The sequence below is a fragment of the Erinaceus europaeus genome, chromosome 1 (assembly GCF_950295315.1).
Source record: "Erinaceus europaeus chromosome 1, mEriEur2.1, whole genome shotgun sequence".
Taxonomy (NCBI): domain Eukaryota; kingdom Metazoa; phylum Chordata; class Mammalia; order Eulipotyphla; family Erinaceidae; genus Erinaceus; species Erinaceus europaeus.
This window is the reverse complement of record NC_080162.1, coordinates 88,408,616-88,550,143: the sequence shown is the minus strand read 5'-3', so window position 1 is coordinate 88,550,143 and position 141,528 is coordinate 88,408,616. Positions and strand designations below refer to the sequence as shown.

The 141,528-nt window shown below is 44.6% G+C and overlaps 2 protein-coding genes and 1 pseudogene across 3 annotated transcripts; 2 read left to right on the top strand and 1 right to left on the bottom strand.

Moving 5' to 3' along the window:
• Positions 1 to 22,611: 22,611 nt before the first annotated feature.
• OSER1 (oxidative stress responsive serine rich 1) lies at positions 22,612 to 35,741 on the top strand. 2 transcript variants are annotated; one of them, XM_007530887.3, is made up of 4 exons: positions 22,612 to 22,754; positions 26,763 to 26,876; positions 31,952 to 32,065; positions 34,516 to 35,741. In XM_007530887.3, exons 2-4 carry the CDS (start codon positions 26,800 to 26,802, stop codon positions 35,192 to 35,194), a joined length of 870 nt encoding a protein of 289 aa, XP_007530949.2. In that variant the 5' UTR covers positions 22,612 to 22,754; positions 26,763 to 26,799; the 3' UTR covers positions 35,195 to 35,741. The 2 variants fall into 2 exon arrangements, with proteins under 2 accessions (XP_007530949.2, XP_016047077.2); XM_016191591.2 differs by lacking the exon at positions 22,612 to 22,754 and adding an exon at positions 22,761 to 23,166.
• An 8,919-nt stretch (positions 35,742 to 44,660) lies between these two features.
• On the bottom strand, positions 44,661 to 44,953 carry LOC132541910 (large ribosomal subunit protein eL37-like; annotated as a pseudogene).
• A 2,954-nt stretch (positions 44,954 to 47,907) lies between these two features.
• JPH2 (junctophilin 2) lies at positions 47,908 to 140,125 on the top strand. The gene is made up of 6 exons (XM_060190447.1): positions 47,908 to 48,777; positions 84,440 to 85,226; positions 133,947 to 134,065; positions 136,306 to 136,943; positions 137,083 to 137,177; positions 138,620 to 140,125. The coding sequence occupies exons 1-5, from the start codon at positions 48,399 to 48,401 to the stop codon at positions 137,161 to 137,163; spliced, it is 2,004 nt and encodes a 667-aa protein (XP_060046430.1). The 5' UTR covers positions 47,908 to 48,398; the 3' UTR covers positions 137,164 to 137,177; positions 138,620 to 140,125.
• The last annotated feature ends 1,403 nt before the right edge of the window (positions 140,126 to 141,528 follow it).

The following is a 141,528-nucleotide window of genomic DNA, read 5'->3' as shown; positions in this document are numbered from 1 at the left end:
TTACAACCCAAAGTGTCTGTCCACTGGATGTGGGGTGTGTGTGTGTGTGTGTGTGTGTGTAGATGGAGGGTGAGGGAGAGGTTGGTAAAATCTTCCTGCTGGAAAGTACCACAGGCAAATAGACATAAAACACCACTGGGAGAGTAGAATCTACAGGTTTGCCATATCTGTCGGTGTGTCACCAGGAACTACACTTCAAAACATATTTACGTAAATTGTGTGACAAACGCTTTGATCTTTTTTGAAAACTATTTATTATTTTTGGTAGAGACAGAGAGAAATTGAAAGAGAAAGGAGGAGGGAGAAGGGGGGGAAGAGAAAGAGACCTGCAGCATCATTTCACCACTTATGAAGCTTCCCACCAGAATTCTTAGAGCAGCCACAGACAAAGGCTGGCAGCTAAAGGCTGGCAGCAGCATCTGATTCACAAAGCAAAGCCAGTCCACCAACACCATCCCATTCAGATGCTACTCAGGGAGGTTGGAAAAAGAGGGAGGAGAGAAAACATTGAAATACTAATTCTGTGAAACAGTGCTGTTTACCAGAAGAGGCTGATGAAGCTCTAAAATGGAGAGAATGGGAGTTTGAGAGCAAGATAGGATCAGCTGAAACTTAAGAAGCAGTAGTGTTGCTTTGTACTTCTGAATAGTTGCAGATAAAATCTAGTGCTGTTACAATGGCTGGTCAGATGTTCTCTCCCAGGAACCTGAATACTATATAGAGGAAATACAAGAGTAAAAAAATATATGGAAGTTCAGCATGCTGATGGCCATGTCCATAGAGGCTGCCTGGCATGTGGGAGTCTGGTTCCCTATTTGATGAAATTGTTCAGATTTCCCTTTTGTCCAGTGAGCTGTATGATATCACTAAGTTCCATTTCCATTCAGACAAGTCAGAGTAGACTCCTCTGACACTGGATCACCAGTGAAATGTGAAATGAGAAAAGCTGCTGAAAGAGATTACAAGCTGGGTAAAAGAGGTTCCTAAAGGAGGAGGCTGAAAGGAAGTGGCCAGAGGATGTCCCCCTTTCCTGGTCAGACACTGCTTAGCACTCCAGCAAAATAGGAACAGAGAAAAGGGCATCAAGTCTACAAGCCATACCACCCTGAACATATCTGATCTGGTCTTATTTTGAGAAAGGGGCATCAAGAAGGCATCTAACAAGGATTCAACAAGGCAGTTACTCTTGACTTTGGGGAAGTAAAGTTTTAGTGGGGCTAGAAGTCTTCTTTTTAAATTTTTTATTTATAAAAAGGAAACATTGACTAAACCATAGGATAAAAGGGGTACAGCTTCGCAGAATTCCCACCACCAGACCTCTGTATACCAACCCCTCCTCTGATAGCTTTCCTATTCTTTAACCCTATGGGAGTATGGACCCAAGATCCTTGTGGGATGCAGAAGGTTGAAGGTCTGGCTTCTGTAATTGCTTCCCCGCTGAACATGGACGTTGACAGGTCAATCCATACTCCCAGCTTGTCTCTCTCTTTCCCTAGTGGGGAAGGGCTCTGGGGAAGCGGAGCTCCAGGACACATTGGTGGGGTTGTCTGTCCAGGGAAGTTTGGTCACATCCTGCTAGCATCTGGAACCCGGTGGCTGAAGAGAGAGTTAATATACAAAGCCAAACAAATTGTTGAACAATCATGAACCTAAAGGCTGGAATAGTGCAGATGAAGTGTTGGGAGGTCCTCCATTTTGTAGATAGCTAGTAGGCATATTTTAGTTATATTTCAAAGGGCCTTTGGCTATACTAGTGTTTTTTTTTTTTTTTTTTGCCTGAACATGAAATCTGATATGCAGGTGAATCCTAATTATTGTCTAGGAAGATGATGTTATGGCTGGGAAAAGGACCAGAAAGCTGGATCAGGGAAGAGAGTAGCTCCCTAATATGGGAAAGGGGTATAAATATTGTTGACTGTAGACCCCATCAATTTGATGTGATCTGGGGCCCATAATTAGCTTAGGAACCTATGTGACCTCTAGATCTGAGCTCACATTCTGTGATCATGAGTAGGAACATTCCATGCTACCCCAGTATCGACCCATCTTCCTCAGGTGTATCACAGAGTATGTTGTCCATCCTCTCTTCGGAGGATGGAACATTCACTACCATTGTTGATCCAGATTGAGGGCAAGGTCCTATGGGGGCCCATAAAGGGGTCTATTTTGTTCTTCCTGATAGAGATGACCAGTAACAATGGAGAGAGGGATTTATTTGAGGTCTAGGCCCATAAAGTCTGTTTGGGAGTCTCAGGACTCCCTAATTAGGGCCCCAGCTGGTGGAATGGCCTCATAGTGACTAAAGAGTCATCATTAAAGTATACCAGTCTCTTGCCCTTATTCAGCTTTTGCAGTTCTTGCTTTGCTAAGGTTAGCTTTGGAGTGAGAGAACTGTAATAGGAAGTAGGTGAGGAGGTTATCTAAGTCTAAGTCACTATTTCATTATGAACTTGATACTGACTCACTAAAGACTATTGTGTATTTTTGCTTTCAGGAATATATTTTGCCCTAATTTATGGAGACATGCAAACATATGCTCTATCTTACAGGACCTGGCCTATATCTAGGTTTTGGGACTTTGTTAGGAAATGAACCTCCTGGAATGGAATTAGAGAATACCATGAAAGGAAAGGTCTCACCCGAGTGATGAGGGTGAAGGGTTGGCAATCCATGCCTGATGTCTCTGTGTACAGTCTGAGGTGACGCATGCTGAGATGGTACTTGTTGTATTGATTAGGTTGGAATCAGCAGATGCAATATCATTTGGCCTGACTTGAGAGAAGCATGCAGGGAAGTGATTCCCACCCCAGAGGTTCCAGGATTGGGAGAAACATAGGCTCTATAGACGAAGCGGGAGATTCTCGTTGTCTTAGGGTTTAAGAAGGCAATAGATAGTTATTGCAATAATCATTGTCTGGCAATTGGGTTAACTTTGAAAAATCCCTTTGTTAGGATTTTCTGTATCATACACACCCTCACCATATTTTATGTCCTTTGACATTATTTGCATATAGCTATGCCACCAGTTGCTTTTGTTCAAGCTCCTTGAAGAAGTCTTCTTATAAGAGACAGGGCACAGAAGTAGAGATCTTATCTGTCATTCTAATGGTCAGGAGGATCAGGACAAAAGAGGACTTTGTGGGGTTCCTTTTTTTATTTTATTATTTTTTTTGTCTCCACGGTTATTGCTGGGGCTTGATACCTGCACCATGAATCCACTGCTCCTGGCGGCTACTTTTTTCCTTTTGTTGCCCTTAATGCTGTATTGTTGTGGTGGTTATTATTATTATTGTTGATGTTATTGTTGTTGGATAGGACAGAGAGAGGAGGGGAAGACAGAGAGGGGGAGAGGAAGATAAGACATCTGCAGACCTGTCTCACCACTTGTGAAGTGACTCCCCTGCAGGTGGGGAGCCGGGGGCTCAAACTGGGATCCTTACACCAGTCTTTGCTCTTCACACCATATACGCTTAACTCACTGCGCTACTGCCTGACCCCCAGGTTCCTTTTTTTAAAAGACAGAAAAATCCATTAGGATGGATGGTTTGTAAAAATAAAAAAAAAATAAAAAATTAAAGGACTTGCTGCTGCACGTAATGGATTCAGCTGTGAGGCGGCTGGGAGCAGGTTTAAACAAATCAAGGTTTTATTAGGGCAGTACAGAGGTATGGCACATATATTTTAGTAATAAAAAATTCCGTGATATAGCTAAAAAGTAACCAAAGAACAAGACCTCTGCCACATGGAGGGCAGAGAGTTACGTTTATTTTACGTTAACGGGTTATATAACTGCAGCACCCAGCTTTTATCAGTTTCAAACTGGGAGCAGCACAGCTGATTGGTTAGAAACAAAGTCCATCAAGGTGCTGACAATAAAGGTGAGAGCAGGTTGGCTACCATCAGTCTGCCACTCAGAGCCCCCCACTGGGACGCTGGAATGTAGAAGTGGGCGTCTACCAATTTTTCATTTCATAGGTACTGCAAAATAAGCAGTTATCAGCAGGGATTAAGAATATGCTAGGTCCACAAAGTCTATGAGTAGTTATCAAAAGTTCAGTCCCATGAGATAAAACAATTGTCAGTTGAGGTATAGGTGACTCATGGCTGTAGAGGAGTCTTAAGAGTTTACCAGCTAGCTGAGTGACAGGTGTTCAGTTCCCAGGAATGGCAGCCATGGCAGGTACCTCAAACACCCACTGCTGAGGTGCATCTGGGCAGATCATCTGCACATTGTGCATTTGCGCAGATCACTGTATGCTCTCTCGCCAAGGCTGGCGTCAGCCAAGAGCTGTGTCCAACTTCCTATAGTTGGCCGGTATACTTCATCACAACAGACGTAGTTCAGTGTGTTGTAAATGACATCCAATTAAAATTACTTATCAAGGCAAAAAATAAGGAGTTGAAGCAAGGCAGTTACTCTTTTGCAAAAGGGTGTGTTGTCAATAGCGGCCGTCAGGCAGTACCGTGGCCCCCTCAGCCTTTTCCCATCTTTCATACCTGATGCAGAACTGTCTCCTTCACCCCAGGGCTGGGTTTCAGAGCTCATAATCTCCCCTATTCCTAAATTAGTAAAGGAGGAAGAGAGTCTGAGGGTCTCTGCTGGAGGATTAACAAGCACTGTAAGGAGCTGACCTAAAGAATACAAAACTAACAGCTCACAGGTGGTCATAGATAACAATTTATAAAAAGAATTTTTGTACTAAACAGTTGTTCTATTCATGTTCTTTTGAAGAGAAGACCTAACCATCTCTCACAAGTGGTTGAGCACATGGCTTGCAAGTCTGAGATGCCACAGTCAGCTTCTAGAACCAAGAAAATAAAAAAAGGTGAGCAGTCTGGGAGATGGCACACCGGTAAATTACTGAACTTGTTAGTTACTAAGATACTGAGTTCAATCCCCCATAAGGCATGAGCTAAGAGTGCTGCTCTGACCTCCCTCTGTTGTTAAAATTTTCAGAGGCTCTTGCCGGGCCGGCCAGCTTCACATCGGGTAACAGAGACCAGACACACGGCTGGACAGGGAAGCTGTATTTCTTTATTCAGGAACAACGATTTATAAACTAAACCAAACTAATCACCAAACAGAACTCTGCTGTCTCTTTGCGGCGGCGCAAGCACTCTCTCTTTTACTCTGGAACTCAGGAACCCTCTCCCTTACTCTCGAACTCAGAAACTCTCGCACTCTCGAACTCCGGAACTCAGGAACTCTGTCACTGGGGAACTCAGGAACTCTCGGACTCCGGAACCCTCTCCCAGGGTCCCTTGGGGCGGGGCCAAGCAGGCCCGCGAAATTAACAGGACTCATCCAATTCTCTTGGAGGGGGAGGGCTAGAACAAGCCAATGTAAAGCATACGACAATTCCCCCTTTTCTTTTTAACTAAATGACTATAGTATCAAGGGTGTGGGGTGAACAGAAACATATATAACCAAAACCAGCATGTTGCCAAGGGAAGGCCTGAGGGGGCCATATCTGAAAAAAAAAAACATTTCTTGCCTCTGGGGGGCTACTTGCCTCGACGGGCATTTGCATGGGGGCGGGGAACGGCCTAGGGTCCCAAAGGCAGCTGGCTGCAACTTACTTACTATGAAACAAAACTTGTTATTAGCATATCTACTGCACGATCTAACATTTCTAATAGAGAAGGAATTTGAGACTTTTACATATCAACAACGTCTTTTAACCTTTTGTTACACCCATTCAAGATGGAGACACACCCTAGGTGTGGGCCGGAGAGGAAACCTCAGGCATGAGAATAATTAGCATAGCCATTGTGCGATCTACCATTTTTAATAGAGAAGGTAGTGTTTTACATATCAACAAGTCTATTTAACCTTTTGTTTAGACCAACTTAGTTGAAATATATTGATTGTTAACTAATTTTTACCTCAGACTTTAAATGTAAGTTAATTTTTATCTTTATGAGAATTACGTTGAAAACCTTTTTCATTTATCTTTGACTAGTAAGAATTTAGCCTTAAAGCTACTGTTTACCAAACTTTAAACATACACATAAACATAGTGATTAATACACGAGGAGAGAAACCTTTGTTACGAAGACATGTCATTTTAAACACGAATTTAAATCTATATTGTCTTAGTTGTTGGGGGGGGGTTCACCATCCGGAGGTGGCTTCCCGCGCAGCTCCACTTCTAGGAATTGCAGGTTGCGATCTCTGCACAAATCTCTGCGTACTCCAGCTTGTCTGCCTTCAGACCGGACCGGCGGCTGGAGGTCTCGTGTGCCCAGTTTCGGCAGGGAGCCCGGGGGTCCGGGAGGCCCGGGATGGTTCCAGAATTCATAGAAAGAGGGCAGGCAGGCCATCTTTGTAGAAGGCGTGAGCCTAGGTGCCCAGGGGTGGTGGCCATGATAGAACGCCGCGGCCCTGCCCCATGGCCCTGCCATGTCTGCTGCCCTGTTCGCAGTGGCCGAGCAGTGTGGAGGGATCACGCGTCCAGTGCCCTGCGCCACGCGGTGGAGAGCCGGCTCCTGTGGGCTGGCCTCAGGCTCTTGCATGTTGGCATCGGGCTCTTGCATGGTGGCGTAGGCCTCCTGCGGGCTGCGGGGCTGCGGGGTTGCTGGCGCGGTGCGCGGGGTTGTCTGGGCGCAGCCGGCTGGCTGGCTGTTTGACCAGGTGGAAACAGCAGCTCCGCGCCTTGCCTCCCGCCCGCTGGCTCTTCCCGCTGGCTGTTCTGAGTTCGCTCGAGCGAGTGGAAACCACAGAGTGGTCCAGAGATAAATGTTCCAGAAACAGCAAAACAGTCTCGTGAAGAAAGAGCAGAGGCCTTTGGAGATCTCTTCACAAGCAGAAGAGAAGGCCATCGTGCATAGGTAGCCAAATTGTCTTTACTTATCTGAGAGATGCGCAGGTCAGGTCCACGTGGGCGCCATTTGTTGTTAAAATTTCGGGACGGCTCCAGCTGGCCGGGCTGGCTTCACGGTGGTGAACAGAGACGCGGAGACAACGGCTGGGCAGGGAAGCTGTATTTCTTTATTCAGGAACAACGATTCACAAACTAAGACAAACTAATCACCAAACAGAACTCTGCTGTCTCTTTGCGGCGGCGCAAGCACTCTTTCTTTTACTCTGGAACTCAGGAACCCTCTCCCTTACTCTCGAACTCAGAAACTCTCGCACTCTCGAACTCCGGAACTCAGGAACTCTGTCACTGGGGAACTCAGGAACTCTCGGACTCCGGAACCCTCTCCCAGGGTCCCTTGGGGCGGGGCCAAGCAGGCCCGCGAAATTAACAGGACTCATCCAATTCTCTTGGAGGGGGAGGGCTAGAACAAGCCAATGTAAAGCATACGACATCCCTCTTTCTCTCCCCCCACCTCTTATGTTGTGAAATAAAATAAGCAGATGTCCAAAATAAAATGAAAGACAAAAGAAACTGTCACGTGTTTGTATGCATAGCAAAAATGATGGGCTTTTTCTCAGAAGGAGGGAAAGCTGGGAATCAAAGTGCTCTTATGAAGGGATTGGTCTTCAAGGAAAGACCCTCTAGAGAGGAAGGGGAAAGAATGGATGTAGGTAGGGCAGGTAAAGATAGAAGGACTCAGGACCAGACCTCCTATCTAACAGTTTCTGAGGACACAGCATCTTTCTGGTGATGGCTTTTTGTTTGTTTGTTTGTTTTGTTTCCTCAGACAACACTAGATACTAGTGAATGTACAAGCAAAGACTGAAGAATTGCTTTGACAGATCATAGCTATGTGTCAACATTTGGGAGGGAAGATTGGTTTAGAGATCATACAAGGCAAGGGAAGAATTCCTGGGAGTTAGACTGAGCCAGACTCTGTGCTACAATATAGAATAATTTGAAAATTCTTATTGAGGCAGTTTGACTTAAGCACAAAAACCAAACTAAGCTTTTGTTCCCCACCTGTTGAGGGAAAACTTCATAAACGGCAAAGCAAAGTTGCAGGCTTATCTATCTACCTCTCTCTTTATTCTTATGTCACCTTCTACTCTTAATTTCTGTCTCTATACATTAAATAATACATGAATAAAATGAAATAAATTAAATAAGAATAGTTATAGGGAAACTGGCCCTAGAAGGGCCATATTGGATAAAGTTTTGGGGCCTCAAGCATGAAGTCCTGAGTTCAATCCTCTATAATGAATATGCCAGAGAGTTGCGCTAGTTCTCTCTCCTCCAAACTAATTAATTAAATCAATATTTAAAAAAACATTATAGTGGGGAATTCATCCTAACCCAATGCTTTGTGGCATATACATACAGAGATTTTTTAAGTGTCTTGTTGAGATTCAATACCTCTGTATAACATGTACTTACTCTACCTGAATAACCTAATACATTTTCACAGACTGAACACAACCAGCACTGGATAACGAATAGAATATTACCAGAAGCCTTGGAGTTCCTTCTCAATACTCCCAGTCCTCATCATTTACAGATTCTTTTCTCCTGTAGTTTAATTGCTCGATTCTTTTTTGAACTTTAATAACATCCTGATGCCATCATAGTTTAAATTGCAAAGGTGAAATGAATGAAACTTTGAGAGGGTGAGTGATCTTTGTTTTATTTAGTCCATTTGCTTTTTAATTTAAATATTTTATTAATCTGTTGGATAGAGACCAAAGTTGAGAAGGAAGGGGCATATAGAGAGGGAATGAGAAAGAGACACTTGAAGCACTGCTTCATTGCTTGTAAAGCTTCCCACCTGAAGGGGTCTGAACCCAGGTCCTCATGTATAGTAACATGTGTGCTCAGTGGGGAGCACTGCAACTCAGTCCCCTTCAAAAAGTTGCAAAAGCCACTGCAAATGGCTTTTCTGCAATTAAGAGAATCTGAAGAAGAGAATCTGAGATACCAGGGCTCCCTCTGCTGGTAATTAATAGCTAGCAGATTTTCTGATTTCCTCATAGTCTTTGCAGACTTAGCTACAATAGAATAAACACAGAGGGCGGGGTTAGACAGCATAGTGGTTATGCAAAGAGACTCATGCCTGAGGCTCCAAAGTCCCATGTTCAATCCCTGAACCACCATAAACTCAGAGTTGAGCAGTGCTCTGGTGAGAAAGAAAAGAAGAGAAAGAATAAGCACAGAAATCACAAACCCTGGGTCATTTATCATGATGAAGTCTCCCCTCACTCTCCACCGTTAACCAACACTTCAGTAAAGCATCTATCAAATGATAGAGCATGGGGAGTCGGGCGGTAGTGCAGCGGGTTAAGCGCACGTGGCACAAAAGCGCAAGGTTTGGCTTAAGGATCCCGCTTTGAGCCCCAGGCCCCCCACCTGCAGGGGAGTCGCTTCACAGGCAGTAAAGCAGGTCTGCAGGTGTCTGTCTTTCTCTCCCCCTCTTTCTTCCCCTCCTCTCTCCATTTCTCTCTGTCCTATCCAACAGCGACAACATCAATGACAATAACTACAACAATGAAAAACAAGGGCAACAGAAGGGAAAATAAATATTTAAAAAAATGATAGAGCACAATAGTTTTAGGGTTATAAAACATGCACCCAAACTGAACCTAGCTTGCCACAGATGGATGGGGAAATCTCATCCAGTGGAATCATTGGGGACAGACTAGCAAGTACAATTTCATTACAAATCCTCAGTACAAATTCTCATTCTACTACTCACAAGCGGCATGACCTCAAGTCTGTTTTGCAGCGACTGTTCCAGAGGCTGATCACACTCAGAGCAGGGAGAGGCACAACTAGGCTTCTTCCCTGGGAATAACTTTAGATAGTAAAATGTACTGTACAGATTGTGTATTTATTGTATCATCCTTGCTTTTACTCTGGGTTAGTGCCATTTCTGGTTTTATGTATGATTTGATATGGCTTTTTAGGAAGTCTTGTAATGCTCAAAATATTTCCCACATAGAAATGGTAATTGCTTCTTCACTTGACATGATTTTAGCTCATGAAAGGTTAAACAGGAATGTTCCACTTTCCCTTATTAGGGGAAGCCTGTGTACCTGCTGAGTCTAAGAACTGACAAGACAGGTAGGTGTAACCGGGATATAGCCTCAGATCATGGGCAGCCAGTTTCTTCAAGTCAGTGGTATTTCCTGGGAGGAAACAGCTGTTCCAGATTTAGTTATGGTAAGGTAGGGGTGTGTGTGTGTGTGTGTGTGTGTGTGTGTGTATACATCAACATTAGGAGAATGGGTATACAGTCAGACTGCCAAGGGATGAATTTAAGTTCTGTCGCTTAAAGCTGTGCAACTTTGGACCAGTGACCTTGAATAATGTTCTGAGGTTTAGTTTTTTTCAATTGTAACATGCACATGCTCTTGTGTGGCTAAGAAAGTTGTGGCATGGGAGTTGGGCTGTAGCACAGCAGGTTAAGCGCAGGTGGCGCAAAGCACAAGGACCAGCATAAGGATCCCGGTTTGAGCCCCGGCTCCCCACCTGCAGGGGAGTCGCTTCACAGGCGGTGAAGCAGGTCTGCAGGTGTCTATCTTTCTCTCCTCCTCTCTGTCTTCCCCTCCTCTCTCCATTTCTCTCTGTCCTATCCAACAATGACAACAACAATAATAACTACAACAATAAAACAACAAGGGCAACAAAGGGAATAAATAAATATTTAAAAAAAAAGAAAGTTGTGGCATATATACAGTATCAAAAGAATACTACTCAGCTATTAAGAGACAAGAGACTAGAGTACTGCTCAGCTCTGGTATACAATGGAGCAGGTAACTGAACCTGGCACCCCCTGGCATGCAAATCCAGTGCTCAGCTGCTGAGATGTCTCCCAGATCAAGGCTCTTTAGATCAGTTTTTGTTTCTTGGCCAGGAAAGTAGCTCACTTGGATAGTACACCAGCTTTGACATGTATGTAACCCAAGTTTGAGGCCAGTCCCCACTAAGCACCTAACCTACCATCTCTGTTTCTATCTGAAAAGGAAGCCCTTATGATTAAAAAAATAAATATGTAAGTATGTGTACTTCCTCACACCTAGTATAGTTTCTGCCTCAGAGACTTTGTTCAAAATATATATTTTCTTATTCAACCAGATGTCAGGGAGAGCCATGTTCCCTCAGACAACTACTTTGTTACTCTAAAAAGGTTAATATAATGTAGATTTTCTTCTGCTGAGACTAGTCAACCCCCAATAGTACAGATACTGGAATTTACATTGGTGGGTGGGGCTGTATTGGAACATGAAGGAGTTAAAAAATTCTAAGGAGGATAGCTGAGCCTAGTTAAGACTCTTGTACACCACCTGAAATTTTCTGCATCCCTTTGAGGGAAGAGGAACACAGAACAGAGTCACAAGCTATTCACCAGAAGATAAACACCTCCCAGCCCAACTCTGAGATCTGAACATTAGTCATGAGAGGGGCTAAGAGGTGGTGCAGTTGGTTGAGTACACATCACACACACACACAAGGACCCCAGTATAAGCCTCACTCCCCTATGCAGGAGGGATGCTTCATGGATTCACAAATTTTGAAGCAGGTTTGTAGTTGTCTCTCTTTCTCTGTACCTATCCTCTTCCACTGAATTTCTTTCTGTACTATCAAGTAAAAAGGAAAGTGGGGGGGGGGATGGCTGCTGGAAGTGGTAGATTCATCCTGTATACACTGAGCCCCAGTGATAACACTGATGGCAATAAAAAGCAAATAAAGTCAAAAAAAGAAAAGCAGTCATGAGGCAGTGGGGATTAGAATGACTTGAGGAATGAAAGGCCTCTGTTCCCATACTGTATAACATATGCAAATAAACCTTACCCCCCTCCATCCCTTTGGTGCACTCAGCATGATGACACTGGACAAAGGAACTCAATGTATAATTTCAGGGACAGCAGTCAACTACTGATAGAACTCTCTCTCTATAAGCCTGCTTTCCCACTGCAGGTCCTTAGCTTTATTTACTTATTTATTATTGGAAAGAGACAAAGAGAAATTGAAAGGGGAGGGAAAGAGACGGAGAGATATCTGTAGCTCTACTTCACCACTCATGAAGCTTTTTCCCTGCAGGTGGGAACCAGAGGCTTAAACCCGGGTCCTTGCACACTTCCGTGTGTGAACTTAACTGGGTTTGCCACTACCTGGCCCCGTTCTTAGCTTTAACACAGGAAAAAAATATATATTCTTTTCTTCCATTTAGCAAGGATATTTATTTTAGTCAACAAAAGTCATGTAAAAGTTTTATTAAGAGTTGGGGAGGTATTTTGATGTAGTACAGCACAGAACTTGCAGGCCTGAAGTCCTAGAGACTGCAAGTTCAACCCTAGCACCACCTTATGACAGAGCTGAGCAGTGCTCTGGTGTCTCTCTCTCTCCTCTTTCATATTCACTTTCCCTCTCTCTCTATTTCTCCCTCTCATAATAAACATATCTTTAAATATTTCCTTAAAAATTACATCATGGGGGGGCTTCCTGTTCCGGAGGCAGAGCTACGAGCAGCAGATCGCTTTCTCTCCTCTCCTCTCCTCTCCTCTCCTCTCTTCTCCTCTCCCGGATCAACTAGGAATACCAAAGGAGACCACCCGGACCAAAACAAGACAGGACTAGAATGACCACAGGAACCCAGTAAATCACCCGTGAGTACAAACATGCGTGGCTGGTGACAGAGAGGAGAGAGGGGCCTAAGGAGAGATTAAGTGACTGCTAACAGTTCAACAGTTTATCAGTGGAGACACCACCTCCAGTCTGCTCCACAACAAGGGGACAGCTGAAGGGAGGAAAGGACTCCCCAGAGACTCACCAAGTGCAACTCTGAGTCTCCATTGCTACTACCCTCAGACTCTGGAGCAGCAACAGGGAGGGACACCAGGGGACAGAGATCTAACCGGGAAACTCAGGAGAAGACCTATACCTCGGTGGCATAGCTGAGGGGCTGTGAAAGTCTCTTTGCATAACCACTGGATTATCTCTGCCACACCCTGCTTTATCTCTTGGTCAGGAGTCAGTGATTAAGCTAAGAAGCCTATTGACAGTTTAAAAGCCCTCAGGCTCCCATAGCCTACAGGGAAGGAAAAAAAAAAGAGGCTTTTACACCACTGAGCTCCAACTCAGGGATTGAAAAAACTGTTAACTTCCACCACGGTAAACCCTTTAATTAAATTACTTAGACACAAGTCAATCCAGGCAATAGTGATCAATAATTTGAAAAGTACTGATAAAGGGAACTCATAACATAATATATAAAATGGTTAAAACAACAAGAAAAAATAATGGAGACTCGAACCAGGACAAGAGTCCAGCTAAAAGTCCTCCAGAGGGCGAAGCACAAAACAACGAGTTCAACATCCAAACATTAGCTAAGGAAATAATAACAGGAGTGAGTAAAGAATTTGAAAAAATTGTAATCAGAAATGCAGGAACAACAAATGAGAATATGGAAGAAAATTCTAATAATCGCATGGTTATTAGAGAGCTGAAAGCTGAAATCGCTGAGCTAAGAAGGCAACTAGCTGAACAAGCTAAAACAGTATCAGAGCAGGGCAACAAAATAGATGAACTCCAGAAAGCAGTAGAGGGCAGAGAGAATAGAATCAATGAGGCTGAAGACAGAATTAGCAAGATTGAGGATGAATTAGAGACAACTAAAAAAGAAGTAAGAGATCTCAAAAAGAGATTAAGAGATGCTGAAAACAACAACAGAGTCCTATGGGATGACTTCAAAAGAAACAATATACGCATTATTGGCTTACCAGAGGAAGAAAGAGAAGGGGAGGAAGAAAGCATTCTCCAGGCCATAATAGCTGAAAATTTCTCTAGTCTAGACAACACCAAAGACATAAAGATTCAAGAAGCCCAGAGGGTCCCAAACAGAATTAACCCAGACCTAAAGACACCAAGACATGTCATACTTAGATTGGAAAGGAATAAGGATAAAGAAAGGATCCTCAAGGCTGCAAGAGAAAAACAAAGAGTCACCTACAAAGGAAAACCCATAAGATTAGCAGCAGACTTCTCCATACAAACACTACAGGCCAGAAGAGAATGGCAAGATATCTATCGAGTGCTCAATGAGAAAGGCTTTCAGCCAAGAATACTATATCCTGCTAGACTGTCATTCAGACTAGATGGAAGCATCAAAACCTTCTCAGACAAGCAACAGTTGAAGGAAGCAACCATCACCAAGCCTGCCCTGAAAGAAGTTCTGAAAGGTCTCCTATAAACAACCAGACCACCACAAATAGGACATATATCAAAACACTCTAAAACTCGTCAAGAATGGCGTTAAAATATCTTCAATCTTTGATATCAATAAATGTCAATGGCCTGAATTCACCTATTAAAAGACACAGAGTAGGAAGATGGATCAGAAAACACAACCCAACAATATGTTGTCTACAGGAAACTCACCTAACTCAACAAGACAAACACAGACTTAAAGTGAAAGGATGGAAAACTATCATACAAGCCAATGGCCCACAAAAAACGGCAGGAACAGCTATTCTCATATCTGACATGATAGACTTTAAAATAGATAAGATTAAAAAAGACAGGAATGGACACTACTTAATGCTCAGAGGATCAGTCAATCAAGAGGACTTAACAATTATTAATATCTATGCACCCAATGAGAAGCCATCTAAATACATCAAACTTCTACTGAAAGAGCTACAGCAATATATTAACAGTAACACAATCATAGTAGGGGACTTCAACACCCCACTATCTCAACTTGACAGATCATCCAGGAAGAAAATCAGTAAAGACATAAGGGAGCTAAATGAAGAGATAGATAAACTAGAACTATTGGACATTTTCAGAGTCATTCATCCCAAGAAACTGGAATACACATTTTATTCAAATCCACATGGATCATTCTCAAGGATAGACCATATGTTAGGCCACAAAGACAGCATCAGCCAATTCAAGAGCACTGAAATCATCCCAAGCATCTTCTCAGACCACAGTGGAATTAAACTAACACTTAACAATCAACAAAAGATTAGTAACAGTACCAAAATGTGGAAGCTCAACAGTACACTTCTTAACAACTTCTGGGTCAAAGAGGAAATCAAGGAAGAAATCAAAATGTTTCGAGAGTTCAATGAAAATGAAGACACAAGCTATCAAAATATTTGGGACACAGCTAAAGCAGTCCTAAGAGGGAAATTCAGAGCTATACAAGCACACATTAGGAAACAAGAAAAGGCACAAATAAACATCCTGATTGCACATCTTAGAGACCTAGAAGAAGAACAACAAAGGAATCCTAAAGCAACCAGAAGGACAGAAATCACTAAAGTTAGGGCAGAAATAAATAACATTGAGAATAGGAAAACCATACAAAAGATCAATAAAAGTAAATGCTGGTTCTTTGAAAGAGTGAACAAAATCGACAAACCTTTAGCCAGACTCACAAAACAAAAAAGGGAGAAGACCCAAATAAATCGGATAGTAAATGAAAGAGGAGATATCACAACAGACACTGCATAAATTCAACATATCATGAGAGGCTTCTATGAACAACTATATGCCACCAAGCTAGAGAACCTGGAAGAAATGAATGATTTCCTAGATACCTACCAACTTCCAAAACTAAGTAAAGAGGAAGTGGATAACATGAACAGGCCCATCACAGCTAATGAAATTGAAACAGTTATCCAAAATCTTCCCAAAAATAAAAGTCCTGGACCAGATGGTTTTACAAATGAATTCTACAAAGCTTTCAAAGAAGAACTAATACCTCTACTTTTAAAAGTCTTCCAGAAGATTGAAGACACTGGAATACTCCCTGCAAGCTTCTATGAAGCCAACATCACCCTGATACCAAAAGCAGACAGGGACACAACCAAAAAAGAAAACTACAGACCAATATCTCTGATGAACATAGATGTGAAAATATTGAACAAAATTCTAGCCAACAGGATACAGCAGTATATCAAAAAGATTGTTCATCATGACCAAGTGGGGTTTATCCCAGGCATGCATGGTTGGTTTAATATACGTAAGTCAATCAATGTGATCCACCACATCAACAAAAGCAAGACCAAAAACCACATGGTCATATCAATAGATGCAGAGAAAGCCTTTGACAAAATACAATATCCCTTTATGATCAAAACACTACAAAAAATGGGAATAGATGGAAAATTCCTCAAGATAGTGGAGTCTATATATAGCAAACCTACAGCCAACATCAAACTCAATGGTGAAAAACTGGAAGCATTTCCCCTCAGATCAGGTACTAGACAGGGCTGCCCACTATCACCATTACTATTCAACATAGTGTTGGAAGTTCTTGCCATAGCAATCAGGCAGGAGCAAGGAATTAAAGGCATACAGATTGGAAGAGAAGAAGTCAAACTCTCCTTATTTGCAGATGACATGATAGTATACACGGAAAAACCTAAGGAATCCAGCAAGAAGCTTTTGGAAATCATCAGGCAATACAGTAATGTGTCAGGCTATAAAATTAACATTCAAAAGTCAGTGGTATTCCTCTATGCAAACACTAAGTTAGAAGAAATTGAAATCCAGAAATCAGTTCCTTTTTCTATAGCAACAAAAACAATAAAATATCTAGGAGTAAACCTAACCAAAGAAGTGAAAGACTTGTATACTGAAAATTATGAGTCACTACTCAAAGAAATTGAAAAAGACACAAAGAAGTGGAAAGATATTCCATGTTCATGGGTTGGAAGAATTAACATCATCAAAATGAATATATTACCCAGAGCCATCTACAAATTTAATGCTATCCCCATCAAGATCCCAAGCACATTTTTTAGGAGAATAGAAAAAGTGCTACAAATGTTTATCTGGAACCAGAAAAGACCTAGAATTGCCAAAACAATCTTGAGAAAAAAGAACAGAACCGGAGGCATCACACTCCCAGATCTCAAACTGTATTATAGGGCCATTGTCATCAAAACTGCTTGGTACTGGAACATGAACAGACACACTGACCAGTGGAATAGAATTGAGAGCCCAGAAATGAGGCCCCACACGTATGGACATCTAATCTTTGACAAAGGGGCCCAGACTATTACATGGGGAAAGCAGAGTCTCTTCAACAAATGGTGTTGGAAACAATGGGTTGAAACATGCAGAAGAATGAAACTGAATCACTGTATTTCACCAAATACAAAAGTAAATTCCAAGTGGATAAAGGACTTGGATGTTAGACCAGAAACTATCAGATACTTAGAGGAAAATATTGGCAGAACTTTTTTCCACATAAATTTTAAAGACATTTTCAATGAAACGAATCCAATTACAAGGAAGACTAAGGCAAGTATAAACCCATGGGACTACATCAAATTAAAAAGCTTCTGCACAGCAAAAGAAACCACTACCCAAACCAAGAGACCCCTCACAGAATGGGAGAAGATCTTTACATGTCATACATCAGATAAGAGTTTAATAACCAACATATATAAAGAGCTTGCCAGACTCAACAACAAGACAACAAATAACCCCATCCAAAAATGGGGGGAGGACTTGGACAGAATATTCACCACAGAAGAGATCCAAAAGGCCGAGAGACACATGAAAAAATGCTCCACGTCTCTAATTGTCAGAGAAATGCAAATCAAGACAACAATGAGATATCACTTCACTCCTGTGAGAATGTCACACATCAGAAAAGGTAACAGCAGCAAATGCTGGAGAGGGTGTGGGGTCAAAGGAACCCTCCTGCACTGCTGTTGGGAATGTCAATTGATCCAGCCTCTGTGGAGAACAGTCTGGAGAACTCTCAGAAGGCTAGAAATGGACCTACCCTATGACCCTGCAATTCCCCTCCTGGGGATATATCCTAAGGAACCCAACACATCCATCCAAAAAGATCTGTGTACACATATGTTCTTGGCAGTACAATTTGTAATAGCCAAAACCTGGAAGCAACCCAGGTGTCCAACAACAGATGAGTGGATGAGCAAGTTGTGGTATATATACACAATGGAATACTACTCAGCTGTAAAAAATGGTGACTTCACCGTTTTCAGCCGATCTTGGATGGACCTTGAAAAAATCATGTTGAGTGAAATAAGTCAGAAACAGAAGGATGAATATGGGATGATCTCACTCTCAGGCCGAAGTTGAAAAACAAGATTAGAAAAGAAAACACAAGCGAACCTGAAATGGAATTGGAGTATTACACCAAAGTAAAAGACTCTGGGGTGGGTGGGTGGGTGGGGAGAATACAGGTCCATGAAAAATGATGAATGAAATAGTGGGGGTTGTATTGTTAAATGGGAATCTGGGGAATGTTATGCATGTAAAAAAAAAAAAAGAAGTAGAAACGCAAAGCAGAAATTGACTGAGTTTGGAGTATGGCACCAAAGTAAGAAAGCAGAAGTATACTAACTAGAGTTTGCAGTGAGTACCCTCCCTAACACTTCCTCTCCACTATTCCAAGCTTTGGGTCCATGATTGCTCAACAATTTGTTTGGCTTTGTATGTTAACTCTTTTTTCAGTCACCAGGTTCCAGATGCCATCAGGATGCTAGCCAGGCTTCCCTGGATTGAAAACCCCACCAATGTGTCCTGGAGCTCAGCTTCCCCAGAGACCCACCCTACTAGGGAAAGAGAGAGGCAGACTGGGAGTATGGACCGACCAGTCAACGCTCATGTTCAGCGGGGAAGCAATTACAGAAGCCAGACCTTCTACCTTCTGCAACCCTCAATGACCCTGGGTCCATGCTCCCAGAGGGATAGAGAATGAGAAAGCTACTGGGGAGGGGGTGGGATATGGAGATTGGGCGGTGGGAATTGTGTGGAGTTGTACCCCTCCTACCCTATGGTTTTGTTAATTAATCCTTTCTTAAATAAAAAAAAAATTAAAAAAAAAGAAAAGAAAACACAAGTAGAACCTGAAATGGAATTGGAGTATTACACCAAAGTAAAAGACTCTGGGGTGGGTGGGTGGGTGGGGAGAATACAGGTCCATGAAAGATGATGAATGACATAGTGGGGGTTGTATTGTTAAATGGGAATCTGGGGAATGTTATGCATGTACAAACGATTGTATTTACTGTTGAATGTAAAACATTAATTCCCCAATAAAGAAATAAATTATTAAAAAATAATAATAATAAATAATAAATTAAAAAAACTTATTGGGCTGGGGAGTTAGCATAATGGAAAAAAAAGAAGTGCTCTGGTATCTCTCTTTTTCTTCTCTCCCTCTTCCTTCTTCTTATCTCTCTCTCTCCTTCTCTCTTCTCTCTCACCTTCACTCTGAAACTCCTTGAGCACTGTAACATGTGCACTCAACCAGGTACACTACCACCTGGCCCCCCTCTCAATGATCTCTTCTGGATGTCCCTAATTATCCACTAGTTTTTATAAAGAGCCATATTTAGTTACAGGGTAGTGATTGAACATTTTTTTAATATTTATTTATTTACTTATTCCCTTTTGTTGTCCTTGTTTCTTCTTATTGTTGTAGCTACTATTATTGTCGTCGTTGTTAAATAGGATGGAGAGAAATGGAGAGAGGAGGGGAAGGCAGAAAGGGGGAGAGAAAGACAGACACCTGCCGACCTGCTTCACCGCCTGCGAAGCAACCCCCCTGCAGGTGGGGTGCCGGGAGTTTGAGTCCCACAGGACAGTTTCTTCCTGGTAAAACAGCAAGTGCTCCTGGGAAAGCTTTGCCACGGGTAAAAATAATTGTTTGAACGAGGCCTGCCTACGGAACGAGTGGGTTGTTGCAGAAGCTATGGTGCGTTTTTCTGTGTTTTCCTGGCAGAGGTGTGTCGTGACAGCCCAGCATGTAAACCTCAGCAGTAGCAGGACTGGTGTGAGACTCGGCTGCCGCAGGCAGGGCTTGGAGTCCAGGAAATCTAGGAGCTTTGTTCCTAGCAACACAAGTGTGCATTTTCAAGTGGGTGATTCTGTGTGGCCCAGGAATGATGATAGAAATGACCACATGTCCCTTGGAAGGGAAAAAAAAAAAGTCCCCCATTCCTTAGACAGAGGCACCTGATAGACAAGAAATGCTTATTTGTGGCTAGGGGTATGGATCCATCTGCCAGTGCCCATGTCCAACTGAGAAGCAATTACGAAAGCCAGAGGTGCACCCAATTCTATCAGGACCCAGAGAGAGAAGAGGAAAAAAAAAATTACATCATGGTAAGGCATACATTTATTTGAGCCTTCAAACACAGGAAAAGATTTTCTTTCAGATAATGCACTGGTTAGACAGCAGCCATTCTGTTGGGGAAGTAAAAAAAAAATTAAGACTGCGAACTTACCTTCTTTGAAATTACTGTTTAAAATCAAGAGTTACCTCCCTCTATACACTAACTTCGCAGTACCATCCGATGAAATTAAGTTTCCCTAATTTATTTATAAGGTCCAGGTGACAAGAAGGAAGTACTAGGGAGTCGGGCGGTAGCGCAGCGGGTTAAGCGCACCTGGTGCAAAGCACAAGGACCGGCATAAGGATCCGGGTTGAGGCCCGGGCTCACCACCTGCAGGGGAGTCGCTTCACAAGTGGTGAAGCAGGTCTGCAGGTGTTTATCTTTCTCTTCTTCTCTGTCTTCCCCGCCTCTTTCCATTTCTCTCTGTCCTACCCAACAATAACAACAACATCAACAATAATAACTACAACAATAAAACAAAGGCAACAAAAAGGGAATATTTTTTAAAAAGAAGTAAGTAGTCATAAGTCCACTATTTTATAGTAGTCATAAGTCCACTTAAATGACATTACTATGTGTATTAAGTTTATATCAAGTCAGCATTCTGATTATAAAGCTTACACAAGCATCTAGTATAGCATCTTTTCTCTTTGTAAATGCCCAGGCTTGAATTTACACGGACACACCTGGAACTGCTATATGAAAAACTATCTTCTTCTAACAGTACCTTATCATAAGAATTTATGACGGTTTCTCCAGAAAGTCACAGTCCATGTTTGCTACCATTCCCCAGTACCTACCTCCCTGCTTTTTCTTTACTCTTTCTTTAAAATTTATTCCCTTTTGTTGCCCCCCTTTTTTTTAATTGTTGTAGTTATTATTGATGTCGTCGTTGTTGGATAGGACAGAGAGAAACTGAGAGGAGGGGAAGTCAGAGAGGGGGAGAGAAAGATAAACACCTACAAACCTGCTTCACCGCTTGTGAAGCGACTCCGCTGCAGGTGGGGAGCCTGGGGCTCGAATGGGATCCCTACACTGGTCCTTGTGCTTTGCGCCACCTGCTCTTAACCCGCTGCACTGCTGCCCCACTCCTTTCTTTACTCTTAAAAACCCTGCCCCCTGTCTAAGATGTTAAAATAATTTTTGGAGACATGACTGTCATCTTCTCAGATTATTAGAAACCTAACAGTTTTTCTTGTATCAACCGTTGCCTTTTAACTGGTTCTTTGAGCAGCAAGCATTGGTTAGATCTTCTTTCTGTTAACACAGTGACTTGGAACTTCAGGCTACAGCCATGGGTGGGAGTTAACTTCAGTATCTCCAAGAGACCCTCACCTTCTAAGTGCTTCCTGGCTAAAGAAACCATATTCTCAGAAAGCATCTAACTTTATGGTGGAGAGAAGCTTACATAAAATGAAGTACTGCAGTTTTTAGTGTTAGACTTCACAGTGTGGAAGATAAGGTAATATGAAGAATAACTAAACTGTAGTTAGCACCTAGTAACCTCCAGGGACTGCATTCAGTTCTGGAAATTCATAACCGGTCTAGATATAGTCCTTGTCCTCAAGGATGTATAAATTTTATCAGAAGCAGTATTTTCAAAACTTTAAAGCACATAGTTGGTATTGGTGCAATTTACCTAGCAACTTCTAAGAAAAATATGCCTAATGTTCAATACTACTGTGAAAAGTTACGGTCGCCCCAAAAAGTTTTGTTGCAGAAGTGTGGCTGTGCTGAGTTAGCAAATGCAGAGATCAGCCCTGGTGATAGAGGAGGTGGCGGCCGTTGTACGGAATCATTCCTTTTTTTTTTTTCTTCTCCAATTCGAGCAACCTTTCAATCATTGAAAGAGTCCCCAAAATCACCCACTGAAATGAAATGCCCTAAAACTTTTGGCGAAATGTGGTACGCATATGCATTCCTGTCGAGCCTATAGTTCTCATCGGATTCTTAAGTCTGTGTGCCCCCCAATAAATGATGTAGTCCAACATCCTCATGCAACAGATGGTAAAACTGAGGTCCAGGGAGAGAAAAACAATAGTCTCAAGTCAAACAACACGGGCAAAAGCATTTCGACTCCAATTCCGGCTTTGCATTCAAGCCCCTGTTCAAGTCCGACTCCTTACTTCTCTGCCAGCTCTGCACGATCCCCGGGAAGCAACAGTGTCCAGATTCCGGCATCAAGGAGACTCGGGCAACGCGCTCAGCCCAGGCCCCGCAGCCGCAGGGATCTCCCCACCCTGGCCCCAACACAAGGACTGTCCAGGCCTTGGCGACTCCGAGCACAAGACCACAGGCGGCCGAGGCGGCGCACAACAGAGAAGAGCCACGCCCACTCACACAGCTGACCCAGAGGAGGAAGCCGGCAAGCCCCTAAGCCAGTCCCCAACAAACCCACTGCGGATGGAGGAGGGAGCAAGGAGAATAACAGGAAATGACGTAGGCGCACGTGCTTCCGAGAGAGGCGGGTTCACCAAGTTAGAAGCGCGGCCGCCTCCCCGCGCCTGCGCATCTGCGGCCGGCCCGCGCTGCCGAGTCACTGGGGTGGGAGGAGCAGGAACAGGGGGCGGGGCTCGCGCCGGAGTGACGCAGGCGCAGTGCGACTCAGGAGGCGCGGGCCGCCCCCTCGGCGGGTTTGGATCCGGGTCAGTTCGGCTCCGCGATCCGGGAGAGACGATCTGAAGTGACGGGAAAGGGTCGCGGGAGCCCCTCTGGAGAGCAGGTGAGTGTCCTTTCGTGACGGGGCGGAGCTTTGGCATTTTGGCGCGGCCCGAGGGCCGGCCGAGCCGCGGGCGGTTGCCTCTGGGCCCAGCAGCGTAGTCTCCCGGCGCTGCCAGTCTGGGCCGGGCGGGCCGGGCCGCGGCTTCTCCGCGCCCCCTCGGCCGCCGCGACCCGGTCGGCCCGAGCTCCCGTCTGCGCTTCCCGCCTTCCCGTCTTCTCACTGCGCCGTCGCCCGCTCAGTCTCCGCTTCCCCTTTCCGTCCTCTCCGGCCGCCCTTTGCCCCTTCCCGCCCTTTCCCGCCCGTTTCCGAGCTCCAGGCTCCTCGGCTGCTGGTCGGCTCCAGGGCTCCGGGGCTCCGGTCTCCTGCTGCATCGCTCGCTCCTTCCTCGGCCCAACTCCGCTCTCCGATTCAGGTCAGAAGAAGAGCCTGAAAAGGCAGCTTTCCAACCGGAGACTCTAACCCTGGACGGCTCCTCAGGACCCCGAACTCCGCTTGGGTTCTGCTCTTTTCTCGGAATCCAGTGTGGCTTCGGCCGACCCGGTTCTGGGGGAGACGAGCTTGACTCTCACACCGAGAGGGTAGCACACGTCGGGGGCGTGAGCTACTGTCGTTTGTCGCCGGGGGCGATCTTTTTGAACCTAAGCCTTGTTTGCATTTTCAAAGAGTTGCTGGGTCCGAGTTTTCTTTCCTATCTGCAGGCTTCCTGGTGAGCCGGGAAAGTTTCTCCATCTTTCACATTGTGATGACACTCTTACGCGCGGATCCTTTATAGATCGTTCTCTCTCGCTCACTCGCTCTCTCGCTTTCTTTCTTTCGGATCCTGGAAATTTAGGTCCAGGCTTGAGGTTTAAACAGCTTTTTGGTGAAGACAGCAAGCTATAAATAATTTTGTGACGCATGACATTCGTTGACAAGGGAATGTCAGGGGTATGCCCATTTGGTGGAGGAACTTAGCAGAATTTACTTGTCTTTTTTCTTTTTTTAATTAGGGGAAATCCAGGGCAATTTAATTTATTTGCCCCGTGTGGCTTGACTTAAACCAACACCAAGCGATTCCTATAGGCCTTTAGAAGTTTAGTTTCTTTGGAGATTGTTCGATTTCAAGAATTTGAACACGGCCCACAAATTTCATATAAATGGAGAAAGACAAACCGGTTACACGTGTCCAGGAGTTGCTCAGTTTTTGATTTGAATGAATGGTAATCTAGGAGTACAGAGTAAGCCTTTCTGTAATTATAGACACGTTTTGATTTACTTAAGACCCTTCTTAAGACTCACCTTTGCTCAGATTTACTAAACTGAGAAAACGGGTAGGTAATCAGAGTACTGAAAAATGATTTATACAGAACTTCATTCCTGAAGTTTTAGTGTAGTCAGTTTATTTTTGTCCGTTTTGATTTTTAAATGATTGTTCTTTGGTGTGTCAACAAGAATGCTGAGTTTGTATTGATGTCTCAAGTGGTCACCTGCCATGCTATTAAGTTTGCACTGTGTAATTACATGTTGCATATCAGTGCAAAGCTTCTAAACATGATGTTGAGGCAGGAATGAGACTCCAGAGCTTATCGAAATAAGGCTCATGATCTTGGTATTTGTCTGGTTGAGCCTTCTGTTCCTTAGCATCTTGTCTAGTGCTAAAGCACATAGTAGGAATTCTGAAAATATTTTTGGAAGGAATGAACTTCTCCCTATAGAATTCAGAGGTGTATATTAGCTGTGAAGAAGTACACTGGTTCCTGGGAGATGGGAAGAGAATTTGTGTGGGACCTACAGGGTTGGGAAGACTGCCTCAATGATTAACTCTAAGGGCCCAGAGACCCAGTGTTTGGCCATTAAATAAGTGAGGGGGGAAAAAATAGAAGTTGAACTTTAATTTTGTCAGCAGGATGAATTTGTTTTCTCCCAATGTTCCTTATTAGAAAAAGTGGTGTTTCAAAAACATTACAATATGTGATCTTTCCTCATCCTTCACTTCAGCTATATAGAATGATCTTACTCTAAACTCAGAAGAATTAGAGGTCTGTGAAGTCTGGAATGGATAAAGATTCCTCAAGTTCACATATTGGTTAAGTAAACTAGCAGAATACATGTAGTGTATAGGTTTTTGTTTTAAGAAGTTTAGGTGAAAACTAGCTGAATTTTTGAGACCATTTTCAGTGTTTCTCAAAGGGATCTGCCTAAAATATCTTCTCCAACACATAAACAAATGAAATAAATTGTTTGTAATTAGTGATTTACCAGGGTTTTATGAAATTATAAGACTTCTGGGGTATAATATAGGTAGGTGGTCACTGTAAGTCACCACACCCTCCACCAGAGTTCTGTGTCTACCACCACCCCCCATAGTTCACTTGAAGTGAATTAACCCCTTTTTCTGCCACTAGTACTATATGGTTACATTATATCAAACATACTGTGACACCCTGAACTTTGGAATATTGGAGGTCTCACAGTAACATCAAGTCCATTCCTGAGAAATGAGCAGATGTGGAATCAGGATCTGAGTGTCCAAGCTGCCCCGTGAGAATGTTTGGGGTGGGGGATGAGCTTGGGGCAGCAGGTTAGAAATAAATGAGAGGTGAGGTTGATGCCTTTGCTTCAAACCTCTGTCTTGTATTTTTCTTAATTCCTTTTTTGTTTTTGCTTTAGATGCTAGTTTATTGTTTTTTTAAGTTTACGATTTGATTGTAGCTCTATAACTCCCAAGTGAAAAAATCATTTGGAAAACAGATTCAAATAGTTTACTAACAGACTTCTCTGCTGTGTTTCTTTGCTTTGGTTGGTCCTTTTCCCCTTTTTTTCTTTGTTTCAATGCAAAAATTGGGTTGGGGGGAAATAAAGAAAAATGAGGATGGAAGAAATGGTGGACTTTGCTTAGAGTTTTAAGTTATTACATGAATATCATTTAAGGGTACAGGCACAGAACGTAAATATATGTATGTGTATATATACACAAATTTTTCTTTCCCTACCTTTTTCTTTGAGCTGATTGTTTTATCTTTTTGACTTGTAAGTAAATCTCATTTATTTTCTTGTAAAGTATTCAAAGCTGTAAAAGAAACAAATGAAGATATCAGCCTAATGAGGTAATGTGTGGAATAATCAGTAATGGAAAAATGTTTGTAATCTTGTTTTCTTAAAACATGTCTAGGGTCTGGGAGACAGCTCGACCTGGTAGGATGCACACTTTACCATGCATGAAGCCCTTGGTTTGAGCCCCAGTAGCACATGGAGCTTCAACAGTACCAGGGCAAGCTCCAAAGATGGTAGAACAGTGCTGTTATGTTCCCCCCCACCCCTCTGTTTCTGTCCTTCTTTGTCTGTCTCTACATCTGAAATACGAAAAATAATTCAAGTAGCAGTCTGGGAGCAGCGAACTCATACATGTGAGATCCTAGTACTGCAGAATAATAAAGCTAAAACACATGTTTACGAATTTGACATCTGGGTCAGGTTTGCTGTTGAAAAATGCTATCATGTATCATGAAGTTATACTTAACTGGAATTGCCAGGGTGAGATTAGATACTCAGTAGCATTTTAAATTCAAAATTCTGTATGTTGAGCTTTTCCTCCTTTTTTTTCCTTATTTTTTTTTTCCCTTTTCTGATGCAAAGGTCATTTTGTCGCAAAGGTCCCTAGATTGATACAACAGAGAAACTTTTTCTCCCCAGTTAAAAAAAGTATACTTAAACATAGATTTTAGGTGGTCTCATTCCCAGAATTGTATAATCTGAGGGTATTGGTATCTAGTGTTTGGGTAGTTTTTCACTATATTGGAGTAATACACACTTGATCTATCATTTCATTTGTTTCCTTTTAAATAAAAACTTGTAGTCTCCTAATCATGTACACAGAAACTTCCTTTTTGAAACAGAAATTTGCTTTTTTTTTTTTTTAACCAGCAGTGATTGTATCTGGAATGCAAATTCTTATCAAATGGTACATTTTTTGATACTACCTATTTTCACTGTGCTCATTTAATTTTAATTTTTTTTTTTTTTTTTTAGTATTAACAGGAACATCTGTAGTGTAAAAACTTTCACAATGAAATCCGAGGCCAAGGATGGAGAGGAAGAGAGTCTACAAACTGCTTTCAAGAAATTACGAGTGGATGCATCAGGGTAATTATATATTGTTTGGAAATAGTTTACTGCAGTTCAGTAGCCTTTTCCTCCTAAGAGCTCATTCTCATCTAAAGTTTATTTCTTGTAGGGAATGTAAATGTTAATAGTGTGTTATTATTCAGCCAAATTCTGTGCAGAATTGCTTTACTTACAAAAGAAACACTTGAATTTTTAAAAAGTAAAAACTTGTTTATACTCTGAGGTCAGGTGTTTCAGTTTTCCTTAAATTTTAAGAGGGCCATCCCTTCTCCATCTCTTTTTAAATCAAACGTTATCTAGCAGTGTCCTGTCAGGCATTCCCCAAACATCTCTAGGGAATGACAGTATTTTTCACTGAAAGCGAATTGGCTTGATAGAAATCTATGCAGACATTGTCAATTTCATGGGCTCTGATTACTAAGCCTATTGCTATGGAAACCTCTACTCATTAGGATTCTGTCACTGAGATCAATAATCTTGGACCCATTGGCCAAACTAATTAGAGCATCTGCAGACCAGCTGCTATCCGAATGTTAATATTTCACTGTTTGCAAAATGTTGTGTGCAAGATTGTTGTCATTTTATGTTTACCCCAGGCTAAAAAAAGCCCTGCAACTTTCTATAAAATGAATTTTGAAATATTTATTTTCATGAATAGAAAACAGACACTCGAAGCTCAGAGGTAAAACGCTGCCACACATAATAATTGTAAAAAGTTATTTCTCATAGTTCCTCAGACAGTGGCATAGGTATTTCGTACATATTCTTCAATCCTCTGTCAGTCCAAAAGATAGTCTATGGGCCATCTCCCTCTGAATATTATCTGATCTCATCTCATTTGTTATCTTTATTATTTATTGGATAGAGACAGCCAGAAATTGGGAAGAGGGTGATAGAGCCTAGGGAGAGAGAGACAGATATATCTACAGCCCTGCTTCACCACTTGAGAAGCTTTCGCCCTGCAGGTGGGGACGGGGCTCAAACCTTTCACATTGTAACATTTGCACTCAAGCAATAGTGCCACCCCCCCCCATCTTATTTCATTTGATTTTGGACCTAAGCAGAGTTGGACCTAGTTAGTATTTACATGAAAGAAATATATAATATTGGTATTTCAGATTACAGGTGAACCACCAGTTAATTAAGCCACTTAACTAATGTCACTTGGGTAAAAAATGGTAGAGCCAGAACTTGAACCCAGTAATTCTTTAGAACCTGTGCTAAAAAAAAAAAATTCCATTCTAAGGTACTCTGAAAACAACATGAAGAAAGGTGTGCATGCCTGACACATAGTAAACATAAAATAAATGTTAGTGGGGGGCCAGTTGGTAGTGTAGCCAGTTAAGTGCAAGGACCAGCTGAAGGATCCCAGTTTGAGCCCCCGGCTCCCCACTTGGGGGGGCAGGGGGGTTGTCTATCTTCCCCCTCTCTGTCTTCCCCACCCCTCTCAATTTCTCTCTGTCCTATCCAACAACAACAGCAGCAGTGATAATAATAACAAGGGCAACAAAAATAGGGGGGATGACCTCCAGCAGCAGTGAATTCCTGGTTCAGGCATCAAGCCCCAGCGGTAACCCTGGAGACAAAATAAATAAATAAATGTTTGTTTGTTTCAGTATTGTTTTTGCATACTAAATGAGAAGATTTAAGCTAGTAGATTTATACAGTAACTGGCTGTTACATTTGATTCCATGATAGTTCAAATAGTTCTCTTTCTCCTTCCATTGGTTTTCCCAGTAAGATTTCTTTCTTTTTTAAATGTTTTATTTAATTATTAATGAGAAAGATAGGAGAGAGAGAAAAAACCAGACATCTTTCTGGTATATGTGCTGCTGAGGATTGAACTCAGGACCTCATGCTTGAGAGTCCAATGCTTTATCTACTGCACCACCTCCTGGACCATTCCAGTTAGATTTCTTTCCTTTTCTATTTTATTTTATTTTATTTATTTATTTATTTATTTCCTTTTGTTGCCCTTGTTGTTTTATTGTTGTAGTTATTATTGTTTTTGTTGTTGTTGTTGGATAGGACATAGAGAAATGGAGAAAGAAGGGGAAGACGGGGGTGGGGGATAGAGAAAGATAGATAACTGCAAACCTGCTTCACCATTTGTAAAGCAACTCCCTTGGACTCCCCTGCTGGTGGGGAGCTGGGGGCTCTAACCGGGATCTTTACGCTGGTCTTTGTCTTTGCGCCACCTGCACTTAACCCGCTGCTCTACCGCTTGACTCCCTCCAGTAAGATTTCTTACCATAAAGATTGACAGGTATTGGGGGCCAGGTGGTAGCGCACTGGGTTAAGCTCACACAATACAAAGTGCAAGGACCCACACAAGGATCCCAGTTCCAGCCCCAGCTCCCTATCTGCAAGGGGTCCTCTCATAAGTTATGAAGTACATCTGCAGGTGTCTATCCACACCCCCTCCCCCCCACGTGTCTTCTCCTCTCAATTTCTCTGTCCTATCCTATTAAAAAGAAAAAAATTGGAAAAAATGGCCTCCAGGAGCAGTGGATTCATAGTGCGAGCACTGAGCCCCAGCTATAACCTTAGAGGCTAAAAAAAAGAAAAAAGAAATATACTGGGAGTCAGGCGGTAGCGCAGCAGGTTAAGCACAGGTGGCGCAAGGTGCAAGGACCAGGTAAGGATCTGGGTTTGAGCCCCTGGCTTCCCACCTGCAGGGGAGCCACTTCACAAGTGGGGAAGCAGGTCTGCAGGTGTCTACCTTTCTCTCCCCCTCTCTGTCTTCCCCTCTTCTCTCCATTTCTCTCTGTCCTATCCAACAAACAATATCAATAACAACAGTAAGAAAATAAGGGCAGCAAAAGGGAATAAATATTTTTTTAAATGAAATATACTACTAGTAATAATTCTTTGAAATTAGAAAAATACTATGAATGTATATAGATATACATATAAATCCCTTAGTATATTAATTTATTACATCTCTCTTTTTTTGTGTGTGTGTCTTAAGTTGGAACATAAAATTAAGCTTTTTAGGGGCCCCTAAAAAGTAATTGGAGGGAGTTGGGTGGTAGCGCAGTGGGTTAAACTCACGTGGCGCAAAGCACAAGGACCAGCATAAAGATCCCTATTCAAGCCCCGGCTCTCCACCTGCAGGGGAGTCGCTTTACAGGCGGTGAAATAGGTCTGCAGGTGTCTGTCTTTCTCTTCCCCTCTCTGTTTTCCCCTCCTCTCTCCATTTCTCTCTGTTCTGTCTAACAACAACAACATCAATAACAACAATAATAACTATAACAACAGTAAAAAAAAAAGTAATTGGAATATTAAAGCCATTCAGAATAGTTGTATATTATATGGTCAAACATATTTGTAGCTTGTACTCTTAAGTCAAATTACAAGAAAAGAAGGAGTAGTGGAGAACATTTAAGAAACAACTAAGTAAGAGTAGAAGGGGTTAGTCATTACTATGACTAAGCAGAGTAAGACCTTGTATAGTGTGTCATCTATATTTCTAGTTGTTTTATACTGTTGGTGACTCCAAATGGGACATCTGAGGTACTGACTCATAAACTAGCCAAGCCTTGCCAGGAATTTAGCAAGATCCTGTTCAACAGGTTTTGATTGCTAATGATATTTTTATCAGGATAAATCTCTATGTATTTGTTATAAAATATGTCATTCTTTGTATCTGACTATAAAATTATACATATTGATCATAGAAAAATTCACAAAAACAAAAAAGTAAAAAACAAACCATAATTTACTGTTACTGTTAACAACTAGGCCTTTTGGACATTATTCCGTACACTTCCTCCTCCTCTTTTTTTTAAGATTTAATTTATTTATGAGAAATGGTGCTCTGGTACATGTGCTGCTGGGATTGAACTGAGAGCCTCATGCTTAAGAGTCCAAAGCGTTATCTACTGTGCCACCTCCTGGACCACTACTACCATATTTTTCTTCTTATTAAAAAATATTTACTTACTTAATGAGAGTGATACATGGAGACAAGGATGAACCTGGCACCACAGGCTTGCAAAAACCTTCCAGCCATGTATCTCATATATGTTTAAAAAATAGTTAGAATTAATGTATGTACATACTGTTGTATATCCATGCTATTTCTCTTTATATTAATATTCTTCCATGTCACTAAAAATTCTCTGTACACTTAAGTTTTATTAATTTTATGACAGCTCTATTATATAAATGTGTCATGATTTTATAACTAGTATTTTCTATTATTTGACATTTAAATTATTCCCAGTTAGCTTTTTGCTTTAAAAAATATTTTATTTCCTTTTTTTTTTTTTTTTTTTTTTTTTTTAAATAACCAGAGCACTACTCAGCTCTGGCTTATGGTGGGGCAGGGGATTGAACCTGGAACTTCGGAGCCTCAGGTATGAGAGTTTGCATAACCATTGTGCTGTTTCCCCCGCCCAATTAATACTTCTTTGTAAAGGATTAATATCTGCACCACAGCATGTTTAACAGAGCCCTGTGTGTTCCTGTGTCTACTGCAAAGATCTGGAAGGATTTGTACTGGTGTTAATTTTTGTAGTTGCTGGGTTGTGAGGTTATAGATGATTCATATTTTCTCTTTACAATGTGTTTCATCATCTTTACAGAGAAGTCATAATACTTTTAAACTAATGAATTACTTTTGAATACTGTTTCAGGTTTGTTATACAAGTTAGAATATTTTTTCCTAAAAGATGTATACTTGAACATGTATTCGTTTTCAAGTTATAATAGATTGAGTCTCCTAAAGTCTTTGTCCTAAACTTAAGTTCCCATGGCTTTGGTTTGCCCACATAAAATAAGTGACCAGTGTCATTAGTATTCTCCCAGGACATGATACTTGCATGATGTGCCCCAGATAAACAGCCTAAAATTCTATTTATATCTTGCTGCTGGTTATATTAAAAATCATTCTTTGGCTTTTGATTTGCAACCAGGGGCTTTGATGAATCCTCAGCTTGATTTTAGAGTAAACTTTACATTAGAAACTGAACAAATTCTGAGAACTAGGAAGAAAATAAAGGTGTTAATACAAGTTTTATTTTAGTTGGTGAGAATAGAGTTGTCCTTTCATAATTTCCTATAGCAATAAATTCTGTTCTTTTCCTCAGATCCATAGCATCTCTATCTGTTGGAGAAGGTACAAGTGTCAGAGGATCAGTCAGAACAACAGCAGATGATACCAAACTTAAAGTCGCATGTGCATCTAAAGACAGTTGGCATGGGTAAGAGTTTCTTATTGCAGACTTTTTTTTTTTTTTTTCTTAATACAGAACACTACTCAATTTTGGCTTGTGATGGTGCTAGAGATTGAATCAAGATCTTTGGTGTCTCATTGTGTTACTGATGGTGTTATCTCCTCATATTGTGCTATTTCCCACAGATGGTGCCACCTCCCAAAAAGGAAAACAAAAACACTGTAGACTTTTAAAATTTTATTTATTTATTTATTCTCTTTTGTTGCCCTTGTAGTTATTACTGCTGTTGTCAGTGTTGGATAGGACAGAGAGAAATGGAGAGAGGAGGGGAAGACAGAGAAGGGGAGAGAAAGATAGTCACCTGCAGACCTGCTTCCCCATTTGTTAAGCGACTCCCCTGTAGGTGGGGAGCCGGGGGCTTGAACCAGGATCATTATGCTGATCTTTGCACTTTGCACCACCTGCACTTAACCCACTGCACTACTGCCTGGCTCCTGACTTTTTTTTTTTTTTTTTATGTCAGTACCTTAAAATGTGATGTATTGGGGGTTGGAGAGGACAGCATAATCTTGCATGTATCCAGAGAGATGAAGAGACTTTCCTGAAGCCATACAGCCGTGAGGGACTAGCATAATGGTTATGCAAAGAGACTCTCATGCTTGAGCCTTCAAAGTCCCAGGTTCAATCCCCCACACCACCATGAGCCAGAGCTGAGCAGTGCTCTGGTAGATAAAGAATTCAAGAGCCAAGAACCAAAGAACTCATTCATAGTTGTGAATTTGCTGAGATTTGCCCGATGGGCTAGTTTATAGTCATTTTTATAAATATTTTGTGTATGCTTGAGCAGAATGGGTATTCTCTAATAATTTTTGAGCTTTTTACATGTCTGTTAAGTAAATTTGAATGATGTTTCTCAAATCACTTTTGTCAGCTTGACTTAGCAATATCTGAGCTAGGTATGTTGGGATCTCTGGGAGTAAATTTGTCTTTTCCCTTGAAATGCATTTTTGTTTGTACCTTTTTTTTTTTAAACTAGAGCACTGCTCAGCTCTGGTTTATGATGGTACAGGGGATTGAACCTTGGAGCCTCAGGCATGAGAGTCTCTTTGCATAACCATTATGCTATCTATTCCTGCCCTTGTTTGTACTTTTTGAAGTTATTTTGTTAAATTCATAGCAGTTTAGAATGTTTCCTTTCTAATAAATTGGGAATTTTATTATATAGTAACATACTTAATCTGTCACAATGGTTCTTTTTTAAAAAATCTCTTTCATGGGGGCTGGATGGTAGAGCACTAGGTTAAGCATACATAGTGTGAAGTGCAAGGACTAGTGCAAGGATCCTGGTTGGAGCCCTTGGCTCCCCACCTGCGGGGCGGGGGTGGGGAGAGGGGGAGGGATTGATTCACAGTCGGTGAAGCAGGTCTGCAGGTGTCTTTCTCTCTCCCTCTCTGTCTTCCTCTCCTCTCTCAATTTCTCTCTGTCCTATCCAACAACAACAATGGAAAAAAGATGGCCTTCAGGAGCAGCGGATTTGTAGTGCAGGCACCAAGCTCAGTGATAACCCTGGAGGCAGAAGAAAAAAAAAAGAATTAATATAACTAATCCAGTTCTCTTTCAGTTAGCATTTTTCTAGTGTATACTTTTATTTATAATCATTTTGTGTTTCAGAGTTGTAGGTGTATTTCTTAAATACCTAAAGTTAAGTATTGATCTTACTTAGTTTAATAGTCTTCTTTTAAAGACCAATTTTAGTGTGTTTGCATTTTACTATTGATGTATTTGTTTTGCTGTTTTACTTTATATGTATTTTTTTCTTTCTTTTTCCCCCTACTTTTTTCTCCCAACATTTTAAGTTGTTTTTTCTTTTTTGAGATGAGTTGGTTAGTTTGCTTATTTCCCAACCATTTTTCCTTTTACTGGTAAAGTATCAATAATTATATTTCTATTCTTTTAGTAGTCAGCTTTGAAATTTTTTCTTTTTCTTTATTACCTTTTACTTCAGTTGTTCCGGGAGCTTCCTAGTAAAATGATGTCCTTTGTATGTTTGTTTATATAAAGATGTAGACACCTTGTAAATGGCAGCAGACACATCTGTCCAGGAGACATTTATGATCTTATGCTCATAAACATAAGATGACCCGTTTTACCTGTCAACAAAACCCGTTTAAAAGAGCTCTGTGGGTCAGGAAATGTCTCACCCAGTGATGTACCTTGATGCAATAGGCCCCAGGCTCAACCCCTTGGCAGCACATGGGAGCATCATGGAACTAGGAGAAGCTCTACAGATGGTAGAACAGTGCTGTGGTGTTTCTCCTGTTATCTGTCTTTGACATAAAAAGAATAAGGAAGTCATCCTAGAAGTGGCGGAATTGTGTATTTGTGATGACCCAGGGCCAATAAATAAATAGAAGCTAGTATTAAAACAAGATACAAGCTCTGCATCCTAACATTTTCTTTTGCATTTCTCCTCTTAGGTCTACAAGGAAGTCTTCACGAGGAACAACAAGAACCCAACGTCGTCGACGTTCTAAGTCTCCTGTCCTTCATCCTCCAAAGTTTATACATTGCAGTTCAATAGCTGCTTCTTCCAGCAGCCAGCTTAAGCACAAAAGCCAGACTGACTCCCCCGATGGCAACAGTAGGCTGGGTATTTCACCCCCTAAAGAGTTCACTGTAGGAGAATGTTCCACTTCTCTGGATAACAGTCACGCAGGGCCAGTTGCTGAGCCTTTGAGAAATTCCGTTCCCAGGCTCCCACCAGAGAGTAAGAAAAAAGACTCCCCTGATGCTACCCAAGAAAGCCTCAAGGCCAATGATCTCTCTGACTTTGAATCCGTTTCCAAACTAAACCAGAGCAAACCATGTGCATGCATAGGCAAGGAGTGCCAGTGCAAGAGATGGCACGATATGGAAGTGTATTCCTTTTCGGGCCTGCAGAATGTTCCTCCCTTGGCCCCAGAACGAAGAGCCACGCTTGAGGATTACTCTCAGTCGCTCCATACCAGAACTCTGTCTGGCTCCCCTCGCTCCTGTTCTGAGCAAGCTCGAGTCTATGTGGATGATGTGACCATTGAGGACCTGTCAGGCTACATGGAATATTACTTGTATATTCCCAAGAAAATGTCCCACATGGCAGAAATGATGTACACCTGATAGCAAGAAGCTAATTAACATGCTTTAAACCAATGAAGGGTTGTCAGATTTAGTTAATGGCAGACCTTGCGGCCACTTGATGCGAGAAGACATCTCCTGCTGCTCACTGTGCTTGCAATAAAAACTTTTCTTGGCATCTCAGTTAATCTTCATTCTTTAAACTCAACTCTGAGTTCTGTACCCACCAAGGCAAGCAATTCAAAGAAAAACCTCTCACTTAGAAATGTTACAGGGGGATGAAGAAACCACAGTTACTTGACTGACAGCAGTGGGTACTTGGCAAAAACAAAAACCAAAACCTTTGCATTTTTCAGATCTGTCTTTTAAGATTTGGTGATTGAGGAAAATGAAATGGGGTTTTGTAAAGGACTGAACATTTATCAAACTGTAGTTGCCAGCCCAAAATATTAGAAGTTACATGGCTGATTTAAACCATCTCTGATTTAACACAAGATTTATTGTGTCTTCAAAGGTTTCATATATTATTGTTAAGCCAGAGATCTAAGGTTTAGATTTAACATGAATAAACTAGCTGGCCTGCTCTGTATTGTTTGAGAGAATCATTAACCATCACTAAATAAACCCCTGCTGGTGCTATTTACCTTGAGGTATGCTATATGAAGTTTCTCTTGCTAGAAACAGCTTGCTGGTGGGCTGCTTGCTTCGGTTGGGAAGAGTGGGTGTACTGTTTGGAACTAATGTGCATCTTCTCCAGTGTCTGGCCTTTTGATATACATGGCATATTTCAGGCAGTTGTAGACCTTAGTTTCAAATGTTTTATGTGTAATTTACCTCTTTTGAGCTGCCTTCCTAATTAGCACATTCAAAGTTTTTTTACTCGTACTGGATGCTGGGTTTCTGATTGCTAATTCCAGTTTCCTGAGAAGTTAAAAAACAAAAATCCTCTCCTCATTTTTGCCTGCAGTTTGGCTGAATCCCTGTTTTTTCCAAGATTTCTCCAAATTAAGCTTTGCATAAACCACATAAATTGTAGATTTACTTATTTTTATTGCCACCAGGGCTATTTATTGCTGGGGTTTGTACAAATCCACCACTCTCAGCAACCGTCCTCCCCCCCTTTTTTTTTCTTTATTTTTTTATTAGATGGAGAAGTTGAGAGGCAGGGAGAGAGGAGAGACACTTGGCAGCACTGCCTCACTGCTCATGTAGGTGGGGCGCAGGGGCTTAAACCTGGGTCCTAGTGCATGGTAACATGTATGCTGGCTGCACCACTGCCCTTTCTATAGTTTAGATTACAAAGTGAATTTCCACTCTATTAAAAAAATTCTATTAGCTATAGGGTTTTGTAAACTAGGATTCACATATGTGTGGTTTCACTACTCTGGGCCACTTTTTTCTTTCTTTTTAGTGCTGAAGGAGTAGGAAGTCCATAGCACTGGAGTATCCTCCATTGCCATAGCATCTCCCATATGGTCCTTTTTTTTTTCTTTCACATATTTGATGGGACAGAGAGGAACTGAGGGGGAAGGGAGATAGGAAGAAAGAAAGAGTCGCATCTCATCTGCAGCACTGCTTCACTACTCATGAAGCTTGGGTGGGGACTAGGGGCTTGAACCTGGGTCCTTGTGCATGGTAACGTGTACATCACCCCGTTGATAACATGTGCTTGGTAACAAGTATATCACCGCCTGGCCCCTATCATAGAGCATTTTAATTGAAAAGGATTTTGATAAAACTGGTGAGAAGACTGGTTTTATTTTTCATTTTTGCAAAATATATAATATTTGGCTTAATAGATAACTAGATGATCGGTCATATGCTTTTGCATTCAACCTCTTATGACATTGCATTTCCTTTTGTAAAATTTTTTGTTAGTGATTTAATAATGATTAATAAGATTGTGAGATAATGGGTACAATTCCATACAGTTTCTACCACCAGAGTTCTATATCCCATCCCCTACATTGGAAGCTTCCCTGTTCTTTATCCTCTGGGAGTATGGACCAAAGATCTTTACGGGGGTGCAGATGGTGGGAGGTCTGGCTTCTGTAATTGTTTCTTTGGCAGGTCAATCCAGATGCCCAGCCTGTTTCTATCTTTCCCTGTTGGGGTAGGGCTCTGGAGAGGTTAGACTTTGAGACACATTGGTGAGGTTGTCTGCCCATGGAAGTCAAACAGCTTAGTGACTGAAAGGCAGTAAGATATAAAGCAGGACAAGTAGTTTAGTAGACAGGAACCCAAAGGTAGGAATAGAGCAGATGAAATTAGGGGTCTTCATGTGGGAAAAAGCTAGGAAGTCTGTTTAAGGTATGTTCCAAAGGGCCCATGACTTAAGTAATTTTTGCCTGAGCCTGATAGGTAACATGCAGGTGGACTAAAGGTGTTGTCTGGGAAAATGGTGGCAGACTTGAGAATAGAACTAAAAAGGTGGATTAGGGCAAAGAGTAGCTCCCAAATATGAGGAAAGTATATAAGTACCATTAACTGTTAGCCACATCAATATGACATAGGGCCCATATCCATATTTAGTACAGGAGCCTGTACTAAATAAACTTTGTATCCCTGTCATTCTGAGCTCACACTCCATGATCACAGCTGGGAACATTCTAGGATGCACTCATTTCAGGACCAGTCTTCCTTGAGTGGCAGAGAAAGTTGATTCAGCCTCACTTTAGAGAATGGGTCAGTCCCTACCACTAGTATTCTACATTGAGAGCAAGGTCCTGTAGAGGCCCACAAGAGGGCTTAGGAAGATGTTCCTGATGGAAGTGACCAGTGATGGTGGAGAGAGTGCTCTATTAGATCTATTATTCCCATTGTATCTGGAGATCCAAGGGTTCCCTGACTAGGGCCCCGGATGATGGGGTGGCCTGGTAGTGGCCCAAAAGGCCATCATTAAAGCGTGCCAGTCTCTTACAAATGTTATCCAACAGTTGTAGTCCTTACTTTATCTGATGAAGTTAGACTTAGAGTAATAGAGGGAAGTAAAGGGGGTAGGACAGGAGGGTGTCTAGGCCTAAGTAGTAAATACTTGATTAGGTACTTTATGGTGTCTTTATTGTCTTTCTACTTGCTTGTTGCACTTACTGAGTCTAAGTCTACTCATTGCAAACTATTCCGCACTTTTACTTTGAGGTATATAGTGCCAGCATCAAGCCCCAGCGATAACCCTGGAGGCAAAATAATAATAATAATAATAAATAATAATGGAAAGTACTGCCTTCCAAGTGTAGGAGACAGAAAGCAAGAAAGGCCAGATGATTGTAGTCAATCAGTAAATGGGTGGTGTAGACAAAGTACAGGAGAGAAGACTTGTTCTAGAATTATTTTGAACATTAAATCAAGGGAATTTGTTAATGTGCTGCACACAGGATGTGTGTGTAAGACTAGAATTAGAGAAGACTTCAGTCCAATTGGGAGTTGGCTGAAGGGGCAGACCTAGAAGGGAAATTGTGGGTTGGTTGAAGTCAAACCCACGGTGACTAGATGTCATGTGGAGACGTTGACTTGGTAACTAGTGAGATGACTGGAAATCAGGGGAGATGTCGGGCTAGCGTCGCACGCGTGAGATGACCCAGGGACTAAGTTTGTGGCGGCAGGACAATTCACATCGTTATTCATCTGAGCTTCCCAGAGTCGGGCGGTAGCACGTCTGGTTAAGCCACGTGGTGCCAACCACAGTGGCCACCGTCAGCCTCTTGGTCTGCATGCCCGCCCTCCTCCAGGTCGGGACATGGAAGAGACAAAACAGCAACGGAAGCAGCTTGACAATACCATACGTGGTTAGGAGAGGGGTGGAGAAAAATGGAAGAGGCTGGAAAGGTAGGAACTTCCTTAGCAACTGTTGCGAGGGTTTTAACTGGTAGGATTAATAAAAATACCCTGGGGGGGGAATTAGGAAGGAGACCTTTAGTCATCTGTAAGACAAAGCAGAAGACGCATATGTAGATAATAAGAGGACGGGCCATAGTAGCTGGGAATGTAGTGTGCTTTTTGTGAGCCCTGCCAAACTCAACCACATCTGCACAATTTCCCAACTGGGAGAGGCGCAGGTTGGAGATAAAGCTTGAGCATCAGTATCTAGGGGCTATTGAAAGCTCCGAGACAGGAGTTTATGTCAGTGAAAGCAGGTATCTGTCTCCAGACAGATCATCTATGTGGCAGAAAGAATCTGTCAGAAGCCTAAACTCTGGGGTGACCCCCAAGTTCTGGGGGATGAAGAGGAGCTAATCAAAGCCAGCAGGAGCAGTTGGTGAGGCAGGAGCTGAGCCAGGTGAGGAGTCTTAGCAGTCAAGTGAACGTATTTTAAGAAGAGGGCTGTCAGCTGCCAACTGCTGCTGCAAAGGACAGATGAGGGTGCCCACTGGGCACCCACCATGTGCAGGCACTAGGCACACAGCCAGGCATTTGGCAGGGGTTTAGCACTGGGCACACAAAGACAGTGTCTGGCATTTGACAGGGGTGCATACATATGTATGTGTGTACGTACGTACACATATGTGTATGTATGTGTGTACGTACGTACACATATGTGTATGTATGTAGTATGTATTTTAACTGACTGCTCAGTTTGGGTTTATGGTGGTGCTGGGGATTGAACCTGGAACCTTGGCATGAAAGTCTATTTGCAGAACCATTATGTTATCTTCCCGGTCCAAGATTCATGGGTTTAGAAATGATCATCTTGGTTCAAACAACTCATACCTCTGGGGAGGAGCCGCTGCATGCAATGACTGGGTAATACCTTTGGAAAGTAAGACTGCTTCAGTGGCCGCAAAGAACTCAACTAGACTACCACATACAGCTCCTCCTCTTCCTTTTCCTCCCCTTCCTCCGTCTCCTCCTCCTTCTTCTTCCTCTTTTGTCTCCAGGGTTATTTCTGGGGCTTGGTGCCCGCATCACAAATCCGTTGCTCCTGGTGGCCATCTTTGCCATTTTTGTTGTTGTTGGATAGGACAGAGAAATTGGGAAGGGAGGGGAAAATAGAGAAGGGGAGAGAAAGACACCTGCAGACCTGCTTCACTAGTTGCAAAGTGACCACCCTCAAACCGGGATCCTGGCACCAGTCCTTGCACTTTGTACATTTAACCTAGTGCACTACTGTCTCTCCCCCCCCCCCATCCTTCTCTTGTTCTGGATTTTCATTTCTCTCCCCTGAATAGTCATGCTTGACAAATTTCTGATAGGGAAACAGAGGGAGCAAATGACTCCTCACACCTAGCCCTCCTGTCTACCCCCAACAGAACTGTCAAGTGAGCATAGATCAGAAAGGAAGAGATCATTGGATAGATAGCTACTTTAAAAAAAAAAAAAAAAGGAGATAGTTTACTTGGTAAAGCACACACTTTACCACTCATTGACAAGAGCCCGGGTTCGAGTCCCAGTCACCACATGGAAACACCGTGCATGGCTCTAAGGTGCTGTGGGTTCTTTCCTTTCTCTGTCTCTCTTTTCATCTGTCTCCCATCTATCTGAAAATACAAAAGGTGAAAAAAAAAAAAGTCCATGGAGAGCAGCGAAATCACACAGATGCAAGATCCTGGTGTCTTTAAAACAAACAAACAAAAAACCCAACCAAATAAAAAGTTTAAAATATACCTTCCACACCCCATAAATAATTTTTAAAAATATTTTACTTATTAATTATTTTACTTAATTTTTAATTTAATTTATTAAATATTTTACTTATTAATTATTAATTATTTTACTTATTAATGAGAAAGATAGGAGGAGAGAAAGAACCAGACATCACTCTGGTACATATGCAGCAGGGGATTGAACTCAGGACCTCATGCTTGAGAGTCTGATGCTTTATCCACTGTGCCACCTCCCAGACCCCCCATAAAGAATTTTGGTCCATAATATGGAACCCTCCAGTGGAGGGGAGGGGACAGGATACGGAACTCTGGTGGTGGGAACTGTATGGAATTGTACCTCTGTTATCTTAAAATCTTGTTAATCATTAAATAACTAATAAAAATTAAAATAAATAAAAAGTTATTTAAAAAAGTTTAAAATCTCGTTAGTCTGAAGAACTTGTTTTTCTGAAGGAAAAGCAGTTGTAGTGCACAGATGACCACTAGAGGACACCCTTTCCCTGAACAGCACTGTTTTAAAGAGCCAAGCTAAAAAAAAAAAATAATAAAAATAAGGTTTCTCAAAAAGTTCCACATTGGTCAGGCAAGTCCAGTACCAAATTTGCCATAAAATATACTCAAACATTTAATAAATCAAAGTTTCCCTTTACCACTAACATAACTTTAACATCAGGCCCTAACATCAGAGGAAGAGGAGGAGGGGAAGAAGAGGAGAATGGAAAAATCCATAGAATAATGGGGAGTAAGGGCCCAGCGGTAGCTCCGTGGGTTAAGCACACATGATACCAAGCACAAGGACCTGCATACGGATCGAGGTTCAAGCCCCCGGTTCCCCACCTGCAGGGGGGTAGTTCACAAGCGGTGAAACAGGTTTGCAGGTGTATTTCTCTCCCCCTCTCTGTCTTCCCATCCCCTCTCAATTTCTCTCTGTCCTATCCAACAACAGTGACAGCAATAACAAGGATAACAACAATGATAAAACAACAAGGGCAACAAAAAATGGGGAAAAAATGGCCTTGAGGAGCAGCGGATTCGTAGTGCAGGCACCAAGCCCCAGCAGTAACCCTGGAGGCAAATAAACAAATAAAAGAATAATGTGGAGTAAATACCTGTTGGGAAAAAATTAAGGAATGCCTCAGAGTTAAGGCCTTCTATTTAGGGGGTGAGTTTTTCACCACTCTTTGGTGACTATTTTATTCAGTGTGACAGTTTGCAATACAAGACATAAGGATAGTATCAATAATCCCATTATTAGGTTTTTAGTCTTTTTACAGCATTAATACAAGTATCCCCATGCATTCATACAACCTTGTTTCCATAGTAATAGTAACCCCTGTGATAGGTAATTTTACAGATGAGGAGCTTATGGTTTAGGTAAATTAACAATTGGTCCAAGTGTACACAGCATGTGAGGGGGTAGAACTAGTATTTGAACGCAAATCTAACTTCACAACACTCTACCTACACAGCCTATGGTAGGTTAATGGATTCATTAAATTGAGAAGGCTATTAAGAGATAGGTTATTGGGCCAATTGGTGGCACACCCAGTTAAGCATACATGTATAAGCTCCTGGTCCCCACCTGCAGGGGCCAAGCTTCACAAGTGATGAAGCAGGACAGCAGGTGTCTCTTATCTTTCTCCCTTTCAATTTCTTTCTGTCCCATTGAATTAAAAAATGGTAAGTGAATATTAAAAATAAATATATTTTATTTTAAAAAAGAAAAGAAACATGTTTTTAAATTCTTTTTCTTTTATTAGTGATTTAATAATGATTTGACAAGATTGTGGGAGAAGAAGGGTACAATTTCCACCACCAGAGTTCTGTATCCCTTCCCCACCATTGGAAACTTCCTTATTTTATTTGTTTATTTTGCCTCCAGGGTTATTATTGGGGCTCTGTGCTTGCACTATGAATCCACTGCTCCTGGAGGCCATTTTTTTCCCCTTGTTGTTGTCATTGTTATTGTTGCCATTGCTGTTGTTGTTGGATAGGACAGAGAGAAATCAAAAGGAGAGGGGAAGACAGAGAGGGAGAGAGAAAGATAAGCATCTGTAGACCTGCTTCACCACTTGTGAAATGACAAACCCCCCCCAGGGTGGGGAGTTGGGGGCTGGAACCAGGATCCTTGCATTGGTCCTTGCACTTCATGCCATGTGCGCTTAACCAGCTGCACTGCTGCTGACCCTGGAAGCTTCCCTAATCTATCCCTCTGGGAGTATGGATGAAAGATCTCTGTGGGGTGCAGAAAGAAGGTGGGAGGTCTGGCTTCTGTAATTGCTTCTCTGCTAGGTATGGGCACTGCCAGGTTAATCCATATTCCCAGCTTATTATTATTTTTCTTTTTAAAATTTATTTTCCCTTTTATTGCCCTTGTTCATTTATTGTTGTTGTAGTTATCATTGTTATTATTGATGTCGTTGTTGTTGGACAGGACAGAGAGAAATGGAGAGAGGAGGGGAAGGCAGAGAGGGGGAGAGAAAGACAGACACCTGCAGACCTGCTTCACCGGCTGTGAAGCAACTCCCCATGCAGGTGGGGAGACAGAAACTCGAACCCGGATCCTTATGCTGGTCCTTGCACTCTGTGCCACGTGCACTTAACCCTCTGCGCTACCGCCCAACTCCCTATTATTAATTTTCTAATGAGAGGAGGAGAGAGAGAGGCCAGAGCACCACTCCATCATTCACTATGCTAAGAATTGATTCATTATATGTGTGGTTTTGGGACCCTCCTTGATGATCACAAGAACTTTTGTTTTTTCATATAAAAACATGCAGTTGTTCTTACTCCAATGAGAGGTTTGAAGTGCTTTTATTTATTTTTGCTTTTTAAAAAAATATTTATTCCCTTTTGTTGTCCTTGTTGTTTTATTGTAGTTAATATTGATGTTGTTGTTGGATAGGACAGAGAGAAATGGAGAGAGGAGGGGAAGACAGAGAGGGGGAAAGAAAGATAGACACCTGCAGACCTGCTTTACCGCCTGTGAAGCGACTCCTCTGCAGGTGGGAAGCCAGGATGGAACCGGAATTCTTACGCCGGTCCTTTTGCTTTGCGCCACGTGTGCTTAACCCGCTGCGCTACCACCCGACTCCCTATTTCTGCATTTTTTATATGGAAGCTCTTTATTGAATGATTATACTATTTAAAATACTGCTCTTTAAAGAGACCACACAATTTATAGCATTCATGAATTTTTAAAATATTTATTCCCTTTTGTTGCTCTTGTTGCTTTATTGTTGTAGTCATTATTGCTATTAATGTCGTTGTTGTTGGATAGGACAGAGAAATGGAGAAAGGAGGGGAAGACAGAGGGGGGGAGAGCAAGACAGACACCCGCAGACCTGCCTCACCGCCTGTAAAGCGATTTCCCTGCTGGTGGGGAGCCAGGGACTAGAACAGGGATCATTATACTGGTCCTTGCCCTTTGCGCCACCTGTGCTTAACCTGCTGTGCTACGGCCCAACTCCCAGCATTCATGAATTTTACAAAGCTCTTCAATAAGTCTTTTCTCCCAGAAAGCTCATATAACATTTAATAGAAGGACAATAGTTCTGTAGACTTGAAATTGGTTCAGGCTCCATTTCTACTTTGTGGTTTAGAGAATCCATGATAGATTCATTTTATTCTACAATTGAGGCACTTTTAAAAAGAATGCAACTGCGCAAGTTTTCTTTCAGGACAATTTGATTTGCTTGATCAGGTTGGGAAGGGCTCTGGAAAATGTTTAAAGTTTTTATGTTCTATAGATAATAATTTTTTCCCCCTTTTAAACCAGAGAACTGCTCAGCTCTGACTTGTGGTGGTACTGGGGATTGAACCTGGGACTTTGGAGCCTCAGGCATGAAAATCTTTTTGGTTTTGTTGTTGTTTAAACCAAAACATTCATTGTGCAACTGTTGAAATTCTTAGGATGAACTGCATACTGCAGCTGGTGCCCTCTTGGGTTTAAGTTTGCTCCTTCACAGAGTCCATGGCTGAATCTGTGGTATACAATTTTCAGGTGCCTCATTAGGCTGGTTCCAGTGGTATTTAGTTGCTTAGCCTTGGCATTCCATTATACTTTCTCTTGTACTTGGCCTTGTAGCCACAGGTGCCACAGGTGGACATCTGATGGTAGTAGGCTTAGGAGCCATAAGGGCAGCAGGATGTTTACATCTTATTGCCATCACTTTCCAAATGATGACACATCCTTAGTCATCTTGCTTTTCTGCCACTGAACCAGAGTGAAAGCCCTTTTGTATAACCATTATACTCCAGCGTGGTGATACTCCTCCTCCTCTTTCTCTTCCTCCTCCTCTTCCTCCACTTCCTCTTCCTCCTCCTTCTTTTCCTCTTCCTCTTCTTTTCCTCTTCCTCCTCCTTCCTCTTCTCCTTCATCTTCTTTTAAGATTTATTTATTTTGAATTGGGGTAGGAGGTGTGTGGGATGGGGAATGAGAAGGAGAGAGAGAACCAGAGTGTCACTATGGCTAATGTGATGTCTAGGATTGAACTCAGAGCCTCATGCCTGTAAATCCAGTGCTCTACTCACCACTACATTTTCTAGGCCACTACAGGTGATTTTCATATGAACCTCTCCTTGGCAGGGCACCGCCACAAGGACCTGCAATCAATGCTCAGTGATTAAAGTTATGCAGGAAGCACAGTTCATGAGTACACAGCCAGGAGCATTGCAAATTATGATGCGCTGGCTGGTATTTAGTGTCTTTATTTTATAAAGGCTCTGAGTTTGGGCAAGCTCCTCTAGCTTCCAGTGTGAAATGCTTCTTGCTCACTCACTCCTTGAGAACAGAGCTGGGGAGAAAATGAGTGATTCTCCAAAGACTATGCTGAGACATAGCAAAAGCAAAACTCCTTGATGACAACACTGAGGGGTTCTTAGAAGTAAATTGTAGGGTACCGGGCGGTGGTGCACCTGGTTTAAGGGTACATATCACCATGCACAAGGACCTGGGTTCGAACTCCCACTCCTCATCTACAGAGGAAATACTTCCTGCGCAGTGAAGCAGGTCTACAGGTGTCTTTCTCTCCCTCTATCTATCCCATCCCTCTCAATTTCTCTCTGTCTTGTCAAATAAAAATTTTTTAAAAAGGAAAAAAAAGTCCAACCAAAAGTGGTGGATTTATAAAGCAGGCACCAAGCCCCAGCAAAAACCCTAGTGGAGACAAACAAACCAGAGCAGTGCTCAGCTCTAGCATATGGTGCTGCCAGTGATTGAACCTGACACTTCAGATCCTCAGGCATAGAAGTTGTTTTGCATAACCACTATGCTATTTCCCCACCCATTAATCATTTAAAAAATTTTTAAATATTGATTTATTTATTCCCTCTTTGTTGCCCTTTTTTATTGTTGTAGTTATTATTGTTGTTGTTATTGATGTCATCGTTGTTGGATAGAACAGAGAAAAATGGAGAGAGGAGGGGAAGACAGAGAGGGGGAGAGAAAGATAGACACCTGCAGACCTGCTTCACCGCCTGTGAAGCGACTCCCCTGCAGGTGGGGAGCCAGGGGCTCAAACTGGGATCCTTAGTCTGTCCTTGTGCTTTGCGGCACTTGCGCTTAACCTGCTGCGCTACCGCCCAACTCCCTTTTACAAAAATTTTAGTTGCTACTAGGGTTATTTCTGGGGCTCAGTGCCTGTATGGCACATCTACTGCCCGCAGAGGACATTTTTTCCCCCTTTGCTTTATTGATAGAGACAAAGAGAAATGGAGAAGAAAAGGAGTGATAGAGAAGGAGAGAGAAAGTGAGACATCTGCAGCACTGCTTCACCACTCATGAAGCTTCACCCACTCCCCTGCAGGTGGGAACTGAGGACTTGACCAGAGGTCCTTGGATGTGGTAATGTGTGTGCTTTACCAGTTGGCCCCTTTTGGCTTAAGTCACGGTGGGATATGTAGTATCTGATGAATTTAAACTCTGACAGTCTGTTGTTCTCCTCAAGTGCCCAAAGTCCAGCTGAGACTTCTAGTCATCAGTCCTGGTCACAGCTCAGGTCATGGAGCATGACTTTTCCCTTTCACTGGTGTTTGATGGGAACCCAAGTGCTAGAAATCCTCCAAGTCTTTCCTAACTGCCCCAAGAATGATCTGATAGCTGGCTCTAAGGTGTACAGACACCAGTGCAAAAGAGAGCTTGGACAGGGAAACTTAAAAAATTGGCCCTGGGGCCAGGTGGTGGCAAACCTGGTTGAGCGCACACGTTACAGTGCACAATGACCCGAATTTGATTCGAGCCCTCGATCCCCGCCTGCAGAGGGAAAGCTTTGCGAGTGGTGAAGCAGGTTTGCAGGTGTCTCTCCCTCTCTGTCTTTCCTCCTCCTCTCAATTTCTGGCTGTCTCTATCCAATAAATAAATGAAGATATTTTTAAAAAGTTTAAAAATATTGATTCCGATTCCTGAGTATTTCTGAAGTGATCTCATTTCATTTCAACTGGGTAAGCTACACTGTCTCGCAGCTAGAGAGGGGAAAGTCTCCTGGTCCTTGGAAGGAGAGGAAGGGGGAGGAGATCCATGCCTTTTGCTCTGACAGTCTTCTCAGGGATTTGTCCAAGGCTGTGTCTGAGCATGGGACTCAGATTCCATCTGCCAGACTCTGTTTCCAGAACTCACTTCTTTTTTTCATGAAGTCTTTATAAGCCCTACCCATTCCTTTCTCTTTAGGTCACTAGATTCCTTTAAGGGTTGGCAGAGCACTGCAGCCTCCTGTTAGGGCTTGTGAGTGGAGGGGTGGGGGTGGGGTGGGGAGTAGGGGGCTCTGAAATCTGCCAGTCTCTGAACTCAGGGAGATTGTGTTTTAGGAAGAGAGGCTCACTGTTTCCTCCTCTTGCCCCTGATCTCTCTCCTGCTCCCTTCTGGGAGGAAGGGACCCTGAGAGCATAAGGGAGGTCTTGCCCAAGGGAGAAGAAGCCACCAGTTTCCCCAGCTGCCTACACTTGGTTCTCAGCTTCCCTTCCTTCCTTATCCCTTCAGCCACTCCCTGGGTGGGAAGCACCAACCCAGTGTGAGATACCCCTCCCTCTTGGAAGGAGGCTGGGCCACCCAGGGGGTTATTTTGGGAGCAGCTTCTGAGATCCAATGGCCTTGTTAGGGCAACACTGACCTTTCAGTCTGGGAGGAGGGCAGGATTGGAGGGGGCGGAACAGCAAGGAGAGGGACAGCCCCACATATCCACTGGGTGACAGAGAAGGGGGCCAGCGGGCTTTAGGAATTCAGCCTCTGATCGGACCCCACCAAGGGGGGAGGACTTCCCCTCTTTGAAATGAACTAGGCACCCCCTTTCCCTGTGCTTCTTAAAGGGATCACAGCCCTCTCCCTGTGATTCCGTGGAAGCCAGACTTGGGACGATGCTTGGTGGAGACTTTGAATCTCTCCTTCCCTCCTCCCTCCCATCTGGCCACCCTTCTCTGGCCCCACTGAGTGGGAGCCCCCAGGCATGGCACTGAGCAGCCCACCCAGTGCTCACCTGGCTTTTGGGCTCTGCCAATCTTTGGTGGCATCCTGTGTCCCCTGCCCTGGGGAGCAGAAGTGAGTCTGGGGGCCCAGCCCTTAGTGTGCTTGGTTTGGAGAGTGTCGCTGGCACTAGCCACGACCCACTCCCCCCAAACTGGAGGACGGTGAGGCCGTGGGAAGCTACGATGAGATGAGCGGGGGCCGCTTTGATTTTGATGATGGTGGGGCATACTGCGGGGGCTGGGAAGGAGGCAAGGCCCACGGGCATGGACTGTGCACCGGCCCCAAGGGCCAGGGTGAATACTCGGGCTCCTGGAACTTCGGCTTTGAAGTGGCCGGCGTCTATACCTGGCCCAGTGGAAACACCTTCGAAGGATACTGGAGCCAGGGCAAACGGCATGGGCTGGGCATAGAGACCAAGGGACGTTGGCTCTACAAGGGTGAGTGGACGCATGGCTTCAAGGGGCGCTATGGAACCCGGCAGAGCAGCAGTAGTGGCGCCAAGTACGAGGGCACTTGGAACAACGGCCTGCAGGATGGCTATGGCACAGAGACCTATGCTGATGGAGGTGAGCCCTGCCTGGGGCCTGCAGAGCTGGGGTGGCAGCCAGCCACAGGGAACGGTGGGAGGCTGGGAGAGTGGCGGGGGGGCAGGATGGCAGAGGATCTGACTACAGTGGCCAGTCAAGCTGCTCCTCCCCTCCCTGCACCCATCTTCTTATTAGTAAAGGTGGTGCCAATACAGGGGTTCTTGAAGGGAGTGGCGGGAGTGACTGGCCTATAAATATACCCAGCACACATTCAGTAAGATGAAGCTACTACAGTTGGCATGTTTGAAATCCGAACAACTGTGTGTGATGCTCTTGCTTGTGCTCTGGAAGAACTGGGATGTCATCTCAACCTTGCCCATGAAACTGATTTCCAAATAATAGTTCATTCATTCACCCATTCACCTACCTATCCTTCCATGTATCCATTTGCCTACCTACTCACCCATTAACCCACCCACTTATTCATTCATCCATCCACCCATCCATCCATATATCCTTTTATTTGGTGCCTATTCCTATGATCTCCTATTTGCCAGGCATTGTAAAACGTTCATATCTAAACAAGAGTAAGATATAGCCCATGGCTTCAAAGATAGGCTGGTACATACAAAATCGTACAGGGAGTGTATACAGGGTGCCCTGGAAGACAAGAATAGTTAGATCTGGAGAGGGAATAGAAGGCTTTAGAAGAGGTAACCGGCTCCTGAGATGGATCTTGATGGGAAATTACTTTTGAGAGGGTGAGCAAGGGAGAGAGTAATGTTAAAATGGCCCAGAACCTTGGGAGTAAGTATTTAGTGAATTAAGGGAAAGGAGAGATATTTCTTGTGGTTATAGCCTTGGGGAATATTAGCATAGAGGACACTCCTTAGTCCATGAGGTGAAACTTTGAACATTTTTTAAAAATCTGTGTCTCAATTTTCTCATCCATAGAAAGGACAGATTTTAGAATATCACTATTTTCTTAAAATGTGGCCAGTGGATAGGCAGCACCAGCACCAGCACCATCCCATTAGAAATGAAAACTGAAGGTCTCACCTAGATATTCTGAATCAGAACCTGAGAGTGGGTCCTGAAATCTGTTTAAACAAATTCATTAGACAACTTTTGTATTCCTGTTTTTTTTTTTTTCTTTCTTTCTTTTAACCAACCGCTTGAAAACTATAGCTTGTGGGACAAGCTGGATAGCTGTCTGGTTTTGCACAGTTTATGAGCTGAGAGTAGTTTTTATGTTTTAGAAAAAATAATCTAAAGAAGAACACTTTGATATGAGAAAATTGAATCCCTACATAACAGCCTCAATTTTTCCTCTTGGTCTACAAAGCCCAAAATATTTACTATTAGACTCTTTTTTTTTTTTTTTGCCTCCAGGGTTATTCCCTGGGCTGAGTGCCTGCACCATGAATCCACTGCTCCTGGAGACCATTTTTTCCCCTTTTGCTGCCCTTGTTGTTTTATCATTGTTGTGGTTATTATTGTTGTTGTTGTTACTGTCGTTGGATAGGACAGAGAAATCGAGAGAAGAGGGGAAGACAGAGAGGGGGAGAGAAAGATAAACACCTGCAGACCTGCTTCACCACTTGTGAAGTGACTCCCCTGCGGGTGGGGAGCCAGGGGCTCGAACTGGGACCTCTACTCTGGTCCTTGCGCTTTGTGCCACCTGCGCTTAACCCACTGTGCTACCGCCTGACTCCCACTATTAAACTCTTCTATGACAAGGTTTCTCAGTTCCTGCTTCACATGGTCAATCAGATTTATTGCAGCTTAGGAGGATTTTGTGAGGTGTCTTCAGGGTGTGCTATTGGGAAGAGGAGTGACCAAGCTATGGCAAATGTGAAAAACAGATTTGACATCAGAAGGCATTTCTAGTACATTACTGTTACCTCTAGGCTCCCCTCTATGTCAAAGTGCAGAAAGTGAGCATTGTGGGAGTGGGCTAGGGGTGGCTAGGAGGGGACAAGCGCCAGCCTGGGGTAGGATGTTTGCTCCAGCTGATGTTCAGGGAATAGCCCTGGGCACAGGATGGAGCTTCTGTGGGCTGCCCACTGATGAGTATTGAGGTGACATGTTAATGGGGTTGTGCCCCTGCAGTTTCTGTAAGCTCAGAGGCACCAACTGGAATCAGACAGTGCTGAAGACAAATCTCAACTCTGTATGTTCTAACTCACTGAACCTCTGCAATTCAGTGAAATTCGATTTGCCAGAAATTGATGGAAGATACTACACTAAGCTCTAGGAGTAAGCAGGGAGCAAGCCTCAGTTCTTCTGGTTATCCCATGGAGCTCATCTCTGAGTGCTCTGAGACATCAGTTATGATGTATACAGTAAATGTGTGCTAATATTGCTAATAGTGCTTCCCTACCCACTCGATTTTCTGAACCAAGCTGTGCATGTTGAAAGGATACATAAAGAGACACGTTCCTGGGGGAACTGTGAGCTGATCTCCCAATGTCTAAAGGGAGGAGGGAGTCCATTCACTTTGGTGGCTAATACTACAGAGCACCATCTGTGTGTCAGGCATCATCCCACAGAGAGTTCCAGAAGCTCCAGAATTCCAGTGAGCAAAGTCCTCAGGGAGTTCACTGTCTAGTGAAGAAGACAGAAATAAACTGGGAAAGAAACATATGTGTAAGTGCCAGAAATTTCTAGTGATATTAAAACAACAACAGAGCAGGAAGAGGGTGATGTTTGGGGAGAGGATGATCTCAGAAGCAGAACAGGAAAGACTAGAGAGGGAGCAAAGACTTCCAGGATATTGCAGAGACTTGGAGTTAGGAAACCCGGTGGTGGCTCGCTTTGTACGGCACACACATCACTAAGCTTGAGGACCTGGGTTTAAACTCCCTGTCAACACCTACAGAAAAGGAAGCTTCACAAGGGGTGGAGCAGTATTGCAAATGTCCCTCATTTTCTCTGTCTTTTTCATCCTCCTTGTCTCTCAATCTCTCAAAACGAGAAAGGGGTGGGGAGGAGTGGCTACTGGGAACAGTGGTATCATCCAGGCAAAGGCCTGGGGTTGGTAGGTTTGAGACACAGCATGAAAGCTTGGTGGTGTGAGTGGAGAGGCTGACGTTGACATTGTGGGCACAGGTCAGATCTGGCTCTGCAGGGTCCTGGTTTTAACACAGGTGTGTCCAGGATCTCTTCAGACCAGGTAATTGAAAGCCTGGCCCCAGGGCCCATTAGAGACCTGGGCTCAGCTCCTGAATGAGCCAGCTCCACATGCAAGGGTCCTGGAAACCTCACAGATCCTCTCTTCCAAGCCACACAAGAGGTGCAACTCTCCAAAATTAGATATGTCCACAGCTTCGGAAAATGTCTTTAATCAACCTGTCATCAGTCCCCCAGAAGGTACGTTAAGGACCTGCCCTTTGCCCCATCCTGGGCAGCACTGAACGGAATGTAGACAAATAAGATCCTGTGATTAGAAAAGGCTGTGAGCTTGGGAGCCTGAGTTATGACCCTGGCCTTGTCATACACTTTTTATTTTATTTTTATTGCCATTAGGGCTCAGTGCCTGCGCTATGACTCCACTCCTACTGGCAGCCATTTTTTTCCCTTTTTTTTTTTCTACTTTACTTGATAAGACACAGAGAGAAATTGAGAGAAGAGTGGGAGTTAGAGAAGGAGAGAAAGAAAGACACCTGTAGAACTGCTAGTGAAGTATCCCCCACCCCCGTAGGTGAGAAGTGGGAGCTTGAACCCAGATCCTTCCACATGATATTGTATGCACTCAGACGGGTGCACCACTGTTCAGCCCCTTACCATACTCTTTAATCTTTTTATTTTTTAAATTATCTTTATCTGTTTATTGGATAGAGACAGCCAGAAATTGAGAAGGAAGGGGGAGATAGGGAGAGAAACAGAGAGACACCTGCAGCCCTGCTTTACCACTCGTGAAGCTTTCCCCCTGCAGGTGGGACTGGGGGCTCGAACCCTGGTCCTTGTGCATTGTAACATGTGCACTCAACCAGGTGTGCCACTGCCCGGCCCCCCATACTCTTTAATCTTTTTGTACCAAAGTTTTATCATCCATAAAATGGATTTATCCTAATCTTTCAGGTGTCTCATGAGATAAACTGGAAGACATACATGGTAATCATTATTGTTGCTACTAGCTACCATTAATTCATTCAACAAGTATTTACTGAAAAAAAAGTATTTACTGAGTGGTTATATGGAAGTCAGCACGACTGTGTGTGTGTGTGTGTGTGTCGGGGGGAAGGGGGAATCAGAGAGAGGTAGAAGCAAGCAGATTTGGGTGCCGGGTGGTGGTACAGTGGGTTAAGTGCACATGGCGCGAAGTGCAAGGACTGGTGTAATGATCCCGGTTCAAGCCCCTGGTTCCCCACCTGCAGGGAAGTTGCTTCACGAGTGGTGAAGCAGGTCTGCAGGTGTCTATCTTTCTCTCCCCTTCTCTGTTTTCCCCTCCTCTCTCCATTTCTCTCTATCCTGTCCAACAATGACGACATCAATAACTACAACAATAAAACAAGGGCAACAAAAGGTAAAATAAATATTTTTTTAAAAAAAGAAGCAAGTAGACTCCTGACTTCCAGAAAAATCTGACAGATAATTATTGACAGTGCACTGGGTGCTAGGCAGGAGGCTTAAGGGTGCAAGGAACAAGTGGCCAGTAGCTAACAAGAGCTGTGCTACCCAGAGAGACTTCCTGAAGCAAGTGGCAAGTCAGGCTCTGAAGGGTGGAGTGAGGCTGTGACATGGGTGGGGATCAGTGTTCCATGTGGAGACAAGAGAGTACACAAAAGTCAGGGGCTCAGAAGTTGTTTTCCAGCCCCTGGATTCAGCTGAAATGAGAACGTATGCCTAGCTTGGAGAAACAGTGGATCTAACATCTCTTTCCTTCACTCTGCCACAGCTGGCGGTCAGACATTACAGGTGGCCTGCTCTACAACAAAGAACACAGACATTTCCAGACTGGAAGTATCAGTGCATTAATAGGTAGCAGAATCTGTTTAGTGGCTTGTAACCAGTGCTTTTTCAAATGAAAGGCTAAAGTGAAATAGAATAGAATTGTAGTAAAATTTCCAAGAGAATCAGATGTACTGTCTCTTGAAGTGTTCATTCAGTGTATGTGTATGTATATAGCATGTGACTGTGTGTAAAATGTCTGTTATTGAGTGTGTCATGATGTAAATGAATTTTTTGGGTGCTGGGTGGTGGTACACCCAGTTAAGCACATACAGTACCAGGCACAGAGACCTGGGTTTGAGCCCCTGCTCCTCACCTACAGGGGAAATGATTCACAAGTGGTGAAGCAGATCTGCAGGTGTCTTTGTCTCTTGCTGTCTATCTCCCCCTCCCATCTCAATTTCTCTCTGTTCTTCTCTGTGTACTCAAATGAAAGAAAATAATAATATATGGATTTTTACAATTTAAATTTTATTATTAATTTTTAGCTAGCAGTGGGGGATGGGAAGAAACTACAGCACTACACCTTCAGTGTAGTGGGGATGGGCTAAGACCTAGGTCACACACATGACAAAAAAGTGCACTAGCCAAATGAGCTGTTTTGCTGGCCTATAAAGTATGTATTTTTACTGTTAAGTCATGATCAAACAAAGTTTGAGAATCATTGTTTTGAAGTGACTTTACCTGGCCATTTCAGCAAAGTATACCTTTCTGCTTTCCACAGTCCTGCCCCACCCCCTCCAGCTTGTCATTTTGACTGGGGTCAAGCACTTAGTTCTCTTCTGGGATAGGAAGGTAGAGAAGGCAAAGGAACTTTAGCCTCCCAGACTATGCTGGAAGCCTCCTCTCACCCCTCCCCCTGCCTATAGCCCTCATTTCTCCCCTGGCCATATATAGCAAAGCTAAAAATAGTGTCTGACTTAAAACTCCAAAGCAAGCATCCACCCCAGCCCTGAAGAAGTAATTCACTGGGTGGTTGCCTGGCCATTTCCACTGCAGAGAACCACATATGCCAGAACTAGAAGAGTCTGTTAGCGATTTTTGTTTCCTGGGATTCTGGACTTGGGTCCCTAGCCTTGCCCCAACAGATCCATAAAATCCCTGAACCTTCAGTCAAGAACACACACACACACACACACACACACACACACACACACACACACACACACACGGCAATTTTCCTGGGAGACAGTTTCTCAGCCATCAGATTTCCATAGCAATTTAGCCCTTGGATAAGCTCCAGAACCATTTATCAATGCCTTCCCTCAAATCAGGCCCTGGTTGAATTTTTTTTCATAAAACTGTTTTTTCATAACAGTTTTTGGAGTGTTTATTATGAACCAGGTGCTGATCTTAGCATTTAACACCTACTGTGTTATTCAAACTTTTACTTTAACCTTAAGGGGAAATATATTTATTGCCCTGTTTTACCAATGAGGAGACTGAGACAGAGAATTAAAATTTTTTCACTCATGATTCTCTAGCTAGTAAGAGGCAGAGATATAATTCAATGATAATACATGGCAGCTAGATATTCTGTAGTATAGCACACATTTTAGTAAATGATAAAATATTCCTATGACATAGTCAGCACTAGCTGTATGATTTGTGGGACCCAGTGTAAAGTGAAAATGAGGAGACTGTTTTTCAAAAGCATTAAGAATTTCAAGATAGGGGCCAGGTAGTAGTACACCAGAGCACAGTGTTATCCTAAGCAAGGACCTGAGTTCATACCCCAGGTCCCCATCTTTGGGGTGCTGGTGGTGGTGAGGGAGCTTCACAAGTAGTGAAGCAGTGCTATAAGTATGTATTTATCTCTCTATCTCTCCCTATCCTCTGAATTTCTGTCTTATCAACAAGAGAGAGAGAAGGAGAAGAAGAATTCTAAGATGTTGATAGAACTTTAAACTAAGTGTTGCCCCTTCTAACTATAGGACTATGTGCAACAGCACAGGTCAGTGCTGATGAAGCTGCCCTTAACAGCAGTAATAGCTGTGTCTACTATTTATTGCATCTTTACCGTGTACCAGGATCTACACTAAAAATCAGACATGTATTATATTATTAGATATGATTTTCTCCTCTACTGTCCCAGTGCCAGTTTTTGTGATTGCAATTCAATATAAGACATGTACTTTACAACATTAGTCTAGGAATATGCATGCAAGAATGCAAAACAAATCATGAGATAATATTTTTTCTTCCTACATACTTACTACATACTTACTATTTTCCCTTTTATTCTGTTTTGCTGGTAGAACAATTATACTGTCTTGCTGAGAGAATTAAATGATACTCTGATATATGTAAGGCACTTGGCATGTAGCTGGCACTTTTATATATATATATATTTAATTTTTATTATCTTTATTTATTGTATACAGACAGCCAGAAATTGAGAAAGAAGGGAGACAGACAGGAAGAGAGAGACAGAGAAATACTTGCAGCACTGCTTCACCACTCACAAAGCTTTCCTCCTGCAGGTGGGGACCAGGAGCTTGAACCCAGGTCCTTGAGCATTATAACATGTGTGCTTAAGCAGGTGTGCCACCACCCAGCCTATATATATATATATATATACATACACACACATATACATACATACATACTTACATACATATTTGTATTTATAATTTATTTTATTTTTGGGTAAAGACAGATAAATTGAGAGGACAGGAGGAATAGAGAGGAAGAGAGAAAGAGAGACAACTGCAGTACTGCAGCTTGCCCCCTGCATGTGGGGACCAGTGGCTTGAACTGGGATCCTTGAACCCAGGTCTTTATCATTGTAGTGGATGCACTTTATCAGGCTTGAACCCGAGTCATTATGTACTATAGTGTGTGCTCAACCAGGTATACCACCACTTGGTCCCCAAAGCACATCTTTTTTTATTTTTTAAAAAATATTTATTTCTTTATTCCCTTTTGTTGCTCTTGTATTTTATTGTTGTAGTTATTATTGTTGTCATCATTGTTGGATAAGACAGAGAGAAATGGAGAGAGGAGGGGAAGACAGAGAGGGGGAGAGAAAGACAGACACCTGCAGACCTGCTTCACTGCCTGTGTGATGATCTCACTCATACACAGAAATTGAGAAATAAGAACAAAAAGGGAACCAGAAAGCAGAACTTGGAATGGGTTTGGTGTATTGCACCAAAGTAAAGAATGGGGGTGGGGTGCAGATCCTGGAGCATGATGGTAGAGGACCTAGGTGGGGGGGGTAGAGTGTTTTGCAAAAAATTGAGAAATTTTACACATGTACTAACAACTATATTTATTGTTGATTGCAAACTATTAATCCCAATAATTTTTTAAATAAAAAGAGGAGGTAAGAGACTGTACCCACATGTCCTGTAAATCATTATTTTCCCAATATAATGAAGGGGGGAAAATATCAAAACAATCTTCTTCTTCTAGCGTTTGCCATCAAAACAATGAACTGAGGTAATACATAAGGCACATCGAACACAGGGAGCCAGGCAATAATGTATGTGGTTGAGTAAACACGTTAGCAAATGCATGGACCTGGGTTCAAATTCCTGGTCCCTACCTACAGGGCGGGATACTTCGTGAGTGGTGCGGCAGGTCTGCAGGTGTTTATCTTTTTCTCTCCCTCTCTATCTACCCACCCCTCTCAATTTCTCTCTTTCCTGTCAAATAAAATAGGAAGAAAAAATGAGAGAGAGAGAGAGAGAGGGAGAGAGAGAAATGGCTACCAGGAGTGGTGGATTTATAGTGTCAGCACAGAGCCCCAGTGATAGCCATGGTGGCAATTAAAAAAGAAAGGAAGAAAAGGGAAGGAAACAAAGGAAGAGAAAAGAAAAAGAAAGAGCACCTAACATAATGCTAGGTATAGAGAATTGTGGGAACATTCACTTGCCTGTATTTTCCTCACATTCCAAAGGGTGAACTAATCAAGGACAGCCTGAACCACAACTATCCCTGTTTGTGAGAGGGGATTTCAGTACAAAAAGTAGCTTTGGGAATGGCCGATAAGCCATGGCTTTGATTTGCTTAGTCCCGTCTCGGGTCCTGCCAGTGAAGATGGAACCTGGGCCAGCCAGGCTTCCATTTAGAAAGTGGATTCAGCATAATTTAAACTCATCTTGAAAATCTCATGTTCCTGTTCACAGTCAGTGGTTAGTATGACAGCTGGCTGAGTGGCCGCGAAGACAGCTTCTGAGTGTTACCTGGGAGCCAGGGGGAGTAGAGAGGACCCTCGTCAGGACAAAGAAGTGGAAGGGCTAAGACTTTCCTCTCTGCAGAGACATCCTGCATGTGTCCACTTGGGCAGACCTCTGCAGTCCTGCCCCATCCAAGGCTAGGCCCTGGGGATCCATTTGAGCTTGCTTGCTTCCAGGTCCTGTTAATGCCATGTCCCCAGCAGCTGTTCCCTAGACTGGCCCTTGCTGCCACACCCTTGTGAGGAATGACCAGTCTCATTTTCTGAGGACTCTGGTTAAGTAAGGGTGGGAGGTGGGGTGAGGGAGATGAAGTTGTCTCTCTTGTCCTTTATCAAGCTGAAACCAGAGTGGGTAGGTCAGGTCTGGTCACAGAGGGTCAGCAGTGAAGCAGTTGGCCCTCTCCTCATCCCTGTGTGACTGACAGTTGCCTGGAATAGGATCTGATTTTGTTTAAAGGGATGCCTTTGGCTATTCTGTTGAAAAGAGACAGGAAGGAGGAGCCTTGTGGAGAGGGTAGAGCAGTGAGTTTGTTATAACAACCAGCACAGGTGAGAAATGGCAGTGACAGAGTTGACATGGACCGCTATCTTCTAGCAGAAGAGGCTCTGAGAAGTGGTTGAGTTCTGGATCTATTTTAACAGCAGAGCTGTAGATTTTGTTCACAGATTAGGAGGGGTATAAGAGAAAGAAGAGTCAAGGATGGTTCCAGGGCTTTGACCTGAGACATGAAAGGATGGCATTCCCATGGACTCAGATGGGGAAAGGGCTGGTATGGGGAAGGCCAGAAGCTGGGTGTTGGGTATCATGATGGGGAGATAGAGAATTCTGCTGGATATGCTACATGGGTACAGGAAAGGGGGGCTCACCCAAACCTTCTCCCTTTGATCTTTTTTTAACTTTTTTAAATAATGAAACATTTTTTTCCCTTTTGTTGCCCTTGTTGTTTATTGTCGTTGTTGCTGTTATTGTTGTTGGATAGGACAGAGAGGAAGAGAAGACTGAGAGGGGGAAAGAAAGACAGACACCTGCATATCTACTTCACCACCTGTGAAGCGATCCCCCTGCAGGTGGGGAGCCAGGGGCTCGAACCGGGATCCTTATGCTAGTCCTTATGCTTCACACCATGTGTGCTTAACCCGCTGGGCCACCACCCAGGTCCCCTCCCTTTGGTTTTTTTTTAAAGTGTTTTTAAAAGGCTTTTAAAATTAATTTATTTTAGGGGGGTAGATAGCATAATGGTTGTGCAAAGAGACTCTCATGCCTGAGGCTTTAAAGTCCCATGTTCAGTCCCACACACCACCCTAAGCCAAAGCTGATCAGTGCTCTAGTTAATTAATTAATTAATTAATTTAGTTTTGGCTAGGCCAGAGAGAAATTGAGGGGAGAAGGGGAGACAAAGGGGAGAGAGAGACACCTGCAGATCTGATTCACAACTAGTGAAGTCTCCCTCCTGCAGGTGGGGATTGGGGGCTTGACCCCTGATCCTTGCACACTGTAACCTGTGCATTTTGGAATCAGGCTTGTCTACTGCTCAGTCCCCTCCCCACAATTGCTTTTGCCTTCTCCACACCCAGTCATTTCATAGGCCTTTCAGGTTGTAGAGCTGACTCAGGGCCTGGCTAAGGGACTTCCACCCAGGCCCCAGTGCTGTCAGCACCTAGGCAGTGTCGCCCAGTTAATCTCCTGCTCCTTGTGTGAGGTGTGGGGCAGCATTCCGGACAGCAGTCTCTGGATGTTGGGGTGGTGGAGCTACGCAGGGCACAGGACTTGTCACACACCCACTGTAACCCGACCCTACTCCTTTTTTTTTTTTTTTTGCTGTCTACCCCCACCCAAAGATAAATATTTCAAGAATCAAAGAATTCAGAATAGTTAAGTTTGGGGAGCTAAGAAGTCTGTAGTCATATTAAGATTCTCATTTATTTTTTAATTCTTTTTTTTTTAATTTTTTTTTATTAAAGAAAGGATTAATTAACAAAACCATAGGGTAGGAGGGGTACAACTCCACACAATTCCCACCGCCCAATCTCCATATCCCACCCCCTCCCCCGATAGCTTTCCCATTCTCTATCCCTCTGGGAGCATGGACCCAGGGTCATTGAGGGTTGCAGAAGGTAGAAGGTCTGGCTTCTGTAATTGCTTCCTCGCTGAACATGGGCGTTGACTGGTCGGTCCATACTCCCAGTCTGCCTCTCTCTTTCCCTAGTAGGATGGGTCTCTGGGGAAGCTGAGCTCCAGGACACATTGGTGGTGTCTTCAATCCAGGGAAGTCTGGCCAGCATCCTGATGACACCTGGAACCTGGTGACTGAAAAGAGAGTTAACATACAAAGCCAAACAAATTGTTGAGCAATCATGGACCCAAAGCTTGGAAAAGTGGAGAGGAAGTATTAGGGAGGTATTCACTGCAAACTCTAGTATACTTCTGCTTTCTTACTTTGGTGCCATACTCCAAACTCAGTCAATTTCTGCTTTGCGTTTCTACTTCTTTTTTTTTTTTTTTTTTACATGCACAACATTCCCCAGATTCCCATTTAGCAATACCACCCCACTATTTCATTCATCATTTTTCATGGACCTGTATTCTCCCCACCCACCCACCCACCCCAGAGTCTTTTACTTTGGTGTAATACTCCAATTCCATTTCAGGTTTGACTTGTGTTTTCTTTTCTAATCTTGTTTTTCAACTTCGGCCTGAGAGTGAGATCATCCCATATTCATCCTTCTGTTTCTGACTTATTTCACTCAACATGATTTTTTCAAGGTCCATCCAAGATCGGCTGAAAACGGTGAAGTCACCATTTTTTACAGCTGAGTAGTATTCCATTGTGTATATATACCACAACTTGCTCATCCACTCATCTGTTGTTGGACACCTGGGTTGCTTCCAGGTTTTGGCTATTACAAATTGTGCTGCAAAGAACATATGTGTACACAGATCTTTTTGGATGGATGTGTTGGGTTCCTTAGGATATATCCCCAGGAGGGGAATTGCAGGGTCATAGGGTAGGTCCATTTCTAGCCTTCTGAGAGTTCTCCAGACTGTTCTCCACAGAGGTTGGACCAATTGACATTCCCACCAGCAGTGCAGGAGGGTTCCTTTGACCCCACACCCTCTCCAGCATTTGCTGCTGTTACCTTTTCTGATGTGTGACATTCTCACAGGAGTGAAGTGATATCTCATTGTTGTCTTGATTTGCATTTCTCTGACAATCAGAGACTTGGAGCATTTTTTCATGTGTTTCTCGGCCTTTTGGATCTCTTCTGTGGTGAATATTCTGTCCAATTCCTCCCCCCATTTTTGGATGGGGTTATTTGTTGTCTTGTTGTTGAGTCTGGTAAGCTCTTTATATATGTTGGTTATTAAACTCTTATCTGATGTATGGCATGTAAAGATCTTCTCCCATTCTGTGAGGGGTCTCTTGATTTGGGTAGTGGTTTCTTTTGCTGTGAAGAAGCTTTTTAATATGATGTAGTCCCATAGGTTTATACTTGCCTTAGTCTTCCTTGTAATTGGATTCGTTTCATTGAAAATGTCTTTAAAATTTATGCGGAAAAAAGTTCTTCCAATATTTTCCTCTAAGTATCTGATAGTTTCTGGTCTAACATCCAAGTCCTTGATCCACTTGGAATTTACTTTTGTATTTGGTGAAATACAGTGATTCAGCTTCATTCTTCTGCATGTTTCAACCCATTGTTTCCAACACCATTTGTTGAAGAGACTCTGCTTCCCCCATATAATATTCTGGGCCCCTTTGTCAAAGATTAGATGTCCATAGGTGTGGGGCCTCATTTCTGGGCTCTCAATTCTATTCCACTGGTCAGTGTGTCTGTTCATGTTCCAGTACCAAGCAGTTTTGATGACAATGGCCCTATAATATAGTTTGAGATCTGGCAGTGTGATGTCTCCGGTTCTGTTCTTTTTTCTCAAGATTGTTTTGGCAATTCTAGGTCTTTTCTGGTTCCAGATAAACATTTGTAGCATTTGTTCTATTCTCCTAAAAAATGTGCTTGGGATCTTGATGGGGATAGCATTAAATTTGTAGATGGCTCTGGGTAATATATTCATTTTGATGATGTTAATTCTTCCAACCCATGAGCATGGAATATCTTTCCACTTCTTTGTGTCTTTTTCAATTTCTTTGAGTAGTGACTCATAATTTTCAGTATACAAGTCTTTCACTTCTTTGGTTAGGTTTATTCCTAGATATTTTATTGTTTTTGTTGCTATAGAAAAAGGAACTGATTTCTGGATTTCAATTTCTTCTAACTTAGTGTTTGCATAGAGGAATGCCACTGACTTTTGAATGTTAATTTTATAGCCTGACACATTACTGTATTGCCTGATGATTTCCAAAAGCTTCTTGCTAGATTCCTTAGGTTTTTCCATGTATACTATCATGTCATCTGCAAATAAGGAGAGTTTGACTTCTTCTCTTCCAATCTGTATTCCTTTAATTCCTTGCTCCTGCCTGATTGCTATGGCAAGAACTTCCAACACTATGTTGAATAGTAATGGTGATAGTGGGCAGCCCTGTCTAGTACCTGATCTGAGGGGAAATGCTTCCAGTTTTTCACCATTGAGTATGATGTTGGCTGTAGGTTTGCTATATATAGACTCCACTATCTTCAGGAATTTTCCATCTATTCCCATTTTTTGTAGTGTTTTGATCATAAAGGGATGTTGTATTTTGTCAAAGGCTTTCTCTGCATCTATTGATATGACCATGTGGTTTTTGGTCTTGCTTTTGTTGATGTGGTGGATCACATTGATTGATTTACGTATATTAAACCAACCTTGCATGCCTGGGATAAACCCCACTTGGTCATGATGAACAATTTTTTTGATATACTGCTGTATCAGGTTGGCTAGAATTTTGTTCAATATTTTCGCATCTATGTTCATCAGAGATATTGGTCTGTAGTTTTCTTTTTTGGTTGTGTCCCTGTCTGCTTTTGGTATCAGAGTGATGTTGGCTTCATAGAAGCTGGCAGGGAGTATTCCAGTGTCTTCAATCTTCTGGAAGACTTTTAAAAGTAGAGGTATTAGTTCTTCTTTGAAAGTTTTGTAGAATTCATTTGTAAAACCATCTGGTCCAGGACTTTTATTTTTGGGAAGATTTTGGATAACTGTTTCAATTTCATTAGCTGTGATGGGCCTGTTCATGTTATCCACTTCCTCTTTACTTAGTTTTGGAAGTTGGTAGGTATCTAGGAAATCATTCATTTCTTCCAGGTTCTCTAGCTTGGTGGCATATAGTTGTTCATAGAAGCCTCGCATGATATGTTGAATTTCTGCAGTGTCTGTTGTGATATCTCCTCTTTCATTTACTATCCGATTTATTTGGGTCTTCTCCCTTTTTTGTTTTGTGAGTCTGGCTAAAGGTTTGTCGATTTTGTTTACTCTTTCGAAGAACCAACATTTACTTTCATTGATCTTTTGTATGGTTTTCCTATTCTCAATGTTATTTATTTCTGCCCTAACTTTAGTAATTTCTGTTCTTCTGGTTGCTTTAGGGTTCCTTTGTTGTTCTTCTTCTAGGTCTTTAAGATGTGCAATCAGGCTGTTTATTTGTGCCTTTTCTTGTTTCCTAATGTGTGCTTGTATAGCTATGAACTTCCCTCTTAGGACTGCTTTAGCTGTGTCCCAAATATTTTGATAGCTTGTGTCTTCATTTTCATTGAACTCTCGAAAAATTTTGATTTCTTCCTTGATTTCCTCTTTGACCCAGAAGTTGTTAAGAAGTGTACTGTTGAGCTTCCACATTTTGGTACTGTTACTAATCTTTTGTTGATTGTTAAGTGTTAGTTTAATTCCACTGTGGTCTGAGAAGATGCTTGGGATGATTTCAGTGCTCTTGAATAGGCTGATGCTGTCTTTGTGGCCTAACATATGGTCTATCCTTGAGAATGATCCATGTGGATTTGAGTAAAATGTGTATTCCATTTTCTTGGGATGAATGACTCTGAAAATGTCCAATAGTTCTAGTTTATCTATCTCTTCATTTAGCTCCCTTATGTCTTTACTGATTTTCTGCCTGGATGATCTGTCAAGTTGAGAGAGTGGGGTGTTGAAGTCCCCTACTATGATTGTGTTACTGTTAATATATTGCTGTAGCTCTTTCAGTAGAAGTTTGATGTATTTAGATGGCTTCTCATTGGGTGCATAGATATTAATAATTGTTAAGTCCTCTTGATTGACTGATCCTCTGAGCATTAAGTAGTGTTCATTCCTATCTTTTTTAATCTTATCTATTTTAAAGTCTATCATGTCAGATATGAGAATAGCTGTTCCTGCCCTTTTTTGTGGGCCATTGGCTTGAATGATAGTTTTCCATCCTTTCACTTTAAGTCTGTGTTTGTCTTGTTGCGTTAGGTGAGTTTCCTGTAGACAACATATTGAAGGGTTGTGTTTTCTGATCCATCTTCCTACTCTGTGTCTTTTAATAGGTGAATTCAGGCCATTCACATTTATTGATATCAAAGATTGAAGATATTTTAACGCCATTCTTGTAGAGTTTTAGAGTGTTTTGATATATGTTCTATTTGTGGTGGTCTGGTTGTTTATAGGAAACCTTTCAGAACTTCTTTCAAGGCAGGCTTGGTGATGGTTGCTTCCTTCAACTGTTGCTTGTCTGAGAAGGTTTTGATGCTTCCATCTAGTCTGAATGTCAATCTAGCAGGATATAGTATTCTTGGCTGAAAGCCTTTCTCATTGAGCACTCGATAGATATCTTGCCATTCTCTTCTGGCCTGTAGTGTTTGTATGGAGAAGTCTGCTGCTAATCTTATGGGTTTTCCTTTGTAGGTGACTCTTTGTTTTTCTCTTGCAGCCTTCAGGATCCTTTCTTTATCCTTATTCCTTTCCAATCTAAGTATGACATGTCTTGGTGTCTTTAGGTCTGTGTTAATTCTGTTTGGGACCCTCTGGGCTTCTTGAATCTTTATGTCTTTGGTGTTGTCTAGACTAGAGAAATTTTCAGCTATTATGGCCTGGAGAACGCTTTCTTCCTCCCCTTCTCTTTCTTCCTCTGGTAAGCCAATAATGCGTATATTGTTTCTTTTGAAGTCATCCCATAGGACTCTGTTGTTGTTTTCAGTATCTCTTAATCTCTTTTTGAGATCTCTTACTTCTTTTTTAGTTGTCTCTAATTCATCCTCAATCTTGCTAATTCTGTCTTCAGCCTCATTGATTCTATTCTCTCTGCCCTCTACTGCTTTCTGGAGTTCATCTATTTTGTTGCCCTGCTCTGATACTGTTTTAGCTTGTTCAGCTAGTTGCCTTCTTAGCTCAGCGATTTCAGCTTTCAGCTCTCTAATAACCATGAGATTATTAGAATTTTCTTCCATATTCTCATTTGTTGTTCCTGCAGTTCTGATTACAATTTTTTCAAATTCTTTACTCACTCCTGTTATTATTTCCTTAGCTAATGTTTGGATGTTGAACTCGTTGTTTTGTGCTTCGCCCTCTGGAGGACTTTTAGCTGGACTCTTGTCCTGGTTGGAGTCTCCATTATTTTTTCTTGTTGTTTTAACCATTTTATATAAGTTAACAGTTTTTTCAATCCCTGAGTTGGAGTTCAGTGGTGTAAAAGCCTTTTTTTTTTTCCCCTGTAGGCTATGGTAGCCTGAGGGCTTTTAAACTATCAATAGGCTTCTTGGCTTAATCAATGACTCCTGACCAAGAGATAAAGCAGGGTGTGGCAGAGATAATCCAGTGGTTATGCAAAGAGACTTTCACAGCCCTTCAGCTATGCCACCGAGGTATAGGTCTTCTCCTGAGTTTCCCGGTTAGATCTCTGTGCCCTGGTGTCCCTCCCTGTTGCTGCTCCAGATTCTGAGGGTAGTAGCAATGGAGACTCAGAGTTGTATTTGGTGAGTCTCTGGGGAGTCCTTTCCTCCCTTCAGCTGTCCCCTTGTTGGTGGAGCAGACTGGAGGTGGTGTCTCCACTGACAAACTGTCGAACTGTTAGCAGTCACTTAATCTCTCCTTAGGCCCCTCTCTCCTCTCTGTCACCAGCCACGCGTGTTTGTACTCACGGGTGATTTACTGGGTTTCTGTGGTCATTCTAGTCCTGTCTTGTTTCGGTCCGGGTGGTCTCCTTTGGTATTCCTAGTTGATCCAGGAGAGGAGAGGAGAGGAGAGAAAGCGATCTGCTGCTCGTAGCTCTGCCTCCGGAAGTCGAATCGAATCCTACCTTAAGGGTAGCACCCCGACCCTACTCCTGTGAGATGCTCACAAATGTCTCCAAATGCCTCCAGTTCCTCCTCTGCTTGGGGTCGCCTAGTGTGATTCTGGGAAACCAGACACAGAGGAGCTTTGACAGGAAGGGGCAGTGTTTGGGAGCCATGGGAAGGGACTTTGGTGCCACTTTGCAGGGGAGCCAGAGAGCAAGTCTGTGGGATCACTATGAGGGAAAAGGAAGTGCAGTCTGAATGCTCTCCCAAAGGACTGATAAATGAACTCCCAAGACCATGTAATACTATTAATAAAGCCATCACAAAGACAGGCAGTTATGCTCATGTGGACTGGGACCTAAGGCATTTTAAGTGATCAAGAGCCTTTCTGCAATTATTTGTTGAGTGCCTATTGTGTCATAGGCAGTTCTCTGTGATGGGATATGGAGAGTGGGGAACAGTTAAGTTCATTACCTCATCATCTTTTTATATGAATAGGCTTGGAATGAAGACCTTGAATGATCTATATTGTTAATAGGTCAATTTCCATCATTTCAATATTTCCACCATAGCCATCAAACTATCAATGGTTCAACAGCCACAGTACAGAAGTCCTAAAAATGATACAATGGACTTTCCTAAGCCAGGAGAAGCTCCTGATCTGTAAATATATATTTACTTATTGGGAACATGACTGTTTCTGCAGGGTTGATACAGGTTTGTTTTTTTAATTCAGTGCCAGAGATGAATCTAGGGCCTTGCACATGTGTGATACCACTGATGAGTGACCTCCCTAACCCAGTTTTTTTTCATTCCTTTTATTTCTTTGAGAGAGAGAGAGAGGAGGAGCAAGAGAAAAACAGAGAGAACAGATACCATAATACCATTCTATCAACCATGGAGCTTCCCCAGTGACACCCATGTTGATTCTATGTGGTTCTGGGGGCTCAAACCCAAAGCCTTTTTAAAAAATTGATCAATTATTGGATAAACAGAGAGAAATTGAGAGGGAAGGGGAAGATAAAGGGAGAGAGACACCTGAAACTACTTCACTACTCATGAAGTTCCCCCCCCTGCAGGAGGGGACCAGGGGTTTGAAGCTGAGTACTTGCACACTGTAGTAATGTGAGCTTAACAAGGTATGTCACCACCTGGCTCCCAAACCCATGGTTTCATGTGTAACAAGTGTGAACTTTGCCAGGTGAGCTATCTCCCAGCCAATTTTTAAATTGTAATCAGTCTTCTAATTTTGATTTTATGCAAGGAAATATGACTTTGGTAATTTTTAAAAATCTCCCCCCCCTCCGCCGGGTGGGGATAAATAGCATAATGGTTATGTAAAGAGACTCTTATGCCTGAGGTTCCAGTTCCCAGGTTCAATCCCTACATCACCATAAGCCAGAGCTGAGCAGTTCTCTGGTAGAAAAACAAAAAAAACAAAACAAAACAAAAAACTCCTTCCCCCACCAAAACATACACATTTATAAATGGACATGATGAGAGGCTTCTGGGGATACAAAAAAGTGTTTGATGGGTTCTAGCAGAGTCCTCTAGGATCCTGTCAGATCCCAAGTGATAGCTTTTTGTTCCTTTCCACTCTGTGGTATTCAGCTCTTTGAGGCAAGGCAGAACTGAAGGAGCAAGGTAGGAGGTCTGGTCTTCAATCCCCACCGAGCTACTGCCTGGCTGTGTGGCCTGGGGCAGACCCCTCTACCTCTCTGGGCCTAAGGTTCTTCCTCTAAACAAAGGAGGATGAGCCAGATTTAGTCCCTTACATGCAACACCAGATAAACTGGTCGTGGCTGCTTGGAGGCTTGGTGATGGGAGATTGAAGGGACCCTACTAGAATTCAGCATCATGGTCAACTAGTTAATGCCTGTTGTGGACACAGAAAGGGGAAAGAAGTGGGTTGCGTGACAGCCACGGCATTTGGGGGTGAGGGAGGGAGGATGGCACTGGAACCTTGCATGTGTGCAATCCCAGGATTCCTACGTTGACGTTTTCATTCCTTTTATTTCAGATAGAGGCAGAGAGGCGAGGGAGGCAGGGAAGGCGGAACAGAGAGAGAGAGAAAGAGAGAGAGAGAGATCGACCTTCTCCTGGTGTCACAGTACTCCCATGTGATGCTGAGACATGAACCTGGACCATGTATATGTGAAGACATACACCCTACCAAGTCCTGGTCTGGCTTTTTCTGGAACACATACTCGATCCCTACCTTCAAACCTTTGCAGCCGATGTTCCTTTTGCCTGGCATAGTGTGGGTCCCCTAGCACCAGTGAAACGCTATTCTTCCTGTAGAGCTCAACTCCTCAAGGAAGGCTTCCATGATAACTATGCAAGACCAGACTCAGACCGTTAAATATCAAGACCAAAGTTCTTCCCCTTAAGAGTTTATTAGCTCTACTACTTTCCCTTGACATTACTTAATCCCTGTTGTGATTCAATAATTGTTCAATGCTAGTCTTTGCTGTTAGAATGCATATCCGGAGGTAGCAAGACACAGTACCTCAGCACTCAGAGAAATGACTAGTCTCCCAGGGTTGCCTGAGAAGACTTTTTTTTTTGCCTCCAAGGTTTTGCTGGGGCTCGGTGCCTACACTATGAATCCACTGCTCCTGGAGGCCATCTCCCCCCATTTTTGTTGCCCTTGTTATTATTATTATTTCATTGTTGTTGGATAGGACAGAGTGAAATTGAGAGAGGAGGGGAAAACAGAGGGGGAGAGAAAGAAGCCTGCAGACCTGCTTCACTGTCTGTGTAGCAAAACCCCTGCAGGTGGGGAGCTTAGGGCTTGAACAGAGATCCTACACTAGTCTATTCATTTTGCACCATGTGCGCTTAACCCGCTGTGCTACTGCCTGGCCCCCAAGACTTCTATATTTAAGGCACTTGCTGGTATGTTGAAAAACAACCAAACCTAACTCATAGTATTAGTCAATTTATATCATATCAATATTTCCACCAAGGCCATCAAGCTACCAGTAATTGAATAAGTCAGTGAAAACAGATGAAGATTCTTAAAAATGTTACATATATAATGATTTGATTTAAACCATATATATACACATGTGCATACACACACACACACACACACACACACACACACACACAGACACACAATATAGCCAATCTTTCCTTTTTCACTCACTAATCATTTGGCTATAAGGCCTTTATTAAACAGATTTTTTTTTCAGTCTCACTTGCATTCCCATCATGAATAATCTATAATCTCTAGGTTCTGTTGGCCTCTTAAAATTTGAGTATAGAAAATGTTTAGATTTTTGTAATTTCATTCCTAATCTTTTATAGTTATTCATACCAAACTTGAGAGCAATTTTTAGGGTCTCTTCTTTATGGACAGTCAAAAGCTTTTAGCTTCTTTCAAAGAAATAAAATCCTGGAGCTCCAGTGGTGCAATTGGTTAACGCGTGGTACTTATACAGAAATAAAATCCTGTTTTTCTATACACTCAAAGTCTGCTGTTTAGATAATAAAGTGTGATAGATCATCTTAATCATGAGCATAACCGAAGTCAACAGATTTGAGACAGCCTGAAACACACACAGCTGTGTGTGTGGATACAGGAGCATGTGAACTTGCTAGAGTGTGGACATCATTTGGCTCCTCAGGGTGCTAAAGGCACCCATTAGCAGGTTTTACTGAAGCTTGTTGGTTAATTGGAGGTCACCCAAGGTTGCATATTAGAATCTGAGATACTTTTTAAAATATATTGTCCAGAGGGCGGGTGATGGCTCACCAGGTAGAATGCAAAATGTTACCCTGTGCGAGGATCAGGATTCAAGCCCTGGGTCTCCACCCGCCGTGGAGGATCTTCATTAATGGTGGAGCAGTGCTACAGGTATCTGTCTTTCCCCTGCTACCAAAAAAAAAAAAAAAAAAAAAAAAGACTGCCAGGTCCAATGGAGTTATGCAGGCTCCAAACTTCAGCAATAACACTGCTGGCAAAACATAACAAGACAGAAAAAAAGCACCATATACTGTTCACATCAATTGGTCATAATCTCTGGTCAGAAGGATGAGTCTGTTGATGTGGGTTCCAGAACTGATTCTGCTGTGTATGTTGTAGGAGTATGGAGACAGTTGTCACTGGTGAATAAGTCCTTTTTTCTTTTAATTTTTTTTTGCCTCCAGGGTTATCGCTAGGGCTGGGTGCTTGCACTATGAATCCACTACTCCTGGAGGCCATTTCCCCCATTTTGTTGCCCTTGTTGCCCTAGTTGTGGTTGTTATTGTTGTCACTGCTGTTGTTAGATAAGACAGAGAGAAATCAAGAGAGGAGGGGGAAGACAGAGAGAGGGAGAGAAAGAAAGACACCTGCAGACCTGCTTCACTGTCTATCAATCAATCGCCGCCCTCCACAGGTGGGGAGCCAGGGACTCGAACTAGGATCCTCATGCGGTCCTTGTGCTTTGTGCCATGTGGGTTTAACCGCTGCACTACCGCTGGACCCCTGGTCCTCAAAATTTCTTCCTCTCAAGAACTGAAGCTCTGAGACCCTTTTCCCCTAAGTCAGGGGTGTGCCCAAACCTATGAAACCTGGGCATTGCAGGCCATTCACCTGCTTTTCACAAGAGACCTAACGAGAAAACTAGAACCAGTCTCCTCTCCGTTTTTTTTTTGTGTGTGTGTGTGTGGGGGGCAGGACAGAGAGAAATTCAGAGGGGAGGGAAAGACAGAGAGGGAGAAAGACAGAGAGACATCGGCAGACCTGCTTTATCGCTGTGGGCTTGAACTGGGATCCTTGCGCTTCATGCTCTGTGCACTTAACCCAGTGTGCCACTGTCCTGACACCCTCTCTCTCCCCGAGTTCTCTTAACCCTCCCTGGCTCCTTTTCACCTTCCCACTTAATCCTTTTCTGGGTCAGCTTTTCTGAGCAAAGACTCCATCTGCCAGAAAGTTAGCCTTTCTGAGTACTCACGGAGTGCCAGCTGCCTCACATAATCATTCACTCACTCAGCAGTGGTCAGCCACCTCTCCCCACTCCATCGCCACCCAGCACCTGGGCCATTATCTCTCTTAATTTCTACTTAATTTCTTTCCCAGATAGAAAAGCAGGGAGGCAGGGAGGGAAGGAGGGAGGCAGGGAGGGAAGGAGGGAAGGAGGGAGAGGGAGAGGGAGAGGGAGAGGGAGAGGGAGAGGGAGAGGGAGAGGGAGAGGGAGAGAGAGAATGTATGTAAAAAAAGACCACAGCACTTAAGCTTCTTTCAGTGCACTGGAGGCTGGGATTGAACCTAGGTCAGACACATAGCAAACTGAGCTATTTCACTGGACTCTCTAATGCTTATCTTTTAAAAATATTTTTATTGATGATTTATTTTGAATAGAGATAGAAATTGAGAGAGAAGAGGTAGAAAGGGACACACACACACACACACACACACACACCTGTAGCACTGTTTCATTGCTTGTGAAGCTTCCCCTCTACAGGTGGGGTCAGTGGCTTGAACCAGGGTTCTGAATGCTCAACCAGGTGTGCCACTGCTCACCTCCCTCACCCCCATACTTATTTTTGTAATTGGCTGGTTATATCAACTCTACCTTTGGCATTAGACTTTAGATCTCCTGAGGGCAGGCACCAAGTTTATTTAATTATTATTTTTTCATTAGCAATTCAACACTGATTTACAAAATTACATGTCAACAGGGGTATAATTTCACACCTGTTCTCACCACCAGAATTCTGAATCCCAAGTCCCTCCATTGCAAACATCTGAAGTTCTCCCAAGGCTGCAGACATAGGTTAGTTGTCATCTCTACAACTGTCTACACTTGTACATAATTGCCCCCTTTTTCTTTTTTTTTTCTTTCTTTCTTTTTTTTTATGAAGTAAGTATGTCACTGTTTCCAGAAACGTGTATTTAATGGGACCCTGCCAGGAAGCAGAACGGAACAAATGCCATCATGCTGGAAGTTCCGGAACAGACCCATTTTTTAAAAAATAATTTATTTCTTTATTGGGGAATTAATGTTTTACATTCAACAGTAAATACAATAGTTTGTAAATGCCTAACATTCCCCAGATTCCCATTTAACAATACAACCCCCACTATGTCATTCATCATCTTTCATGGACCTGTATTCTCCCCACCCACCCACCCACCCCAGAGTCTTTTACTTTGGTGTAATACTCCAATTCCATTTCAGGTTCGACTTGTGTTTTCTTTTCTAATCTTGTTTTTCAACTTCGGCCTGAGAGTGAGATCATCCCATATTCATCCTTCTGTTTCTGACTTATTTCACTCAACATGATTTTTTCAAGGTCCATCCAAGATCGGCTGAAAACGGTGAAGTCACCATTTTTTACAGCTGAGTAGTATTCCATTGTGTATATATACCACAACTTGCTCATCCACTCATCTGTTGTTGGACACCTGGGTTGCTTCCAGGTTTTGGCTATTACAAATTGTACTGCCAAGAACATATGTGTACACAGATCTTTTTGGATGGATGTGTTGGGTTCCTTAGGATATATCCCCAGGAGGGGAATTGCAGGGTCATAGGGTAGGTCCATTTCTAGCCTTCTGAGAGTTCTCCAGACAGTTCTCCACAGAGGCTGGATCAATTGACATTCCCACCAGCAGTGCAGGAGGGTTCCTTTGACCCCACAACCTCTCCAGCATTTGCTGCTGTTACCTTTTCTGATGTATTGACATTCTCACAGGAGTGAAGTGATATCTCATTGTTGTCTTGATTTGCATTTCTCTGACAATCAGAGACTTGGAGCATTTTTTCATGTGTTTCTCGGTCTTTTGGATCTCTTCTGTAGTGAATATTCTGTCCAAGTCCTCCCCCCATTTTTGGATGGGGTTATTTGTTGTCTTGTTGTTGAGTCTGGCAAGCTCTTTATATATGTTGGTTATTAAACTCTTATCTGATGTATGACATGTAAAGATCTTCTCCCATTCTGTGAGGGGTCTCTTGGTTTGGGTAGTGGTTTCTTTTGCTGTAAAGAAGCTTTTTAATTTGATGTAGTCCCATGGGTTTATACTTGCCTTAGTCTTCCTTGTAATTGGATTCGTTTCATTGAAAATGTCTTTAAAATTTATGCGGAAAAAAGTTCTTCCAATATTTTCCTCTAAGTATCTGATAGTTTCTGGTCTAACATCCAAGTCCTTGATCCACTTGGAATTTACTTTTTTATTTGGTGAAATACAGTGATTCAGTTTCATTCTTCTGCATGTTTCAACCCATTGTTTCCACCACCATTTGTTGAAGAGACTCTGCCTTCCCCATGTAATAGTCTGGGCCCCTTTGTCAAAGATTAGATGTCCATACGTGTGGGGCCTCATTTCTGGGCTCTCAATTCTATTCCACTGGTCAGTGTGTCTGTTCATGTTCCAGTACCAAGCAGTTTTGATGACAATGGCCCTATAATACAGTTTGAGATCTGGGAGTGTGATGCCTCCGGTTCTGTTCTTTTTTCTCAAGATTGTTTTGGCAATTCTAGGTCTTTTCTGGTTCCAGATAAACATTTGTAGCATTTTTTTTATTCTCCTAAAAATGTGCTTGGGATCTTGATGGGGATAGCATTAAATTTGTAGATGGCTCTGGGTAATATATTCATTTTGAAGATGTTAATTCTTCCAACCCATGAACATGGAATATCTTTCCACTTCTTTGTGTCTTTTTCAATTTCTTTGAGTAGTGACTCATAATTTTCAGTATACAAGTCTTTCACTTCTTTGGTTAGGTTTACTCCTAGATATTTTATTGTTTTTGTTGCTATAGAAAACGGAACTGATTTCTGGATTTCAATTTCTTCTAACTTAGTGTTTGCATAGAGGAATGCCACTGACTTTTGAATGTTAATTTTATAGCCTGACACATTACTGTATTGCCTGATGATTTCCAAAAGCTTCTTGCTGGATTCCTTAGGTTTTTCCATGTATACTATCATGTCATCTGCAAATAAGGAGAGTTTGACTTCTTCTCTTCCAATCTGTATGCCTTTAATTCCTTGCTCCTGCCTGATTGCTATGGCAAGAACTTCCAACACTATGTTGAATAGTAATGGTGATAGTGGGCAGCCCTGTCTAGTACCTGATCTGAGGGGAATGCTTCCAGTTTTTCACCATTGAGTTTGATGTTGGCTGTAGGTTTGCTATATATAGACTCCACTATCTTGAGGAATTTTCCATCTATTCCCATTTTTTGTAGTGTTTTGATCATAAAGGGATGTTGTATTTTGTCAAAGGCTTTCTCTGCATCTATTGATATGACCATGTGGTTTTTGGTCTTGCTTTTGTTGATGTGGTGGGTCACATTGATTGACTTACGTATATTAATTAAACCAACCTTGCATGCCTGGGATAAACCCCACTTGGTCATGATGAACAATCTTTTTGATATACTGCTGTATCCTGTTGGCTAGAATTTTGTTCAATATTTTCGCATCTATGTTCAACAGAGATATTGGTCTGTAGTTTTCTTTTTTGGTTGTGTCTCTGTCTGCTTTTGGTATCAGGGTGATGTTGGCTTCATAGAAGCTTGCAGGGAGTATTCCAGTGTCTTCAATCTTCTGGAAGACTTTTAAAAGTAGAGGTATTAGTTCTTCTTTGAAAGTTTTGTAGAATTCATTTGTAAAACCATCTGGTCCAGGACTTTTATTTTTGGGAAGATTTTGGATAACTGTTTCAATTTCATTAGCTGTGATGGGCCTGTTCATGTTATCCACTTCCTCTTTACTTAGTTTTGGAAGTTGGTAGGTATCTAGGAAATCATTCATTTCTTCCAGGTTCTCTAGCTTGGTGGCATATAGTTGTTCATAGAAGCCTCGCATGATATGTTGAATTTCTGCAGTGTCTGTTGTGATATCTCCTCTTTCATTTACTATCCGATTTATTTGGGTCTTCTCCCTTTTTTGTTTTGTGAGTCTGGCTAAAGGTTTGTCGATTTTGTTCACTCTTTCGAAGAACCAACATTTACTTTCATTGATCTTTTGTATGGTTTTCCTATTCTCAATGTTATTTATTTCTGCCCTAACTTTAGTGATTTCTGTCCTTCTGGTTGCTTTAGGATTCCTTTGTTGTTCTTCTTCTAGGTCTTTAAGATGTGCAATCAGGCTGTTTATTTGTGCCTTTTCTTGTTTCCTAATGTGTGCTTGTATAGCTCTGAATTTCCCTCTTAGGACTGCTTTAGCTGTGTCCCAAATATTTTGATAGCTTGTGTCTTCATTTTCATTGAACTCTCGAAACCCCTTTTTCTTCTAGGTCCAATCCTCTCTTCCCTGCCAAGCCACACATAACCTATCCAAATATCTCTCCCCTTTTCCGCCCTCTCTCTCTGGGACCTGATGGAGTTGGAATTCATAGCCCTTTTATCCTTTTCCTTCTATCATTTCTCTCCCACTGGGAGTATGGCTTAAAGTTGTTTTTGAGGTGCAGAAAATAGGAGTTCTGGCTTTTGTAATTGCTTTTCCACTGGACATGGGCATTGACAGGTCAACCCATACCCCCTAGCCTGTTTCTGTCTTTCCTTACTGGGGTAGAGCTCTGGAGAAGTGAGCTTCCAGGATACATTGCTGAGGTTGTCAGCCCAGAAAAGTGGGGGTGGAATCATGGTAGTGTCTCTAACTTGATGTTTGGAAGGTGGCAGGACATAAACTGAGACAAAATGGTCAATGAACAGGAACCAAAAAGTAGGAACAGAGCATGTGAGATTAGGGATCTTTGGGTGGAAGAAAGTTCAGAAGTCCATTTTAGGCATGTTTTTTAGGGCCCACAACTATGGTAGTTTTTGCTTGAGTTTGATAGCTAGGATGAAGTTGGATAAAAACATTGTCTGCGAAAATGATGTCAGAGTAGAGAAAAGAGCTAGAGAGTTGGATTAGGGCAGAGAGTAACTCCCATTTTTGAAAATATTCTGTGTATAGAGTGAACTATTTACCTCCATCTACCTGATCCAGGGAGTATGTATCGCCAAAGCCTATGTAACCATCTAAGTCCCTATTGACACCATGTATATTTATATCTTAGTCCCAGCACCCTAGGGCCAAAGCAAATACCTGACAAATTCAAAGGAATGAGCACTTATGTAAACTAGTATCATTATCTCCATTTACAATGCCAGCTGAGGCTCGGTGGGCTTCAATAATTTATGTGGGTTTTAGAGCTATTCAGTGTTAAAGTATCAACGCAGGCTATTGGGGCTGGGTGGTGGTGCACCTGGTTGAGTGCACATTACAATGCTCAAGAACCTGGGTTCAAGCCCCCAACCCCCACCTGTAGGGGGAGAGCTTCGTGAGTGGTGAAGCAGGGCTACAGGTCTCTCTCTCTCTCCCTCTCCCTCTCTCTCCCTCCCTATCACTCCCTTCCCTCTTGATTTCTGACTGTCTCTATCCAATAAATAATGATTAAAAAAATAAAATAAAAACCTAGGCTATTTCACAGAAAGCCAGAAAGGCAACTGCAAAGGAAAAAATGTTTAAGTTTTATTAAATTTAGGAGCCTTATCTGAGGGGCAGACCTCCACTTGCCAAGGGCTACTAGTACCCTGGTAACTCCCAGAGTCTGAGTTGCAGAATCTAGACCTGCCATGTGCTTGGGGGCTGCTGCCAGTTGCTGTTGAGCCTTTATCATGTGCTGGGTCACCAAGGAAAAGAAAAGCTGAAGTTCCTGGCCCTGGGGCAATGAAGGGTCTCACTCTGGAGAAGGTGCAGATTCACCAGATGTTTACTGAGAGCTTCCTCTCAGTTGGAATTTCCCCTGGATGCTGGGAACACAGCAGTAATAAGGTAGCCGGGAGTCCCTCTGGGAAATCAAAATCTGATAGGGAAAAGCTGACAGTGAGCAAACGCTCTTCATAATCGTTTAACTGAGATTGGGAAAAGTGCTAAGAAGATGCACAGTGTGAGATGACATCACAGGACAGTGCTCAGGGCATACAGTTCAATAGGTCTTTTTGGAGAAAGTCACATTTAAAAAAAAAAAATTATTACTTATTTTCCCTTTTGTTGCCCTTGTTGTTTTATTGTTGTTGTTGTTGTTGTCATTGTTGCATAGAACAGGAGAAATGGAGAGAGGAAGGGAAGACAGAGAGGAGGAGAGAAAGATAAGACACCTGCAGACCTGCTTCACCATCTATGAAGTGACTCCCCTGCAGGCGGGGAGCCAGGGCTTGAACCAGGATCCTTACTCTGGTCCTTGCACTTCACACCATGTGTGCTTAACCCGCTGTGCTACCGCTTGACTCCTGAGGTCACATTTAAGATGAAGCCTAAGGGGGCCAGATGGTGGCACACCTGAATGAATGTGCAAGGAGCTGGGTTCAAGTCCCCAACCCCCACCTGTAGGAGGGATGTTTCACAGTGGTGAAGCAGGTCTGCAGGAGTCTCTCTCTCTCATTTTTCTTTCTTTTTTAAAAAATATTTTATTTATTTATTAATGAGAAAGATCGGAGGAGATAGAGAAAGAACCAGACATCACTCTGGTACATGTGCTGGTGGGGATCAAACTCAGGACCTCATGCTTGAGAGTCCAATTCCCTATCTACTGCACCACCTCCCGGACCACTGTCTCATTTTTCGATCTCCTCATCCTCTCTCAATTTCTCTTTGTCCTATCTAGTAAAAAAAAAGAAAGGGAAAAAGAAAAAAAGAGGAAGCAATGGCCACCCCAAGCACTGGGCCCCAGAGGTATCCCTAGTGGCAAATAAACAAACAAACTTGACATGTTTAACAAAATTGACAAAGGAAGGGTTGAAAAGAGAATGTCAGGGAGCAAGGAAAGCCAAGTGTAAAGTTGCTGGGGTGGGAAGGAGAACATGACTGGAGAGTCATTCAAGATGGCTCAGGAGACATGGGCATTGGCAGGCACACTCACTCAGGCACTGGAGAGCCCTGCGGGCTTTACCGGGCCAAGTGAGTGACCTGCCCTTGAGTAATCAGAGGATGCACTGCCATAGATGGTGGTGGGCAGGGTCCACCTTTACTTTCTCTTGCTATGTTCTTCCTGTCCTGTCTTAGAGAGTCAGGATGGGGAGGGCCCTAGCATTTGGCTTTTCCTCTTTCTTAGGACCTGTCACTCCTGACCTCCCCTGGGTGTCTGTGACTCTTGCCACTTGCTTGTAAGTTTCCTCATATAGCCTGGCCGTTTCCTCCCCAATGGGTGTCCAAGAGCTGCTCTCCTGTTGCAATCTCAGTTTTTCTTGGGCTTAAAGGGGCCATGTCAACCCATCTCAAGCCAAATTTAAACTAAAGGTAGACTGGTTGATTGAATTTCACAAACCTGCCCAGCCTAGAGATTAGGTGTCTGCTCTTTTTGCCTCAGTTTACTGCCTTCTCTCTTATTAATTTTCAACTTTTTATATTATCTTTATTTATTTATTGGGTAGAGACAGCTAGAAATTGAGAGGGAAGTGGAAGATAGAGAGGGAGACTGAGAAATACCTGCAGCACTGCTTCACCACTCTCGAAGCTTCCCCCCTGCAGGTGGGGTCTGGGGACTCAGGGCTCAAATCAGTTACTTGCACACTGTAATATATGTGCTCAACCATGTGCGCCACCACCCTGCCCCAGTTTACTGCCTTCTCTATTCTAGAGTTTTCTCTCCCCTTTTATGTTTTCTCTTCTTTCCTTCCCTCCCTCCCTTCCTTCCTTCCTTCCTTTTTCTTTGTTTACATCACTCTGATACATGTGCTGCCAGGTATTGAACTCAGGACCTCATGCACTATGCACCTCCCGGACTACTATATGCTTTTTTCTTCTTCTGAGGTGGAAGGAAGGAGCATAGCTAGGTGTGGGTGTGAATTTTGGCCTCTGGTGTCTTTAACTGTTGTGCCTTCTTGGATGGATTTTATTAGGAGTCATTTGAAACTCTCCAGTCATCTCCACAGAACTGTTTACAGATGGATACAGCAGAAAGAATAGTTGCAGGATGCATGGTGTTCATTCATGCATTCATTCAACCAATATCTGAATACCTACTTGGTACTGTTGTAGACACAGAGAACAGTGAGCAGCAGCAGCAGCAACAATAACAACAAAGAAATGTAACCCCCACCTTTACAGAACTTACACTCCAGAGGTGAGGTGTTAATAAGCAAAAGGGGTTTGGGGAGACAGCATAATGGTTATGCAAAACAAGTTTCCTGCCTGAGGCACAAAAGTCATAGGTTCAATCCTCAGCAATGCCATAAGCAAACAAACAAAAAGGCAAAATCTACATTATTAGGCTATAAGAAAAAAATAAAATGAGAAACATAAGCTAACCCTTCTGAAGTGCAGACAGGATGGAGGCCATGGTTGCAGACCATGATAGACTTGATAGACTTGGGTTTGGATTCTGCTTCTTGACTCAGGTCACCTCACTTCTCCAACCACCAGCTTTCTCTCCAGTAAATGAACATCATCTTCAGGGGACCTGTCTCTCAGGACTTTTGAGAGGTGTATGAGCAGTATTCCATTGTGTATACAGACCACAACTTGCTTAGCCAATCATCTGTTGTTGGGCATCTGCGTTGCTTCCAGGTTTGGGATATTACAAATTGTACTGCTATGAATGTTAAGTGTACACTGATCTCTTTGGAGAGATGTTTTTGTTTTGTTTTTTATTACTGGATATAGATGGAGAGAAACTGAGGGGGGAGGTAGAGAGAGACAGAGAGACACCTGCAGCACTGCTTCACCACTTGTGAAGTTTTCCCCCTGCAGGTAGGGACCAGGGACTTGAACTTGCATCCTTACAATATGTGTGCTTAACCAGGTGCACCACCACCTGGCCCCATGTTTTTGTTTTCTTTAGCTGCAACGTGAAATAGACTAGATTGAATTTAAACAGGCTAGGTCTCAGTGAGCCAAGACTTTTAAAAGCTATCTGGAGGCAAAGAGTTCTTTTTCTTTTTTAAAAATTTTTATTTATAAAAAGGAAACACTGACAAAAACGATAGGATAAGAGGGGGTATAACTCCACAAAAATTCCCACCACCAGAACTCTATATCCCATCCCCTCCCCTGATAGCTTTCCTATTCTTTATCCCCTTGGGAGTATGGACCCAAGGGTCATTATGGGGTGCAGAGGCGGAAGGTCTGGCTTCTGTAATTGCTTCCCTGGTGGACATGGGCGTTGGCAGTTTGATCCATACTCCCAGCCTGTCTCTCTCTTTCCCTAGTGGGTTGGGGAAAAGAGTTCTAGGCAAAGGGAACAGGCAGTGAAGAGACAAGAGCATGACTGGTGGGTTGAGCTTGGGAGTCTTTTTCCTTGGGGCTGTTTGTTAGGTTACCAGCCACCCTGGGCATTTGTGAAGAAGGCCATTTGAGTTTTTGGTCCATTAGGGGAGAGTGTCTGTGTGTGTTTAAAACAAACGACTATACCCACTCCCCTTCAGTTCAATTAGCATTGTGTATCAGGCTCTGTCCAGCACACTGAAGGTACAAAGGTGAAGGCAGCGGAAGTTTTCTCTCTTCCTCTCCTCCTCCCTTTCTCCCTTTTCTGTTAATATCTCTTTTTTTAATACCATTTGTTAAAATATTAATTTGTTTCCTTTTTGTTGCCCTTGTTTTTATTATTGTTGTTGCTGATGTCGTCATTGTTAGATAGAACAGAGAGAAATGGAGAGAGGAGGGGAAGACAGAGAAGGGGAGAGAAAGACAAACACCTGCAGACCTGCTTCACCGCCTGTGAAGAGATGCCCCTGCAGGTGGGGAGCCGGGGGCTCGAATCGGGATCCTCACACCAGTCCTTGCGCTTTGCACCACATGAGCTTAACCCACTACGCTACCGCCCGACTCCCTTCTGTTAATATTTCTATCATTTAAAAAAAATTATTTATTTACATGGATGGAGATAGAGAAAAGTTAAGAGGGAAAGAGAAAATTGAGGAGAGAGACATCTGCAGTTTTGCTTCACTACTTGTGAAGTTTCACCTCTGCAGGTGGGGGACTGGGGGCTTGAACCCGGGTCCTTGCACATTATAACATGTGCGCTCTACCAGATGCACTGCCAACCAGTCCCTGAGAAGTGGCTTTCAATGGTGGTGCCTGCTAGGAAGAGGAAGCCTAGGAGGCTGGGACAGGGCTGTGGGGGTGTGAGGAGATGATGAGTAGAGGTAACTGTGTGGCTTCTAGGGCCAGTGAGGGGTGGGGGTTGATTTCAGATAAGCAGTAAGATATTGCAGCAGGCAGTTAATAAAACATCAGCAACCAGGGAGGATTGGGGAAAGGAGGTTCAGGACAGAGTCCAGGGGAATGCAGCATATTACAGTGGGGTGGAGGAGGAGGAAGGTATGTGGTCAGTAGTGGGTCAGCTTAAACAGCTAGTGTGTAAGTGACTAGCATGACTTTGTAAGATCAAAATATCATACACTTACCATTTCTTTCAGAGTTTTTCATTTAAACCTTAAACAATTCTATGGTGTAAAAGGTAATTATTAGTTCTATCTGACAGATCAGGATGCTGAGACAGAGAGATCCCCTTTCCCAGAGGGGTGCTGGGGGTACTTGGTGATAAAGGTCCTGAGTTTAATCCCCCAGCACATCTGTCAAAGAAAAGCCCCATGCTGCAGCTGGAAGAGAAGTCACCTGATAAGAGCCTATACCTTGTTATTTGTGAGGCCCTGGGTTTGAGCCCTGGCACTCCACAAGAGCACTACAGGATCAGTGCAAGTTCCATAGCTGATGGAGTGGTAGTATAGTCTGTCTGTCTCTTTCTCTTAAATGAAAAAGAATGAAAAAAAAAAAAAAACAGACTAGGAGCAGTGAGATTTTGCATATGCAAATCCCTGGTGCTATGAAACAAAACAAACACAAATCCACAAACACACACACACACACACAAAGAAATGAATACAACACATTTAAGTAAATGACACTGCAATATGCCTGCAGCCCCAGAGAGGTCACACAGCTATTAAGGGCAGGGTTTGAAGCCAGCATCTTGGCTCCAGAGTCTGTGTTCCAAGCCACCACTCTCCGTTATCCTTGTTCACATGGCAGCCTATGAATGCAGACTATTGTTCCCAGGAGTTCAGGCACAAGAGGCCATCACCGCTGTCCTCTTGTCCGTCGCCGTTGACCTCTTGTATGCAACACTATCTCACATGTCACCTTCACAGTGTTGGTTTCACTAGTGCTTACAACATGACACACTCACTCAGCTTTGAGCCTCCTCATATCACTTTGTGTTTTAACACTCAGATGCCTTGAGATGCTCAGGACCTCTCACATACCCTTGGAGTCACCTCCATGGGGTCCCGGGTACCCACCTCACTGTGTACACACAGCACTCAGTGCCCACTCGTGAGTGAGTTCCGACACAGCAGTCCCCCTTTGCTGGGGTTTTGTCTTCTGTGGTTTTTAGTTAGCCCGTTTGAAAACATTATGTTTAATAAGACATTTACAGAAAGCTGTTTGAAAATGTTATGTTCAATAAGATATTTTCAGAGAGAGGTCTTCAATTAATTTTTATCATAATGATCTAGTACTGTGGTTTGCATTTTTGTTATAATTGTTTTTATTACCTGTTCTTGTTAATAATCTCTCATTGTACCTTACTTATTTATTTGATAGGACAGAGAGAAACTGGGGGAGGGAGAGGCAGTGGAAGGTGGGGGAGTGAGAGGGAGAGGCACACCTTTGGCACTGCTTCTCCAACTGCAAAGCTTCCTCCCCTGCAGGTGGGGATTGCAGGCTAGAACCAGGGTCCTTATGTACTGTAATGTATGCACTCTACCAGGTGTGCCACTACCTGGCTCTGCCTTACTTATTTTAGGACACAGATAAATTGAGGGGAGGGAGGAAGGGAGAGAGAGAGAGAGAAAGAGCATCACTGCCTCACTGCTTGTGAAGCTTCCCTCGCCTGCAGGTGGGGACTAGTAGCTTAAACCCACTAACCATTCTCACTGATCTTATTCATCTCTGTATGCAGTGCCTTGCACACTCATGATGTCAAATTTCTGCTAACAAGCACATTCACACTACGGCACAAATTCATTGCTATGCACACTCATGCTCTCACACGTTTATTCTGTCTTGTGGGGTTCAAAATCTGCTCAAACTCAAGACTTACCTGCTCACACAACTTCACACTGTCAAACAGCTCACCCTCATCGAAGCTGCACACTAGACTCAGTGCATTCCCACCGACAGAAATATTAACGATCATACAAACACCCCCCCGGCTTGTGCAGTCTCGTCTTTGCCCACCTGTTTGACCTCAGGGTGTCCTGGGTCTCACCGGTACTACACACCACATTGCACAGTGTTACTTAGACTTACACAATCTTTGTTTTGTCCACTTATGACCATTGTGTGACCTATGAATGGTTGTTGGATACCCACTTGAACAGCCATCCCTCTGCCTGTAACCCCATCAATGAAAATACTGCCAGCACAGTGCAGCTCCTTTTGGCTTGCCCACTTAAGCTCTTTCTCCTCCTCCATTCTTTAAAAAAAATTTTTTTTAATATTTATTTTTCCCTTTTGTTGCCCTTGTTTTTTATTGTTGTAGTTATTATTGTTGTTGGATAGGACAGAGAGAAATGGAGAGAGGAGGGGAAGACTGAGAGGGGGAGAGAAAGACACTTGCAGACCTGCTTCACCGGCTGTGAAGCGACACCCTTGCAGGTGGGGGGCCGGGGGCTTGAACCCAGATCCTTACTCCGGTCCTTGCGCTTTGCACTACGTGCGCTTAAACCGCCCGACTCTCCCTCCTTCATTCTTATTTTCCTTCTCCACTACCTCCTCCTTTTCCTTGTTTTTTTCTAACATTAATTTTTTTTTTAAATTGTTAATCGGGACCGAGAGAGAAACTGAGGAGGAGATACATGAGAGAGAGAGACACCTGCAGCCTTGCTCCACCGGTTGTGAAGCATCCCCCCTGCAAGTGGCGCCCACTCCTGTCCTTGCACACTGGCGCCCTCGCACACTTGTGTCCTCGCACACGTGTCCTCACACACACATCCTTGCACACTGGAGCCCTCGCACACTCGCGCCTGTGCACATTTGTGTCCTCACACACTCACACCCTTGCACACTGGCGCCCTCGCACACTCGCGCCTTTGCACACTCACGTCTTTGCACATCTGTGTCCTCACACACATCCTTGCACACTGGAGCCCTCGCACACTCGCGCCTTTGCACACTCACATCTTTGCACATCTGTGTCCTCACACACTCACATCCTTGCACACTGGAGCCCTCGCACACTCGCGTCTTTGCACATTTGTGTCTTCACCCACTCACATCCTCGCACACTTGGCACCCTCGCACCTTTGCACACTCACGGAAGCTCAGCCCATCAGCCTCCCGAGCTTGGTCCTCCTCGCGCCCCGGGGACGGCCTGTCCCACCCGGGCCCTGGCAGCCCCCGCTCACCCCGTGCACGCTGCAGGCCCCCCCCAACACTGACGCGCCCTCTCCTCGCCCGCAGGGACGTACCAAGGCCAGTTCACCAACGGCATGCGCCACGGCTACGGCGTGCGGCAGAGCGTGCCCTACGGGATGGCCGTGGTGGTGCGCTCGCCCCTGCGCACGTCGCTGTCGTCCCTGCGCAGCGAGCACAGCAACGGCACGGTGGCCCCGGACTCGCCCGCCTCGCCCGCCTCGCCCGCCGACGGCCCGGCGCTGCTCTCTCCCAGCATCCCGCGCGGCGGCTTCGCGCTCAGCTTGCTGGCCAATGCGGAGGCGGCGCGCGCCCCGGGCCCGGGCGGCCTGTTCCAGCGGGGGGCGCTGCTCGGCCGGCTGCGGCGCTCCGAGTCGCGCGCGTCCCTGGGCAGCCAGCGCAGCCGCGTGAGCTTCCTCAAGAGCGACCTGAGCTCGGGCGCCAGCGACGCCGCGTCCACCGCCAGCCTGGGCGAGGGCGCCGACGACGCCGCCGCGCCCTTCGAGGCCGACATCGACGCCACCACCACGGAGACCTACATGGGCGAGTGGAAGAACGACAAGCGCTCGGGCTTCGGCGTGAGCGAGCGCTCCAGCGGCCTGCGCTACGAAGGCGAGTGGCTGGACAACCTGCGCCACGGCTACGGCTGCACCACGCTGCCCGACGGCCGCCGCGAGGAGGGCAAGTACCGCCACAACGTGCTGATCAAGAGCGCCAAGCGCCGCGTGCTGCCGCTCAAGAGCGGCCGCGTCCGCCAGAAGGTGGAGCACGGCGTGGAGGGCGCCCAGCGCGCCGCCGCCATCGCGCGCCAGAAGGCGGAGATCGCGGCCTCCAGGTAGGAGGCGCCTGAGGGGGCGGGGGCGGGGGCGGGGGCGGGGGTCGGGGTCGCGCTCTGCCGGGCTCCGAGGATTCCGCCCTCAGCCGCCTGCCCGCCCTCCATGCTCTTGAAAGGGCTATTGCAGCTGCTTGCTTCTGTCTGTCTGTCGCTCTTCTTTTTCTTTTCTTTCTTTTGCCTTGGGGGCTCCGTGCCTGCACTTTGAATCCACTGCTGCTGGAGGTCATCCCCCCCGCATTTCGTTGCCCTTGTTATTGTTACCATTGGTGGTGGTGGTGTTGGATAGGACAGAGAGAAAAGAAGAGAGGACGGGAAGACAGAGAGGGGAGAGAAAGACAGACACCTGCAGACCTGCTTCACCGCTTGCAAAGCGACCCCTCCCCCTGCAGGTGGGGAGCCGGGGGCTCGAACCGGGATCTTTACCCCGATCCTTGCACTTTGCGCCACCTGCGTTTAACCCGCTGCTCTACCACCCGGCCCCTCTTTCTTTTTAAAAATTTTATTATATTATTTGTATTTATTTATTGGATAGAGACAGCCAGAAATCGAGAGGGAAGGGAGTGAGAGAGGGACAGAGACGGAGAGATACCTGCAGCCCTGCTTCACCACTCGCAAAGCTTTCCCCCTGCAGATGGGGACCAGGGGCTCGAACCCGAGTCCTTGAACATTGCAACATGTGTACTCAACCAGGTGCGCCACCACCGGACCCCAATTGTTTACTTTTCTGAGGTCACCTGCTCAGCCTCTTCATCTGTTCACTCCACCGTTCATTCACTTACCCCTTCTGGTCAGTCACCTGACCAGCTGACCACTTGAACACCTCCTCACTCCACCCACCCACTCAATCCACTTCTTTGCTGACTCGACTACCCCATCACCCAGTCACCGTGAAGCCACCTAGACATCTGTCCCAACCACCACGTTCCCCCATTCATTCACTAGCCACCTCCAGTTACTGAACCTCTCTGCCATCCACTCCCAAACCACACATCCCAAAACACCATTTGCTTATTGTACACTCATTTACTCATTCACCCTCCTATTCCTTTTTAAACAAGAGAGAGAGAACACCAGAGCATCACTCTGGCACATGTAATGCCAGGAATTGAACTTAGGACTTCATGCTTGAGAGTCCAGTGCTTCATCCACTGCACCCTTTCTTAGGCTGCTCAACTTTTAATTATGTTACCCATTCGCCCACTCAGTCACCCACCTTGCCAACCACTTATTACCCACCCTTCCACCCACAGTCAACCCTCCCTATGTCTTCTCATCAAACTTCAGGCTAAGTTCCAAGGTCTCCAGTCATCTGGGGCACCAGCTATGTGCATGACACTGTTTTAATTGGCTTTTGATATTGACTTATTCAGTCTCCTTAAAGATCTTTTAAGATCAGGATTGCTTTTATGTCTGTTTTCACAGATAAACTACCTGAGACTCAGAGAGAGAAGGTGACTTGTCTTGTAGTGAGTAGCCTTCACGATCTGGTTCCTATCCTCCTATCCAGAATCATTTTCTATCACTTCTGCTCTAAACATAGTTTTTTTTCCCTCTCTCTGCATGACTCATGTTGATGTCAAACCCTTCTTTGTTTCTCCTGTCAGAGGGATTTTGTTCTTGCTGGTCTCTTTGCCTGGACTACTCTTCATTTCTTGCGTTGCTCATCTAATTTAAGTCAAACCTGAGTCCCTTAGGAACTGATGTAGTCCAGCCCTGAACTACCTGTCACAGGAGATTCTCACTCAGTTGGCTGGGTGTTTTCTTAGAAAGTCTCACATTTTTGCAACCTAGTGCAAAATGTGTTATGAATGTAATTTGCTTTTAATCTACCACTTAAAAAAAATTCCCGTGACTCACACAGTAAGTACACAGTACACATTGCCATGCTCAAGTCCTTGATCCCCACCTGCAAGGTACAAACTTCTTGAGTGGTGGAACAGTGCTACAGATATCTCTCCTCTTGTCTTTTCTCAGTGAAAAATAAAAAGGGGTGAGGCTGCTGGGAGCCGTGGAGTCATGCAGACATTGAGCTCCAGTAATAACCTTGGTGGGGAAAAAAATGTTCCATATGTCCCAGCTACCATTCTGAGGTCCTTTTTTAGCCCTTACAAGAGCCTGATGCTGTAGGTGATATTATTCACTTCTTGCAAATGTGAAGGAACCTGCGGGTACAGTAGCAGTTAGGCTGGACAGTTGTCCCAGTGCCTTAGAGGATTCCTGCTGCTGGTTCTAAATAAACCAGTTGGGGCCACTGGCATTGTAGTATTTAGAGTTAGACAGACCTAATACTAAGTCTTGGCTCTGCTGTCTTCTAGCTCAGAGATCTGGACAAATCAGTTTGTTTGTCTGAGCTTCTGTTTCCTCAGTAGTGATGCCACCTCTTATTCTTGTTTATTCTTGGTAAATAATTTTTTTCCCTTTCACTCTTTTTTCATATTTATGTATTTATTTTTCTTTTGTTGCCCTTGTTGGTTTTTATTGTTTTTTAAACATAAAAAATGTTATTATCTTTATTTACTTATTGGATAGAAACATCCAGAAGTTGAGAGGGAAGGGGGTGATAGAGAGGGAAAGAGACAGAGAGACACCTGCAGCTCTGCCTCACCATTCGTGAAGCTTTCCCCCTGTAGGTAGGGACCCGGGGCTCGAACCTGGGTCCTTACACACTGTAAAGTGGGCTCAACCAAGTCCGCCACCACCTGGCCCTGGTTTTTATTGTTGTCGTAGTTATTATTGTTGTTATTGATGTCGTTGTTGTTGGATAGGACAGAGAGAAATGGAGAGAGAAGGGGAAGACAGAGAGGGGAAGAGAAAGGCGGACACCTACAGATCTGCTTCACCTGTGAAGCAACTCCCCTACAGGTGGGGAACCAGGGGCTCAAACCAGGATCCTTAGGCCAGTCCTTGAGCTTCGCGCCATGTGTGCTTAGCCCGCTGTGCTACCTCCCGACTCCCTCCCTTTCACTCTTAATTGTGCCACCTACAAAAATGAGGTTGCAAGGGGCAGGTAAACAGCTAATGGTTATGCAAACAGACTCTCATGACTGAGGCTCTGGGGTCCTAGGTTCAGTCTCCTGCACCACCATAATCCAGAGGGGAAAAACAAAAAGAAAAATAGAAGAAAGGAAAAAAGAAAAAGAGAAAGGAGGAAAAAAAGGGTTTCTCTGATTAAGATTACACAGGTTGAGTGGCTCACAGTCCTACCATGGGCAGTAAATTCTGTAGTCATCTCATCATGAGCTTGCTTCTACCCTAATGAAGAAATCTCAGAACTTTCCTTGGTCTCAGTCTCTGTGAAGTGAACTCATTGAATGATGACAGTGGCCAGTAGGGTGTCCAGCTAAGTGTCCCACACTGCAGTGGACCCTATGATGTGCCCATGGTTGTCTGTAAAATGCCTTGCTTGGAGCAGCTGGCAGCAAAAGCAGTTGTTGTCATCAGCTGGTCCAGTTTTAAAGGTAAGCAATGGAAACTTGAGGAGAAGGAGGGATTTCCCCAAAAGTCTCAGCTCTCTGTCTGCTCCTTGCCTGCCCTGCCTTCCTTGTCTTTCCTGCCCAGGTCTGTGCCCTTGAATATGAAGGTGTGGAACTACAGAGGCTGCCAGCCCCACAGCCAATCTGAGCGTCTAGTGTTAAAAGGTGGTGACCCACTTCCTCCATGCTGTGCTGCTGGAATGGGGGCTCAGAGGAGATGTGGATTTCTCATGGAGTTGAGGAACAAGTTCTGTATGCCCGTGGTGTTGGTGGCTTCTGGGGGGGGGGTTGATTTAGTTTTGAGTTCAGACTGAATTTCCAATTAAGGGAATCTTTGGTTTAGGAGGAGAGGCAGGGCTGCCCTTCTCCAGGGAGCTTTGGTGAGTAATCAGGTTGCAGAGGAGTAGGAAGCGTTTCTGATAGCCATCATCCTCTTGGGTCCCGGGTGGAATGGCCGTTCTCTCCATGTGACTTTATGCTCCTTTTCCTGGGCTTATGTTTCAGAATCTAATTTCCAGAACAGCTTGGTGGGGGTGGGGTGGGGGCAGGGATGGACATTTTGGCTTCTTCTATGTGAAGCTATGGATTAAAGGAGATCCCAGGACCCGTGCTGTTCAGTGTGGTAGCCATTGGCCAGATGTGGTTAGCCTATGTTTATTATTACTATTTTTAAACATTTCATTTACTTATGATTCAACTTTATTAATTTTGATTTTTATAAGACAGAAAAATTAAGAGGGAATGGGAGGTAGAGAGGGAGAGAGATACCTGCAGCACTGCTCCACCACTTGTGGAGCTTCCACCTATAGATGGGGAGCAGGGACTTGAACTTGGGTCCATGTACATTGTAATGTGTGCAGTCTGTCAGGTATGTCCCCACCTGGGCCAGCACATGCTTGACATGTGACTGTGTACAAGCCCCATACTCCTCCACCATGCTGCCTCGGGGGCTTCTGTGGCAGATCCTAGTTGAGATGTGCTGGAAGGGGGGGAAACACACGCTGGGTTTGGAGGACTTAGTTTGTAGAGTGTAAATTGTTGTGTTTTATACTGTGTTTTGCTTTTGATGAGATTTCAATCCGATGACATTTTGGCTGTATTGGTTGGAGTAAATGTGTGATACAAAATAATTTTTACCCGTGTCTTTCTAATGTTTTGAATGTGGGTAGTTGAAACATTTTATTGAATTTCAGAAATCTATTTTCTTTTTTAGTCATAAACAGTTCACATTATATCTGTATTTATAGTGTTATTCTATACTTAGGGCTCTTTAACTCCTTCCCTGGACAAACTGAGATACAGAAAGAGACATCAAAACCCAGAAAGAGGCATGCCAACAATCCTCAGCAGTCTGGAGTCCCTGATTTTATAGTGAAGCACTCTTTTTGTAACACCTTTTAAGGTCATGGATACTGGGCCATGGAGGGAAGCTGGCATATTGGGAGGCCCAAGGATCTTGTGGTTGCCATACCAACACCCTGATAAATGACCTTCAGGATAAATACCCTTCTGGAAGGAGTGCAGGGTAGGGCTTTGGCTCTGGCTTTTGTTTGCTATATGTTGGCCTCTCTCCAGACTTTGCTTCTTTCATCTCTAGAAAGAGAACAATGATAGCTAAGTGAAAGTATTTCCATACAGGTTAAGTTGGGGATGGTATTTGACGTGCTCAGCACAGTCTGGAAGCAGGAAGTGCTCAGTAAATGCTAGCTGTCGCTGTCATTCTCTGCCAGTGTTCTTGTTGCTGTGTGTCCCACAGAGGCAGGACCAGCCTGCAGGTGTTCTCAGTTGCACCAGAACTTGAGGTTCAGTACATTCTGGCTTTTGTACCAGCGTGCCATCTTGCAGACTCCTGAAGACAGGGCCTCCCCAAAGTGTCTGTCTTCTGCTTCTCCACCTTCCTTCACTTTTCTCCAGTAAGGTCATACGTTGACTAGTGGCAGAGCTGGGAGCTGAAGCCAGGAGTATTGGTTCTAGAATGCTTTTAACCATAATCTGATCCTAGGCTGTTCCTTTTTTTCTTTTTGAATGGAATTACCCATTTATCGACTGCCAGACCAGTGTTAGTATATCTATTAGTGATTTAATAATGGTCTATAAAAATCATAAAATTTCAAGAGTATAGTTCCATGCCACATTCATCACCGTAATTCTGTGCCCAATCTCGATCCCCTCACCACCATCACCCCAGGCTGTTTTCTTGATGAGCACTTACTCTGTGCCAGGCTTGTGCCCAAGCACTATACACCCAGTGGCTCAGCAGGACCAGAATCTTCTAAGGACTCAAGTCTAGTGGAGAAGTCAGACTAGGATATAACATAGTCAGTGAAGAGAGAGGGAGGAGGGAGTGAAGATCTGTGAACTGCTCCATGCTTGGGCTGAGACTGCTTTCTGCCGGTGGTGGGTGACTCTGAGTGGGAGATTTTCATGTGGAGACAAGGGAAAGGGGTCACTCCAGGTAGAAGCATGGAGGTAGGAATGAGTATGGTGTATTTTGGGAGCCATGAGTCATGGGGAGCACTGGGTAGGGGAAGATATTAGAGGTCAAATCGAAAGGCAGTCAGTCTCAGGCTAGGCTAGCATGAGATTTAAATGCCAGGTTAAAGAGTTTCAAACAGAGTTGGGCGGTAGCGCAGTGGGTTAAGTGCAGGTGGCGCAAAGCACAAGCGCAAGGACAGGCGTAAGGATACCTATTCCAGCCCCCTGCTCCCCACCTGCAGGGGAGTCGCTTCACAAGTGGTGAAGCAGGTCTGCAGGTGTCTGTATTTCTCCCCCTCTCTCCGTCTCCCCTCCTCTCTCCATTTCTCTCTGTCCTATCCAACAATGACAACAACAATAATAACCACAACAATAAAACAACAAGGACAACAAAAGGGAATAAGTAAATAAATAAATAAATATTTTAAAAAAAAAGAATCTCAAACTTAGGGGCCGGGCAGTGGTGCACCTGGTTGAGCGCATAGGTTACAGGGCATAAGGACCCAGCTTCAAGCCACCTGCAAGGGAGAAACTTTATGAGTGTAGAAGCAGTGTCTGTCTTCCCCCTCATTATCGCTTCCTTCCCTATTGTTTTCTCTGTCTATATACAATAAATAAATAAATACTTTAAAATACATATATATATTATTATTATTTTTCTTCCACCAAGGTTATTGCTAAGGTTTGGTTCCAGCACTATGAATACACTATTCCTAGTGGCTTTCCCCCCCGCCTTGTCTTTTTTTCCTCCTTTCTTTTCCCCTCCCTCCTTTTTTTCCTTCTTCCTTCCTTTCTTTCCATTTTTAGTTGATAGGAAAGAGATAAATTGAAGAGTGGAGGGAAAGATAGAGAGGGAGAGAGAAAGATAGACACCTGCAGACCTGCTTCACTGATTGTGAAGTGTCCCTCCCTGCAGGTGGAGAGTGGGGGCTCCAACCTAGTACCTTGTGCATGTCAGTGTTTGCTCTTAACCAGGTTCGCTACTGCCCACCTCCCTTAAAATGTGGCACAACAAAATTAGTTTATTGATTTACAAAATTTTAAGATATCGTGTATGTGTGTATGCAACTTACCACACCTGCCACAGTGTTCTTGTGGTCCTCTACCCATCTATTCTACTTCCTCTCTCCTTCTGATCACCACTATAGTTTTCAGAGTCTTAGAGACAGTTTGTATATATTTTTTGGAAGCTCATTTGTTTTAATTATCTACATCTCACATGAGTGAAAGCATTCAGTAGTTGTCTCTCACCTCCTTACTTACTTCACTTAGCATAATTGCCTCTAGTTATAGAGGACACTTCAATGTCATTTTTTTAGTGGCTGTGTAGTTTTCCATAGCCTCTTTATTATGTATTATGTTCTTTGACTTAAAAAAAAAAAACCCGTGTTTTAAGATTCTTCTCATCTTAGGCACATAGATTTGCCTTTTATTTTTGTAACAAGTATACAATATTCTGTAATTTGATTGTACCATGGTTTATTTTTACTGTGTCTGCTTCTTTTAAATTTTTTTCCTTTTATTTCATTTGCAGGACTGAGAAAAATTGAGAGGGGAGGAGGAGGTAGAGAGGGATAAAGAAAGACACCTGCAGCACTGCGCCACCACTTATGAAGCTTTCCTTCTGTGGGGGGAATGGAGGGGGAACCAGGGTCTTTGTTTAACCTGGATCCTTTTATTTTTTTATTGGAGGGATTAATGGCTTACAATCAACAGTAGAACACAGTAGCATATACAAATGTAACATTTCTCAGTTTTCCACCTAACAGTTCAACCCTCTCTAGGTCCTGAACCATCACCCCCCACACACACACACCCCCAGTCTTTTACTTTGGTGCAATACACCAAATCCAGTCCAAGATCTGCTCTGTGTTTTCTTATTTTTCAACTTGTTTATTATTAGTGATTTAATAATGATTGACAAGAATGTAGGGTAAGAGGGATACAATTCATACAGTTCCCACCACCAGCGTGCCATATCCCATCCCCTCCATTGGAAGCTTCCCTACTCTTTATCCCTCTGGGAGTATGGGCCAAAGATCTCTTTGGGGTGCAGAAGGTGGGAGGTCTGGCTTCTGTAACTGCTTCTCCACTGGACATGGGTGTTGACAGGTCGATCCATAACCCCAGCCTGTCTCTATCTTACCCTAGTGGGGTAGGGATCTGGAGAGGTGGGACAGTGGAGCCTCAGGGATGAAAGCCTCTATGTATAACCATATGCTCTCTCTGCTATCTTAGTAATGTCTCTCTTGATGGAGGATGAAACTATTCAAGCTCTTGTGACTATAAGCAAGATTGCATTGCACATCATTGGAATATATTCTTGCTCAAAGGACTGGTGAAAGGGGTGACTTAGCCAGGTGCAGAAAAATTAATCCAGTTAATATGCTTCTTTCAGAGGACCACTGACATTTGCTGCCAAAATGTAAAGGCAGTGGTCTCTCTCCTGGCAGGAACTGTGGTAACCATGAGTGGATTAACACAGACCACAGTAAACCACCCTCTCTGGTACCCCCTTCCTATCTGTTCAATAGCTATCAATATCTAGGAATAATTATCACAAGGGTGCCAGCATGCTGGGGTGACCCCTTGTCTCTGCCTGTACTTAATTGGCATAAATCTACAAATATGGGTTAAATTCCTAGAAGTGGAAGTGCTGAGTTAAAAAAGAATGTGTTTAAACCCCGGGTCCCCACCTGCAGAGGGAAAGGTTCACGAGTGGTGAAGCAAGGCTGCAGGTGTCTCTCTGTCTTTCTTCCTCTCTATCTCCCTATCCCCTCTCAATTTCTCTGTCACTATCTAGTAAATAAAAAGAAAAAATTAAAAAAGAATGTGCATTTGAATACTCATCAGTACCTCAGTGAACCTCTAGAAGGGTTTCACCAAATTTACAGCCTCCCCTCCCCATCCATTAGTGTATAAGAGGGCACTTCCTCACCCCCTTGGCAACACCACAGATGTCAGTCTTTTGTATCATTGCCATGATGCCGACAGTGGGTGCTCCATGAGCCAGGTGGCCCCTGTCAGCTGCCCAGGCCCAAAGAGGTAAATGGTTGCCCTTATTCGCTCTATTTCTGGCTCACCTCCTGAGGTTCCTATATAAGGGACTCCACTGAGGGCAATTAGACTCCCAGGGGATGGCTTCAGGATATTGGAAAGACCCCAGAACCTGAACTCCTGCTCACCATCACGTCACTCCTGCAAGAATTGTCAGATGGACACAGCCCTTTGCTCCCAGAGCCTGGAGAATGAGGAGGATGGAATTTCCTGAGTTGGCAGAGCCAGTTTCTGTGACATACACGAGGCAGCTGGGACTCCAAGGCCAGCCTCTTGAGCTGAGTGGTTTTTCACAGCCGCAGCAGTTCAGGTTGCTGTCCTGAGAGAGAAGAGCTCACACAGGTCCCTGGAAGGCAGGAGATGTTCACACCAGAAGTTGGCATGTTAGGGAGAGTCAGGCCTCCCAGGTCCCGGGAGTGGAGGACCAGAGAAAAGACACAGCGTGCTCCCCTGCTGGGCCTCAGGAGATGCTGCCCAGCAGCAGTGTCAGTGGCCCCAATGTGCTTATTTCGTAGGTGAGGGAACTGAGTCCTAGTGGCCTGGGGAGATGGCATAATGGTTCTGCAGAAGACTTTTGTGCTTCAGGTTCCGAGGTCCCAAGTTTAAGCCCCAGCACCACCATAAGCTAGAGCTGGGCAGTGCTCTTATCTCTGCCTCTATCTCTGTCTGTATCTCTCTTTCACTAAAAATAAATAATAAAACATGAGGAGACAAAGAAAAGCCTCTTTAAATTATTTTGTTATCTTTATTTATTTATTGCATAGAGACAGCCAGAAACTGAGAGGGAAAGGGGAGAGAGAAAGGGAGAGAAACAGAGATACCTGCAGCCCTGCTTCACCTCTTGCAAAGTTTTCCCCCTGATGATAGGGACCAGGGGCTTAAACCTGGGTCCTTGTACATTGTAACATATGTGCTCAACCAGGTGCAGGACCATCTTGCCCCAAGAAAAGCCTCTTAAAAATAGGAAGAGGAGGCTGGGTGGTAGTGCACTGGGTTAAACGTACTTAGCACCAAGCAAAAAGACTTACGCAAGGATCCTGGTTCCAGCCCCCTGGCTCCCCACCTGTGGGCGGGGAGGTTCACTTCACAAGTGGTGAAGCAAGTCTGCAGGTGTCTTTCTCCCCCCTCCTCTGTCTCCTCTTCTTCTCACGATTTCTCTCTGTCCTATCTAACAACAGCAGCAGCAGCAACAACAATAATAGCAACAACAACAATAGAAAAAAAAAAAGAGGAAGAAAGGAAGAAAGAGACTGTGACCTTGGAAGGGATCAGGGGTTGGAGCAGAGAGGACTGTGGCCAGAGAACAAAGTAAGGGAGGAGCTCATGGAACTGTAATTGATTCTGGATCATATTTAATTCGTTTGGAAGAAGACAGGACTCCAGGATGTGGAAGGGGACATTTTGGCCTCCCCAACCCCCCAGCCCTATACATGCTACTTACAGAAAATATTCAGAATATTTCCATTCTATTTTTAATTTTTTATTAGTTATTTAATAATGATTAACAAGATTGTAGGATGAGAGAGATACAATTCCATACAGATCCCACCATCCCCTCCATTGGAAGCTTCCCTATTCTTTGTCCCTCTGGGAGTATGGACCCACGGTCATTATGGGGTGCAGAAGGTGGAAGGTCTGGTTTCTATAATTGCTTCTCCACTGGACATAGGTGTTGACAGGTCGATTCATACCCCAAGCCTGTCACTATCTTTTCCCTAGTGGGGTTCCAGGACACATCGGTGAGGTCATCTGCCCAGGGAAGTCAGGTTGGCATCCTGATAGCATCTGCAAGTTGATGTCTGAAAAGCAGTAAGATATAAAACAGAAAAAACTGATTAATAATCAGGAACCTAAAGGTAAGAATAGAGCATATGGAACTAAGGGTCTTCATGTGGGAAGAAGCTAGGAAGTCTATTGAGATGTATTCCAAGGACCTCTTGAATTTAGTAATTTTTGCATGAACCTGACAGCTTCTTTTTTAAGCCCAAATAGCAAAGTGAGTGGGACCCACCTTTGGGAGAAAAGTGCCTCTTCTCCCCAGTGAGGGGCTTCACCCACCCCAACACCTGAGCTGAGCACCAGTAGCACTAGGGCCAGGTCTCCATGTGATCTCATAGGGTGTGAGAGTGACATCCTCAGGAGGAGGATGGCAGCTGCTGGAGGGCTGGTGCTGGCCAGCTCTCTGGGAAGTGACTCTCTCCAGACATTCTAACATGCCATTTCTATTTCTTTTTTTTATTGATTTACAAAACTGTAAGATAATAGGGGTATGATTCCATACTGTTCCCACCACCAGAGTTCTGTATCCCATCCCCTCCACTGGAAACTGCAGTAAGCCCTTCCAGTGTCACCAATACAGGCTAATCCTCTCTCTATATATATAATGTCTTTCTCATTTTTTTCAGTGGTTTTGTCTTCAATACCTTTTTTTGAAAATATTTTTCTTTTTTTTGAAATATTTATTATTTATTCCCTTTTGTTGCCCTTGTTGTTTTATTATTGTAGTTATGATTGATGTCGTTATTGTTGGATAGGACAGAGAGAAATGGAGAGGGGAGGGGAAGACAGAGAGGGGGAGAGAAATATAGACACCTGCAGACCTGCTTCACCGCTTGTGAAGTGACTCCCCTGCAGGTGGGGAGCCGAAGGCTCGAACCGGGCTCCTTAGGCCGATCCTTGCGCTTTGCTCCATGTGTGCTTAACCTGCTGCACTACTGCCTGACTCCCTTCAATACCTTTCTATGTCACCCCTACACCTACTACTACTGCCGGGTGTCTTAAATTTTTTTCATAGTTTCTCTCAGATAATCAAAACAGTGTCTGCCTTCCTTTGGTGTTTTCTAGATTTATTTCCTTTTCATTGATAGTATACAAACAAGATTTCTGGTGACAAACACTTCGGGCCTCTGGTTTACTTTCCCTATCATTTACCCCTCTAGGAGTATGGAACAAAATTCTTTTTGGGGTGCAGAAGGTGGGAGGTATGGCTTCTGATACTGCTTCTCCACTGGACATGGATGTTGGTAGGTCAGTCCATACCCTCAGTCTGTTTCTGTCTTTCCCTAGTGGGGCAGGGCTCTGGAGAGGTGAGATTCCAGCAGCATTGGTGGTAAGGATTAAAGGAGATGACGTTTATCAAGGCAATGGGCACAGAGCCTGGTCCTCGGGAATGAGACCTGGAACCTCACCTGTGTAGCCACTGACCCAGCCTCTAGATCATCCTATTTTCCCATCTCAGAGGTAAACAAAAAACAAAAAAAAAAAAAGGAGCTTTAGTTTATATATTTTTTTCTTCAAGTTTGCAAGCAACTCTCTGCCCTAATCCTGCTTCCTAGTTCTATTCAAAACTGACACCATCTTCCCAGATAGTATTTTTATCTACCCCTATATTAGCTGTCAAGCTCAAGCAAAGATTACTAAGACACAGGCTCCTAGGAGCAGTCCCAAAATAGACTTCCTAGCTTCCTTTAACCCTAAGGTTCTTACTTTCATCTGCTCTATTCCTACTTTATAGTTCCCATTGATTAAACATTTTGTCTTGCTTTTCATCTTACCACCAGCTCTTCCTTGCAGTTTCTTCCTTCCCCAAGTTCAGGTTCTTTTGTTCCCCTGGGTTTCCAGAGCCCAGTTCAACTTCCACTTGACTTCCTAATCCCACACTCGCATATCCATGCCTTTGGGAAAGGAGTTAAAAATAAAGCCCGGTCTTTAAATCCTTCAAGTAAACACCCAGCTCTCTAAAAATAGCACTTTTGCAACAGGTCTCTGGAGCCAGATGGGGCTTGAGGGATAGAGCTTGACAAGGCTGCTTCTAGCTGCCGGAAAGGCCTGGGGCCAAATCTTGTCCTTCTACTTGGTTGCTGAGCCTCTGCTCCTGCAGGGGAACTGGGTTCCTTCATTTGTGTCCAGTCCCTTCTTTCTCTCATCACTGCCACCAGACCCTTGCACAATTGCAAGTAGGGACCCCATTGCACCTCTCCCCCTACCCATCCTTTCTGACTTTCTTCTTCCCTGTACAATAGCTGGAGTGGTTTTTTTGTTTTGTTTTGTTTTTAACACATAAGCTTTTATGAGGGCTGGCTCACATGATTAAGTGCAGGCTTACCATGTACACAGACCCAGGTTCAAGCCCCTTATCCCCACCTGCAGAGGGAAATCTTCATGAATCAGTACTGCCGATGTCTGTCTCTCTTCCTCTTTTTATTTTTTTTTCCTTCAGGGTTATCACTGGGGCTTAGTGCCTGCACTATGACTCCGCTGCTCCTGGAGACCATTTCTATTTATTTGTTTGTTTATTTATTTATTTTACCAGAGCACTGCTCAGCTCTGGTTTACGGTGGCAGAGGAGATTGAACCTGGGACCTCACAGCCTCAGGCTTGAGAGTCTTTTTGCATAACCATTATATTATCTTTTCCACTGAGGCTGTTTCTTTTTAGCGGATAGGACAGAGAGAAGTTGAGTGGGGAGGGGAAGATAGAGAGGGGAGAGAAAGATAGCTGCTTGTAGACCTGCTTCACCCCTTGTGAAATGACCCCCCCTCCCCCGCAGGTAGGGAGCCAGGGGCTTGAACCAGGATCCTTGCGCAGGTCCTTGTGTGCTTCATGGTATTTGCTTTTAACCCAGTATGTTACCTCCCATCCCTCTCTCTCCCTATCTCTCCCTTACCTCTCAATTTCTTTCCTTCCTATCAAATAAAATCAACAAAGTTAAAGAATAAAAATAAAAACATAAGCATTACTATACTACTTTATTATATAAAACTATCATAGTACCCTCAGTTTGAATTACTCTGCAAGCAATGCCTGAGACAAGGATTTGGATATAGGGAGTTGATTTGCAAAGTGATGCCAGGCAGAAGGAAGTGAGAGGGTGACACAGGGAGAAGGAATAGTTCCTATCAGAGTGGATGTAATCACAGCATCCCTGCAGGCCACAGGGGCTGGATTGGGGTGGGACTCAGTACAAAACCACCACCCCCACAACATAAAACTACAGGGATGGGGGAGAGCAAAGTTCTAGGCACTGGCTCCAGTCCATTTATTGAAGAGTCTGGAGCACAGATCTCTGTACTGTGGTCATGCTTGCATCTGGGTCGGGATGATGCAGGCTCTGTGCTTGGCTAGAGCACTGGCAGTGCCAGGGGGTTCTTAACGAGAGACAGAACTACCCTCACAGCTATGGTGAAACAAGGGATAGATTAGATGTGGCATAAGGCTCAGGGGTATCAACGTTTGGGAGAAAGTTAAGATTCCTTACTTTGGCCCACAAGCCCTTTTCATCTAGCTCCCATCACCCGCCACCCCTGTCCCAGACCACAGTTCCTCCAAAGGGCCAGTCTCTTTTCCATGCTCATTCACACACACTTTCCTGTTTACCTGAGATTCTTATCCTTTGCTCTTTCTCTTGTTAACACTTTTTAAATTTTTTTAAAAAATATTTATTCATTCCCTTTTGTTGCCCTTGTTGTTTTATTGTTGTAGTTATTAATGTTGTTGTTATTGATGTTGCTGTTGGATAGGACTGTTGTTAATGTTTTGGGGGCTCCAGCAGGCCGGGCTAGCGTCGCGTCGCGGTGGTAGACAGAGACAGACTCGGGGACACACGGCTGGGCTGGGAAGCTGTATATCTTTATTCAGGAACGGGCAAATCACCACACCATGTGCTTCCCCATGTTTCTTCCTCTGCTGGTGCTGCTGGGACTCTGGACGTCCTTAGCATACGGGGCGGGGAGAAAGAGGGGCATGAAACTAGCAAGGGCCAAACCATTTCTCTCAGAGGTAGGGGGAAGGGGGCCAAACCAACACGAAGAATACCAACATATTCCCCCTTTTCTTTTTAACTAAATGACCACAGTATCAGGGGTGTGGGGTGAACAGAAACCTATATCGTACAGGCATTTTCAAAAAAGAAACTGGCACAAACATGGAGAAACGTAAGCGAGTAACAACCAGTGTGCTGCCAAGGGAAGGCCTGAGGGGGCCATTTTTTGCCTCTGGGCAAAACTTTATCAGCTTAAAAAAAACATTTCCTGCCTCTGGGGGGCGTACTTGCCTCGACGGGCATTTTCTAGCATGGTGGGAGGGTGAGGCCTAGAGTCCCAAGGCATGGCTGCAGTCAGTCTTTGAGAAACCCAGCAGCATAAAGGAAGCTGCTAGTTTTGTGCAAAGTGTCCGAGGTGTACCAGTGAATCCGATAGAAGTCCAAAGTAGATGTCCACCGAAGAATTGCCAAGGGGTGAATTGTTGTAAGTTTGTCTCGATGGGGAATGTCAGCCATCGGAATTCTGCTTTTCTGTAGAGAACTGACAGCTGGAATTTACTTACTATGAAACAAACTTGTAGCAGGTTAGAAGTTTACCACAATTGATAACTCTATTACAATTGTTAGCATAACCATAGCGCAATCTAATGTCTTTAACTGAGAAGGAATTTGAGAATTTTACATATCAACAGTGTCTTTTTAACCTTTTGTTACACCCATTCAAGATGGAGACACACCCTAGGTGTGCGCAGTTTTTTTTTAGGCTAACTTAGTTAAAATACATTGATTTTTAACTAATTTTTAACTCAGACTTTAAATGTAAGTTAATTTTACCTTTATGAGAACTATGTTGAAAACCTTTTTCATTTAACGCTGTCTGGTGAGAATATAGCCTTGAAGTTACATTTAAAAAAAAATTTTTTTTAATATTTATTTTATTTATTTATTCCCTTTTGTTGCCCTTGTTAAAGTTACATTTTTAACCTTAAAGTTAGTGTCACCAAACTTTAAACACACACGTAAACATGGTCTTTAATACACAAGGAGAGAAACCTTTGTTACAAAGACATGTCATTTTAAACATGAATTTAGATCTGTACTGTCTTAGTTGTTGGGGGGGTCACCATCCAGAGGTGGCCTCCCGTGCAGCTCCACTTGTAGGAATTGTGGCTTGTGATCTCTGCACGAATCTCTGCATATTATAGCTCGTCTGCCTTCAGACCCAAGCTGGAGATCTCGGCCAGGGGGCCCAGTTTCGGCAGGAAGCCCGCGGTCTCTGGGTGGTCTGGGATCTGTCCAGACTTCATAGCACGAGGGCGGGCGGGCCAGTTGTGCAGAAGGTGTGGGCCGAGGTGCCCCAGGGTGGCGGCCATGATAGGCCACCGCGGCCCTGCCCCATGGCCCTGCCATGTCTGCTGCCCTGCTCCTAGCAGCCAAGCAGCGTGGAGGGAGCCGGCGCCCAATGTCCTGCGCCACGCGGTGGAAAGCCAGCTCATGCGGGCTGGTGTTGGGCTCCTGCGAGCTGGCATTGGGCAGAAACCACAGAGTGGTCCAGAGATAAATGTTCCAGAAACAGTGAAACAGTCTCGTGAAGAAAGGGCAGAGGCGTTTGGAGATCTCTTCACAAGCAGAAGAGAAGGCCATAGTACGTAGGTAGCCAAATTGTCTTCACTTATCTGAGAGATGCGCAGGTCAGGTCCACGTGGGCACCATTTGTTGTTAAAGTTCGGAGGCTCCAGCCGGCTGGGCTAGCATCGCGGTGGTAGACAGAGACAGACTCGGGGACACACGGCTGGGCTGGGAAGCTGTATATCTTTATTCAGGAACGGGCAAATCACCACACCATGTGCTTCCCCATGTTTCTTCCTCCGCTGGTGCTGCTGGGACTCTGGACGTCCTTAGCATACGGGGCGGGGAGAAAGAGGGGCATGAAACTAGCAAGGGCCAAACCATTTCTCTCAGAGGTAGGGGGAAGGGGACCAAATCAACACGAAGAATACCAACATAGGACAGAGAGAAATGGAAAGAGGAGGGGAAGACAGAGGGGGAGAGAAAGATAGACACCTGCAGACCTGCTTCACCACTTGTGAAGCAACTCCCCTGTAGGTGGGGAGCTGGGGGCTCGAACTAGGATGCTTGTACCAGTCCTTGCGCTTCGTGCCACTGCACTTAACCCACTGTGCTACTGCTCGACTCCCACTTTTTTTTTAAATACTGATTAGTGAGAAAGAGAGTCAGAACTCAGGACCTTATGCTTAGGTCCACAGCTCCAGCCACTGCAACACCCCCTGGCTCACATCAACACCTTCTTGTTCATGAGGCCTCACTTGGCTCAGATGTCACTTCCTTGAGGAGAACTCTGAGCTGCTTCTGATCTGGGTTCCCTTTTATGTCCCCCGGTTACACTGTGACCCCTGACTCAGCCCCTAGTGCACACTCAGCCATGCTCACCCCCACCATCCTTACTACTTCTTTCTTTCCTTTTTAGGTTGTTTGAGGATAGGGACCCAGTTGACTTTTTCTTAGCCAGGTAGTATCACTGAGGTGGTGTCCAGGAAGGATTGCTGACTGGCACGTGCCAGGTCTCAAATAGCATAACCGAGGCACCACCATTAGACCCATTGAAACACAGCCAAAGAAAATTTACTAAGTGGAGGTGGGGCAGTAGTGTACTCAGTTGAGTGCACACATTACCATGAGCAAGGACCCAGGTTCAAGCCCCTGATCCTCACTAGTGAAGCCAGTCTACAAGTCTCTCTCTCTCTTATCAGATAAAATAGAAAGGGGGACAAATGGCTGCAGGGAGCAGTGGATTTATCATGCCAGTACTGAGCCCTAGTGATTACCCTGGTGGCATTAAAAAAAATGACTATCCTATAAGTACCTCCCATGTGCCAGGTAGTGTTTTGGTCCCTCATGGAAGACAGCCTGAAGATCCTAGCCTGAGTGGGGTTTATATTTCAAAGCTGAAGGCATAATAAGAAATTAATAGAGCATGTGGCCAGGAGGCAAGCTGCCTTTTGAAATAAGCTGCCAGGGTTGCCTCATTGTGAAATAGCAGAAAGGGGTTGGCTGAGTTTGCTGAGAGGGCACCTGGAGGGAGAGAGGTGCAGCAGAGGACAGAGCAACAAGAGAGTGTCCGGGTGGACACAGGCCTGACCCCCATGGAGACAGCAGAGAACAGCGTGGCCATGAGAGGGGGTCATTATTGAGAGGCCCAGAGAAAGTGCCGGGATTGGATGGAAGCAGATAATGATACCCAGCAGGAGCTATTTGGACTAGGGGGAGGACTAGAGCACAGGACTTGCATGTCTGAAGCCCCAGGTTCAATGCCTGCTACCACCAAATGCCAGAGATGAGTAGTGCTCTGCTCTGTCTCATGAAAATCAATATTTCTTTTTTTTCACTTGATGAATGTCTGGGGAGATAGCTCAGTTGTTGGTCCCCTTAGGACCCCTGTTTGACCTCCTGTGTCATACGTGCTGGAATGGCACCCTGGTAGTTTTCTCTATAAGTATCTTGGATGAAATAGATCTTTAAAAAAAAGAGAGAGGTTAAACTCATTATCCACATGTGACAGTTTAAATTACTTAAAATGAGAGCCAGGTGGTATCTCAGTGGTAGAGTGTATGCCTTCTGTGTATGACCCCCCCCCACCCTGGGCTTGATCCCTGATACCACACCACAGCACCAAAGGAAAGAGTGGGTGGAATTTCATGGATGGTGGAGCAGTGCTTTAGTCTTTCCCCCCTCTCTCACAAAAGCATAAAATGAAGGCCAGGGAGATAGCTTAGCAGGAAGGAGCACACAGAACTTGTATGTGAGGTCCCAGGTTCAATCCCTGGCACCACCAGTAGCCAAAGCTCAGCAATTGCTCAGCAATTGGTAAAAAGGAAAAAGTCATATAGGAATCCAGGTGTTGGTGCACTCTATTAAACACACACATTACTATGTACAAGGACCTGAGTTCAAGCCCCCAGCCCCCACTTTCAGGGGAGATATTTCACAAACAGTGGAGCAGGTCTATAAGTATCTACTTTCCTCTCTCCCTTTCTATCTTTCCCTCCTCTCTCAATTTCTCTCTGTCCTATCAAATAAAATGAAAGAGAGAGAGGAAAAAATGGCTTCTGGGAGTGTTGGATTAATTGGCACTAAGCCCAGCAATAAACTTGATGGCAATTTAAAAAATCACATATATACCATATACATATGTATATACATGGGCTGGGGAGGTGGCTTAGTTGTGGACAGCATGTATGAAGCCCTGTGTTTAAGTCTTGACACTGCATTAAAAAAAGAAAATTAAATCAAGTGAATGAACAGTTCTGTTCTTCAGCTGCAGTTAGCGACTTGCCAGAGTGCTGATTACATTGACAACACAGCTAGAGATATTTCCTTCACTGCTAAAAACCTTGCTGAAGCACGCCTGGGTGGGACCTCGCAGGTCATTGTAGGACACCACTTTGCCCACACATACTGGGCACATGTCCTGGGGTCCTTTCCTCACCTCCCAGAGTAGGTGTGATTAAAGCACGCAAGGCCATTGCCCCAGTCCCAGCCAATGTCGAAATGCCTTTGCTAGCATCCTTGCCAGATGGTCTTTCATCACTACTTCTGCATCTCCAGGCACAGGAAGCTCAGCCCCGTCTTGAAACAGTCCAGCCCAGCTTTGGACAGCTTGGATTTTTTTTTTTTTTTTTTGCCTCTGCTAAAACCAGAATGTTCTGTTCCTCTGTAGTTTCTCTGCATTGGTCCTGAGTAGCCTGTTCTGTCTTCAGGAACAGTGTCAGAATGATGTTCAGTTGCAGGTAACAGAACTCACATGTGGTCCCTTGACCACTAGGCAGATCTTCTCACAGAAGCAGTCAAGTGGGACAGAGCTGTCATGGCTCCATCATGCCCTTAGGGACTAGCCACTGTCAGAAGAACTGGACTCAGTGGGATTCTTGGTGAGAGGAATTCCCTAGATTTTGGTCTCTGTCCTCATACTCCAAGGTGTTCACTGCACCCCTTGCTTCATCTCTGCATTCTAGGGTGTTGTTTTCGACGCACTGGCTTCAGCAGGCCGGGCTAGCTTCACGGGTGGGTAACAGAGACGACCAGAGACATACGGCTGGGCCAGGAAGCTGTATTTATTTATGATCAACGATTCATAAACTAAACCAAACTAATCACCAAACAGAACTCTCCTGCATCCTTCTCACATGGCGACGCCAAGAACTCTCGAACTCTGTCACTCTAGAACTCTGTCGGGGTTCCTTGGGGTGGGGACAAGCAGGCCCGAGAAACTAGCAGGACTAAACCAATTTTCCTGGCAGGGGGAGAGCTAGACCAAACCAATGTAAAGCATACAACAATTCCCCCTTTTCTTTTTAACTAAATGACCACAGTATCAGGGGTGTGGGGTGAACAGAAACCTGTATCGTACAGGCATTTTCAAAAAAGAAACTGGCACAAACATGGAGAAATATGTAAGCGAGTAACAAGAACCAGCGTGCTGCCAAGGGAAGGCCTGAGGGGGCCATTTTTTGCCTCTGTGGGCAAAACTTTATCAGCTTAAAAAAACATTTCTTGCCTCTGGGGGGCGTACTTGCCTCGACAGGCATTTGCATGGGGGTGGGGAACGGCCTAGAGTCCCAAAGGCAGCTGGCTGCAATTTACTTACTATGAAACAAAACTTGTCTTTAGCATAATCATAGTGCAATCTAAAGTTTCTAATAGAGAAGGAATTTGAGACTTTTACATATCAACAACGTCTTTTTAACCTTTTGTTACACCCATTTAAGATGGAGACACACCCTAGGTGTGCACAGGAAAGAAAACCTCAGGCATGAGAATAATTAGCACAGCCATTGTGTAATCTACCATTTCTAATAGAGAAGGTAATCGAGAATTTTACTTATCAACAAGTCTATTTAACCTTTTGTTACACCCACTTAAGATGGAGACACACCTTAGGTGTGCGCAGGTTTTGTTTAAACCAACTTAGTTAAAATATATTGCTTGTTAACTAATTTTTACTTCAGACTTTAAATGTAAGTTAATTTTATCTTTATGAGAATTACGTTGAAAATCTTTTTCATTTAACTTTGTCTGGTAAGAATTTAGCCTTAAAGTTACATTCTTAACCTTAAAGTTACTTTACCAAACTTTAAACACACATATAAACATGGTCATTAATACACAAGGAGAGAAATCTTTGTTACGAAGACATGTCATTTTAAACACGAATTTAGATCTGTACTGTCTTAACCGTTTGGGGAGTGTGTTGTCCAGCGGTGGTCTCTTGGGCAGCTTCACTTCTAGGAATTGCAGGTTGTGATCTCTGGATGAATCTCTGCATATTCTAGCTCGTCTGCCTTCAGACCCAAGCTGGAGATCTCGGCCAGGGGGCCCAGTTTCGGCAGGGAGCCCGGGGGGTCCGGGAGGTCCGGGATCTGTCCAGAATTCATAGCACAAGGGCGGGCGGGCCAGCCTTGTAGAAGGCGCGGGCCGAGGTGCCCTGGGGTGGCGGCCATGATAGGCCGCCACGGCCCTGCCCCATGGCCCTGTCATATCTGCTACCCTTCTCGCAGTGGCCGAGCAGCACGGAGGGATCCCATGCCCAGTGCCCTGCGCCACACAGTGGAGAGATGGCTCCTGTGGGCTGGCCTGCATGCTGGCATTGGGCTCCTGCGTGCTGGCATTGGGCTCCTCCGTGTCGGCATTGGGCTCTAGCATGTTGGCATCGGGCTCCTGTGTGCTGGCGTCGGCCTCCTGCGGGCTGCGGGGCTGCGGGCGCAGTGCGCAGGGTTGTCTGGGCGCAGCCGGCTGGCTGGCTGGCTGCTCCACCAGGTGGAAACGGCAGCTCCACGCCTCGCCCCCCGCCCGCTGGCTCCTCCCGACTCCACTGGCTGTTCTGAGTGTGCCTGAGAGAGTGGAAACCACAGAGTGGTCCAGAGATAAATGTTCCAGAAACAGCAAAACAGTCTCGTGAAGAAAGGGCAGAGGCATTTGGAGATCTCTTCACAAGCAGAAGAGAAGGCCATAGTACATAGGTATCCAAATTGTCTTCACTTATCTGGGAGTTGCGCAGGTCCGGCCCCACGTTGTAGGCACCATATGTTGTTTTCGACGCGCTGGCTTCAGCAGGCCGGGCTAGCTTCACGGGTGGGTAACAGAGATGACCAGAGACATATGGCTGGGCCGGGAAGCTGTATTTCTTTATTTAGGATCAACGATTCATAAACTAAACCAAACTAATCACCAAACAGAACTCTCCTGCATCCTTCTCACATGGCGACGCCAAGAACTCTCGAACTCTGTCACTCTAGAACTCTGTCGGGGTTCCTTGGGGCGGGGACAAGCTCCCGCGAAACTAGCAGGACTAAACCAATTTTCCTGGCAGGGGGAGAGCTAGACCAAACCAATGTAAAGCATACAACACTAGGGCAGAGGCCAAATGCTTCAGTTTCTCTTTCTAGGGAAGCAGCTCCTACCTCAGGGATATGTATCTTGCTGTCCAGAATAGGTCCTGTGACCTAGGTGCAAGGGATTTGGAGGTGAGTATTTTTCGTCAGACGTAATGCTTCCTGAACAAGAAGAGGCTTCTGATGGTGGTTGAGAAAGAGGGAATGGATGTTTGCCGAGCAACTAGCAATGTCTGTCTTGGATGTCCTTGCCTAAACTGGGATCTTACCGCCTCTGACAAAGAGTTATGATTAAAGACTGTGATTTTTAAAAATATTTCTTTATTCTCTTTTGTTGCCCTTGTTTTATTGTTGTAGTTACCACTGTTGTCGTCATTGTTGGATAGGACAGAGAGAATTGGAGAGCAGAGGGGAAGACAGAGAGGGGGAGATCAAGAGAGACACCTGCAGACCTGCTTCACTGTCTGTGAAGCGACTTCCCTACAGGTGGGGAGCTGGGGTCTTGAACTGGGGTCCTTAACTGGTCCTTGCACTTTGCGCCACCTGCGCTTAACCCGTTGCACTACTGCCCAGCTCCCAAAGACTGTGATCTTGACAGCTTTGAGAATCTTCTCTGGTCTAAACATGTCTATTCGCTTCCTGGGATCCCTGCTTGAAGTTTCTTCTCCACTTTCCAGATGGAGAAGTAGAGACAATGGCATCATTTAAGTGATTAAGTGCATAGATTTGGAGATTGGGTGACACTGGTTTCTTGGGCAAGTCACTTTCTCTCTTTCTTTTTGTATGAAATAGCTGGCACTTACTAAAGCACATTATCTCACCTATCCACAACTACTGGTGACTAAAAACAAGGTTACATTTCTTTAGGATTTGAAGGGTCCATGGGGCTCAGTTGGGTGGTAGTTGTGCTGCAGTGGGTATTTATGGGGCCGGGAGTTTAAAGAACCTCAGTTGCAGTGGCTGGAACAGATGGGAGATAAGTAACCATTTCTATCTCCCCAGGTGATATCTCCCAACAAAATTAACTTATTTCTTTACATAGGGTCTAGGGGCTCAGGGTATGAAGAGGAAGTGTCCAAAGAGGACAGACCCCCTGCTTCTTATTTTATTTATTTATTTATTTATTTGCCTCCAGGCTTGTTGCTGGGGCTCAGTGCACGAATCCATTGCTCCTGGAGGCTATTTTATTCTCTTTTGTTGCCCTTGTTGTTTTATCATTGTTGTGGTTATTACTGTTGTTATTGATGTTGTTGTTGTTGGATAGGACAGAGAGAAGTAGAGAGAGGAGGGAAAGACAGAAAGGAAAGATAGACACCTGCAGACCTGCTTCACCGCTTGTGAAGTGACTCCTCTGCAGATGGGGAGCCGGGGGCTTGAACTGGGATCCTTACACCAGTCCTTTGTGCTATGTGTGCTTAACCCGCTGCACTACCGCCTGGTCCCCTCCATACTGCTTCTAATATCTCATTGGCCAAAGCAAATTATCCAACCAAGCCCAGACTCAAAGCAGGAGGATTCTACCAGGGGCTGGAGTGCTGGGAGGCATGGTTCATTTGTGTCCACCAGTGCAAATGCACCACCCATGTGTCACACCTGTTAGACATTTCCTATAACTCATCTTCTTAGAAATTCAAGCCCTATAGAGTGGGCACTACTTAAAATAGTCATCATAAGATGAGAAATCCAAGGAATAGAGAAGTCACTGGCAAGTCACTTTCTTGAGCCTCAGTTTCCTCAGCTATTCAGTGTGGTAGCAATTAGGATAGTGGTTAGTGCCAAGGATGTGGTGAAGGTAAAATGAGAATTCACACAAAACACTAATCCCAGTGTCTGGCATTAATTATCATTTGTACTATTATAACTGTGACTACTTTCACTTCAGTGATTCTTTCTGGTATAGTTAAATGAAGAACCAGAATCCTCAGCCTGGTGAGTTCTTTTCTGGGCTCACTTAGCATTTCCCTGATTCCAGCCCTCACCTCAGAGAGAACCCTTTTCTTTAACATCTCCAGAAGGGATGTGGAGTGGGACTTGAGACAGAAGGGAGGGACTGGAGAAGGGATCCATCTTTGAAGGCCTGTTTGGCCAAGCCCTGGCCTTCATGGGGTGTCACATTACTGCTGAAGTGCTGTTCCCATCTGCCTGGCTTCATACAACCCTATCTGAAAAGGAGGTGATACCACAAGGTCAGAGTGGCTTGCTGCTGAAGCCATAGAACCATAGCATTTGCTGTCATCTTGCTGGAAGCCTGGTCAAGGTGTAGTCCCTCTGGACCTCTCTACAAGGTAGAGGACCAGAAGTGCCATCCAGAGTACTTTCTAGAAGGGATTTTGTCAGAGACTAACCTGTGGGGGCATTCTTCCAGAGTCTAATCCCCCACAGTTCTTCCCTGGTCACCCTAGCACCCGACAGGAGTGGATGTAGAGAAACAAGACAGAAAAAGCTTCCTGGATGGTTCCTTACTTTCTTTTTTCTGATAGGGTATAAATTCATCTGTTTCAAAGCCTCATAAGTATCAAATGGAAGCTCTGTCTCTCCTCTCTGTCCTCCTTCATAAGCAACTAAGTATTTCACCAAATTGCTAATACTCCAACTGTGTTTGTCCTACAAAGGGGCATTTTTTTCTTTATTGGGGAGATTAATGGTTTACAGTCAACGGTAAAATTCAGTATTTGCTACTTGTATAATATTTCTCAGTTTTCTGCATCATCCCTCCCCCTCCCCAGGTCCTCCTCCACCACCATGTTCCAGGACCAGGACCTAAACACCCCCTATCACTGGCTCCAGTGTCCTTTAATTTGGTGCAATACACCAAATCCAGTCCAAATTCTGCTTTGTTTTTTCCAAAAGGGCAATTTCATTCAGTTCCACCTAATAGAAGTCAATGTATATTTTGATCCTATTTTTCTCTTTCTTAACCAAAAAGTAGCAGATTGGGGGTCGGGCAGTCGCACAACGGCTTAAGCGCACATGACACGAAGCACAAGGGCTGGCACAAGGATCCCAGTTCCAGCCCCTGGCTCCCCACTAGGGGGGGGGGGTCACTTTACAAGCTCATAAGTAGTGAAGCAGTTCTGCAGGCATCTGTCTTTCTTTCCCTGTCTCTACTTCCTCTCCTCTCTCAATTTCTCGCTGTCCTATCTAACAACGACAGCAGTAACAACAACAACAATAAGAAGAAGGGCAACAAAAGGGGAAAAATAACCTCCAGGAGCAGTGGATTCATAGTGCTGATACTGAGCCCCAGTGCTAACCCTGGAGGAAAAAAAAAAACAGATTACACATACTATTCTGTATGAGTACTGTGTGCACAACTGGAGCTCCTATACACACTATTCTGAATCTTGCTTTTTTTTTTTCTCCCTTCTCTTTGCTATGTATATATCAGAGATTTTCCTCTGTCTTTTTGCTAAACTTAACCATTTGTTTTTGGGTTTTTGTTTGTTTGTTTGTTTTGTTTTTGCCATTATTAGGACTTTATCTCTCTGGGCTGGTAAAAAGGAGAGAAAGGAAGAGAAAGCAGGGAGGGAAGGAAGGAGAAACCTTCTCCCAACACCATAGTACTCCCAGGTGGTATGTTGGGGACTCCAACTTGGTTCACATGCATGAGAGAGGGCGGCGGTGTGTGTAGGGGTGGAGGTATGTCAGAGTACTGCTCAGCTCTGGCACATGGTGGTGCTAAGGACTGAACCTGGGACCTTTGGGGCCTCAGGCATGAATCTGGTGCTATCTCTCTGACCTCGATCTGTTTTTAAAACTCCTGCACAGTATTTAATTTTATAGCTGAGTCAATTTATGTAACTCATCCCCTGTTGTTGAATATGATTGCTTGGATAATTTCCAGGATTTTACTCTGTTCTGTAAAGCTGAACACTTTGTCATTTTACTCATATATCTAGGGTAAACTCCCCAAAGTGCAATTACCATGCCAGAGGCTCTTTGTAGCATTTTATGTTCTCATCCACATTGTATGTGGTCGAGAAACTGTCCCCGCTGCTCAGCTAGGTGACTTTGGGCAAGTCCCTGCCCCTCTGAGAGCAATCCTTGCTTTGTCCTTGAGAAAAAAAAAGTCATCTCTCTCAATTTGCATCCTGCATGGCCTTTCCCATGCCCCAGCCACATGCAGCAATTGTTACCCTGGCTTCTTTGGAAGATGGATTCAACCCGAAGCAAGGTCAAGGCTTCCCCGTTAGGTCAGCATGGAAGAGCAGAACCAACATGAATGAGGCAGAGAGGGAGGATAGCAACGGCTTTCTTTCCCAAATGCCAGTCTCTGACGTGCTTTCCTGAGCCATGTCATTTCCGCTATCTGGGTTTTTTATCTCCTTACTATTTTTAAAATATTTTGACTTTTTTAAAACCTGATTTTATTTTTATAAAGGAACTTTAGGTCCTAACCATAGACCATAAGTAGAAATCCAGTATTAAACAAAAAGAAGTTAGACTAAAAAAAGAAAGGAAGAAAGAAAGAAAGAAACACATACACCAGAAAAAGAAAAATAGAATGCAGCAAAACACTCTTCAGTCATTTTTCAGAAGTAATACCTAGTAAAAACAGGTCAAGGCTGCTTGTGGCTTTATTCTCTCTCTGGAAGAAAGCAGTGTTAAGAGAAACATTAAAGACAACGAAGTAACAAAGGAAACTTTCTGGTTGATGAAATCAAGACAGTTAAAGTCTGTTTTAGAGGACACTGATACCCGGGGAATGTCCTATTCCCCCTGTCATCTTGGTCATGTGGTAAGCACCCCATGCTTTAGAAACAGTGTCCTGAACTTCTCCTGAACCTCAGAGAGGAGTTCAAATTTAGAGAGGCTTTGCACACAGTAGGCACTCACTAAATGCTCACCAAGGACTACTCATTAATGAGCTAGAGGAGGCGAGATATGGAGCATGGAACAGCAGGCAGAGGGACTGGAGGGGGGTGACAGCAGCAGGTAAGTTAGCTGAGAAGTTGTGTGCTAGTTAAATAGTTCTTGAGAGAGAGAGAGAGAGAGAGAGAGAGAGAGAGAGAGGGAGAGTGTGTGTGTTAGAACCCAGCTTTCTGGAGCTTGCTAATCCCCACAGTGTAAATACTACCACAATGGCTGATTTTTAACTACTGATACACTGCTCTGAATGCAGAGCTAGGAAGAGAGGTGAGTAAGGGACTCGAGCAGGCAAGAGCTCGTGACAGCCAGCTCTCAGCACACACTCAGTGTAGAACTCCAGTCTGCATTTCTCCTCTGCTTCAAGCTATAGCTTAGAGATCTGACCTATGCGGAGAGTTGCCTGTCTCCCCCCCCCCCATCAACTTTTTTTTTTCTTCTGATTTCTCTAGGCTAGAAGCCTTAACATTCCAAACTGGATTACCCTCCTAGAGAACTTCCCTACCAGCCTAGAAGTTTCTTTATCTCCCTGCACCATTAAGTTATGGTCAGATGCCTGCACCCATTAGGCACCCAGGACATACTTACAGAAGGCTGGAAGGAGGGGGAGTTGGAGAACATGGGCAGAAGTCAGTTCCTCCTCTGTAACTTGTTAGGCAAATCCCTTCACAGTTGAGAACTGTTTCCTCATCTGTACGAAGCTCCTTTCTTACTTTTCCTCTGCTCCAGATAGCTCAGGATGGAACTACGTTATACTTATGACCATTAGAATCATAATGGCAGCATTTATTCATGCAACACATTTTTAATAAGCACCTACTCTAGGCCAAACCCTGTTCCTATAGATGCCAGGGGTTAGTCAATGAACAAAGCACAAAACTCCTTCCTTATGGAGCTTGTATTCCACGTTTGCAGCTTGCCCCAAACAGAGTGGAATGTCACAGGCTTCATGTCATGAGGTATCTGGGCAGTTCTGAATAGCCACGCTATCACTAGCTCCATTTTCTATCCGAAGAAGTGACGTGAAGTGGAATCCCTTGAGTTTCCAGAGGTCAACCAGTATGTCAGGGTGGAGAAAGGGCTTGAGGCCTGGCTTCCGGCTCCAGGACTGGGCTCTGAGTCATTGCAGCATGCCTTCCCCTACTCACAGGGCCCTCCTCCCGCCACCTCTTAACCTTTCCTCAGGATGTTCACCCTGCTTTTCCAGAACGCCCACTTCCCTTCTGACCTGTTTCCACGAACACATCCGTCAGGCCCACACACATGCTGACCCCTTCCTGATGGAGTCCTTTTTCTTTGTCATGGTCCTTGTTTTCAAGTCATTCTTCGTTATCTTTTTTTTTTTTTTTTTAGCCTCTTATTTTTTTTAAGGTTTTCTTTATTGGGGGGATTAATGGTTTACAGTCGACAGTAAAATACTGTAGTTGTTATCTTATCACTCACTGCTGGTCTCCAGGAATGGAATCCCTTACTTTTTAAAGTTTGCTCCCTTGAGATACTTTCCATCCCATCCTTCCTGACCCTGTCACCCTAAGTCCCTGGTATGGACCATGAAGAACACTAAGAAATCCCGTATTCCTCTTTTCTTTCTTTCTTTCTTTCTTTCTTTCTTTCTTTCTTTCTTTCTTTCTTTCGTATTCCTCTTTTCTTTCTTTCTTTCTTTCTCTTCTTCCTTCCTTCCTTCCTTCCTTCCTTCCTTTCTTTTAAGAAATCCCATATTTCTTAGGGCATTGAAATCTTTTTTGTTTTTTTAACTAGAGCACTGCTCCGCTCTGGCTTATGGTAATACAGGGGATTGAACCTGGGATTTAGGAGCCTCAGGCATGGGAGTCTGTTTGCATAACCATTATGCTATCTACCCCTGTCTTGGGCATTGAAATCTTTGTTTTTCTTAGGACCTTAGCACTAGTCTTAGTTCTAAGTGTCTTCATTACAAGGGCTGTTTCTTCTTCCTGGGCAATCTGTAGGAAAGATCTGTTAAAAACAAACAAACAAACAAAAACCTTTACCACCTTGGGTGTCCTGGCTATGTGTCCAGTGTGGAGTTTGGTGCTGTAGGGTTTGCAGAGATGACAGACATGGTCACTGATCTTTGGCATCACTTGACCCTGTAATGTGATCAAGGCTGAGATGACTGCATGTGTTCATGAACCCAGGACAGTCTTGAACCATCTTTTAGGTGGAATCATAAATAGCCTCCCTTTCATTCACAGATGCCCTGACTTGAATGATAAGCTTCCTGTCTCCCTAAACAAAACCTGAGGACAGGACCACTCTTATGGCTCTGAGTACTTTACAAATGCCAGTACCTATGGTGCTCCAATATTGTTATTTAACTTAAAAGGGGTTATAGTGTGGCTGCTGCAGTGCATAAAAGGGTTCACAGCGGGGAGCCGGGAAGTGGTCTGAACAATACAAGGTTTATTAGGGTGAAACAGGTAAAAGGCAAAATAAGCAATTATCATCAAGGGTTAAGAGTATGCTAGGTTCATAATGAGTATAGTTATCAAAAGTTTAGTCCCATAAGATAAACAGTTATCAGCTCTGGTAAAGGTTGCTCATGGCTGTAGAGGGGTCTAAAAGTTTACCGGCTAGCAGAGTCACACGTGTTCAGTTCTCAGGAGAAGCAGCCATGGCGGATACCTGGAGCACCTCTGCCAAGATGCTTCTGACCAGGAGAAGAAGCAGCAGCCAAAGAGAGCGACCTTTCCTTCTCTGTGTCCTGCCTCAGGGTGCCGTCATTCATATGCTAATAGTTCCAGCTCCTTTTAGGGTCACAAGACTCCAGACCCCATGAGGGTGGTGCCATTATTTCCCCCACAGAGGCAGAATCGAGGCACAGAACTAGACATTTGCTCAAGGTCACAGAGAAACAAGGTTAGACTTTGAGTGCGGGACAGCTGATGGCGCTCCCTACTACATAGGCTGTCTCTAGGAGGTCTCCCTTGACCTTGTACTCTGGGCTGAATTTGTCTCCTCCTCTTGCTCCCCAGAATCTGTGAACATATCTCATTTACGACTGCTGTGATATGTTACCATGACAGAAGGCATCACAGACAACATGCCTGGGCTCCATATACTCTTGGGAAATGCTTCTTGAAGCAAGGGATGTGATTTTCCTGGGTTGGCTCTGGGGTGGGCGGGTGGGCTCTTGCCTGTAGTTTCCTCCTCTGTCCTGTGCCAGTGCACCAGCAGGGAGGTCAGCCCACAGAAACAGATGGAGCTGCCTGGAATTCCTTCCTGAGGCTCCTTATCAGTTTTTAGAGTAGCCTGGGATGGGGTGAGGGAGTATCAGGGACACTGGGGGTTGTTCTGGGGAAAGCTGGCATGCCAGAGTTGAGCCCCACCTGGGGAGGGGCCCCAAGGCAGGCGGGGGAGGGTGCCACAGGGAGCGCTCAGCTGTCACATTCCTGCCCCTCACAGAAAGCTCTCCTGGGTGCCAGTGTCCTTATTTAGGCAGGAGATGTCTGCTGACTGGGGCTTGTGGGATGCCACTGCAGGCTGGCTCACGGGGCGGGGCTCATGGGGTGCAGCTCACGCCCAAAGCCAAGTCAGCTGGTTCTTAGACAGACAATCCCTGCATACCCACATTCCTCAGACAGGGAAGTCCAATCCTGGGGAGAAAAAAAAATCACTCTAATAAATAATAACAGAATTAACAGCTACTTTTCATCACTGGACTCTCCACTAAAGTCATGCCCATGGTTGCAGTTTGAAATGTTCCAGTTTATAACTAGCAGCTGCTCTGAGCCCCTGGAATGCCCCATGTGCTGTCTCTGTACACCTGTCCTCTTGCTCGGGACTTTGTCTTCCTTAGAACCCAGAAATGAAAGGCTTAACTACCTGGTCCAGCAGCGGAGCCCTCATAACAGTGGCTGCATCTCAGACAAGCCTTCCCACTCCAAGAAAGCTTTAAAGAGTAAGTTCTGAAACCTGTATTTATTTTATCAACACTAGAGTTTTCTCAGGGGCTCAGTGCCAGTACTACAAATCTTATCACTCACTCACACTCTCTCCTTCCTTCCTTCCTTCCTTCCTTCCTTCCTTCCTTCCTTCCTTCCTTTCTCTCTCTCTCCTCTCTCTCTCCTCTCTCTCTCTCTCTCTCTCTTTTCTTTCACCTCCAGGATTATTGCTTGGGCTTGGTCCCAGCACTATGAATCCACTGCTCCTGGTGGCCTTTTTTTTTTTTTTCTTCATTTTATTGGACAGGAAAGAAAGAAATTGAGAGAGGAGGGGAAGAAAGGAGGAGAGAAAGATAGACACCTGTGGACCTGCTTCACTGCTTGTGAAGCGACTTCCCTGCAGGTGGGGAGCAGGGGCTCAAGTCGGTATCTTTGTGCTGGTCCTTGAGCTTCTACGCACTTAACGGAGTGCACCGCTGCCTTCCCCCCTCTCCTTTCTATTTTATTTGATAGGATAGAGAGAAAATGAGAGGAGAGGGGAGTTAGGGAGGGAGAAAGACACCTCAGAGCTGCTTTATTGCTCATGAAGCTTCCCCATGCAGGTGGGGAGCGGGGATGTGAACCCTGGCTCTCTTGTGCATGGTAATATGTGTGCTCAATAGGGTGAGTAACCACCTGGTCCCTGAAACTAGATTCTTAGCCAGTCCTTTCTCACAGGGTTTAGGTTGGCATATCCTCTAGGGTTCAGTCTGCAGTGACTAGAAATCAGGCAGACATAGGCTCAGCCCTGACCAGCACTTCCTGCCTGTGTGACGTCCCAGGGCTCCAAACCTGGTTTCCAGATTTTTTTTTTTTTCAGCACCAAGGTCTCACGTATGTGCAACTCCATTGATCCTGGGCTGGCTTTTTCATTTTTTTTTAATTTCAGGTAAAGAGAGAGGAAAGAGAAGGGTGAGGGAAGGGGAGTGAAGGGGAAGAGGATGGGAGAGGTAGACAAATAAAAGACAGACAAACACACACCACCACCACAGCACAGTGCTGGAACTCCCCTAGAGCCTCCTTGTCTATTTCAGTGACATAATAACACTCAGCCCTTAATGTCATTGTAAGGGATAAGTGAAAGCAGACCTTTAAAAGTTCTAACACCAGTAGATGCTGGATTTTTCATAAACATGCTTATTTGGAGGGGTGTGTTAAACATTAGGAAGATCCAGAAAGGGCTGTATCAGGGTCCTGAAGAAAAAACAAAAGAGTACAATCAAAGGGTTAAATAGAATTTCATGAAGCATCCATTTCTCTCTCTCTCTCTCTCTCTTTCATCTTTATCAAGATATATATATTTTAGGTGTGTGAGGGGTGTTGACTTGATGCACTTGGGTGCAGCAGAGCAGTGACTGCTCTAGGGCCCTAGCATCTGCTAGCACCTCCTTCATGTCGTGCACTTGGTGTCTCCTTTTTGTGGTGAGAGCACTGAAGACCTACTTCCTTAGCAGCTTTCAAGTACACAACACAGTATAGTTGACTATAGTCAGCATGCTGAACATCAGACCCTCTCAAACTTAATTATCATATAACTGGGCATCTGCACCTAGTGGGCCAAAGGTGGACAAGGATGGTTGAGGTGCCCAGGACTAGCATCAATGAGAAGGCACTAGTTCCCTGGATCTGAAGCCATTGGGGAGGAAATGGAGTTCTCACTGGAACAGGAGGGTAGACGTTAACTGCTTTGTGTCTCTTTGGGGGGGGTGGTTAAGGGAAGAAGGACTGGGCAATGTTAATACTTTTTTTTTGCCTCCAGGGTAATTGCTGGGGCTCACTCAGTACCTGCACTACAAATCCTCTGCTCCTAGAGGCCATTTTCCCCCAATTTTTCCCAATTTTTGTTGCCCTTGTTATTATGATTGTTATTGTTGTTATTGCTGTTGTTGTTGGATAGGACAGAGAAATTGAGAGAGGAGGGGAAGACAGAGAAGAAGAGAGAAAGATAGACACTTGCAGACCTGCTTCACTGCTTGTGAAGCAACCCTCCCTACAGGTGGGGTGAATAATTAATACTCTTACTGCTCACCCCCACCTGTCCTCCCTGCATCTGCTTAGTGCTCCCCATTGCCTCAATCCTGTTGGCAGTTAGAGAGCAAGAACACTATTAGTGCAGCCCTGAGAGTAGTCTGGGGGTGGGGGTGGTGCAGAACATGGAGATATGGAAGGGTAGGGAGAAGGGAGAGGTGGACAAAAGGAAAATAACCAGCTTCTAACCAGTGACCTATCTTCTTTTCCAAAAGACAGCCTATATTAGCAGGGTTTTTTTAAACCCATTCTTCCAGAATTATTTTGCAACACATTTGCTTATTTCTACAATATTACATGTAACATGTGTTATTTAGACCTTGCTCTTTAATGCCGGGATAGCCTGAGGGTACTTCTTCCCGAGCTAGTGCTCTCTGGGTTGGAGAGAACTCAACTGGAGCTGATCTAGGCTGCTGTGTGGGAGAGGGATCAGGAACTCGTGCTGCACCAACTTCCGCAGGAGATACACTCTGGAACTCTCGGAGCCGGAAAGCAATTTCCAAGTGTCTTTAATCAGAAGAGCAGCTGTTTTTATACTCTCCAAGTAGGGTGGAAACAGGATGTGATATAGAGAGGGTGGAGAGAAAAGTGACTGGTGAAAATCAGAGTGTGACAAGGAGGGGGCGGAACAGGCGAGAATCCTATAACTGAACCACCAATGCCCTGGAGTGCTTTATGTAAAAGTGATTTATGTAAATAGACCAAACCTTTGGATCAGTAAATCCCTATATAGGCATATGGATAAGAAGAAGCCAGGGGGAGGTGGCAACTACCCAACACTTTAATGTAGGCTATCTTGGAAATCACTGTATTGTTACATAAAGATCAATCTCATACTTAGATTTTGCTGTGTAATTGTCCTTCAAATGATGATACCTTCCTTCAGTTAACCACTGCTGGCACTGGGTTTGTTTCCCATCTTTTGCCTTTACAGTGTTACCATAAATAACCTTGGACATGTGCTGTTTTGCACAGTTTGAGTATATTTGTTGGCCATATTCCCAGAAGGGGACTAACTTCTGTACCAAAGTGCATGGATGCAAATGTACACAGATTATTAAAGTGAGAAAGTGTAATGAGAAATAATGAACTCTTCTATGCTTCATATTTAGTGGAAGGCACTGTTCTAGACCCTTTCTCTATATGAGACCCTTTAACTTTCATAGCAAGCCAATGAGGAGATATTTTCATTATCCCATTTGTAATAATTATCTATCTACTGCTGAGTAACAAATTATCCCAAAATAAAGAAACAAAACAACAAACTCAAGCCAGATCATATTCTCTTCTTTAGAAGCCTGTCACTAGGTCCATCTCAAACACACATGGAGAAGTGTGGTCCATAAGGGTATAAACACCAAGAGTTGTCTGAGAAATCTGCCCACCACACTTATATATTTCATGTGTTCATCTCGGTCATGGGCAGTGAGTCAGGTACTTTGCAGGCTTAGCAGACCAGCCTTTCTTGGGGGAAGCAGGGAATGATATAGCTTGTGACCACTAGCCCTTGGCCCTCTTAGTCAGGCCAGGATGAATGCTAGAATGTAAAATTTGAGGTCTCCCAACACCCCTGAGAGAAGAGGATATGCTGTGACCAGACTCAGCTACTAGGCCCTTCTATAAAGTGGGCTTGACCCAATGTGGCCTAGTGGGTCCACAGACTAGTAGAAGCTTTGTCACCAGGCAGACTGGATTGCTTGTACAGGAATCCTGATACTTCCTAACTGTGAACCTGGGGCAGATTTTCAGATTTGCATCTTCTCTTGCAAAGTGGGCTATCTTGAAGGTAACATGAGATCACATGGGTGGCTTTAGTTGACTATTGTTGCTGTAACAAATTCCCAAACGTAGGACCTTAAAACAGCATGAATATATTTATTCTTTTAAAAAAATTTTAAAATTTTATTTATTTATTTTAAATTTTTACTAGAACACTGCTCAGCTCTGGCTTATGGTGGTGTGGGGGATTGAAGTTGGGACTTTGGAGCCTGAGGCATGAGTGTATCCTTGTATAACCATTATGCTATCTACCCCCACCCTGAATATATTTATTCTTACAGTTCTGGAGGGCAGAGGTCTGAAATCATTCTCGTTGGGCTGAAGTCAAAGTGTAAGCAAGGTTGATTCTTCTGGAGGCTCTGGAGAAAATCGAACTTTTGATGTAGTAGATTCTAGGGGCCACTCCTATTCTTTGGCTTATGGCCCCTTCCATCGCCAGAGTGTGTAACTCCTGTTCTGTTCTCATCATCACCTAGAATTCTCTGTTGTTAAAGTTTGGGGCTCCAGCAGGCCGGGCTAGCTTCGCGGCGGTAGACAGAGATGACCAGAGACACACGGCTGGGCAGGGAAGCTGTATTTCTTTATTCACGAACAACGATTCATAAACTAACCCAAACTAATCACCACACAGGTCTGTCCCTCATCCATCTCCTCACGCGGCCGCGCCAAGAAAAAAAAAATGCCCATCGAGGCAAAAGCCCACAGAGGCAGCAAAGGTTCTTTAGCTGATAAAGCTTTGCCCATAGAGGCAAAAAATGGCCCCCTCAGGCCTTCCCTTGGTAGCACACTGGTTCTTGTCTTACATGTTCCTCCATGTTTGTGCCAGTTTCTTTTTTGAAAATGCCTGTACGATACAGGTTTCTGTTCACCCCACACCCCTGATACTGTGGTCATTTAGTTAAAAAGAAAGGGGGGAATTGTTGGTATGTTTCATATTAGTTTGGTCTCCTTCCCCCCACCTCTGAGAGAATTGGTTTGGCCCTTGCTAGTTTCGCACCCCTCTTTCTCTCCGCCCCCTATGCTAGGTAGTGCCAGAGTTCTGGCGGAACCGCTGGGGGAGAAGGATGCAGGACAGATCTGTGTGGTGATTAGTTTAAGGGTCTCTCTCTGCCGCCAGAGCAGGAAGACAGGAGAGCACATGTTTGCCCGCTCGTAAATAAAGCTTCTCTGCCCAGCCGTGTGTCTCTTAGGCTCGTCTCTGTCTACCGCCGCGAAGCTAGCCCGGCCTGCTGGAGCTCCGAACTCTAACGACACTCCTCTTCTGTGTCATATCTCTGCCTACCTCCTTCTTATAAGGTCATTTGTGATTACATTCTAGGCCTGCCTATGTTATCCAGTATAATCTCCACATTTCAGGATCCTTAATCCTATCTGTAAAGCTCACTTTGCCATATAAGGGGCATTCCCTGGTTCCAGGGATTACCCTGCATATCTTTGGGGTCATTATTTAGTTGATCACATTTGTCAAGTGTCTGGCATGTAGCACTCAATAAACAGAAATACTTGTTAATTTTCCCTCTCCTTCTAGGCCACACATGGAAGAGAATTTCCAGTGGGTTGGCAGCTCTCTTTTAAGAAGGGGATGAAGGGACCCTTTTCAGAAGGGTGATCGAAAAACATGATCTGGGGGCGAGGGCAGGCAGTGAAGCAGTGAAGGTTAAGCATTCACATTACAGTGCTCAAGGACTCAGATTCAAGCTTCTGGTCTCCACTTGCAGGGGGAAAGCTTCACAAGGGGTGAAGCAGGGCTGCAGGTATCTCTCTGTCTCCCTATCTCCCCCTCCCGTATCAATTTCTGTCTCTATCCAATAATAAATAAAATATGATTTTTTAAAAAGGCAACAAGGACAAAAAACCAACAACAACAACAACATGATCTGGAAGAGGTCACCTCCATGTTCCAGAGAGTTCAGAAGGGGTTCCCAAGATAGAAGTTGTACCTTACCTTGGGAATTGGGCAGTAGTGCAGCGGGTTAAGCGCATGTGGCGCAAAGCGCAAGGACTGGTGTAAGGATCCCGGTTTGAGCCCCTGGCTCCCCACCTGCAAGGTAGTCACTTCACAAGTGGTGAAGCAGGTCTGCAGATGTCTGTCTTTCTCTCCCCCTTTCTGTCATCCCCTCCTCTCTCATTTCTCTCTGTCCTATCTAACAATGATAACATCAGTAACAACAACAATAATAAATACAACAACAATAAAAAGACAATAAGGGCAACAAAAGGGAAACTAAATAAATAATTTTTTTTAAGTTTTACCTTGATCCTGAAGGGTGACATAGACCCCAACCATGGCCTCACTTAAGCTACATCAAATCTACTTTTTTCTTTTTCTTTTTTTTTTAATTATTGCATGTTACTTACTCTGTGCCAGGCCCTGTTCTAGGTGCTCTGTTTGAGTCACCATTTACAGATAGGAAAGTCATTTTCAGTGGTCCGGGAGGTGGTGCAGTGGATAAAGTATTGGATTCTCAACCAAGAGGTCCTGACTTCAATCCCCGGCAGCGTATGTGCCAAAGTGGTGTCTGGTTCTTTCTTTCTCTGCCTGTCTTTCTCATGAATAAATAAACAAATTCTTTAAAAAAAAAAAAAAGGAAAGTCATTTTCAGTGTTAAAACTGCTCCTACCTAAAAAAGAAAACACAAAAACAAAACATTAACAGAATTTTTCTTTTATAAAAGAATATCTGCACATGTTCAATTTTATGCAGTGAAGTCATATACGATATATTTCACATGTTTATATTTATTGTCTAAATCGTAAACTTAACAAACCATGAAGGCATAACCAGATAAGCTTTCTTCTACCCAGCAGCCTTCTGTTTATTTTCACTCACTCTCCTGGCAGACTCTATGTTCTTCCATAGCAACAATATTCACTATTAATACTCATAATGATTATTTTAAAAGATAATAATTTTTAACTAATTGCTGCTAGGGATATCACTGGGGCTCAGTGTCTACATGACTAACCCATTGCTTCTAGTGGCTATTTTTCCCCTCTTTTTTTCTTTTTCTTTTGCACTAGAACAGAGAGAATTTGAGAGGGGGGCAAGGGAGATAGAGAGGGAGAGAGACAGAGAGACACCTGCAGCCACTTGCTTCACCATTTGTGAAGCTTCCTCCTTGCAAGTGGGGACCATGGTTCAAACCCAGGAACTTGCACATGGTATATTAATAATTTTCAAACAGCCTAACCCTCTGTGCCTGTTTTCTCATCTGCAAAGTGATGGTGATATCTCTCTCACAGGGTGGTGTGAACCCTTAGGTTATTTCTCCTTTTATTTTAATTAGAAGCCATAACAGTTTAGAATGGGGTTTTTCTGGTAAGCAGTGTCCATAAACAACTGATGTTATGTAATTATTGTAATGACTCGTGTTTGCTATGCATTTATTTATTTTTAATTATTCTTTACACTAAATGCCTCTCTGTTATTTCACTTCAGACTCCCAGTAATTTTAGGAGGAGGTAGATATTATCACTCGCATCTCCCAGTTGAAGAAACTGAGGCTAGAGAGCAAAGATCAGATACCTAGATGTGTTGGGACTACAACTGGACTTGAGTTTGTGCCATTAAGTCCTTTGGTGGACCTCCCAGCAGGGACTCAGCACATGTTTGCCAGATGAATGGATCCAGGGAGTAGGGAGGGGATGCCCTGACTGTGCCCCTCCCTGTATACTGGGGCAGGGGGTGAGGGACTATTCTTCAGGGATCTCTGGATGGGTTGCTGGAAACTCCAGCTGTGGTTCCTCTTTTTTGACATTCAGACCATGATTGTTCTGGGAGGAAATGGCCATGGACAGCTCAAGCAGAGGATGAGGGCCTATTTGGTGAACAGGCAGAGCAGTGGACCCCCCCGCCCCCCCCCCACCTCAGGGAGATGCTTGGCAGCACGTCCCAGAGGCAGGGACTTCAGGCTGATTGTCAGGAACTTTGATGAGCTATTCTCCAAACTTACCCTGCATTCCTATTCTGAAGGATTTTTTTTTTTAAAGCCCTATTGGTGCTACAGTAAACAATGCCTGCATTCACTGTATTGATTCATGTCTATTTCCCGGCTTATTGTTCCTGATTGTCTTCAGTGAGAGTGGAGCAGAAAGTCCAGTTTACCCTCTGAAGGATTTTTTTTCTTTGAAGGACTTTAAAAATTTTTTTTAAAGATTTTAAAAAATATTTATTTATTTCCTTTTTGTTGCCCCCCCTTTTTTTTTGCCCTTTAAAGTGGGTGAATCAGTTGAATCTAGAACACTTTTGTTCCACTTCTCCCAAAACATGTGCTTCTTATTTCTTTGCTTTAACAAGTACCAGTAGAATACTTCCTGTGTTCCTGACCCTGTTCCAAGAACCTCATGACTGTTCATTCATTTAGTCCTCACATGGATGTCTCTGATACAAATGTCATGCTTGTTCCCATATCACAGGTGGAGAGTCTGGGTTTCAGGGGGCTTGGACTTTCCCCAGAACCTGGAAAACACCCACCTCCCATCCCCTTTGCAGAGAAGCCATTCTGCTGTGCAATTTTGAAGCGCTGCTCTGTGTCCTGGTCATCCTCTTGATTTTTTTAGAGCTGTTGCATGCTTGCATTGCAGGCTGCATTAGACCTTGAGACCCCCTTCCCCCCTCAGTCTCACCCAGGCACTTGCTGAAACCTAGTCATCCCCATTCCTGATCCCAGCACGAGGAGTTCCTGGCCAAGAGTCAGTGGCAAGATGGACACAGCTCAATGGTCTGAGTGGTCTGGGTGAGAGCTTCCGCTGATGCACTTTGTGTCACCTTGAGGAAATGATTTTACCTCTTGGAGATCAGCTATAGCACAGCGTTAGGCACAAAGTACATTCAACAAGTAGCTGGGGACTGTTACTAATACTAGCAAGAGAGACTGCTGCAGAGTGAATACACTGGAGCTAGGGGTGCAGACTTTTTTGGTGAAGGAAAGAATGACAAATATTTTTGGTCATGCTTGTTACCCAGTCTCTATGGCAACTACTTAACTCCAGACAAGATGCAAACAAAAGGGTATGGCTGTGTTTCAATGATTCCATTTCTTTCTTTCTATGGGCACTGAAATTTGATCTTTGTGTAATTTTTATGTGTTGGAAAATTATACTCTTTTGCTTGTTTACCATTCAGAGATAGGAAAAAAAATAAGCTATGCTTAGATCACAGGTGGTACAAAATCAGGCAACAGGCAGGCTTTGCTGCTACATCCCAACACCTGAAGTCTCCAAGGGGGTTTCTGGATGTGTGGTTTTCTGTTTTATGCACTGTACTCAGAGCTGTGCCCACCACCAGGCAGGCACTCCTCTAATCAATCAGTGAGTGAATCAATAATCCAGAACTGGGCCCTGAGCTAGCTCTTTCAAGATGGAAAGTGGCAGGAGGGAAAGATGATCCCAGATTGGGAAATAACTTGAACAAAAAACCATGGAGTCAGGAGTAAGTCCAGTGGTGTCCCTCTTTGGCTAGTGAAGCCATCAGCTGTCTCTGCAGAGACAGCTGATTAACCAGGACAAGTGTAATAGGGCAGTTATGGGGCTGGGGGGGGGGGGGAGACAGGAGGCCAGGGTGATAGGAGAGCTCTCAGAAGTAGTTCTGTTGGGTTATTACCCTGCCACTATCCCAGAACCACCTGCCTTATTTTTAGCCTTGCTGATGATAGCAAATCCAATGAAATCAAGAAGAGTGACACCCCCCCCCCCCCAAGCATCACCCAGCAACTGGGCATGACCACGGAGAGGAGGAAAGAGTTCCTACATTCACCTAGCAAAGCCTAACTCAGGGAAGGATCCTGGCACTGAAAAAGAAACACTTGGGGCTCCTGGCATTCCCCCCTTCTCTCTCTCATGCATCTCAAACTGCTGAACAGCAGGAATGTCTGGAAGGTAGAGATAACAGTTGCTTGGACATCTCTCCAGGAAATTCTGATTCACTTGACTTGGGTGGAGCTTGGGAATCTGCATTTCTACTAAGTGCAGGAGGTGAGGGCATGTGGGTCACACCATCAGTGGCTGTGCATTAGGAGATAGTACCTGGGCCACAGCAGTTTGGCTGACTATCATGCCCTGAGCTGCCAGGTCTACCCCCTTCAGACTGTCTCAGGCTGAGAGTCTGTAGAGTCTTGAAGACAATGCTAAGTGCTTTGAACTTTATGGTGAACACAGTAGGAAGCCTTGCCCAGAATTTTGTTTGCTTGTTTTCTCTATATTGGGGCTTGTTACTCCGGACCAACTTTATCAGATAGAGACACCACAGTATCCAAACTCCTCCACACTGTAGTACTCCCATGTGGTGTCCCAGGGTCTTGAACCTGGGTTGCATACATTTCAAAGCAGGGGCTTTCCCAGGTGAGTTGTCTTGCTGTTCCATCTTGCTAAAATTTCAGGCAAGAGATGAGGCTTGCTGCTATGCTATTTAAGAAGTTCATTGTAGGACTAGGGAGATAATATAGTGGTTCTGCAAAAGACTTTCATGCCTGAGGCTCTGAGGTCCCAGGTTCAACCCTGGTTAATACCATAAGGCAGTACTCTGGTAAAATTAGTTAGTTAGTCGATTAATTAATAAAGGAGGAGGAGCTCAGTGTGCAGCTGTGCACAGGACCAGTTGCAAGGAACTAGATGAGAATAGGGAGCTTTGCAAGAGGAATGACAGAGGATGGAGAACTGGGCAACAGAAAGATTCAAGAACTATGGAGGGAAAGACCACTCCAGGTTGGGAAATAATGTGAACAGAAGCATGGAGTCCTGAGTAAAGTAAGTCCAGTGGTGTCCCTCTTTGGCAAGTGAAGCCGTCAGCTGTCCAGTAGCAGAGGCTGGAGTTGGCTGTAGGAGTGGAAGGAAGGTAAGCAGGAGAGTGTGAGAAGACCCTGAAATTCCTGGCTTGAAGGTTAGAGAGCTAGGAGTCTTTCCTGAAATTGGGAACTTCAGTGTAGGTGGAAAGAAAGGAATGAAGTTGACCACAGGCCCTATGGAGGTGGTTCTGACAGTGAACCCCCCCCCCACATACACACACCCAGCACAGCAGTCTGTGTTGCTTTGGGCTGTGTGATCACCCACCTCCTCGCCCTGCTCTGGCTGCCCTGGAGGGTCTGCACTTGTTCCCATAGACTCTTCCAGGGCTCCGTGTGAGGACTAACATTCCTGCCTGTGAGTCCTGTGGCAGAGCTTCAGATTGCTGGGGAACACAAGCGTCAGTCAGCTCCCTTTACCAAAATAGGACATTTTCTCGGTGTGAAGATCTGCTCTGAACTTTCCCTCCTCCCCCCACCTGGGGTTTCAGGTTTCCAGGGAAGTGTTTTAGAAAGTCCAGGGCTTTGCACACGTAACTGTGTGCAAGCAGATACGAGCCTGAGGCTCTGCACACACTACACCTAGGTTTCTTGTTGTTCAATTCTCAGAGCCAGCCCCTCTCACACTGACCATTTCATTGCTCCCAGGCCACCTTTTTGCTTAGAGAGACAGAGAGGAAGGGAGAGACACCACAGCACCAGAGCTCCCACCTGTGTCTAGTATATGTGCTGCTGAAGCAATCACACTTTCAATCACGTCCAGGTGCCTGCCTCCCATGTGTTCTAGGCATTGAGTCTGGGTTACACACATTACAGTGTGTACATGCTGTCTAGTGAGTTACCTCTTTGCTCTGCACTTAATTTATGACCTCAGATATTGAGGCCAGGCAGTGGTGCACCCTGTGGAGTACACACATTACCATACCCCAAAGACCCAGGTCCAAACTCCCAGTTCCCATCTGCAGTGGGGGAGGGGGCATCACTAGCACTGAAGCAGTGTTGTAGGTTCTCGTGGTGCATCCCGTGAGTACCCATTCATTGGGGAAACTGACAATCCTTCCTAGCCAACTGAATCCACATGGATCCCAGTCACTTTCAAAGCCAGCAACAAGCAGCTCCTGACAGCTTTCAACCTGACCTGTTGACTGGCTACGGAAGAAGGGCAAACGCTAGAAGAAGAAGAAGGTGTCTCTCTTTTTCTCTCCCTCTTTTTCTCTATCAGAAAAAGGAAAAATGGTCACTTGGAGCAGTAGAGTTGTGCAGGCACTGGGCCTCAGCAATAACCCTGGTAGCAATATATATATACATATACATATAGCCTCTGATTATGAGTGCAGACTCTAGGTCCCAGACTGCTTTGGTGTGAAGTCTTGCTCTGTCACTTGCTAGCTATGTAAGTTTGAGCAAGCTCTGTGCAGTTTTCTTGTGCTTTGGATGCTTTCCTCTGTCAAGATTCCCCAGAGACCCATCCCACTAGGGAAAGAGAGAGGCAGACTGGGAGTATAGACTGACCAGTCAACGCCCATGTTCAGCGGGGAAGCTATTACAGAAGCCAGACCTTCCATCTTCTGCACCCCACAATGTCCCTGGGTCCATACTCCCAGAGGGATAGAGAATGGGAAAGCTATCAGGGGAGGGGATGGGATACGGAGATCTGGTGGTGGGAATTGTGTGGAGTTGTACCCCCTACTATCCTACGGTTTTGTTAATGTCTCCTTTTTAAAATAAATTAATAAAAAAAAAGATATCCCTCTTGATAATAGTGCCACATCCGCACGAGGAGTTGAACTAATTTTTGTAAAGTTCTTGACATGTGGTCAGTGTTTGGTGTGCTTTAACTTATTGAGTTCTATAGTAAAAGAGCTGTCTGACTCAGTTTCCCCACCTGTAAAATCAGGATGATAAAGACTACCTCCCAGGCAATGTTGAGCACTGAAAGGTGTAATGTAAACATGTGGTGGGATATTCATAAAATGTATGTTCCTACACACACACACACACACACACACACACACACACACACCACAACACTGGTTTGACCTTTGAGTTTTCCAAAGGCACTGGGCATTGACCCTCTCTCAGGACCTCTTGTATGCGCTTCTCTCACCCTCTCCTTGGCCCTCTGCCCCACCTCATGTCTTATGGGTCTGATACACTTCTTCAGATTTCCATTTAAATGTCACATCCTCAAGGAAATGCTTGCAAGTGACTCACCTATACCACCAACCCTATATTGTCTTTGTGTTTTATATCTTCATTGCATTCAAGCTTCTTTATTCATGGCATTTCTCTCAGTTGCAATCCAGGATTTTTTTTATTTAGTGGCATTTTGTTAACAGTCTTCTGTTTTATGATTTATTGCTCACCTCCCTCACTTGCCTGTGAGCACAGGGACTGGGCACGTCCTGTCGTCAGCTCCTAGCCAAGAGCAGCATATGCTCCAGAGTTAGACTCAAGTACACAACTGTAGAGTCAGTTTGACTGGGCTTTAAAATCTCAACCCAGGAGTTGGGAGGTAGCGCAGCGGCTTAAGCACACATGGTGCAAAGCGCAAGGACGGGCATAAGGATCCTGGTTCGAGCCCCCGGCTCCCCACCAGCAGGGGAGTCACTTCACAAGCGGTGAAGCATGTCTGCAGGTGTCTGTCTTTCTCTCCCCCTCACTGTCTTTCCCTCCTCTCTCCATTTCTCTCTGTCCTATCCAATAACAATGACATCAATAACAACAATAATAAAACAAGGGCACCAAAAGGGAATAAATAAATAAATATAAAAAAAACCCCAACCCTAATTCACAAAATACTTACACCCTGACATTCATTGCAGAGCTCCTCATAATAACCAAGACATGAAAATGACCTGTGTCCACTAACAGATAAAATAACTCTCCCCCCACCGACACACACACACACATGAACACTACTCAGATGGGTGCCAATCCTGGGTTCGAGCACCATGGCACCAGCATGAAGGAGGCTCCATAGATGCTGGAACAATGCTGTGGTACCTCTTTTCCTCTCTCTATCTGGAATAGAAAAGTAAAAATGGGGGGCTGGACGGTAGCTTAGCAGGTTAAGTACACAAGGCGTGAAGCACAAGGACTGGCATAAGGACCCCAGTTTGAGCCCCCGGATCCCCACCTGCAGGAGGGTTGCTTCACAGGCAGTGAAGCAGGTCTACAGATGTCTATCTTTCTCTCCTCTCCCCCTCCTCTCTTGATTTCTCTCTGTCCTGTCCAACAACAATGACAAACACCAAGGACAACAAAGGGGAAAAATGGCCTCCAGTAGCAGTGGATTCAAAATGCAGGCACTGAGCCCCAGCGATAACCCTGGAAGCAAAAAAAAAAAAAAAAGTAAAGTAAAAATGAATGAAAGAAATGAAAATGTCATCTGGGGGCAGTAAAAAGCTCCTGCACAGGAAAATATGGCAGCAGAAAGGTGGTTATCGTCATCTAGGGGGAAGGGAGGAGGGGAGGGCTGGGAAGAATGAGTTAAAAAAGGGGATCAGTTGGATAATGATGGTAACTACACCTTGGCGGTGGGCATGTACTCCAGAAATTCCTACAGTGCTATGAATCAGTCTGACCATAAATAAAGTTTAATGATCAAACAAAGATCAGATTCCAGCTCTGGCACTTACTGTCTGTGACTAAGGACACATTACTTAAGTCAGCAATGCCCCCATTAGCTTTCCTGCAAAACAGGGAAAATGATAATAGCACCAGTTTACTAAAGCATCTTGACAATTAGACAATTTAGTCTTTGTAATTTCTTTAGAGCCATACCTCGTTGCTTTGGTGAGTGCTTGCTTTAATCAGGCTAAAAACTTAACAGCTGAAACAAACATGCCCCACATTTGAGGTGGTGAACGCAATAAACATTTAAGTCTTGCTTAAAGGTTCTAACTTTGGGGCCACATGGTGGCACACTCCGTGGAGCGACACATTGCAGTGTGCAAGGACCCAGGTTCAAGTCCCACATCCCCACCAACAGAGGTAAAGTTTCACAAAGGATGAAGCAGTGCTGCAGGTGTGTCTCTCTCCATCTCTATCTCCCCCTTGAGTTCTCTCTGTCTCTATCTAATAAATAAATACAATTTAAAAAAGAGTTTCCTTTCTAAAAAAAAATAAGATTCTACTTTTGATATTTGAAGCTAATGCTTAAACAAGTTCCATGTCCCACTATGGACAGCAGGAAGGAGACTTAACTCTATGCCTCAGTCATTTAGGGAAGAGGTTCCTGCCACTGTGGTTCACAGAGGGGCTTGGGGATGGTGTACAGAATTCAGGGATCCCATTAACTTGTATGCTGTATTAGCTTAAATTACCCAAAAACTGAGTTTGAGGTGAGGGGAAGGTTTCAGGGGAGAGAGGGGGGAGTGAGACACAGAATAGGATGAGTATGATACAGTCTTGCCTGGAGTCCTCCTTCACATCCCACATGGACTCTGGATCCTAACTTCTGTGACCAGGTTGGCACCTCTTGGATAAGAGGGGACTGGCGATGTCACCAGCCATTGGTTGTGGGCTTCCTGTGTGGGGCATGATCTGATCCCCTTAAACAAGGTGGTTTGTATTGGTAGCAATTCTCTGGGACAGTAGTAAACCACTTCAGCCTATCACATAGCTCCTGATGGGTGTATTTGTCCTGTTAAAGGGTTTGGACAGGATGTATACAGTATATACAACAGATGGCTTGTCAAGATCTTTTTCCATTCTGTGAAGGGTCTCTTTGTTTGGGTGGTGGTTTCTTTTGCTGTGCATAAACTTTTTGTTTTTATTATTTTTTTTAATTTAGCGATTTATTTTATTTTTATTTCTTTATTGGGGGATTAATGTTTTACAGTCAACAGTAAATTTAAGTTTGTACATGCATAACATTTCTCAGTTTTCCACATAACAACACAGCCCCCACTAGGTCCTCTGCCATCCTGTTCCAGCACTTGAACTCTCCCCACCCACTTACCCACCCCAGAGTCTTTTACTTTAGTGCAATACACCAACTCCAGTCCAAGTGTTTTCTCTTCTGATCTTGTTTTTAAACTTCTGCCTATGAGTGAAACCACCCCATATTCATCCTTCTCTTTCTGACTTATTTCACTTAACATGTTTTCTTCAAGCTCCATCCAAGATGGGCTGAAAATGGTGAAATCACCATTTTTAATAGCTGAGAGAGTATCCCATGGTGTATATATACCACAACTTGCTCAGCCACTCAACTGTTGTTGGACACCTGGGTTGCTTCCATGTTTTGGCTATTACAAATTGTGCTGATATGAACACAGGTATACACAGATCTTTTTGGATGGGTGTGTTTGGTTCCTTAGGATATATCCCCAGGAGAGGAATTGCAGGGTCATAGGGTAGGTCCATTTCTAGCCTTCTGAGAGTTCTCCAGGTTCTTTTCCACAGAGGTTGGACCAATTTGCATTCCCACCAGCAGTGCAGGAGGGTTCCTTTGACCCCACAACCTTTCCAGCATTTGCTGCTGCTACTTTTTCTGATGCATGACATTCTCACAGGAGTGAAGTGTTATCTTATTGTTGTCTTTATTTGCATTTATCTGACAATCAATGACTTGGAGCATTTTTTCATGTATCTTGGTCTTTTGGATCTCTTCTGTGGTGAATATTCTGTTCATGTCCTCTCCCCATTTTTGAATGGGGTCACTTTTTTGTTGTTGTTTCTGAGTTTAGAGAGCTCTTTATATATTTTGGTTATTAATCTTTTGTCTGATGTATGACATGTAAAGAGCTTCTCCCACTCTGTGAGGGGTCTCTTTGTTTGGGTAGTGGTTTCTTTTGCTGTGCAGGAGCGGTTTAATTTGATGTAGTCCCATTGGTTTATTCTTGCCTTAGTCTTCTTTGTAATTGAATTAGTTTCATTGAAGATGTCTTTAAAATTTATGCAGAAAAGAGTTCTGCCAATATTTTTCTCCAAGTATCTGATAGTTTCTGGTCTAACATTCAGTTCCTTGATCTACTTGGAATTTATTTTTGTATTTGGTGAAATATAGTGGTTCAGTTTCATTCTTCTGCATGTTTCAACCCATTTTTTCCAACACCATTTGTTGAAGAGACTTTGCTTTCCTTATTTAATAGTCTGGGCCCCTTTGTCAAAGATTAGATATCCATAGGTGTGGGGGCTTACTTCTGGGCTCTCAGTTCTATTCCACTGGTCAGTATGCTATTCATGTTCCAGTACCAAGCAGTTTTGATTACAATGGCCCTATAATACAACCTGAGATCTGGGAGTGTGATGCCTCCAGTTCTTCTCAATATTATTTTGGCATTTCTAGGTCTTTTCCAGTTCCAGATAAACATTTGTAGCTTTTGTTCTATTCTCATAAAAATATGTGGTTGGAATCTTTATGAGGATTGCATAAGCTTTTTAATGTGATGTAGTTCCATTGGTTTATTTTAATTTTAGTCTTCTTTGTAATTAGACTCATATCTTGAAGGTGTCTCTAAAATTTAGATGAAAAAGAGTTTTGCCATTATTTCCTTTTTTAGTATTTGATAGTTTCTGGTCTAACATCCAAGTCCTTGATCTACTTGGAATTTACTTTTGTGTTTGGTGAAATATAGTGATTCAACTTTATTCTTCTGCATGTTTCAAACCAATTTTTCCAAAACCATTTATTGAAGAGATTCTCCTTTCCCCATTTAATAGTCCAGGCACCTTTGTCAAAGATTTGATGTCCACAGGTGTGGGGGCTTATTTCTGGACTCTCAATTCTATCCCACTGGTCAGTGTGTCTGTTTATGATCCAGTACCAAGCAGTTTTGGTTACAGTGGCCCTATAGTACAATTTGAGACCTGGGAGTAAGGGAGGTTTCTATGGACCAGATTTGGACATAGCATCCAACTTATCTTGCCATAATGCTTTTCCCAGAACTCAGTTATATGATCACACTAAATGGCAAAAGAGCCGGGAGATGTAGTTTATCCAAGGCTAGGGATGCATTCTATTTATATGCCCCCCAAAATGTGAAAATGTTTGGGGGGAATGCATAGCAGTCTGTCTCAGTGCTAAATCAGTATTCATTGCTAGAAATGATCTGTCCAGTATGTCATTTTTTAAATTGGGGAGGAGGGTCCAGGGTTGGTTTTGGGGAAACATCCTGGGTCTTCACCATGTTGTCTTCTTAGGACAAGCCACGCCAAGGCCAAAGCTGAGGCTGCAGAACAGGCTGCCCTGGCTGCCAACCAGGAGTCCAACATCGCCAGAACGTTGGCCCGGGAGTTGGCCCCTGACTTCTACCAGCCAGGTAGGCTCAGCCAGAAAGGAAATGGGCAGCAGGGTGGGCCAAGGTCTAGGGTGTGGTTGGTAGACACTTCTTTTTCTTTGCTTGCTGGAAAGGTAAAATGCCCAAGCAGGTTTACAAATGCTCATGTGTTCTAGGAACTGTGGGGTATGGCGCAAGCTTGGGTGTCAATGCACAGATGCATACTAAGATTGTGTGTGTGTGTGTGGAGGGGGGTGTCAAAAACTGCCAACTTTGGTCTGAATTTGCACCTAGTTGCCTCCTTTTGGCTCCAAATGGAGCCAACAGTTGGGATTGATGAAGAGCTGAGGAAGAAATGAATGAGGGGCGAAAAGGTTTCCTGCTCTTGCTCAACAGTTCCAGCCAAGCATTGATTGAGCACTGACCATGTGTACTGGACTTGTATTGGGGAGGGGGTGTATGAAATTGATACCCAGAATCTAGAGGAGCAGAAGACAAAATAGAGTTTGAGGCAAGCACGTAGCCCTAACTCCACTGCCAGATCTTGGGCAAGTTCTTTAACCTCTGTAAACCTCAGTTTTCTGGTTGCAAGAATAGTTTTTACTTATGGATACAGATAAAACACATGCAAGGCACATAGCATGTGACCCACCCCTAGGAGACTCTTCAAAACTGTCACCTGTTATATCACTATTATTACATTCTACATGGCATAATAGATGCTGTTGGTCTGAACAGGGGTTGTGGAGCTCATAGGGAGCATTAAACCCAGTGCCAGGGCACAGGGGGAAGTTGGCTGGTGTGGGTATTAGGAAAGTTGCCCATGGGAGACAAATATGAGTTCACCAGGTCCATGGGTCTCTTAAACACATCTCTCCCCTTCCCTGAATTTCTGGTTCAATAGATCCAGGATGCAGCCCATTAATACACATTTTTAAAACAAGGGTACTGCTTAGCTCTGGTTTATGGTGGTATGGGGGATTGAACCTGGGACTTGGAGTCTCAGGCATTAGTCTATGCATAACCATTATGCTATCTACCCTCCCCATACACACACTCCCTAATGTACTTTCTTTTTTTTAAAAGAAAGATCCAATACCACTAGTCTGGGGCCACACTTTGAGAACTACTGTACTAGGAAGAGCTGGCTAGGAGAGGTGAATCCAGAAGAGACTGCAGGTGCAGTGACACAGGACCGAGTGGCATGCAGGGAGAGAGGGGCCAAAATAGGCAGTGGGTTGGTGACTGCAGAATAAGGAGGACCTCCCAGCTCTGGTACAGCCTCTGTGCTCAGAAGGAACAGGGGCCTTTGAGAGTGGGAGGCTGGTGTTCTCTGCATGGAAGGGTTTGGCAGTGAGTGGTGTGGCTAGATTTGACTTTTCTAAACATTATTTTGGCTGCAAGGAGACCCAAGGAAGACAGGCATTGGAGTGCAGTTGTGAGCCTGGGAGGACAAGTCACAGAGTGGCCCCTGCTGGGAAGAGCCAATGACACCAGCTGTCTGGCCTCCACCTTAGGTGGTCAGGGCGACAGACCTCCCTCCCTTCCTTCCTTCCTCCCTTCCTTCCTTCCTTCCTTCCTTTCTTTCTTTCTTCCTCCTTTCCTTTCCTCCCCTTCCCTCCCTTTTCTTTTCCTTTTTTTCCCCTTTTTCTTCTCCCCCCCCCCCCGTTAGGGGTATTGATGGTTTCTAGTAAATAAAGTTGTTGGCACATGTGTAAAATTCCTCAGATTTCTGCAAAACACCTCCAGCCTAGGTCCTTCTCCACCATCATGCACCAGGACCTGACTACCCCCCCCCCCCCCCCCCCCCCCGCCACACACACACAACTTTCAGTTCTTACTTCTCAACTTATGTCCATGCTTTTAAACCATGTTCCCGGCATTTTACATGCCCCCTCCATTTACTATTTCCATTAGTGCTTATGAAATAGGTATTTTTATCCTCGCCCCCCCTTTTTCAGCTAAGGGAATGGAAAGACTGTGGTGTCCCTGTTAAGGCCATGAAAACGGGAGGCAGATTGCATGTGTGCCCTCTGACAGATGGCTGCCCTTGGGAAGCGGTCGGACCTCTGTGAGCCTCCTGTCCACTGTGAACAGCAGGCTGTGGCGTCCACTCTGTAGGGATGTTAACACGCTGAGACGAGTTAGGTCTGGAATCACTGGGTAGGCGGTCGGGGGCGCTGGCTGGATGCACCAGGCTCAGTGAAGTGAGCGCACTCATGGCCCGGGTGCGGAGCTGGGGGCACAGGAGTCCAGGGCTGACCCCGCGCTGCCGCCCGCAGGTCCCGAGTATCAGAAGCGCCGGCTGCTGCAGGAGATCCTGGAGAACTCGGAGAGTCTGCTGGAGCCTCCGGATCGCGGCTCGGGCCCCGCCGGGTTCCCCCGAGAGAGCCCGCAGCTGCACGAGCGCGAGCCCCCCGCGCCCGAGGGGGCGGCCCCTTCGCCAACCCGGACACCCCCGCAGCCCCAGCGGCCGCGCCCCGAGGACGAGCTGCTGAGCCCGGGCGCCTGGAACGGGGAGCCAGGCGGCGAGGGCGCCCCCTCCCCCGACCGGCCGCTCCCCCCGGCCCAGGGCCGCCGCAGCCCTGAGCACATGGCTATCGAGGCGCTGCAGCCGCCGCCGCCGCCGCCGCCCGCGCAGGAGCCCGAGGTGGCTCTGTACCGCGGCTACCACAGTTATGCTGTGCGCACTGCGCCGCCCGCGCCGCCGCCGGAGGACGAGCCCGAGCCCCCCGCAGCCCCCGCACCCTCTACGCCCCCCGCGCCCCCTGTGGCCGCCTCCCCCGCCAAGCTGGAGCCCAGACCCATCGTACCCAAGGCCAAGGCCCGCAAGACGGAGGCCCGTGGGCTGGCCAAGGCCGGGGCCAAGAAGAAGGCGCGGAAGGACGCGGCGCCCCTGGCGGAGGCGGAGGTGGAGGAGGTGAGCTGGCTGCCCCTGTTTCCGTGGAAGAGAACTGCCAGACAACCCCATGGGCTAGGCTTAGGTGCCCAGCTGAGGAGTGTCAGAGGCCCCCGGACTCAGGTCGTGCATTTCTCTCTCTCTCTCTCTCTCTCTCCAGGTACCCAACACCGTCCTCATCTGCATGGTGATCCTGCTGAACATCGGCCTGGCCATCCTCTTCGTTCACCTCCTGACCTGACCCTTGTCCACCAGGTATGGCCGGGAACAGGGGCAGGAGACCTGAAATGATCTGGGCGCCAGGGCGATGGGAGATAAGTCCCGTTTTCCACTGGGCAGCTGCCCTGTGGTCAGTGCTGACAGCAGAGGCTTTGAGTGCAGAGATGGAGGGGAGTATGCACGCACACACATGCCTTCATTTGCTCAGCAGAGCTCTGGTTAGGGGAACCCTGAGGGCTTCACTCATTCATTCAGTCACTTACTCATTTTTTTCAACCATTCACTGAGCAGCTGCTCTGTTCAGAGTCTGGGAACTCACTACTGCCCTGAGAAATGAGGCAAACACTAGCAGGCCGTTTAAGCTCTAGGCTGAGGTCTCCTGGGATGGGGGACCCCTGCCTCTCAGGCCTCCACTCTTCCAGCAGCTGGGCTGTCATCAATGGGTTCCACCTGTTGACTCCATCTTGGGTTTTTCCCCATGGTCAAGTGCGGGGAGGGGGAGGTGCTAAAAATAGTCTTTCTGGGAGTCGGGTGGTGGCACAGTGGGTTAAGCGCACATGGCGCAAAGCGCAGGGACCGGCGTAAGGATCCCGGTTGGAGCCCCCGGCTCCCCACCTGCAGAGGAGTCGCTTCACGGTTGGTGAAGCAGGTCTGCAGGTGTCTATCTTTCTCTCCCCTCTCTCTCTGTCTTCCCCTCCTCTCTCCATTTCTCTCTGTCCTATCCAACAACAAAGCAACGTCAACAATGGCAATAATAACCGCAACGAGGCTGCAACAACTAGGGCAACAAAAAGGAGGAAAAATGGCCTCCAGGAGCGGTGGATTCATGGTGCAGGCACTGAGCCCAGCAATAACCCTGGAGGAAAAAAAAAAAGAAAAAAAAAAAAAACAGTCTTTCTCCTGCTAGGATGCTCCCTCAAACCCTAAGCCCTGAACATTGTGTCCAGTAACAAAGAAAGCAAGCAACTGACAGGAGTTCTGACTCTTTCCCTGCCTGCCCTGCACCACAGAGACGTAGCCCTAGGGCACGTGTGGGCTGGAGGTTCCTGCTTAGTCCTAGGAGAGAAGTCCCAATCTCATTGCCATGAGAACCATCAATGAAAAGACTAGCCTGATATGTGGTGTGTCCTGGGGGTGGGTACTCAGCGGGACCCCTGTGTCTCAGGGGGTCTGGGACTGGAGCTTCACAACTTGAAGAATGAGAAGGGGCAAACTCAGTGCCAGCGGAGAAAGAATGAAGGGAGGTACCACCCTCCCAGGCGAAGAAACGAAGGCAGCTTTGGAAAGAAAGTGGATGCTTTGGGGAGGGGAGCCTCAGGACTTTGCCTGTGTCCTCCTGAATCACAGCCAAAGCACACAGGTGCCAGTAGGATCAGACCCCAAGGAAGATCCAACCTGAGGCTTGAAACCAGCCTTGGGCCCCGTCAGCCGTCAGCCTCCTCCCTCCCATGCCTGACCCACTTGCTGTCTCTTTGCAGAGCCTGCTGAGGCCATGAGGACCCATCCTTCTGCAGCACCAGGCAGGGAGGCCGAGGACTGGACTTAAGCCTGGAGCTTTGGGGTCCAGCTCACACCCACACTGCAAGTGCTAGGACGCCTCCCTGGGTGCCTGAGCTGGGTGGCTGTGCCAGCAGGTGCCCAGAGGAGTTAAGTGAGCTGGGAGTCCTCCCAGAACATCCCCAAGGAAGAACTCGGGTCTCTCCATCTCCCTCATCTGCTCCCAGCCCTCCCCCTCTGCACTGCCAACTCCCACCTAGCTCACTGCTGCCCTGGACTTTGGCCTGTACTGATTTACCAGGAGACAAGTGTTCAGTCCCACCTCCCATCGCTCCTCCCCCACTTCACTTTAACCTCCAGCTGCTGGGCCGAGCCCCCTCCCCTACCCCGAATATAATCGAGGAAGTGATGCCTTCAGATGGCAAGAAGCCCTTTCTTAGTCGGCCGTGACCCCCCACAGGCCTGCTTCCTGCTTGCAGATGTTCTGGATGCCACTAGCAGGAATGGACAGATGTGCTTAGCCTGTCTCCTCTGTGGTTCAGCTGGTTTCCCTCCTGGACCCGCAGAGCAGGGGGAGGCAGCAGGGATTGGCACCCTGGCTGCGTGGCCACTGTTTGGTGACCAGGGAGTCACGGCAGGCAGAAAGGCTAAGAGGCTGCCATGATGAACCCTGTCTGCATTTTGGGCTCTCAGTGTGGTTAGGGTGCTAAGCGCCAGCCTGCAGGAACCCTGGGGCTTTGAGGAACATGAGCATAAAGGCAGTTCTCCAATGGAGCTAAGAACAAACTCTTGTCAACAAGCGTTTCCCAGGGATGGAGGAGCTGTTTAGGGGTGCCCCCTAGTATGCAGCCTGCGCCACTCTAAGCACCCCCCCCCCCCCCCGCTTGCTTGGTAGAAGACGGTGTTTGCATGTGGCTCACTGACAGATGTTTTGCACCAAATGAGGTCTCTCCACTCCTGTGCTGCTGGGAGTGAGTGGAGACTGGAGCATGTGGCTGCCTGTCCCTGGGAGGGTGGAAAACAGCCAAGGGAGGAGGTCGTGACGGCCTCTGAACAGTGGTGTGGGGCGACTGGCCCCTGCCTTTTGGACCTGGGGGAGCTTTGGCATCACAGCCTGAAGTTTGCTTGCTGTAGAATCAGCTTTCCCTTGCTCCTTTGACCTTTGGAAACCTTCCTTCCAGCTCCACGGCTGTCTCCTGCATTGGGCTTTGTTGGAGTCTCAGGCTGCATTTCCGCGGCACCTATGGACTCATCCGGCCAGTGCTGTAACTCTGCATTTATGTTTGGGTTTTTCTGGATTTCCAGGAATGTCTCATTCCTGGGAATGAGGTGGCAGGGAGCACAGCCTTGAGCCTGGTTCCATTGTCCAGGTATTTTGGTTGTGCTATGGGCCGGAGCTCCCTGCTCTCATTTGGGGGCTAGGGTTTGGGCTGAGGGTTTGGGATGCTACAGTCTGTGCAATAATAAACCTGTGTCTGCTGACAGGCCCCGGCTGGGCTGTGCTGTCTCCTTGTGGACCCAGGCCACGGGGCTGGCTCCAGGAGGGTGAGAGTTGGGGGTCTGTGGTCATGCCGGTCCCAGCTCTGTCTCTCTCAGAGTTCTCCAGATCCTGGCATGGGCAGTCAAATGGTTTCCATTATGGAGGGGAGGCACAAAAGCCCCAGACCTAGGGAAGACCCCAAGTTTCTAAGGTAGACTTCTGGAAGCTTCCTTGGGCAGCCTGCCCTTTGAGAGAAGGTCTCCTTGGACTTCAGTTCACTTCTCATTGAATCTCAGGTTTTCTTACCTGTATAACGGGGGAAATAATCTTACCTCTTGGGGTTGTAGTATGACATTAAATCCCAGTTGCAGAAAGTCTCAGAAGTTGAGAGATGAGATTCTGTTGTACTTCCAGACTGTTATCAGACTTCCGAAAGCCCTCTTGCATTTTGAGTGAGAGCCTGGAAGCCTAAATGGGGTGGAGAATATTTAGCAGGATAGTCACAGATGACCTCAGGAGCTCAAAGGCCCTTTTCTTTTCTTTTCTTTATTGGGGGATTAATAGTTTACAGTTGCCAGCAGAATACAATAGTTTGTGCACACATAACATTTCCCAGTTTTCGACATAGCAATTCAACCCCCACTAGGTCCTCCTCTGTCATGTTCCAGGACCTGAAACCCCCCGCCCCACAGTCTTACTTTGGTGCAGTACAAGTTCTGCCGAGTGTTTTCCATCCTGATCTTGTTTTTCTGTCTGTGAGTGAGATCATCCCATATTCATCTCAAAGGCCATTTTCATTATCCACAGAGCCTCAGAGAAGGTAAGAGACTTGCCCAAGAACACACAGAAAATCAGGAGCAGGAAAGCACTTGTCTTAAGCTGTCTAAACTCTTCCCACAGCCCTGTAAGGTGGTTCGAAGGTTGAGTCCCTCGCTAATCAATAGTCCAGGGTTCAGGCAGGTCCCAGAGTGATCTGGCAAGCAAGAGTCCCAGTTCTCTTCCCAGAGGCCTGCTGTTTGTCCCCTGGCCCAGCCACTCATTTCCAGGCCTTAGCTTTCTCTTCTGCTAGGGAAATAGGCAGTCCTGCCACAGTGCCGTCTCCACAGGCAGTGAGAGTCAAATAAAGTAGATAAATGACAGTTAAGAAATATTTCAAAATCCCAGAAAGATCCAGGGATTCCTTAGAAAAAATACATACTGGGGAGGGGGGCGGACCACAGCAAGTGCAGTGGTGAAAGTAGAAGTGAGGAAGTTTTATTTCCCAACTGTGGAGGCATTGGTGAACCTCAGACACACCACACACACACACACACACACACACACACACACACACACACACGGAGGGAGAGAGTGGTGAACCTCAGACACACACACACACTGAGAGAGAGAGGGAGGGAGGGAGAGAGAGGT

Excerpts from the sequence above, each read along its gene's own strand:
- OSER1 (XM_007530887.3), top strand. The coding sequence starts at position 26,800 with ATGAAATCCGAGGCCAAGGATGGAGAGGAAGAGAGTCTACAAACTGCT. Across the intron at positions 26,877-31,951 it reads TTACGAGTGGATGCATCAGG|ATCCATAGCATCTCTATCTG; the intron begins GTAATTATATAT and ends TCTTTTCCTCAG. Across the intron at positions 32,066-34,515 it reads TCTAAAGACAGTTGGCATGG|GTCTACAAGGAAGTCTTCAC; the intron begins GTAAGAGTTTCT and ends TTCTCCTCTTAG.
- JPH2 (XM_060190447.1), top strand. The coding sequence starts at position 48,399 with ATGAGCGGGGGCCGCTTTGATTTTGATGATGGTGGGGCATACTGCGGG. Across the intron at positions 48,778-84,439 it reads AGAGACCTATGCTGATGGAG|GGACGTACCAAGGCCAGTTC; the intron begins GTGAGCCCTGCC and ends CCTCGCCCGCAG. Across the intron at positions 136,944-137,082 it reads CGGAGGCGGAGGTGGAGGAG|GTACCCAACACCGTCCTCAT; the intron begins GTGAGCTGGCTG and ends CTCTCTCTCCAG.